The sequence below is a fragment of the Eptesicus fuscus genome, chromosome 13 (assembly GCF_027574615.1).
Source record: "Eptesicus fuscus isolate TK198812 chromosome 13, DD_ASM_mEF_20220401, whole genome shotgun sequence".
NCBI lineage: Eukaryota > Metazoa > Chordata > Mammalia > Chiroptera > Vespertilionidae > Eptesicus > Eptesicus fuscus.
The window spans coordinates 57479957-57591475 of NC_072485.1; the positions used below are offsets into that span (position 1 = coordinate 57479957).

Consider the following 111519-nt stretch of genomic DNA (forward strand, 5'->3'; position numbering starts at 1 on the left):
TTGTACCCAGGCCTCACAGTGGGTGCACTGAAGAACACCAACTGGAAGCTGGTTCTCTCGGTTCCTTTCGAATGCAGAGAATGCCACTCTCGCTCAGTGCTTCACAAGCCATAAACCAAAGGAGAACACTTCAGTTGTAGGGCTCTGAATAAACAACAATGTATTTAGCTTAAATTATGAATGTAGGTGTGTCATGTCAGGGATCCTCAGAGGACTGCACCAAATAACATTACCACCACAGAACAAAATTTAGACCCACCAATAGCGGTCATCAGAAGGAACATCTGCATGAGTAATTTGCCCAAGAGGTCCTGAGCTTCATCTTCCCCTTGAGGTGGGAGGGGGAGAATGTTTCTTAATCAGGTCCTCACAGGGATCCTGCCCTCAGACTCTGCCTCCTACATCACCTTCTGTTGAACACTTTGGCTTGAAAAAGGCAAAAACTATCTCTTGCTCTACTTACTGATAACACAAGGGAGACATGGGGAGGGATTTTTACAGTCCTTGCCTACATAGAGGGAGGAAAAGAACAGTGAATCTCCTCTCACTGACTGGTCACCCAGCCCTTCTCCCTAGTGATTTGTGGCCTCCTGGGAACTTCCTGGCCAGATCACCACAGCCCCAGGACCCATACACCTCCCTGTTTTGTTTTGTTTTTGCTTTAGGTGGCAAAAATTAAGCACAGAGACTGTTTTTGTCTTTTCCAGCCACTTATTCATTAACACAGGTTTGCTAAGAGAATTATAATAATTTTATAAGCCAATAGCATATAGAATGATATATCTTAATAAGCCAATTAAAGAAAAAGCATACTCCAAAAAAATGATAGATTAATCACACTATTATCCTAGGTAAGGGGAAATGAAAGAAATAAAGTCTAAATTTAACATATGAATTTGATTTCTCAGGGGAGAGAAGACTTGACCTACTGCAAGTGAACTTCCAGCTGCCAGTGCAACACACACACACACACACACACACACACACACACACACACACACACGCCCCTGGTTGCTAGAGCAGGTTGCTAGGGAATGAAGGAACAGTGCTGACAGACAGACCAAGGCTGCTCTGAGGGTCATTATTCCAGAGACTGTTGCAAGGTTCAGCCATCACTACCAACCAAAGAATCACCTTGGCCACAGTGAGAGCAAATATCTCAAGATCTTGGGAGAGCTGTTTAGATCAGCAAAGTGTTCCTTGCCCAGAGCAAAACTCTTCAGTAGTTCTCACAAACTCTTGGTATTTATAGTCTAAATGGCCTCTGGCCATGATTGCTTCTCCCCAAGTTCTTATAGAAAAGCCCACAGCATGGCCTCTCAGCAGCTAATCTACTGTTTATCAATGAGGACAGATGAAATGGTGACATCCTGACACAACTTACTGCATTCTTATATCAAAACAACTCTGCTTCTAAAAGCAACTTTTTTCTTTGTTATATAAAGTGGACTAAAACAACATCACTTAAGTCATAAACAAATGAATTTTTAAAATCATATTATTCCAACACACAGCACTCTTTCTTTTAGCCCTGGACTGAAGGACTCCCATCTCTGCCTTCCATTTCTCCTATTCTCTTAGCCTCTTTCATCAAACCCTAGGCTTTCTATTTATTTTCCTGAGTTGACTTTAGTGGCTCATTAAAGTCAGATCCTAATTCATTCCCCTTTTCTTTGAGAGAAAAGATGATTTAATCTTCAAACTATCCAGGGGGTAAAAAGAGAAATTTACGTTCAATTCTTGGAGGTTAGCAAAGAAAGGCAAGAAAAGCAAACCAATTAAATTTCTATTTTAAGATTATCTGAATATTTATATTCTGTTCTTGTGTTAGGAGAGGGGGGAAGTGTGACACAAAATTCTAATTCAAATTTCTCACCCTACCAAAGCTAACTAGTTCTCTGCTCTCAATTTCTGATATCTTCGATAGAGTCTCTAACAGGTAAAACCTTTCATGCTGTATAATATTTAGTCTCTTCTTTCTTGTATTCCTTCTTACACTTATCAATTCCAACTCTTTGGAAATTACAATGGGGAAAAAATAGGGAAATGGAGAATGATTCCTGATATAATCAGGGACAAGATAATAACCAGAGAATTCTCTTCTGTAATAATAGGTTAAATATATAGTTCAGTTAATGAAGATTAAAAGGAGACATTTCATATGAAGTATTTAGCACAGCCCTTGGCACATAAAAGTGTCCAATAAATGTTTACTATATTTTTATAATAGAATTTTCCCCAGAAAGTAACTGAATGATTCCTCCCAGTGAAAAAGTGAACCTCCATAGTACCCTCCCCTCCTGGTGACACTATGTATTTGGCACCATTAGAAGAAAAATGTATCAATGAACCCCACCAACTATGAATTTAAAATGAAATTAAAACAGAGACTCTCTTCCATTCACTTAATAAGAGCCTACTGTTAACCAAGCTTTGCTCTATGGTGGAGACACAAAAGGAAAAGGTAAGCAAAATTCTTGAGATCAAGAATTTATAATGTCACTAGAAAATTAATAACACTTAAGCTGGGTGTTCTTTGTGTGTGTGTTTTTTTTTGGGGGGGGGAGGGAGTTAATGGAAGTTTACTTTTCCCTTTTATTTGTATTTGCAATCAGTAAAATTCAAGAAAAAATATTATTTATAAGCTTTATTTTCTTAGTGACTTTTGCCAAGAATGTGGCTTCCTGTCATTTCACTGATTCAGGAAGTAATCACCAAATAGTTTCTCAAATGCTCTTATCTGAATGGAATTACCTTAAAGGTTCCTGAGCCATTACACACTTCCAAAAAAATAAGTGATTTTACTAAAACTTGAATTAGGCAACTGCCCCCCTCCCCCCAATATCAATAAATATACTAAGAAGGCCATTCAAACAAAACCTTCTGAATTTCATTGAGCACATGTGTGCTTTTCAGGAGAATCTACATATATAAAAGCCTAAGCAACTGTTATGATGGAACAACCGGTCGACCAGTCACTATGAAGCACACTAACCACCAGGAGGCAGATACTCAATGCAGGAGCTGCCCCCTGTTCAGTGCGCTCCCACAGGGGGAGTGCCACTCATCCAGAAGCCGGGCTCACAGCTGGCGAGTGCAGCTGCGGCAGCGGGAGCCTCTCCTGACTCTGTGGCAGCACTACTGAGCATTGGCTGCAGGTGCAGCAGGCCAGGCTGAGCAGGCTCAGCGGGTCAGGCTCCTCCTTGGCCGCCTGCCACTTGGCACACTGCTACATCCCCTGAGGGGTCCCGGGTTGCGAGAGGGCGCAGGCCAAGCTGAGGGAAACCCCCCATGCACAAAATTTGTGCACCAGGCCTCTAGTTATATATAAAAGCATTATATAAAGTACCATGTAAAAGAGCTGTGTAATATTGAAATAATATAAATAGTAATGTAAATTATTATTTGTAAATAATGATGATGGAATATATCTTTAAACACTCAGCTATATCTATAGTGATCTGGCAGGAAACTTCAAAAGAAAAGAAAAATTAAAATCAAGGAGAAATTTCTAGAAAGAAAATCCTAAATATATATAATTCCGTATTATGAGGAAGAAACAAGGGAGGTGTCCAGAAAACCCAATTGGGGTCTGTCTACACAGAGCATTCTAATGAGTTCTGATGTTGAAAACAGATATAGAAAAAGGGAATCTTAAAGAAAAAAATCACACTGGACAAGATGAGCAGACCGAAGTTGATATTACTCCAATACCACTACCAGCAATAGCGGAGACACCACAGACCAAATCTGGATGTCAATGTCTAAAAAAAATTTAAAAAGAGCTGGAGAGTTTTTAAGACCTGGGGTGGGTTAATAGGCCATCTGTCTTTGTTAACTGGCCTTACTCAAAGGAAAAGTAAACTTTCATGTGCCTTCACGGCAGAAGATAGTTTTACAATTTGGAGCAAGGGGCCAGCTGAACTTAGGCTCCTATCTTCTTACAGAATCAGAGACATCGTCATGTCTTCCTTTGGAAGAGAGGCTTCTCAAGTCCTTGAGAAAAATCATCGTTGGGTTGTAAAACTGGCAATAAGCTTTTAAAGATTTACATCTCAAAGGTACCAGGAGTTGGGATTTACAAGTTTTCTAAAGTAAATACTCCAAGAAAATGGGGGTCAAGGACCTAGAGTCAGGAAGAAGCCCTTGTCAAACTGTGGAATTAAGGTTCTCTTGGTCAGGGGCCATTCTTTTGCACTTAGGCAAGCACACATGAGAAAACTGAGAATAGTGTCAAAAAGGCTAAATCCCAGGCAGAAATAGCACATGTCCACTGCAGAAAGATCGATAATGGAAACACTTTTGACAGGTTGCAATAGGAACAAGGAGTTTCACTTGCCTCCTAAAACAACTAAATCCTCACTAGGTAAATAGAGGTATAAAGTGAAACCTACTCGGAACTGCAGGTGAATTATGTGGCCACACCTGAAGTGGCAACAAATCATGGGGAAGCAGGATTGCTGAAGTTCCATCAAGTGGAATAAGCAAAAACACAGAAAGTAAACACTATTTTTGGGATTCCAAAAATAACATTTTAGGTAATTAGTGCTTATATCTGACTCCTCTGTTTCTCCCACAGTCCGACTTGTAGCATCCATCCAACAAGTGATTACTGGGCAGCTAGAATGTCCAGACTCTCTTCTTGCTTATCTAATTTCATTGTCTCAAAGTGAGAATAGTTATTGGGTGGGTACAAAAAACAACAACATGTATATGAATATATATGAAATGGTTATAAGTGCTAAATTAAGGAAGGTTGTGGTGGAGGACAGAAGTAGAAATGATGGGGAGGGGGTAGAACTCCACTAGACCCTTTTCCACAGTTCCCCCAGGCTGGACTTTCCATGCCCCCTTCATCACAATAAACATGTCCCATATTGTGTTTGCTCCCTCTGACAAATGAAATTTTGCCATAATAATAGACATTGTAGTAAGTCTAACAGATTAATTGAGAAGATAATTTAAAGTGATCAATAATCTGCCATTTAGCACTAAAAGTAGCAAAGCCTTAGATAAATTTCAAAACAAAGGCAGTGACTTTTCGTACCTGCAATGCTGATTCCTATCAATTTTTATCATATACTTTGTGGATTTGCCTTAAATGTTGCCTGTTTTATTTAGAAGTCAGGTCTTTATTTAAAAAAAAAACAACAACAACTGAGTTTCTCTGCATGAAAATAGAAGCTCTACTCAGTGCTTAGACTTACCTGGGTTTCCCTTTGAAATAATATAAACAACAATGTTAATTTAGTTTATGGATTACTATACACTATACTCATTTTATTTATATAAATATGTAGTACTCCATATTTTGAAACTACTTTTCTAGCTATTAATTCATTTCATTCTTACAAAAATCCTATAAAGAATTATTACCCCAATTTTACAAAGGAGATAAATAAAAGTCACTGAAAATAGTGCCTGAAGTCTTATACCTAACAACTGGCAGAGCTAAAAATAGAAGAACAGGAGAAGTCATTTCAGATCTTGACTTGGAGAGGCCACCATCTGAATAGTACCCTCTGTCCCAATTTAGAAATGAGGAGTGAAGTGAGGTTTAGGTCTAAATTTGTAGTTTTGCTTTAGTGTTTTTGTAATTACAAATTCAACTCTGTTTTCCATACTATACATTATGTTGTGGTATAGTTGCATGATTAAAAGGCCTTCTAAAGGCAAAGTTGTCTATTAGAGTAAAAACTCAATTCTCACATTCCCCTTTTGTGAAATTAGAGGCTGAATGAGAATATATCTAAGATATTTTCCAATTATATTATTCTACAAAGTGTTTTGTAGAACTGTGGTTTTTGTATATTTTTAAAAATTTATGTTTATTGATTTTATTTTATTTTTTAAATTTATTATTATTATTATTATTATTGTTTAAAGTATTACATATAGTAGTACATATATCTCCTTTTTTTTCCCCATTGACCTTCCCCCAGCCTCCCCTACTCCTGTCGCATGCCCTAATCCCACCCGCCCCCCCAGTGTCTTGTGTCCATTGGTTGTGCTTATATGCATGCATACAAGTCCTTTGGTTGATCTCTTTCCCCCCTCCCCAACACTCTCCAGCCTTCCCGCTGTAATTTGACAGTCTGTTCAATGCTTTACTGCCTCTGTATCTATCTTTTTGTTCATCAGGTTATAATGATCTGGAGAGCATTATGTTAAGTGAAATAAGCCAGGCAATGAAAGAAAAATACCACATGATCTCACTCCTTGATGGAAAATAAAGAACATTATAACCTGATGAACAAAAAGTTTTTGAAGTTTTTATTGTATAGTGTTTTTGTTGCATCTCTTTCTACTGTAAGTATGCTTACTAATAATATTTGTGCTTTTTTTCTGTAAATTCACAAGAAAATCTATTTGCATCCCCTGAGTACCCATGCATAGATCAGTTCAGAGGCTCAGAAACAGCTAATCTGAGTCCATCAACTGGCAGTGAACTGCAGGTCTACCTTTACTGGACAGGCTGATTTAAATATAGCTGATTCAAGAATATTAAAGTGCTGTTTTCCCAACCTCAAGTGACATTTCATTCATCTCACTGAAAATTTTCTAACCAAGGACACAAATAAAACCACATTTAGTTGTTATGCTCTATGATGAGGGTTGTTCCTATACTCTATGTACCCTGAGGAACTTGGCAACATTTCCAGACCCTTCACCACTGATAATGCGATTTGTGGTGGCATTATAACCCCAGAGTAATTGCTCAAAATACATACCCTACCTTTACTTGAATGATGTGAATCACTTCCTAATATAAAATTCATCCTAATATAAAATCCATAATACACAGCTAAAGAAGCAAGGCAAAAAGGAGAGAAGACACTTTACAACTCAGCTGAATTTATGTCCTATAGATTAGGATCTTTATGTGTGAGACCCAGAAGCAGAGGAGCAGAATGCATTTAACACAGTCCCTCCATGGTATGGGGCAAATCACAACTGCTCTCTGGGACCTCAGTTCCTTGTATGTAAAATTATGGGGTTGTTCTGGCTCAGTGGTTCCAAAACCAGCTGGGAAGGGTGAGATCAACACACATAGACACACACACTCACATATTCCCACACCTTACCACAGCTCATGGGAAAAGACCCATGTGAAGGGAGCAAGCAGGAAGCTGTATTTTTAACCAGCTGTGAAAGAGAGGCATTAGTCATCTGCAAGAGCCACCTGCCTCCCGCAGTGCTACCCTGACTCCAGCTACCCAGTGCCCTTCAGCTTCTGCCCAGCTGCCAAGCAGTGTTCTCTCAACTGACACTGGTCTACAACCCCCCCACCACTCACTCCCATAGGCAGTTTTGCACTTTAGTGCCTCAGATAAAATAACTTTATGTGAATAACATTACCCAGCCTCTAGAGGGTGAATTTCCAGCAAGTTCCACTAGTGAGAAAGCACAGCCACTTCTCCACCATCCATAGCAGGGCCTTCAACAAGGTCTGGATCTCAGCCCTAGGCTTGAGGGGACAGTCACCCTTCGTGCTCTATTTTAGCACGAGGGGTGTTGGCTACTCCTTTAATCTGCTTTTCCTGTCCTCTTAGAACTCTCTTTACCTCTTACTCACCAAACATGGTTATAAGCTGACCATCCTTTAAATTAAGTGTGCCGGAAACCGATCATTGTCTCACTAATAGAAAGATGTAAAAGGCTGGTCAACCTTGAAGCTCTGAAAGGTCAGAGTCAATCACTCCCTATCTAATGGAGACGATGGTAACTGAGGCAACTTCCCCATCAAATAATCATGTAAATCCTTACTGATAAAATAATCTGCCTATTACTGGAATTACCTGCCTAAGGGCTATGGGTATATCCCAAACCTGCCTAAGGGTAATGGGTGTATCCCATAGTCTCAATAAAAGGGATAGCAAGGCCAGAGCCTAGCGGTAGTCCTCCCACTAGAGGTGGGTCCTGTCTGGCCCCCCAATATCGCCAAATTAATACTTTTCTAGTCTCTTTTCATTTGTGTGCGGCCTTCTTCAGAACCCGAACCCTGAACCAGAACCCTGAACCATGCGGGACGTGAAAGGGGCTCCCACAAAGTGTTTCCTATTTAATACTATGTAGTTTTTATCTTCTGTTTGGGCATTGACTGATACACAGAACTGAGATTCTGAGACCCGGAATTACTGATTTCAGAGGTGATGTTATTTGGAATGGGATCTTCTAGTCCCACTGCTAAGCCTCCCAGATGGGGCATTGTTTCTGAAGTGAGATGTCAGTAGAGAGAAACATGGTTTTTAATAAGAGGAGAACTATATTTGAAGGGCAGATAAGCCTTCATTTAGGATGCAAAGGAAATGTGCCTTTTAGCGTCTAAAATCATCTGAATAACCAAGAGGGGACATTCAAAAGCTTTTATTTGAATCTGCACAGCCAGGAGTTAGTCAAACTGGGAGGTTAAGGGCACAGTCCTCCAGATTGCCAAGTCTGACCAAGACTTCTGACACCAACTGCAAGTTTGGGGGTTCCCCAAACCATCCTGGGATTTGATAATTCACTAGAAATACTCACAGGTCACATTTATTACAGAGAAAAGATAGAAAGTAGAACCAGTCAAAGGAATGAAAGCATAGGGTAAATCCTAGGAGCATCAAACATAGCTTCCAGCCAATTCTCTGCCAAACAACTTATGGACAGCCAGTGTTACCTCCTCTTGGCCATGATGTATGACAATACACACAAGTACTGCCAACCAGGGCAGCTTACATCAGCTTTGGCATCCAGAGATGTTATTAGGATTCATTACATAAGCCTGACTGATTGAACCATTGCTCATGTGGTTGAACTCAATTCCAATATCCACTTCCTCCTTGGAGATTGAGCTAACATCACCTGGGACAGAGGGGCCCACCCTGAGCCACCTGCATAGCAGGTAGCATAAAACTACCAGGTGAAGGCCAAGGAGCCCATCATGAATAACAAAGATACAGGAAATTACAAGGGTTTAGAGGTTACCTCCAGGGAATCTGGAACAAAGACCAGACCTCTCTTGGGGCAGGTTAAATTCCTTACTACACATGCACCAAATACACTGGAGAGTTGAAATAAAAAAAGCTATAGTAATTATTATACTAAAGCCATATTCTATTGCTTACATAAGGTCTCATAAAAAGGATAATAGCTTGCATATAAAAGAAGAGACAGGCCCTGCTGGTGTGGCTCAGTTGGTGAGCATCATCCCATGCACCAGGCCTTGGTTGCGGGCTCCATCCCCTTCCTCTCTTGGAAATCAATAGAAACATATTTTTTTTTAAAAGAAGAGACAGCAGCGAAATGCTGTAAGATTTGTTACCTCATCATTTTTTACCTGTTCTTTTAGCTTTAAGACCCAAGGTTTCATACAATGGCATAAAAAATTGATTGAGAAGTGAAATTAGTCATATTAAATCCCCATTTCCTTCCTTCTATATAACAACATTTTCATTTATATACACTAGCATGCTTCATCTTCTAGGTTTGCTTCTGAAAGCATGAAGAAACCATTCTACGCCTCTTTTATCCCTCCCTAATGCCAGGAAAGGTTAGCATGCATATCAAAATGTCCCTGCCCCATTAGGTTCTGTGGTCCTGTGGTCCCCTCCATCCTCTTTTTCTGTGCTAAGTGATTTTATATTCTAAATGATTTAGATCACTGTTGTACATTTGTACTTATTCAATTACATCAGGGGTGGCTCCAGGGAATTTCAAAAAGGTTATTATTACAGTGAATGGGAAGAGCACCATGCAGACTGTTTGAAATAGACATAAAATTTTATTTCCATGGTTGCCTTCTTATTACATTTCTTCCAGCTAAACTGAACATGGCAAAAGGCAAAACAAAATATAATTGTAAAGGTGAGTCAGTCAAGGAAAGCAGAATGGCTACCCATAAATTCATGGTAACCAATCTTGGCATAGACTCAGCACTCCCAGGCCAACCTTCTAGATTTGTCTGGTCAACTCATTCTTCTGTTATTTTGACCTACTAATCTAACCTCAAAACTTAACTCAACCCTTCTCATTTAAAAAATTAAGCAGAAAATATCACCGTTTATTTTACAAGTAAAGTATAAGAATGATGTATATACACACACATACACACACAAATGCCTTCTCCACTTGCCACCAAATATTCAAATTTGCTTCCTATAGCAAACTAAACTAACAATGCTTCTCCTTGGTTAAAATGGACATAAATCTCATTTGCCTATTAAGGAAAGTACCTTCCAAAATTAAAAATCTTTCCCTCCATGCTATATCCTATACCAATTATCAGCCTGTCTCTCTCCTCAACTTTAAGGTCAAACTTTAAAAAATGAGTCAACTCACCTTGAATTCACTCCTCTAACTACATTAATCTGAGTGTATTCTCTATCATTTTACTAAAACAGGGCACTCAAAACCTCCAGTTGCTAAAGCCAGTGGATATTTATAGGCCTTATCTGACTTAACCTCTCAGCATTGAGTCTGCTGACTGCTTCATTTTTGAAATACTTTCTTCCCCATCATCCTAGGACATAATCATAATACTCTCTTGATTTGGTCACAACTATGGTTGCTCACTTTAAACTCTTTTGCCTTCTTTACTTAGCCATTTAATGTTGAAGCTCCTAAATATTCTACCAAAGGCCCTATTATAGTGTCACTTTTCACTCTCTTTCTTAGAACCATTATTTATGCTCATGTCTCCATTTCCCCTAAACGTAGATGACTCCCAAATCTATACCCCATGCTTAGATAATGCCTTTGTACTTCAAGTAAGAATTTGCAATAGGCAACTGGACAAATTGTCTCAGAGACAAATTGTCTCAGAAATGCTTCAGATATAACACACCCAAATCACACTCATGATTCCCCTTCTTTCACCCAAAATTTTGTCCTGTGATGGAGCGTGTCTCATCTACTCAATTAAATAAGACAGACATCTGGGGGTTATCCCTGGTACCATCCTCTCCCATTATACCTTATATCCAATCGAGCACCAAGTTGAGTCAATTTTATCCCCTAAGAATTTCTTAAATATATCCCCCCCCCCCTTTTAAATCTCCATTGACACATCCAAGTCTATGGCATCATAATCTCTCTACCAGACATTAACAAATCTCACATGTATCCCTATCTAAGTTCGGACTTCTCACCACCTACCCCCATACATTCACCATGCTATACACAGGGTGAGCTGATGATATCATCTCTCCTTAAAACACTTTAATAGCTTTCTATTTCTCTTAAGATATAGATCAACATTTTGGAGTAGTTCACATGCTCTTTGTCCTGACCCCTACTAATTCTATTCCTCCCCTGCCCCTTGCTTCCTTTGTTTTAGCAATATTGACCATTTCAATTAATTGAAGTGACATGCTGCTTTTCACCCTGTGTTTTGCATGAAATGCTTCTTTGCTTTACCCAGGTAACTCCTAACTTATCTTTAGATCTGGCTTCTCTCATCACTTTCCCTAGAAAGCATTCCTGATAATCCTATCTAGATCAGATCTTCCTATCATATGTTCTCATGCTAACATCTGCATCTCCCTCATTAAATACATTAAATGTATCACCACCACGATGTTATATTTACATATATAATCTTTTCCTTTTTCTCCCTTATAGGATTTACTAGAGGCCAGGTGCACAAATTGGTGCACAGGTGGGGTGCCTCCGGTGGCCTGCGGAGATCGGGTCCCAGCTCGTGCCCCCAGGCTCGCAGTCCCACAGCCCCGCCTGGCACTCTGCTGTGGCCTGGTGCCATCCCCTCACTTGCTCAACCATCCTGCCTGTGGGGTGATCAATAGGGGCTGGGCCCCCTGCCCAGCTCCCTCAGCGCCTGGGAGCCAGGCGGCAGCCCCAACCCCCACTGCTGCCACTGGTCCCTGTCTGCAGTACAATCAGCAGGGTGACTGGGCCCCAGCTTGCACCTGCCTTGGCCTGGCGCCGCCCACTCACCTGCTCCACCATCCCGCTCTTATTGGGGACCATCAGGCCAGCAGCACTGCCCCTGCTTCCCGCTGCCAGCACAGCATCGCCCATACCCACCATGTTCTGCACCAGCCCCTGGTGGTCAGTGCATGTCATAGCAAGAGGTCAAACTCCCTGTTTCCTGGTCAAACAACTGCCCGAGGACACAATTTGCATATTAGCCTTTTATTATATAGGATGAAGGACAGGGCATGTATCAATTTTTTGTACCCCCAGAACCTAGCATACTATCTGGTTAACATTATATATTTGTTAAGAACATTAATAAATGAAAGAGATTTTACTAGTTTTTGAAATACAAAAACACAGAGATCAGACTTTCTGCATTTCAGGGTAACATTTAACCAGTTATGAGGAGGAAGCAATTTGTAAATTTTGTTTTTGCTGCCCTTATTCATTAAAATGTGTTCTTCAAGAACTGGGGAAGCCTCAGAGGTGACCCAGATGTGAACTGGGAGGTCAACAAAAGGGAAGGTTAACTAGCAGGGTACCTAACCCCTCCCCAGCTCTGTGCTCCATTTGAGCCTGATTAACTTTGCTTTTCGCTGTGTTTACATTAGACTTCCATGGAATATTTTCTTTTTTTTTAATGAATCTTTATTGTTCAGATTACAATTGTTTCTCCTTTTTCCCCACATATCTCCCCACCACCCAGTTCCCACCCCCCCTCTGCCCTTACCCGCCCCCCCCCCCCGCTGTCCTTATCCATAGGTGTATGATTTTTGTCCAGACTCTTCCCATACTCCCCACACAGACACCCCTTTCCCCCTGAGAATTATCAATCCACTCCCATTCTATGCCTGATTCTATTAAGTTCACCAGTTTATTCTGTTCCTCAGATTTTTAATTCACTTGACTTTTAGATTCACTTGTTGATAGATATGTATTTGTTGTTCATAACTTTTATCTTTCTTCTTCTTTTTCCTCTTTTTAAAGAATACCTTTCAGCATTTCATATAATGCTGGGTTGGTGTTGATGAACTCCTTTAGCTTTTTCTTATCTGTGAAGCTCTTTATCTGCCCTTCAATTCTGAATGATAACTTTGCTGGGTAGAGTAGTCTTGGTTGTAGGTTCCTGCTATCCATCACTTTGAATATTTCTTGCCACTCCCGTCTGGCCTGCATGGTTTCTGTTGAGAAATTAGCTGATAATCGTATGGGAGCTCCCTTGTAGGTAACTAACTGTTTTTCTCTTGCTGCTTGTAAGATTCTCTCTTTGTCTTTTGCTCTTGGCATTTTAATTATGATGTGTCTTGGTGTGGTCCTCTTTGGATTCCTTTTGTTTGGGGTTCTGTGCGCTTCCTGGACTTGTAAGTCTATTTCTTTCATCAGGTGGGGGAAGTTTTCGTTCATTATTTCTTCAAATAGGTTTTCAGCATCTTGCTCTCTCTCTTCTTCTGGTACCCCCATAATTCTGATGTTGGTTCGCTTGAAGTTGTCCCAGAGGCTTCTTACACTATCTTCAACTTTCTGAATTCTCTTCTCTTCATGCTTCTCTGGAGAAGTGTCCTTGGCCTCTTTGTATTTCAAATCTTTGAGTTGATTCTTGCAATCCTCTAGACTGCTTTTGGGTCTCTGTATAATATTTTTTATCTCAGTCAGTGTATGTTTAATTTCTAGTTGGTCCTCATGGAATTTATCGGCCTTTTCCATGAAATTCTTGAAAAACCTTATAACCGTGGTTTTGAACTCTATGTCCAGTCGCTTGTTCTCCTCCATTTCTTTGGTTTGTGATCTGTTTCCTTGCCTTCTCATATTCTCTGCTTCCCTAAATTGGTAGGGTAGTTTTGTGTACTAGGTGTCCTATTGGTTCAACGGGTCAGCCTCCCAGTTACCTGAGGTGGACACTCTTGGTGTAGCCTTGTGTACTGTGTGTCCCCCAGCAGGAGCTACAGCAAGGGCTAGTTTTCTCCTCCTTTGCTTGGGCGGTTTTGGAGCAGTCTGACTGGAGCTGCAGTTAGTTTGGTTGGGCTGCTCCAGAACAGGCCATTTATATGCAAAAGCCGCTGTGTGGAGCCTGGGCGGGTTTGTAGAATGTGCGGGGCGGGTCTCAGGGCTGGGCGGGGTCTCAGGGCGTCACTAGGCTGGGGCGTGGCCAACGGCAATGGCTGCCGTCAGCCGTCTCAGCCTTTCCACGTTTCCAAGTCCCTGCGCCCCGCGCTCCAGCGCAGTAAACAATGATTGCTGGGCGCACCTCTGCAAAAAAGTCACTCTCACTTTCCGACCCGATGGCCGAGAGTCCAGCTTCTCCCCGTAGGTGCCTGGGTCCCCCGAGTGTCCCCAGAAACTGGCTTTCAGAGTGATCGGGAGCTTGTCTCCCTGCGGGTTGAAGAAAAGCCGCGCACCCAGCCGCCCGCCGCCAGCCCGATTCGTGTGCCTCCGTACCTCAGCTTTTCAGCGATTGTGCTCCTTTCTCTTCTTAGTTGTAAATCTTCCACTCAGCCAGCTTTCCCGTGGTTCTGGGTGGTAGACGTTTTTGTCTTTTAGTTGTATTTTTGAAATTGTTGTGTGAGGCAGCAGATTAGTTGTTTAACTATGCCGCCATCTTGGTTCCTCCTCGATTTTTTTTCGGAATATTTTCTTTGACTAAGTGCCTATTCTTCCTCTTCCCGCAAAACGATTTGAAAATTATTGAACTAGGCAAATATCAATGTACAGTTAAGAAAATTGAAGCCCACATTAAATGACTGAAATAACTTCGAGCTGTAGAAATGGCTAATATAAAATCTCTATATTAGAATAAAATTTTTAAAATTGCCAAGAGGAGGAAAATCCCCTGGAAAAAATATAGTAGTCCTTTAATAACAAAGAAGAATTGCTCCTTTCTTTCTCCTCTTTTCTCCTCCTTGGAGAATCATTCCCTTTCCCTCCAGCTGCTGGTGTTCTTCTCATAATATTTGCTATATCATCAAGAAATGAACTTCATAGTTTGAATGTGTATATTTCTTTTTGTGACTTTGTAAAGGAGAGCCACTGGTAACTAAGTTTCTTAGACAATTTTTAAAAATATATTTTTTATTGATTTCAGAGAAGAAGGGAGAGGGAGAGAGAGATAAAAACATCAGTGATGAGAGAAAATCATTGATCAGCTGGCTGCCTCCTGCACACCCCATGCTGGGGATAGAGCCCACAACCTGGGCATGCACCCTGACAGGGAATCAAACCATGACCTCCTGGTTCATAGGTCAAACTCAACCACTGAGCCACTGAAATTTTTATTCTAATTTGCCAAATAAAAATACCAGATATTTTTTAATGTCAGGACTCTCCCAAAATAACTATTTACTGTCATTTATTTTATTTCTGAAGTAAATTTGAATATATTCAAATATGATCTCAATATGTATAGATATAACTCATCAGTGCCAAGGAATTCTGATAAACAGAAAACAAATTGAAGGCAAAATATATTGTTATTCCTTCTTTGCAACACCAGAGGGCACTATCTACTGAAAAAGAAGTCAAATTTACAACATGGACATAAATAGATTTTCTCACTAGGGGGAGCAAAGAAAAAGTCAAATTCAAATAATATACTATATACATTCTTAAAAGAGTCTTTTTAAATAGAATAAATATGCTTCTTTAAGAGAGGGGGAACATATTATTTTAACCTAAAGAAGCATATTACTATCAGGATTGATTATGATAAAAAGCAACCAGAAAAGATCATCTCTTCCTTGGGAATCTTAAAGTGATAGAAAACCTATATTTTATCACATATATCATTGCTATCCTCTCTCCCTCTCCATCTCTATCCTCACTTCCTTCTTTCCTCCCTTTATACTTATCCCTCTATTTTTATCTCCATCTCCAGCTTTATACCTGTAACTCTAGCTTTACACATATATCAATCTAAATATAGATATATATTACAAAAAGCAAAAAATAAAAGCTTTAACATTTAAATAGAAAAGTCAGCAAAGTATAAAAATAGAACTCACAGAAGTAGCATGGCAAAATTTATAAGGAAAAATGTTCATCTATAATAATAATTCAGCAATGCAAAATAAAACAAAAACAGCCCAGCCAGTGTGGCTTGGTGGTTGAGCATAGATCTATGAGCCAGAAGTCTGGGTGGATTCCTGATAGGGGCGTGTGCTGGCTTGCAGGGCTCCATCCCCAGTGGGGGGCATGCAGGAGGCAGTCAAATGATGGTTCTCTCTCCTCATTGATGTTTCTATCTCTCTCTCCCTCTCCCTTCCTCTCTGAAATCAATAAAAATATATTTTAAAAATTATAATGTTAATGCTAGTGAGCATGCAGCAACATAGACATTCTCATACACCATTGTGGGAGTAATAATTGGTTTTAAAAAAATCTTCCAGAAAGCAATGTGGAAATGCATGTTTGTAGGTTTTTAACCTGAAAAAATTCACCTATTTTCATTTAGCTTAAGAAAATCATAAGAGATATGTAAAATATAAATGTACAAAGACCAGAGCAATATGATAATAAAAAGTGTAAGTAAATTTAATATAATGGGAATAGTAAAATATAACTTTCATATCAAAAATATCATGCTCTCATTAAAATTTCATCTTCAAAAAGTATTAAATAACATTTAATTATATTATGCTATCTTAGTAAATTTCAAAAATAGAAAATAAAATTACATAAACAGTATGTTCACAGTATATTTTAAAATGTTTCTTTATAAATTACAGATAGGTTTACATTTTCTTTTTAAATTTTTGATACTTTCTAAATTTTCTACCATGAGCAACATACCAACCTTATGGTTAGAAAGGGGAAATCATTTTTACCTTTTATTTTGAAAACAATACTAACAAAGTTTCCAAAAAGATTCAAGAATAGTAAAACAACAACAACAACAAAAACCAACGTCTCTTATTAGAGTAATTTCAAAGAGCTGACATTTTTCAGGTTAAAATATATATTGCTATTGATTATCTGTCTATCCATCAAGATACACACATTTGAGTGAGGTATGAGAGTACCTATTTTACTAACTATATACCAGCATTTTATTTTTAAGATTATATGCCAGTTATTTTGTAGAATGTCTCTCAACGATTTGTGGGTTACTTCCTTATAATATACCATAATTCAGGTTATATATTTTTGTTTGGGATATTAATGAAGTAATATGTTTTTCCTCAGTAAATCACATCGTATGTCCCATTTGTGGTGATTAATAAGTTATTTCTGGGAAGATGCTTGGAGATAATGTACATACCCTGTATTTCATAAAAATGTATATTAGAGTGTTTTCATCTTTTGATTATCTATGCCTGAGTCACAAGATGATGACTTTCTGACCATCATTCCTTTCACTTTTAATAGTTGGCTTTTATTTTGTAAAGTTTTCTTTTCTCTCCCATTTCCTCAGCAGTATAGGCACATGGATTTTTCTTTTAATCAATGGGTTATAATCCATTACTGTTATTTTTTATTTTAATCTTCCAATGCTGCCAGATTTGGTCATGGGAAGCCACTAGAGGCTAGTCCCTTTTATTTTTTTTTTAATCCTCACTTGAGGATATTTTTTTATTGGTTTTTAGAGAGGAAGGAAGCTAAGAGAAAGAGAGAGAGAGAAGAGAGAGAGAGAGAGAGAGAGAGAGAGATTGGTGCGAGAGAGAAACATCCATTGGTTGCCTCCCTATGCTCCCCAACCAGGGAATCAACTCTGCAACCTTTTGGTTTAGGGACAACACTCTAACCAACTGAGCCCCCCTGCCAGGGCCCTTTGTCCTTTGACATGCCCCCATCGTTTTTCCTTTACTGATTGTTTTGGAGCACTTACTTGGTGGCACCACAAAATGTTCTAAGATCATTTGTACTTTTCCTTCCTGCCTCAGCTCTAGAAAATTCCAATCTAACATAATCAGTGTCTTTCCTCATTCACCCCATCCTCTGCAATACACAGAAAGTAGTTTCAGAATTGCTAAACTCATGCTACTGTGAAATGCAAACCTACAAGAAGAGTTTAAGATTAGTTCATAGTTCTTTTTGTCTTTAGAGTAAAGGTATAGTTCAAGAGTTATTTGGTTTAAAATATTTTTAAAAGATATTTGGTTAGATCTTTTAACCCCTTTACTGTGGTTATGTTACTTAAAATTAATTTCACAAAGATAATTATATTTGATTAAATTTAACTTATGTGAATGAAGTTTATTTGAAGGTTCTTCTGGTCTTATTAATGTGTTTTTCAATTCAATGCCAAGTAAAAATATTTTCATTTACTTAATGTTTTTACAATGTTTATTTTTTCTGAAGATGAAAAGCATCATATAACCAAAAGTATAAAATAAATATCACTGATACAAGTAAATGAGTAAGTAAATATATGTGGACAAGATACCAATCTCCCATGCAGAAGAATTTCAAATACTGTAATTTATATCATTTATCCTCAAGATGGTGGAACAAAACTCCTTTCTCTTTAAGTGTTGGCTGTGCATTGTGACTTCCTTCCAAATAGTACAGCATGAAAAGGAGGCAAAAAGAATAACTTTACAACAAAGTAACCTACCAGACACACTCATCCAGGTTATCAAGGTTAACATCAACAGTGATATCATTTTAATAGTACCTACTCTTGAAAATGATGAAATGGCATTTTACCTCTGTAGTCACCCCCCCCCCCAATTATATTACCCCAATCTAATCATACGAAAAACATCAGAAAAATCCCAATTGAGTGACATTCTAATAAATACTTGACCAGTACACCTCAAAACTTTCGAGGTCATTCATCAGAAGTAGGAAAGAATAAGAAACTACCACAGCCAAAAGGAGCCTATGGCGACGTGATCTACTAAAGGTAACATAGTGTTCTGGGTGAGATCTTGGAACAGAAATAGGACATTAGGTAAAAAGTAGGGAAATCTAAGCAAGTATGAACTTTAGTTAATGACAATGTACCAATTTAGGTTTATTAATGTAAAAAATGTTCTCTACTAATGTAAGACAGTAATAATAGGTGAAACTGCTTGTGGGTATATGGAAACTCTCCCTACTATCTTTATAATTTTCCTGTAAATATAAAGCTATTCTAAAATAAAAAGTTTATTTTAAAAATCAGTGTAGACTATTTGGAAAATGCAAAACATCTAAAAAGGAAAACTTAATTGTTTGTACCATTTCTACATAAATACCTTTAATATTTTTAGCATACTTTTCTATTTCTCTCTTTTTCTCCCCCACTTCTCCTTCCTATCTTTCCTCCCTCCTTAATTATCTCTCTATTTCTATCTTGATCTCTTTCAATATTTTTAGTACACTTTTCTTTCTGCCTCTCACATTCACTGACTGTCTTTGGATAAATGTATGTGTGATTTGGCAAGAATTCCAAAATATAATAGATATGAAATGTCAACTGACTCTTGAATGTCTCAATCAAATCGAGAATACAGAAGGACTGGAGAGTAGGCAAAAGAACTGGTAAAAAGATGCTTCCATCATATGAGTTCTCATTTGACTTCACCCCAGATACACCTTTACTTGAAGCTTATCCAGGCAGGGAAGTTCTCATAGAACCACTCACAAGACTTAAAATGTGTTTCTGCAGTTAAGAAGTCTTGAGGATCAGGGACTGATTTGTGTGTGGGTGAGAATGCCAACGTAGCCTGGCAGCAAAGCAAATTGGGATAGGTCTGAATGCTCAGACTTTGTTGAAGCAAAGAAAATGAAAAAAGTTTTCCCATGAGCCAGATGTGAACCATGTAGGATCAAGGGGCAAAAGAGGTTAGCCTAGGTCCTGGCCAACAAAGCTGCCTAGAAGGGCAGAGGAACCCTAACTGCAAAATGCTGGATATGGCCAATTGAATCCTGGGGACTAAAGAAATGAGCTATAAGCAACCAGTTGGAACCAAGTCTAGGGAGTTTCGGTAGAGAGGTGCTCATCAGTGGTGATCGCTAAGGATCCAATAGTGTTTGCCAGCATCTAAAATCACAAAGCCATCCAGCCTAGTCCGGATGCCTCTGTTCCTGTTATAGGCTAAATGTTTGTGTCCCCTGAAATCCATATATTGAAGCTGTAACCCCCATTGTGCCTGTATCTGAGGGTGAGACCTTTGAGAGCGAGGTGATTAGCTTTAGGTCATGAGGGTAGAACTCTCATGATGGGATTAGTATCTTTAGAAGAGGAAGATCTCTGTGTGTCTTGCTCTTGCTCTCCTTCATGCTCACTCTCACTCTCGCTCTCTCTATCCCTTTCTTATTCCTTCTCTTCCTTTCTCATTCCCTCTTCCTCTCTCCAACTGCACACATTGAAGAAAGTCTATATGAGGACACAGCAAGGAGGCAGCTATCTACAAGTCAGGAGGAGAGCCCTCACCAAGAACTGAATTGGCTTGACACCTTGACCCTGACCTCTCAAAGCCAGAGCTGTGAGAAATATGTCTGTTTTTAAGCTACCCCGTGTATGGTATTTCCTTATAGCAGCCCAAGCTGACAAAGACAGTGCCTTTCCTTACTTCTAATTCCTTTCTTCTCTCTTTGCCTCTAGAAGCCAGAAACATCAGCTGATAAGTGGGTAGGAGGCAGGCAATGAGATAAAAAGTCCAATCACATAGGCCTTTCTTGTAAGCGGGCAGCTGCCATCTACAGGCCTTGGAAAGGAGGGAGGTAAGAAGTCTTACCTTTCAATAAAGGTTGAATCACTTAATATCTGGAAATGATCACTTCCTAATTATTGAACTGAAACAATGTTTTGTAAATTTAAGTATCTTTTAACTCTTTGAAAAAAAGTCTTAGACTATTTCTAAATACCAACCAGGCTGGAGAAATGTTTACCTCCACTAAATAACTATTTAAAGAATAATGAAAGACTAATATGAGATAGTGTTTCCGTGTTTGTTCATTATGCTGAATATACAGGGTAGGGAAAAAGTAGGTATACAGTTATGAGTATGGGAAACAGTTTATTCTCGCATTATGTATTAATTATTGTATTTTCTATATGAACAATTGTAGACCTAATTTTGCCCCACAATGTATATCTGATATTGGCTGAATTGTTTCTGCCCCCAAATTTAAATGTTAAAGCCATAACCCCCAGTATCTCATGATAGGACTGTATTTGGTAATAGGGCCTTTAAAGAAATTGTCTAAAGGACACTGTTAAGTAGTTCCTAATACAATATCACCAGTGTTCTTGTAAGAAGAGGAAATGCAAATACACAAAGAAACACTAGGGGCATACACATACAGAGAAAGGATCATATGAGGACAGAGAGAAAAAAAAAAAAATAGCCATCTGCAAGCCAAGGAGAAAGGCCTCAGGAGAAACTGAATTGAACTGAACTGAACTGAAAATGTTGACACCTTGATCTTAGACTTCTAGCCTGCAGAACTGGGAAAAATAAATGTCTTTTAAGCCACTCAGTCGGTGACATTTTGTTATAGAAGCCCTAGCAAACTAATACACTGTCCCCTATATATGTGATATATCACACTTAATTTCCAACACCATCCTGTTCTCTGTTTCTAACCTTGAACTCATCTCTCAACCTAATTCACTCCCCTTTTCCTCTGTGATTTTTCTTGGTTTCTTTCCTTATCTGCAATTGGCCTCCCTTCTCTTGCATTAGGCCTGCGTTTAGCCTCTCCATGTACAAAACAAACAGATGTCAAAGGATCCTGGTTATTTCCCTGAGACCTCTGTTACAGGGCTGATGCAACCACTAAATCCCATCCTTTCCATTCTCAACCAAAATCCTATGGTTGAATTGAGCCGAAGCCCAGCAGCTACACCTTATAAAGTTCTTATTAACTAATATCCCACCAATATATGGAGAAGTAAACTTCCTTCCCCATGGCATTGGGAATAGTAACAAGTCACAGGAAAGCTGGAGTACAAGTTCCAAGCCTTTGATCAGCCTGGGGAGAAGGAAGGGCTATTTGTCTCTGACAACCTCACACTAGCTCTGTAACAAAAATATCTCCTTTCCTTAGACTTTTCTTCTCTTATGCAATGAGTGTGTTACTTGGAGCAAAGCTGTATGTGGTTAGGTGGCACACCCTCTTTGGGTAAGGTTTGTCTTTACCTAAATTGTTATACATGGGGCTTTGCTTTTTAGCTCAGGGGTGGGAAACCTTTTTTCTGCCAAGGGCCATTTGGATATTTATAACATCATTTTAGGGCCATGCAAAATTATCAACTTAAAAAATAGCCTGCTATATTTGGTCAAACTTTTAATTAACTCACCCCTAACGCCTGGGCAGGGCCAGACCCAATGATTTTGAGGATCTGATACAGTCTGAGGGCTGGACATTCCTTACCCCTGCTTAGCTAGAGAAACAGATATCTTTTTCCTTTTTTTTTTTTTTTTTTTTTCAGAAAGAGGCATCAAGGCAATGTTAGAGGTGGAAGAGTAGAGGCAATGGAATGAGGTTTGCTTCCCAACTTTTGGGTCATATGAGAGCTTCTAGGCAAGAGATAAGTTAGGACCTGAGCATGAGCAAGCCCAGTCATGAGGGACCTAGTGAACGTCTAGGAACTGGCAGTGCCAGTATAAGTCTCTTCCTAAAAATACCTGTCTTTGACCTCCTGAAACAACAGCTGCTTCATCTCCACCGGCTATGTGTATTGCCACAGCCATGCAGAAGTTCCTTCAAGCAGCTGTGGAATAATGGATTTAGACAAAACAGCAGAGCAAGATGCCAACTACAGACATCTATCTACAGCAGTGGTCAAGGTACTTTGTACATTTCAATCAAGTTTTTTTCCAGCAAAGCACAATATAGGGGAAAACAAGTTGGCATGAATTCATAACAAAATAATAGAAATAAAAAGTCAAGGAGCAGGGCAACCTTATAAAATTAGGTTATTTTTATAAGAAAGAGGATTATTTTTCTCCATCCTCTCCTATTTCTCCTTTCAGGACCCTGGATACACATTTTCCCCTTTTTTTCCCCTTCCCTCAAAGGTACCCAGGTTAATAGAGGAAATAACATTTAAATTTTGGGTCATTTAGACACAATTTCGAATCCATGCTCTGCTGCTTACCAGCTATGTGACCATGGGCAAGTCCTTAACCTCTGAGGCTCAGTTTCCTCATGGGACTCATGGTAACAATCTCACTGTTACGACCTTTTAACCTAACAGGCAAGCTCCTTTCTTTCCCCTCCACCTTCCTCTTACTGAGGCACCAAATCCTGGCCTGGCCTCCCAGCAGTTCTCCAAGGCTCCGCGATTCATTTCTTCCCTTCCCCCCTCTCCATGCCCAGCTTCATGTTCTCACCCGCCATAAGCATCTTAAAGAAGGTAAATTGTGATGCAAGTAAATGAAACTTTAATGGTGCAATTGGAGGCAGTTCAAGAGTTATAGATGTCAGGGCATCCCTCAGGGACATTCCCTAACAATAATTGTTCTTCACTTTTGCCTACAATACATCTGCTAGCAGTAGGTTTTCAGCTCTAATGTATAAAATTAATAAACCATTAGAATTTAGAGTAGTACAGAGAGAAAGAGCATGATCTTTGGAATTTGTCTCCTTAAAAATCCTGGCTCTGCCACTTACCTGCTGTGTGGCCTTGGGAAAGTTACTAAAACCCGGCTGCACTCTGTGCCTCAGTTTTCTTATCTGAAAAAAAAGGGGGGAGAATAGTGTATATTATATGAGGTTGTTATAAAGATTAAGTGAATTAATACATGTAAAGTCCTTAGAACAGTGCCAACGTTGAAAGTAAAATCAGTTTATTAAAATGATTAAAAGGACGATCCTAAATATAAAGAAAATGATGCATATTCTTGTACCACAAATGTTCTTTTATTCAAACAGCAGACTGGCAAACTGTGACTCAGAGATAAATACCTCATGCTTCTACCAAATGAAGGTTAGGCACACAAAGATTTATGAAGTGTGACACTTACTAGTCACTCATTCATGCATTAAGAGGAAAAATAGATAAGCCAAGCCAGACACAGACATTAACCACCCCATTACACACACACACACACACACACACATACACACACACACACACATGCATGTGTGCACACACATGCACACAGACATTCTTTTTTCCTGTTTCCTACACTAACTCCATATCTTGGTGTACAAAGGACTATTTTTTTTATACAATTTGAATTTGAAGCCTAAATTTAAAAAAAAAAAACAAAAACTATAGTATAGTAGTAATGAGCATGAGCTCTGAGCCACATTTAATTGATCTGTTTTGCAGATAAGCATATTGAGACAAGGAGATGTTAATATATTAGTTCTTGCACAAGATGATTAGGAGCTGCTTTTATTGAGCATCTGTAATGGGCTAGAAACTTAAGTTCTCTGGCTCACTTAATTACTCCACAACAGCCCTCCACAAAGGGCATGATGCCCATTTCACAACTGAGGAAACAGAGATCCAACAGGAATTGGAAGCTTGTGCAAGATTACTAAATTAGTAAGTAGCAGAGCTATGATTTAAATTTGTTTCCCCACACAAAATGCCATGGATTTTTCTTGATTTCTTAACCTTTATTACTCTCCAATAGTTAGATGGAATTGTAGAAAATTAATATGAAATTTATCAGTCAAATATGGTCAAATTTGGAAATGTCAAATAATTCAATGTACACTTAAAGATGCGCTGTGCAAAATCATCTCAACTCCTTACTAACACTCTTGTTTCCCTGTATTTTCCTCACTTTCTCAAATTCATACCTTACTATCCAATAGCTATTGATACTGATTCGAATGGAACATCACTGGGAAGGATTTTGGAGGAATATTAGACATGGTCTCTGCTATCAAATGACTACAATCTAGTTGGCAAGATAAGACAATCTCAATAGAAGCTATCAGAGAGCAAAACAATAAAGGAGAGATTCAACTGGCCATCAATGAATGAATATTCATGTCAGGCTCTATGCTTGCTGATAAGTGATGAGTAAAAGAAACATGATCAAGACATGGTTTATGTCCTCATGGAGCAACAGAGGGGAGAATGCTGAATAAATAATTAAATTATCATAGCTGTAAAATATTCTCAAAGGGGCCATCAGTTATTTTCTCTTCTGACTAAACACCCGTACTTACATTAAGTCCTGGTTTACAGACCCTGCCCTGGCTCTACCTGCAGGGCCTTCTCTGACCTCAGTGGAGTGGATGTAGATCAGTTCATTTTGAAGCAGCCTCTTTATTTTACAGACTCCCACGTCTTTGTCTTTGAAGACAATTTTTTCTGGCAATTCAAGAATGGATCCACCCCTTAATATCAAATAACTATGTAATTAAACAGGGTGGGTTCTTTTTCTCTGTGAGTGACTGCTTGCAACTACAAATAAGTTTCTGGTTTGGGGGAACTAAATAAAGAATGTGATCAACATTTTTCTCCTTAAAACATGCAATTACAAACCACAGCAGGCTCAGATACAAGTATGCCCATGATTTGGGGGGAGTCAAATATATTCTTAGTGCTTCTTATGCTACTGGTGAAAACCATGGAGCCACTGGGTGGAGCACATGAAAGAGGATTTAATTAAGAGTATAAAACCCTGGATATAACTACTAGGGCACTGGAACTCTTTAATTGCATTTTGTACTCGTGGTTGAAATTATAACCAAATTGAATACTTTGAAAACAGGCTACATTTTCATAAACATATTTTATAAAAGGCTGGACCAATTTTAGTGCACATAATTGTATGCTTTCACTAACTTGAAGTTTCTATAATTCAATCGTTTGGTTTTGTATTAAACTCAATTCTGAAGGTCTCCATTAGAATTCCAGTAGTGGGTATATTTTAGAGGACACAAATTGGCTGGCAGCATATTTGAATACAAACATTAAATCATCTTTTAACAGGAACCTGCTATTTCTCGGAAGCTTTTATGGCATCACCACAGCCCTAAAGATCATCTGAATGCTACATAATGGAGCACTTTAATCATATGTGAGCCCCTTGGGCCTAAGAGTTCTTTCCATTGTTTTAAGCAATATTTGTATTGACATTTTTATGCATCATGCACTTGATTTCAAAGCCCAGAAATCAGTGGGATTGCTTCATAGATTACTAGAAGGATTAGAGACTAATAAAAATAAATTCTGTCATGAAAATGAAAGGAATGAATATATATTTTATGATTAAAAGCTCCAGCTTCTCCAAAACTCCATCACTTAATATCAACTCAACAATAATAACAAATGCGATAAAATTAAAATGGCACCTCATGGTTTAATATTTAAACAAGTGAAAATATAGGCGTTCTTACATTTATTGTACTAAATAACCCTGTGAGGTAAGAATTAATTTCTTTGTTTCATAAGTAAGAAAACTGGGGCTCAGAAAGGGGTAAGAGTCTTACCAAATACCACACAGATTAAGAAATAAGAGAGCTTAAACTTGACATCAGTTCCATCAAATCCCAAACCAACATACTTATCCATAAACAATATTGCCTGATGGGAAGGAAAAAAAATAAATTACCAGGCTATCATAGGAATCAAAGAGGGAGGTGATAAAGTGACAACTGTAGGAAATTATGCATTGTGGCTTCCAGCTATATGAAATCATTTTCTTTTTTTTTTCTTTTTCTTTTTTTAATATATTTTTATTGACTTTAGAGAGGAAAGGAGAGGGAGAGAGAGAGAGAAACATCAGTGATGAGAGAGAATTATGGATCGGCTGCCTCCTGCACACCCCACACTGGGGATCGAGCCAGCAACCCGGGCATGTGCCCTTGACTGGAATTGAACCCAGGACCCTTCGGTCCACTGAGCCACACAAGCCAGAGCTATGAAATCATTTTCAATAACTGAGTGAGACATTTCCAAAGAAGAAATGACAGAAAACTGGAAATTTAGAGCAATTACTAAAAATATTGAACAGAATCAAAGCTGATTTTAGTTTGCACTTTGCAGAGCTCTATGGTGATTAAGAACATGAATGAACCAGGGAGTCAGGCTCTTCTGGTTCCAACCTCTTGCTCTGTCTTTTAATAGCTATGCAATTCTGGGCAGTTAACCAGTTTAGCCTCCGTTTCCTAAATGATTTAACATACACAACTATGATAAAGTTTAATGTATTAATTAGTTACAGTAAGAGATTAATAGCCCTAGCTGGTTTGGCTCAGTGGATAGAGCCTCAGCCTGCGGACTGAAGGGTTCGATTCCAGTCAAGGGCTCATGCCCAGGTTGCAGGCTCAATCCCCAGTAGGAGGTGTGCAGGAGGCGGCCAATGAATGATTCTCTCTAATTATTGATGTTTCTATCTCTCTCTCCCTCTCCCTTCCTTTCTGAAATCAATAAATACTTATATATATATATATACTAGAGGCCCGGTGCACGAATTTGTGCACCAGTGGGGTCCCTCGGCCTGGCCTGTAGGATCAAGCCAAAACCAGCTCTCTGACATCCCCCGAGGGGTCCCAGATTGTGAGAGGGTGCAAGCCAGGCCAAGGGACCCCCCCCTGGTGCACAATTGGGGCTAGGGAGGGACTCAGGAGGTTGGCCAGTTGGGGAGGGACTGTGGGAGGGCTCCAGGGCATGTCGGCCCATCTCGCTAAATCCAGATCAGCCGGACCCCAGAAGCAAGCTAACCTCCCATCAGAGCGTCTGCCCCCTGGTGGTCAGTGCATGTCATAGTGAGCAGTTGAGTAGCCTTAGCATATCATTAGCATATTACACTTTGATTGGTTGAACGGATGACCTGATGACCAAACATTTAGCATATTAGGCTTTTATTATATAGGATAAAGAGATGAACAACTAATAATAAAATTGAATAATTTTAATATTATCCTATCTAATAAAAGAGTAATATGCAAATTGACCATCACTCTAACACACAAGATGGCCGCCACAAGATGGCCAGCAGGGGAGGGCAGTTGGGAGGGACTAGGCCTGCAAGGGAGGGCAGTTGGGGGCGATCAAGCCTGCAGGGGAGGGCAGTTAGGGGTGACCAGGCTGGCAGAAGAGGGAAGTTGGGGGCGACTGGGCCTGCAGGGAAGGGCAGTTGGGGGGGACCCAGGCCTGCAGGGGAGAGCAGTTGGGGGGGACCAGGCCTGCAAGGGAGGGCAGTTAGGGGTGACCAGGCCTGCAGGGGAGGGCAGTTAGGGGCAAACAGGCTGGCAGGGGAACAGTTAGGCATCAATCAGGCTGGCAGGGGAGTGGTTAGGGAGTGATCAGGCTGGCAGTCAGAAGCGGTTAGGGACAATCAGGAAGGCAGGCAGGCGAGCAGTTGGGATCCAGCAGTCCTGGATTGTGAGAGGGATGTCTGACTGCCCGTTTCGTCGGACATCCCTTGAGGGGTCCCAGATTGGAGAGGGTGCAGGCTGGGCTGAGGGACACCCCCCCCCCCCGTGCACGAATTTTTGCACCGGGCCTCTAGTACTATAATAAAGTTGTGTGGTCTCCTGTCTCAAAATATCTTACTTTAACCATCCTTTACATGGTTTGATGTCACTTGCTGAAGTCTTTATAGCAGGGTGTGGGGAACTACTGGCCCAAAGGCTGTAGAAGGCCCAAGAAATCATTTGGTCAAGGCATTAGGGGTGAGTTAATGAAATGTTCAACCAAATATAGCAGGCTATTTTTTGATTTGATAATTTTGCATGGCCCTTGAATGTTGTTATAAATATCCAAATGGCCCTTGGCACAAAAAAGTTTCCCCACCCCTGCCTTATAGGCTCAATGCTTTCTGCCACAACACATTGCCATCAATCAGAACACATTATATGTTCATGTCTTCCACTTACACATGTAATGCCTTTTCCACTTGAACTAAGGCACTTATCACGCACTGTGGCCATAGCTTTTGCAGATTGAGGTGCAACAGTAAAGCTAGCATTAATTTTTTTTTTCCTTCTCCACAATTTCGTGGGTAGATTTTTTTTTTCTTACCACCCGTAACCTCAGCATACATTTTTCCTTTCTTTCATTGTTATGTCCAGAACTTAAACCTTTTCACCTAAAGCAGTGGTCGGCAAACTCATTAGTCAACAGAGCGGCAAACTGCAGCTCGCGAGCCCCAGTTTGCTGACCACTGACTTAAAGGAACCACTTTCAGGCTTCTCTTTAGCATAATCAATTGCCAGCATCACTAATCTTGAGCTTTGGGGACATTATTAAGTAAAATAAGGATGACTAACATAAGCACTGACATACCATGAGAGTCCACCTGATAACTAAGATAGCTGTTGAGTGACAGGCAGGCTCTAATGGGGCAATTCATGTGGCTGCAATTCACCTGGCTGCAATTCACGCTGAGTGAGAGAGGGTGCGGAGGGTGCAAGATTTCATCATGCTACTCAGAACAGCCTGCAATTTAAAGCTTAGTAACTGTTTATTTCTGACAATTTCCATTTCATATTTTTGGACCTTGGTTGACAGAGGATAATTGAAACTGGGGGAAGCAAAACTGCAGATAAATGGGGGACTGTTGTACTTAACCCTGTGTTCAATTACATTAAGAGATCATGTATTCATTATTTAGAGCATATTCTCAAAATGTACAGTTGAAGATTGGGTCTAAAAAGGCAGGGTATAGAGTGCCCTCGGTGGCCGTCCTGGATCTGTCTCTTGCTTCAACAGTGTTTGGACGGAAAAGACCCAGGGACGCCCCTTCTTCCAGCCTCCGACCACCCTCCTGCATCTTATCCAGTCACCACCTTCAGAAACACCTCTGGGACCAGCCAACACACCGGGGTTTTTTCTACCTTAAATCCTTATTGCTGAACAACCATGAGCTCCCAAATTCGTCAGAATTATTCCACTGAAGTGGAGGCTGCAGTCAACCGCCTGGCCAACCTGCATCTGCGGGCCTCCCACACCTACCTCTCTCGGGGCTTCTATTTTGACCATGATGATGTGGCTCTCGAGGGCGTGGGCCACTTCTTCCTCGAGTTGGCAGAGAAGAAGCTTGAGGGCACTAATCATCTCTTAAAGTTGCAAAACACATGAGGTGGCCTCATTCTCTTCCAGGACTTGCTGAGCCTTCCCAAGATGAGTGGGCAAAACCCAGGACACCATGGAAGCCGCCCTAGCCTTGGAGAGGAACCTGAACCAGGCCCTTTTGGAGCTGCATGCCCTGGGTTCTACCCCTGCAGACCCTCAGCTCTGTGACTTCCGGAAGAACCACTTCCTGGGTGAGGAGGTGAAACTCATCAAGAAGATGGGCGACACCTGACTCACCTCTGCAGGCTGCCAGCCCCCAGGTTGGGCTGGGCGAGTACCTCTTCAAAAGGCTCACCCTCAAGCACAACTAGGAGCCTCTGGAGCCCAGAGGCCTTTGAAGGCCCCTCTGCATTCCCCTGGTGTCTGGCTTTTACCTGAGCCTCTCCCCCAAACTACTCAGCCATTCTTTTAACCACCCTGAAGCCCTCTCCCATGCATTGGACCAAATGAAACAATAAAGCTTTTTGCAAAAGAAAAAAAATAAAAAAAGAGGAAGGGTGTAGTGATGGGGAACATAAAAATATCCTAAAATTATAAATGGATCAGTAATATAAAATATTACAGTGATAAGGCTACAAATAAAATTTATCATCTAAGATACAGAGCTTTATCTAAAGAACACAGGAAGCCTTCAATATTTTGTTAATAAAGTTTACAGAAAGTTGATAAAATATCAGCCAATTCAGCATCAAAATAAATATTCCATTTAATTTTGTGCAAAACCAAGAGCATTAAATGTCTTCTCATATATGTCACTTCAAATATGGTGCAGAATCAAGAAATATAAAACTTATATAACAACTAGAGGCCTGGTGCACGAAAAGTCATGCATGGGGGAGGGGGTCCCTCAGCCCGGCCTGCCCCGCCTCACAGTCCTGGAGCCCTCACAGGTTATCCTACTGGAGGCTCCCAAGCGGGCCTAAACCGCAATCTGGCCTCCCTCTGCAGTATATAGATACTTTCTGGAGGCAGCCCAGACTCCTTCCTTATTTCTTTCCTCTGTGGTTGGAGAACAGGGGACTAAAAGGTGGAGACAGAACGCTGGGCCTGGGGCTTTTGTAGGCAGCTGAAAAAGGGAGAGGGCTGGAGAAAGTCTAGACACATTTCCTTCCATTGTCCTCCCTTCCTCCGGGCCCCTCCCTCCATTTTTTCCTTCTCATGGTGGATGCTTGGGCCTTGGACCCACCAGAGCCCAGTGATGGTGGTGTTCAGCCCCCTCACTTCTCAGCTGAACATACAGCCGCCTCGCATTCCAAGCGGGGCTGTTTTCAAGTAACTAAAGCACTGGGAATCCACATCTCCTGGCCTCTCCCCTCTCGGTTTCCTCCTTGAGTCGGTTACAAAGTTCACCAAGACACCAAAAGCAGCTCTGCACTGGGTGGGGGGATGCATGCAGGCAGCGCCATGTCCCAGGTCAGGGACACAGGCAGGCAGTGCCATGTCCCAGGTCAGGGACACAGGCAGGCAGTGTCACGTCCCAGGTCAGGGACACAGGCAGGCAGCGCCATGTCCCAGGTCAGGGACACAGGCAGGCAGCGCCATGTCCCAGGTCAGGGACACAGGCAGGCAGCGCCATGTCCCAGGTCAGGGACACAGGCAGGCAGTGTCACGTCCCAGGTCAGGGACACAGGCAGACAGCGTCACGTCCCTGGCCAGGGATGCAGGCAGGCAGCTTCACCTCAGCGCTGGGTGGGACATTAGCGCTGGGCAGGCCTGGGCAGGCCTCCGCTGGGGGCAGAAGTCCCTGCCCCCGTCCCCCAGCTCCTATATGTGCACAACCCGTTGACTGGTTGTGACACCGTAATGGACAAATTAGCATATTACTGAGAAGGCTAAAATGGGCTAATTCCAATGTAACCCTTATATTTGGGGCTAGTGATCTGAATCCATGCCAGCAAGCTCAGTGTACGTTCCTGATAACCTATAATTAAGTCACTACCTCCTTCCCAGATACTGGTCTTGCAGAACCTGTCACTGAGAACAGTGCACTGCCCCGGAGGGAGGGTTATTAATGCTGGCGCCAGGCCAGACCATCAGATATGGCCTGGAGACCCCCAACACCTGGGGGCCTTCTTGCAAGGCCCGTGAAAAGGACCGGAAGCATAACCCATATTTGCAGGACAAAGACCACAGGGAGATATAAAGGAAAGCCCAATACATGTTCCTTCACTCAGATTTGGAAGGCTGTTCCCTGAGTCTGCCGGTGTATTAAACAGTGTCCCTCCTCTTCTTTAAGGCGTTGCTTGGTTTTTCTTTGGTCTTCTGCAACATTACCTCTTTATTATATAGGATAGAAAAATAATAGAAAAATAATTAAATAAATACTTTTATTTAATCTATATAAAGCAAAGATTGCACTCATTTGTTGAATCACAATATGCACAGTGCCTAGTGCAGTGATGGCGAACCTATGACATGCGTGTCAGCACTGACACGCGTAGCCATTTCTGATGACACGCGCCACTGAGGCGGCCGCATGCCGAGGATGAAACATTTGCTGTTCCTGAGGATGAAACATTTGCAAAATAATGTTATTTCCTCAAAGTGACACACTACCCGAGTTATGCTCAGTTTTTTGGCGAAGTTTGACACACCAAGCTCAAAAGGTTGCCCATCACTGGCCTAGTGGAAGAACATGAAACATGCAGGAAGAACATAAAACAGATACAGGAATACCATGAAACAAATCATGTTGTAAACATGTTATTAGAATCAAACAATGATTAGTAATCAAGAGGTAAAACCAAACACTTTGCATCATAACTAGGGATTTATTGTAATTACATGTAAGTCCATTGACTGACTCACCTTTCAAACACAATTCCAGAATGTATCAAGTAAGGGATTGCTTGTCTCAAATTACGTGACCAGAACTGATATATTCTTAGAGGTTTAAGAGCATAGATAGAAAGATAGAGAAAAAAACAAAAATATGATTTCCAGTTCTACAGTTAACCATGACCTTCACCAAAACACTTTTCTGTGGGCCTTTTTCCAATGGTAATTCTTAGTTCTAAAAAGTCCATAGAAAGGGGAGAGAGGAATAGAATAGCGTTAAAGGAAGGAAGGAAGGAAGGAAGGAAAAAAGGAAGAAAGGAAGGAAGGAAGGGAGGAAGGCAGGCCAAGTCTTCTTTGGTCATCTCCTTATTCTTAAATCATTCCATCCTTGCCCCAAACTCAAAGTCAAGCAATCCTCCATACTCTCAAAGCCCTCCATCTCATATCTCCACTTCACCCTGAGTTCATCATCGCTCATGTCTTTTTCACCCGGTAGACAGTAATTCTTCATATCTCCTAATTATTGGGGAGCTGGCAACTGTTATGGTTTCAACAACATAGAAGGAATTCAGAGGAGCCTGTGAAGAGTGGGACCTTTCCCCCTGCCTGGAAGCTGACGTGCTCAAGGCACTGAGGCCCTTTGGGGTAGGGCAGGGCTCAAAGTAACAAGGCCTAGTTTTGATAGTGGCTACATCTTCCAACACATTATGCCAGTGCACTCCACACCACTCCTCACAACATCCCTAGGAGGTAGGTACTGTTCTCATTTTAGGATAGGGCAGCTTATAGAAACTTGGCCAATGCCACCCAATTTTTAGGACCAGAGGCTGAATTCGAACTCAGGGCAAAAAAAAAAAAAAATGTATGACATTCCCCCCAACCTTATTAGACCAGAGATTTGGTTGCAGGTCCAGGAAACTTGCCCTGCTAAGAAGCAAAGTTCATGCCTGAGCGCGGGGCAGGCTGGAGGGGGCTGCAAGAATCTTGGCGCGCTGGCCTTAAGGGGGAGGGTCCCCTTAAGGAAGGGGGTCTTTTTCTCACCCGACAAAAAATAATTCCCCAACTGGGAGGGGGCTCCCCGCGAGTGCCGCGGCTGAAAGGCGGAGGGCTGGGCAGATGGCAGAGGAGCGGGACCAAAGGCGGAGGGAGCAGCCGGCGGGTCGGCTGGGCACCGAGGAGGAGGCGGAGGAGGAGGGTGGGGAGGCGGCCGCGCCGGAGAGCCGGGAGTCCTGGACGTGGACCCGCCCGCTGGGATGGGACGAGCAAAGCCTGTTGAGAGCGGAGCTGGGGGGCCCAGGGAGCCGAGAGGCGGTGGGCCCCGATGGCGGGAGGGGGGCGGCGGGCCCCCGTGAGGGCGGGGAAGCGACTGGCCCCGGGGAGGCGGCGGAGCCGAGGCCGAGAGACGCGGATGGTCCCGGCGGAGAGGAGGGGGCGGGCGCCCGGCCGGCGCGGCCGGGGGGCGGGGAGATGGCGGCGCCGGAGGGAGGGGCGGCGGCCGGGCTGGAGGTCGCGGGGGGCCGGGAGGGTCCCGGGCGGCAGCGCCAGAGCCGGAGTGGAGAGGACCGGGGGAGGCTCGAGAGCGAGACGTCGGAGCTGGGAGACCAGGAGGACCTCACGTTCAGGGAGAAGTACTGGGAGGGGACCGAGGGGCGCTACCGGGAGCGGGTGGAGAAGCACAAGCACGACAGCGCCCCGGAGGACGAGTGGAGGCACCCCCTGGAGAAGAAGGCCAAGTACCAGGAGATCGCGGGGCCGGCGGAGTCCCCGGGGGGGTCGCTGTCGCTCTGGGATAGCCCGACCCCCCGGAGGAAGGACCTCCTGACGGGGGACTCTGCGGAGCAGCTGTTCCGGCGGCCCAAGCTCAAATTCAGTATCCACTCCTCGAAGGCCGTCCGTCCGCGCTCCGACACCTCGTTCAGCATCATTAACGAGCTGGCGAAGATGGGCGACCCCGAGGTCCTGGAAATGGTGAAGGAGGAAGGTAGGAACCGGCCGAGGGGCGCGGGAGGAGGGTCGGGCTCCCCGGGGGACGTTGGCGGCCCTTGCTGCCTGGAGCCCAGGGACATTCACCCAGGGGCGTGCCCTGTGCCAGACGGGGGCTGCAAGACCCTGCCCTGGGTGGGTGGGTGGGCGGCGCCCCACGGCTTTCTCCGCTGCTCCTGCAAGCCCCGACCTAGTTCCCACGGGCCCCTGTGCTTCCAAGATCACCTTCCCTTTTGCACCTCTGTGTGCGCCCGAGGAGCCCGGGGTGGGAAAAAAATGCTGGGAGGCGAGGTGAACGCGCTGGGCGTGTGAGCTTAGGTGCCCAGGCACCCAGAGCAGAGTCTCCTCCAGGGAGCCATTGCTTAGGGTGTGTGACCCCGGACCCTGGGGTGGGTGCTTTCGCCTCTATTCGCCGATTGCTGCTGGAGCTTTGAGGTGCTGGTTAATTATGGGAGAGGCAGGCCCTAAGGGTGGAGATTCTTCGGCAGGCACTTAGAACACTGCTGTGCCACCAGCTTTCGTTGAACCTTCCGTGGAGAAATATTTGCTCATTGTTTGCTAAGGCCTTTGCCACAGACCCATACTCTGTGGATCTGTTTTACCTTGGTACACACCTTTTTCTAAAAAGTCACCTATTTTCTGGGGACTATCTCCAATGACGCTAAGTTCCCTTGATAACAGTCTGTTTTCTGGTCTTGTTTAGAGTTAGATCTAAACAGGGACACAATCCTAGGAGATCTATGCAGTCTTACTAGTTAGTCTTCAAAGGCACCAAGAAATGCAATGTATTATTGCTTCTTCCTCCTCCACTTTCTTAACAGTTTTATTGATACAATTTATACACTATAAGCGTCATCCATTTAAAGCGTACAGTTCAAGGGTTTTTGGTATATTTACAAGAGTTGTGCAAGCATCACCATAATCTAATTTTAGAACATTTTCATCACCTCAAATGGAATCCTCTTAGTAGTCACTCCCCATCAACCCCCTTCCTCTCATTCTGTACTCCCAGCCTATGGGCAGCCACTCATTTATTTACTATAAATGTATATAGCAAACAATAATAATAAAAGTATAATATGCTAATTAGACTGGATGTCCTTTCCCACGATTCTGGACGAAGCCGGGACTGCAAGGAAAGCCCGGGTCTGGGTGCCAGAGGGAAGCCGGTGCTGGCAGCCAGGGGAAGGAAGGCCTACGCTTGCACGAATCACATGAAGTGTGATCATGTAAACAGACTCATATGATATGTGGCTGTTTGTAACGGGTTTCTTTTTCTTATCTTAATGATTTTGAAGTTCACCCATGTTGTAACCTATATCAGTGCATTATTCCTTTTTTTTTTTTTTTGCCAAATAGTATTCCACATTTTATTCATTCATCAGTTGGTGAACATTTAGGTAGTTTTCACTTTTTTTTTGCTATCATGAATAATGCTATTATGAATGTTTATGTACAAATTTTTGTATGACATTGTTTTTATTTTTTTGGTTATATACCTAGGAGTGGAATTGCTGGATCATGTAGTAGCTCTATAGTGAAAATTTTGAGAAACTGCAAAACTATTCCAAGTGTATGCATCATTTCATAATCCCACTAGCAATGTATAAGAGTTTTCTAATTGTTCCACATACTGGTACTCATTAACATTTTATTATCTATCTTAGCTATCACCATTCTAGTGTGTGTCGAGTGGTATCTCAATGTGGTTTTGATTTGCATTTTTTTTTTCAGTGATTAATGTGTCAAATATCTTTTCCAGTGCTTACTAGCCACTCATATATCTTCTTTGGAGAAATGTCTGTTCAAATTGCCATTTTAAAATTTAGTTATTTGTCATTTTATTATTGCATTGTAAAAGTTCTTTACATATTCTGTATATATGATTTGCAAATATTTTCTCTTAATTCTGTGTGAAGCAACTACCCCCTTTTTAAGTCAAAAATAATTTAAGGATAGAGGGAAATAAAACAATGGAAAACTTTTAGCTTTGACTAATGGCTTTGCTAAATGATGCAATATTTATTTGTTAGTAAAAATGATTGGTGTTCAGTAATGCAAAAGATATCAAATGACTTTTGAATGTATAAAATTGGGAGTCCCTACCTACCAGTATATTTGTTTTTTAAATGTATAAAATAATCAATAAATTAGAGGTCCCTATATTTATTGAATGGTTTTCTCCTTTGCTGAGAATTACTTTTTGTTGTAATTCCAGTAATTCAAAGGTCTTAATAGATATTTTTTAACTTGAAGTATTCAGTAATTCCTTATAATCAGTCCTTCTGAAGTAAATCTATGAGAAAGTACAACAATGTGTCCTTCATTGAAGGAATGGAGGAAAAAATGTGAGTATATAACTACCTATATTTAAAAATCAATATGGCATTGCAGAGATTGGCCATTATTCTCTTTCAGATATTAGAAGTGTGATCTACTTTAGCCTCAGGATAGCTCTGCTTACTGGAATGTCATGGTGCAGCTTGAGTCTGTCCCAGGAAGGTTTTAGAACTTTTCCAAAGAGAATTTCAGTTTTCCTTTTTTTCTTTTCTTTTCTTTCTATTTTTTTTTTTTTTTTTTGGCAAAGGCTTTTGTAATTTATATTTCCTCTCATTGTGATTGAAGCTTTGCCTCCAATTTGGGTGGAGATAGAAGAGGATATTGATATGGAATACCATATACACCTGATGGTTGATTCTGATGACTGCACCTGCCCAAATTCCTGTTGCCTGTTTTATTTATAGATCCAGAATCCAAGTACAGGAGGGTAGTGTGGATTGGTGAGGTCCAGGCCACTCAAATGACACTTACTTTTCTAAATGTTTTTCAGTATGTCAATTATCTTGCTGGGTTGGCTTTACTTCCCATTATTAAGACCTCTGTTATTACTAGGGTTGTATGAAAAGTGCATTGCAGTGAGGATGTATTTTTTAAAAATTTAATTACAGTTTACATTCAATATTATTTTGTATTAGTTTTAGGTTTACAGATTAGTGGTTAGACAATCATATATTTTACAAAGTGTTCCCCCCTGATAGTTTCAATACCCACTTGGCACCATACATAGTTATTTCAAGATTATTGACTATATTTTCTTTATATCCCCATGACCATTTTGTAACCACCAATCTATACTCCTCAATCCCTTCACCTTTTTCACTCAGTCCCCTAACCTCCCTTACTTCTGGCAACCATAAGTTTGTTCTCTGTATCTGTGAGTCTTCTGTTTGTTTGTTCATTTAGTTTGTTCTTTAGATTCCACACATAAGTGAATCATATGATAGTTGTCTTTGTCTGATTTATTCACTTAGCAAAATACCCTCTAAGTCCATTCATGTTTTCGCAAATGGCAAGATTTCATTCTTTATTGTGGCTGAGTAATATTCCATTGTATATATGTACCCACATTTTTACCCACTCGTCTCTTGATGTGCACTTTGGTTGCTTCTGTATTGTGGCTATCATAGATAGTGCTGCAATAAACATAAGGGTGCATACATTCTTTCAAATAAGTGTTTTTGTTTTTGTTTTTGTTTTTGATATATACCCAGAAGTGGAGTCCTGGGTCATAAGGCAGTTCCATTTTTAAATGTTTGAGGAACCTCCATATTGTTTTCCATAGTGGCTGCACCAATCTACATTTCTTCCAACAGTGCATGAGGGTTCCCTTTTTTCACATCCTTGCCAACACTTGTTTGTTGGTTTATTTTTTAAATATATTTTTATTGATTTCAGAGAAGAAGGAAGTGGGGGTGGGGGAGAGAGAGAGAGATCAATGATGAGAGTGAATCATAGATTGGCTGTCTCCTGCACACCCCACACTGGGGATCAAGCCTGTAACCTGGGCATGTGCCCTGACCTGGAATGGAGCCATGACTTTCTGGTTCATAGGTGGATGCTCAACCACTGAGCCACGTGGGTGTGGTGGAAAAGACAGTTTCAAACTTGAATGTAGAATTGCTTGCATCTTTACAACCATGTTAAACATTGTATTTAACCAAACCATCTACCATTTGATAATATGAATATTTGATTGCATATACAGTTGATCCTTGAACAACATGGGTTTGAACTGTGTGGGTTCACTTATGAGTGGATATATTTCAATAAATATTGCCAATGTGTTTTCCTTATGATTTTCCTAATGCTTTATTTTTGTTATCTTAACCCTATATAATAAAACGCTAATATGCAAATCGATTGACAGCAGAATGACTGGTCGCTATGACATTCACTGACCACTCGGGGGCAGACATTCAATGCAGGAGCTGTTTCCTGGTGGTCAGTGTGCTCCCACAGGGGGAGTACAGCTCAGCCAGAAGCCAGGCTGATGGCTGGCAAGTGCAGTGGAGGTGTTAGGAGCCTCTCCCGCCTCCACAGCAGCACTAAGGATGTCCAACTGCCAGCTTAGGCCTGCTCCCCATGGGGATCGGGCCTAAGCCGTCAGTTGGACATCCCTGAGGGCTCCTAGACTGCTAGAGGGTGCAGGCTGGGCTGAGGGACACCTCCGGGCCCTCGTGCACTGAGCCTCTAGTACAAAATATGTGTTCATCAACTGTGACAGGCTTCCTGTGAGCAGTATGCTATTAGTAGTTAAATTTTTGAAGAGTCAGAAGTTATACAAAGACTTTTGACTATGGGGGTGGGTGTCAGTGACTTTAAACCCTGCATGGGTCAAGTGTACTTTTATTTAATACAGCTGGAAGGAGTGTAAACTGAGAAGATCATTTGGTAAATGCAGGGTCTATTTTTGGGCTCTGGGTTTGCTGGAGTGTGTATTCTTAGTAATGTGCTTTCAGCAACAACTTAGAGCTCAGTCTTTGGGCTGACTTTACTTTTAGCTCATATTTTATGATTCTTCACAATGATATAAGCCCTTTATGTCTCTGGTTTCTAGCCCATTAGAAAGAACATAGTCATTTCCATTCATTTTAGAGGCAGTTGGAAAAATAACAAAAAGCTAATTGAAAAAAAAGGCTGATTGAGAGTTGTTGGGTTCAAATCCTGACTCTTCAGATAGGCCTCTGTTTTGACAGGGGTTTGGTGATTATACATAGTTATTACATTGTATAATCTGTGGGTTAGTGTGAAAGTGTGTCTGGGCCTATGACATGTGTGAATATCTGATTTTGTGTGTGTGTGAGCACTATGTGTAAGAGGGAGCCTATAATCTGAGGTAACACACCTTTCCTCTTTAATCTTAGTGTTCCATCTGGCTCTCAGGTAGCTTTCAGTCGTGTGGAGGAAAGAGTAATTGGGCTAGGTGCCAGAGAGGGCTACATTCAGGTGGTATGGGGGCAGGTAGGAGGCTTCTGGCAAGGCCTGAAAAGAAGATATCAAAACTGACATAATGTGAAAATTAGCAAGAGTTAGCCTAGTCCAGTGGTCGGCAAACCGCGGCTCGCGAGCCACATGCGGCTCTTTGGCCCCTTGAGTGTGGCTCTTCCACAGAATACCACGTGCGGGCGCGCACATACAGTGCAATTGAAACTTCGTGGCCCATGCGCAGAAGTCGGTTTTCGGCCTGGGCAAGTCTATTTTGAAGAAGTGGAGTTAGAACACTCAAGTGGCCAAAGAGCCGCATGTGGCTCGCGAGCCGCGGTTTGCCGACCACTGGCCTAGTTGAAAGTAGTTGTTATTTCTAGGGAAAGAAAGCAGCAAGCTAAAAGGTGAAAGCAAAGCATAAGAGAACGAGTAGGGATAGGAGATAACCTGGAGGAAAAATATCTTCTCTTTTCTACATTCTCAAATAAACACATTGCATCAAGTTCCAATAGCAGTTTGAAAATATTTTTTATTTATTTAAAATACAGCAAAAATAACCAGAGGAAGGAGGTGCTTGAGAAACTTTCTCTTCTAAAAAAATAGAATTTTAAAATACTTTGTGTCAACTAATGGTCCTTGGTACCATCAACAGGAATCCCTAGTTTGGGGTACAGTGAAGAAGGAAACTTTATTCAGTGTAAACAATTTCATTGTGATACATCAGTGATGACAGAGAATCCTTGACCTGCTGTCCACTGCATGCTCCACACTGGGGTTCAAGCCTGCAACCCAGGCATGTGCCCTGACCATGAATTGAAACATGACATCTTTCATAGGTCGACGCTCAACCAGTGAGCCACGCTGGCCAGGCCTATGTTGTATTCTCAAGTTTCTTATTTGCAACCAACTTGGGTCCACTCCAGGAAAGATAGAATATTAAATCTCACATGGTGAGAACTAAGAGATAGCAATGGACACCCCTATAGGATATTTTCCTCTCAGCAGTTTTGTGCCTATGTATTTAATAACTGCATTTATCAGAGTTAAGTTTATTTATGGTATCCTACATATCGGCATTTGGTGTTTTTCTCCTAGATTATATACAGTTTTGGGCACTGATTTGTTTTGGAGGCTGTTTTGAACAACTTAGCTCCAGGAATATTTGGGGCATTTTATTTCAGTATTTTTTTCTTTGAACTTTTTGTTTGATTTTTGAATTCTTGTTTTCTCTATATGATAACTCTAACATATTCTGATCAGTTGGCCATTTAACATGTTTTTTTTTTTTCCTTTCTTATTTAATTTAGAAAGAAGACTCAATAGGGACACAAGCTTTGTTTTAGAAATGAGTGAGGTAAGTTAAATATATACTAGCAGCCTATAAATCAGAATGAAAAACCAAGACTAGGTTAGAAATGTACTTTATATGAATACCTTAGGTCTTTGTCCTTCAGATATTTACTCATACTACATTCTTTCTATTTTGTCCTCTAACCTGGTCATTTTTTATTAAGTAAAGCAAATACTGTGTTTCATGCAGATTTAATATTGGGTCTTTCTAGATGTTATAAAGGAACAAACACAAGCTTGGATTTGTTTTCAGGATCCCTGTGAAATAAACTCAGAATGCTAAGACTTGATATGCTAGATAATAGAACTTGGCTTCACTTTAGTTGTGGAGACTATTTTATGACAGTGGTTTTCAAGCTTTAATGGCAATAAGAATCACCTGGGTGCTTTTTAAAAGCACATTTTGATAGAGTATAATGCAGGTATAATATGTGAAAGCTTTTTATGTTACAATTATTAGTATGTGAATAGTGTTTATTGATGACTATGCCAAGGTTCCAGTAATTCAACCTGAGTTAAGTAAACATATTAAATAAAATAATAAATAATAAAATTAAATACTACTTGTAAAAATACAGAATTCTCCCAACCAAAAGCCTTATTTTATTTATATAAACTAATAAGTAGGATTTCTTGTATACAGAATATAAGATACTAACAATTAGGATTTCTCGTATACAGAATGTAAACATTCTGAAGGTATTTCAGACAAAGTAGTCTTTCTGGTACGTGTCCTTGAATTGGGTTAAGGATGACCAACAAGACAACAACAAAAGTATTTTTTTAAAAATAGCTTTTTAGGAATGACTGAAATTCCCACCCTGGGAAAGAAAGTCTATCAGAGTAGGTTGGTTGTGTGCTAGTTAACAGGATAAACTGGTTGACTAAAGATTCCCAGAAGTTCTGCAATTCCTTTAAAAGTTCAATGACCAAAATGCTGACATAAACAGGATATGAAAACTGAAGAGACTATGGAAATCATATAGTTCATTAATTTTTACAATATAACTTGTAGACCACCTGAATAAGAATTATATGAAAAACGCCCTCAAAATGCAAACCTTTGGGCCCAACCTCAGATTACTAATCAGGACTCTTCAGGGCAGGGGTCCTCAAACTTTTTAAACAGGGGGCCAGTTCACTGTCCCTCAGATCGTTGGAGGGCCGGACTATAGTTTTAAAAAAAAAACTATGAACAAATTCCTATGCACACTGCTAAGTCGGCTGCTAAGCAGGACAGGCAGCGGCGACAAAAACACCCAGAGGGCCGGATAAATGTCCTGGGCGGGCCGCATGTGGCCTGTGGGCTGTAGTTTGAGGACCCCTGCTTCAGGGTAAGGTTAAGAAGTCATGAGTTTTAAAAAGCACCCAGGTGATTCTTATTGCCATTAAAGCTTGAAAACCACTGTCATAAAATAGTCTCCACAACTAAAGTGATAAAATGTGACATTGAGAACATTTTATTGAGTAAGTGAATCAAGACAATTATCTAGAAAATAACATGAAAAATTCAAGTTTCCATTTCTTTAGAGAATTCTGATGAAAGATTTATTTTATAAGACTGAACCAGTTTACGTGATAATAAATATATTGTCATTTTGTTCATATTGGCATAATAATAATATACTCCTCACAGATTTTTATGTATTTCTCAAGTTAACTTCAGTTACAGTTTACATTCTTTGCTTCTGTGTTTATCTTTCATATTCATATATACTCTAGACTTAAATTTCTATAACAGAAAAATAATTTTTTTCATATTTATGCTGTTCCTTATCCTTTTGCAAATTTCAAGAGCAATGGATATTGCTTACTTGCCTTTAACCTCAGATAGGACTTTAGTTCAAAAAATTTTGCTAACATTTTTAAGGCTTTACAATTAGTTTGTCAAACTCAGAAAAATTCAACTATAGCTTTTTAGTAATATCATATGCCATAGTTTATGGGGTTTTTGTTTTTAGTGTTGCTGAAATTGAACTATTGACTTGTTGGCATAGTCAGAATAGTCTGATTTGAAATATTCATACTTTAGCTGATTTACAATATATTCAGCATCAGAAAATACAGTTTTAGGGTTTATCAATGGAAAAGGCAGGTACTATGAAAATGTGTCTCTCTCACATACTCATCTGCATGGAATCAGTGGAGATGATGGGCAGCCTGGACTTTCACTCTCAACAGTAGTAACAAGGTGCTCAATTCATTTGTGCTGGGTTGTTGTCAGAGATAGCCTGGTGGAAAGCCATGAGTTTCACCATTACTGTCTAGAAGGAGAGAAGCCATCCCCACACCACTCCCTGCCATGGTGACAGTGGAAGCCATATAGGGAGCAGTAAGGAGGCATCTTTCCAGACAGGCTGGGATCAGCGAAGGCCTAAGGGTAAGCTTGAACTTCCACCCCTACCCAGTAGTATTGAGAAACCCTTCCACCATTCCACCAACCCCTCATATCCACAGAGGCTGAGAAGGAAACCTAGAATTTTACCCCCACCAGGTTGTAAGGCATCACTCCACTTACCCCATCAGTGTGGTATCAGAGAAGACTTAGTAGTAAGTCTTCAGTTTTAGTAAAGCAGGAGATTTAAATAAAATATATAATCTTATACCACAACACCCTACAAGTTTAGATTTCTGTAGAAAAACCACATAGAATACCAAGAACCAGAAGAACATCAACTTGAATGAGAAGAGACAAGCAATAGATACCAATGTTGCAGTGACACAGATGTTAGAACTTATCTGATTAGGATGGATTTTAAAGCAACTATCATCCAAGAGCTTCAGTGAGCAATTGTGAACATACTTCAAACATAAAAAAGTAGAAAGTCTCAGCAAAAATATAACAGAAGTTTAAAGAAGAACCTATGGGAAATTTTGGAATTGAAAAATAGATAACTGAAATTAGAAAAACTCAACAGAAGGTGGAATGGATAGAAGAAAGAATCACTGAATTTGGAGATAGAATAGAAATTACCCAAGCTAAACAGAAGAGAGGAAAAAATTGGATAAAATGAACAGAGCCTCAGGCACCTATGGGACTATACCAAAAGATCTTGTATTTGTGTTACTGAAATCCCAGGATAGCTGGAAATAGCTCAATTTGTCAAAATACATAAACCTACAGATTCAAGAAGCTGAAGGAACTACAAACAGGATAAACTCAAATTCACATCAATTGAACTAAAACTGGTTCAGAAAACTAAATATAAAAAAAAAATTCTTGAAAGCAGTGAGAAAAAACACCTTAACTATAGGGGGAAAGTAATTAAAATTATAGTAGCTTTCTCATCAGAAACCCAAGGAAGTGCTACAATTGTTTTAAGTGGTCAAAAAAGTGCCAAATCCAGAATTATATAGCCAATGAAAGTACCCTTTGGTATCAACAGTAAATCAAGACATTCTCAAAAGAAGGAATACTAATGAAAACTTTTACCAGCACAGATTGGCCAAAGTAAGTTCTTTAATAGAAATAAATGATAAAATGAATATTGTGACATGGGAAAGGAGGGGAAAAAAAGCAGGAAGAGTATAAATATGACTAAATGCAATAGACTTTCTCCTCTGAGTTTTCAAAATTATGTTTGACAATTGAAGTAAAAATATTTAACAATTTCTGATGTTCTCAATGTATACAGAGAAATAGTTAAGATAATACTAAAGAGGTTCGGGAATATAAATGGACATGAGGGTTATATACTTCATTGATAGATAAAGTATACATATTGTGGGTTGTGATAAGTAATGTATATATAATGTAATGTCAAAATCCACCATTTAAAAAACTATACATAAAGTGATACACTAAAAAACTGCTTAGATAAATCAAAATTGAATTATTAAGAAAGTTCCAATAACCGATGGGAAGTCATGCAAAATAAAAGAGAGAAATATAACAAAGAACAAACAGAAAAAAAAACAAAAAATAAAATGGCAGAATTAATTCCTAATCAATTATATTAAATGTAAATAGTCTAAACACAATAATTGAAAGACAGATTTGCAAAGAGCATTAAAAACATTATGGTTGAAAATATATACAAACATTAATAGAAAGCAAGAGTGCTAAATTAATATATAAAGTATACTTTGTAGCAAAGAAAAGTACCATGGAAATAGGACATTATAGAATCATTAGAAGTGTCTATCCAACATTAAGATACAGGAAAGTTATATGTACCAAGTAATAGCATCATAATATATGAAGCAAAATAATAGGATGGAAAGCAGTAATACACAAGTCTATAATTACAACTGGACACTTCACTCCTTTCTCAACAATAGATGACACAACTAAAGAGAAAACCAGCAAAGATATAGATTAACTTAATACAGTGATCGGCAAACTCATTAGTCAACAGAGCGGCAAACCTCAGTTTGCCAACCACTGACTTAATGTATCAAGCAACAGGATATAATTGTCATTTATAGACTACTGCATTTGACAGCAAGAGAATACACATTCATTTCAAGTACTTATGGAGCATATACCAAGATAAACCTCAACAAATTTAAAATAATTATCATAGAGTGTTTTTTGAACACAATAGAATCAAATTAATCAGAATGATAACAGGAACATCTCCAATAATTAGAAGCTAAACAACATACTTCTAAACAATTCATGGGTCAAAGAAAGTCTCAAGGAAAACACAAAACAAAACATTGAACTGAATAAAAGTGAAAATGCAACAGAGTAACATTTGAGGGTTGTAGCCAAAACAATGCTGCTGAGTTAATGGAATTCATCCAAGGTCTACAGGCAGATAGAATCACATATCAGTGAAATAGGATTTTGAGTATTTACTTAGGTTCAGTCTTCCCACTGTTTCAGTAATGTCATCAAATGTTTGAAAGGCCTAAAAGAATCCATTGATTCTGCCCTTTGTTTTGGTCCTGTTGAGAATTCAGCATCATTAAAAGAATGGAGATCCTAATTCTCTGTAATATAGTGGTTCTTAACCATTTCTTGTGTCTCAGGTGTTCTTTTTTTCTATGATTTGACAAAGGTACCTCCAAAATTCTCATTCCCTCTCAAGCTCTCTCTCTTCACACACACATACACATATATACACCCACACTTGCATGAATACACATGCACATGTATACACATATATAGACACAGTTTTGCATTTAGTTTCAGAGCTCCCCTGAATTGCAGGTTTAGTATTTCTGCAGAAAGAAGCTAGAGCTTTTGTTGCTGAACATTATATGCTCCCACTTGCATCATTATTAACAGCATTGTATCTTCCTTATGGTGCTAATTGCAGAGCGGGAGCAGCAGAGAGACCAGCTTTCTCCTCAGTGAAGCAGGATTGGTAAGCAATGATCAGTACTATACTTTCTCTTTTTTTCAATTTATTGGGGTAAGCCCTGACTAGTTTGGCTCAGGGGATAGAGCATCAGCCTGCGGACTGAAGGGTCCCAGGTTCGATTTCAGACAAGAGCATGTACCTTGGTTGCAGGTACATCCCCAGTCGGGGGTGTGCAGGAGGCAGCTGATCGATGTTTCTAACTCTCTATCCCTCTTCCTTCCTCTCTGTAAATTTATTGGGGTGACATTGGTTATAAGATTATATAGGTTTCAGGGGAGAAACCAAGATGGCGGCATAGGTAAACATCTAAACTGCTGCCTCGCACAACAACATCTAAACTACTGCCTCGCACAAACTACAACTAAAAGACAAAACGGACATCATCTAGAACCACAGGAAGACTGGCTGAGTGGAAATTCTACAACTAGAAGGAAAGAGCAAAGCACACTGAGACTCAGAGGAGCTGCAGGAGGCAGAGGTACTGAGACACGCACGTGGACAGGACTGGCAACTGAGTGTGCGGCTGGCTTTCTCAAGTGGGTGGGAGACAAAAGCACCTGACTGCACTGAACTCCAGTTCTGGGCGAGACTCATTCGGTGAGAAACTGGACTCTCTGGCAGCGGGCAGAACTCGAGGGTGGCTTTCTCTCGAGGTGCTTGCAGTGATTACCACGAGACATGGAGACACAGGGGCCTATTAGGGCAGGGCTGATAGGAAACCAATGCTGTCTGCTTCACCCTGAGACTCCGCCCCATCCAAGCTGAGCACAGAGGCTTTTTGCAAGTCTTGTCTCATAAGGGTGTCTCCAGCACAGAAGTTCTCCCAGCATAGATACAGCTGATCCTCACAGCCAATTGGCCTGAAGGTCAATTCCTCCCAGTGATACCAACAACAATCAAGGCTTAGCTAAAACAAGACTGTGCACACAGCCCACAAAGGGGTGAACCAAGAGTGTCCACCTCAGGTAACTGGGGAACCTGAGCCACTGGGCCCTATAGGACACCAACAACACAAGGCCACTCTGTCAACTCAGGGAAGCAGCCAAAATGTGGAGACAAAGAAACAGATCACAAATGAAAGAAATGGAGGAAAGTAAATGACTGGATATAGAGTTCAAAACCACAGTTATAAGTTTTTTCAAGAATTTTCTAGAAAAGGCCGATAAATTTAGCGAGACCCTCAAGAATATGAAAAAGGACCAACTAGAAATTAAGCATACACTGACTGAAATAAAAAATATTATACAGAGATCTAAAGGCAGACTAGAGGATCACAAGAATCAAGTCAAAGATTTGAAATACAAAGAAGGAAAAAACACTCAACCAGAAAAGAAAAAAAGAATCCAAAAATAGGAAGATAGTGTAAGGAGCCTCTGGGACAACTTCAAGCGTATCAACATCAGAATTATGAGGGTGCCAGAAGAGAGAGAGCAAGATACTGAAAACCTATTTGAAGATATAATGACAGAAAAATTCCCCCACCTGGTAAAAGAAATGGACTTACAAGTCTAGGAAGCACACAGAACCCCAAACAAAAGGAATCCAAAGAGGACCACACCAAGACACATCATAATTAAAATGCCAAGAGCAAAAGACAAAGAAAGAATATTAAAAGCAGCAAGAGAAAAACAGTTACCTACAAGGGAGCACCCATTCCATTGTCAGCTGATTTCTCAACAGAAATTATGCAGGCCAGACGGGAGTGGCAAGAAATAGTCAAAGTGATGAATAGCAAGAACCTACAACCAAGACTACTCTACCCAGCAAAGCTATCATTCAGAATTGAAGGTCAGATAAAGAGCTTCACAGATAAGAAAAAGCTAAAGGAGTTCATCACCGCTAAACCAGTATTACATGAAATACTGAAAGGTATTCTTTAAGAAGAGGAAGAAGAAGAAAAAAGTAAAGATAAAAATTATAAACAACAAATACATATCTATCAACAAGTGAATTTAAAAATCAAGTGACTAAAAAATCTGATGAACAGAATAAACTGGTGAATATAATAGTATCAGGGGCATAGAAAGGGAGTGGACTGACAATTCTCGGGGGGAAAGGGGTGTGGGGGTGCGGGAAGAGACTGGACAAAAATCGTACACCTATGGATGAGGACAGTGGCGGGGGTAAGGGCAGAGGGTGGGGTGGGAACCAGGTGGAGGGGAGCTATGGGGGAAAAAAGAGGAATAATTGTAATAATCTGAACAATAAAGATTTATTTAATAAAAAGATTATATAGGTTTCAAATATCAATTTCTTTTTTTAAAATAAAAATATCCTATATAGTATTTTTTAAATTGGTTTTGGAGAGAGGAAGGGAGGGAGAAAGAGAAGAAGGAAGGGAAGAAGAGAGAGAGAGAGAAAGAGCGCCCTCCTAGCGGCTGGGACCTAGCCTCTTCCCCTCTGACAGCTAGCTGTCAGTCTGGTCTCTGTATCTATTAGTCTGTTTCAATTTTGTTTCTTTAATTTGTTCATTAGATTCCATATATAAGTGAAATCATGTGGTACTTGTCTTACTCTGACTAGCTTATTTCACTTAACCTAATACTCTCCAGGTCCCTCCATGATGTTTATGATGTTTGAAATATTTTCTTTAATCCTGGGCAGGATTTGTTAACCCTCTGTTGATTGCTTCACAGCCTGCAAAAAGATACAATTTGTTCCTGAGGCGACGTCTTATGGTAAAAGCAGTGCTGAATGCTGCTGCTTATGCTTGGATAGCTGCAGTGATAGTCTAAGTCATTTTTATCCCAAAGAATTGGATTGTTTTTGGGGTGGGGGTCTTTGTTACTGATGCCTCTTCCCCGGGCAATTGAAGTTTTACAATGGTGACTATTACATTTTTTTTATCTGATTAAAGCTATGGAACCTCTTCCTAAAAATGTGTATGTGTATCATATATATCATATATATAGGCATATATATATGCCTATACGCACACACATACATATGGTACATACATATAATTTACATACTATTTCAGAACCCCATTCAGGAATCCAAGTCTCTGAACTTCAGAATAATTACCTAATTTAAAGAAAATGTCCCAGATTTATAAAAGGCTTGTTATATATAGGCATTTCTAAGAGCAAATCAAATATAAACACAAACTCGCACACACACTGCAAAATATCTTAATGTCATGTCTTGGGCAAAACAAAACAATGATGGGTTTTAATAGTATCTGGTTATATATAAAAAAATTATTAGGTTTTTCTGCCCCAGTGGCTTCAACTAGTTTTTGTTAACAGTGCTGACAAATACCTCATGGTGATTTACAAGGCTACAAGTGATTTTTCCTTAATTTAAAAATGTTTACAGTTTATAGTCAGGGCACAACATAATGACAGAAGTTTGGATTTTCCCATGTAGCCTTTGGCTTTCAGTAGAAGGGAAGTATACACTGAGTGGCCAGATTATTATGATCTCTGAATGCATAATAATCTGTCCACTCAGTGTATATCCTATATAATAAAAGGCTAATATACAAATTGTCCCCTTGACCAGGAGTTTGACCAGCAGGCAGGCCGCCCAACCGCCCATGTCCCCTCCCCCTGGCCAGGCTAGCCGGACCGCCCCCATGCACAAATTCATGCACCAGGCCTCTAATACACACACACACACACACACACACACACACACACATACACACACACACACACGAGTGGCCAGATTATTATGCGTTCAGATATCAGAATAATCTGGCCACTCAGTGTATATACCCATTTTGACTGAACCCTCAGGGACTCAGGGAAATAATTGGAGTCATTATTTTTGGAGCTACTTGTTTATTTTTTAATAGCTAAATACTCTGTGATTTTTACTGATTTCTATGTGCACATTTTCTGTTACCAGAACTCTCCATGGACCTAGATTTAGCTTTTCAAATAGTAAGAGCACGTTTAAATATATGTTGTTTACTTTTATAAAATACCATGCAAAATAGCTGTCACAGATTTAGAGCAAAATGATTATTGTTTTTCCCTTCTATTTTTTGTTTTGATTATATTTATTCTAATTAATTCTTTTGGCCCAGTTAGCTTCCACGAGTTTCAGTGAATTTCATGTTAATACTATGATTTACAAGAGTTCAAATGGTTTATTTTGTTTACTTTTACTTTTTTAGTGATTTATAATCAGTGTATAAGATAACAGTTTGAGTTTTCTCAGGTTTTTTTTTTTTTTACTTTCTTTTCAGAAAAGGGAGATGATTATGTAATTCTTTTGGGACATAGAGAACTTAGACATAACATTTGAGTTACTATATTTTGATATTTAATTTTTAGACTCCCTAAATATTTCTGTTAACCTATTTTTCCAATCATTTCCTTCTATGCATTGGGAACTACTTATTTTGCAGACACATCGACTATGTGTTCATATAGATAAAATGCAGTTACTCTGTTCATGAAACACAGATCATACCTGAAATTTTTGTCTTATTTGTACATGACTGATCTACACTCATTTCTTTATATGAGAGGATTGTGTGGCCTGACTTGACTGAAAAACAGCATAGAACACCATAAAATAAACTCACAAACTGATACAAACACCAGTTATGAAAATTTTAAAAATCTAGTTCTTCATTCACAGGTTAGATACAAGAAAGTTGTCTATATTATAATTTTGCATCAGAGTTAGAGAGATCACTGTCATCCACTGCCTTATCTGATTGCATCATTCTAAGTATTATATGGGGCTATTCCAAGTATTACATATAAACTATAAAGAGAATTAATCAAATATGAAGTTCCATCTCTCTAAAGCTCTCTAGTGTCCTTGCGGTTTTGAAAGGGAAGGCACTAATGAACTATACAGCATGTGAAAGTTGAATTTGAAAGTTTGATTATTATACTGAGAGAAACAATAACACAAATTTAAACAAAGGATTGGTTTTGGCTCACCTAAGAAATTGATGTTGAAAGGAGATTTGCATGAGACTTTACTTGTAGTGAAGCCAGCCGCAAGCTACCTGCTTCCTAATTTTTTACTGCACTTTGATTTTATTTGAACCCTTCAAAAGTTGAATTAGAAAGTGGCAATTTTATTAAATCATAGAATAGGCAATTTTATGAAATCATAATATAGTGATATTCATTAACTAATTCTAAAGTAGTGTGTGACCATTAATTGTTTGTTGAACTAATTGGCATGTTTAATGAAAATAGCAAGTCTCTCTCTGAATATGCATTTTGGGATCAGTGTATACATATATTCATTCTATATTTGGGTGTAATTGCATCATTTTTGTTGTGTATGCTTGTTGTTAATATACTCAGTTTCATCTTGAATCCTTGTTGTTTAATAAACATTTCCTTTATGGAACTTCATTTTCTAAAATAAGCATAATTTTATGTTGATGAAAACTCTAGATACTTGTCTTCAACTGTCATTTTAGGACTAAAAAAAATTAGATGATGACCCAATTTTAGCTGATTAAGGATATCATGTTTTTGCCATTTGAAAATAAAACTGTTCTGTCATTCATGTCTCCTCCAGTTTGATAAAGATAAACAAAGCAAAGACTCAATCTTCTTCCGAGATGGGATTAGGCAAATCGATTTTGTGCTTTCCTATGTTGATGACGTAAAGAAAGAAGCGGACATAAAGATAGTAAGTACTTATGTGAAAGAAATGATAATAATAGAAAGAAACACATTCTATAATTGGACAGGTATGTTCCCAATGAATTATATTGCAAAAATCAGAGGCCTCTGAAGTGTTACCGAAAGTTGAACCTGGTTAAGAAGACTACAAAACAGGCAGCCTAAGAATGAATGTGTAAAATTAGTTTAATTTTTGGACTAAATTCTTTTTCCTCTTCAAAGTTACTTCTTCTATTTTTATATAGTTTATCTTAAATGTTAAATGTTACCTCTAAAATTTGAGTTGTATGTCTAAACATAATGTATATTTTTTATGCAATTTTCATTTCAGTTTTCATTAATCCACTCTATCTGAAGTCTCCTTTAGATTATGCTCTGTTCCTTATCTTATTTTCTTTTCATTATAACATGTCCCTTTCTGAATTTACTTTTTTTTTTTACTCATTTGCTGTGTCAAACACTATAAATTAAGTTCATAAGACCAAGGACTTTGTCTTGTTCGTTGCTGTATACCCAAATGCCTAGGACAGTGGTTGAAGCATAATTGATGCTCAATAAATATTAGGTCCTTAATACTGTCTGGCTGTCATACTTTACTTGTTTATTCTATTTTGCTCTCTACTTTCCTGGATGACTGTTTTACAACTTTTTCTCTCTCCTTTCACCTCCAATTCCTCCTCCCCATTTTCAAGCTTAGCTGACCACACTTTTCTACTTCACTGGGAAAGCTGAAGTAAGTAGAAGAGAAGTTCTAAATTCCCATCACATCTGTCCATTCACCAGCATCTTCACCTGCATAATCTACTGTTCTTCCTGTTATCATAGAAAACTATTATTCTGCCTACAGCCAACACTTCCACTTGTACCCTGGTTCCCATTTCTTCTTGCCTACTATTCAGGAGTCACCAATACCACCGCGAGGTTTGGTCATTCATTAGAAGGATACACATGCACTGTATATAGTCATATGCAATGGCCGTGTTTTATTGCAGGGAAATAATATAAATAATGCATAGGGCAAACTCCAGAGGAAACCAGGTGCAAGCTCACAAGAATTTTCTTTCAGTGGAGTGGTATAGAATGCACTTAATTCCTTGGGTAACATGTGAAGTGTTGTCTAATAGGATTGCCATTAAAGACTAAGTGCCCTAGGATATTACTGAGGGCTGGTCACCTTCTCCTTCTGCCTAGCACATACTAACATGTCATAGTCCCAGATGGAAAGCAAATGATTAGCATAAACTGCATTGTTTGTATAACAGGTAAGGTATAGTGAGCAACTTTTATCACTTCTGGGAGTTGTGGGAACCCTCCCGAAAGCCAAGTTCCCAGACCTGAGTGCCACTCTTGCAGGCAGATCTTTCTAAGGATAGCACTTTCAAGCCTGTGGTACTAACTTCTTCATATGCCTGCTTAGGGACATTGCTCTTGCAAGTCTTTCTTCTCTCTTTTAAATTATATTTTTTGTTCATCTTTACTTGGCAGTTTTTGTGTGTTTATTTTTTTGAACAAACAAATGTGCTGTTAATTCTTCCATATTAAAAAAAAAAAAAGCAAGAACAAATACTACCACTTGGTCTCAATAAAAATAAATAAATAAAATATCACCACTTGGTCTAAATAAAAAAATAAAATGTTATTTTAAAAAAGTAAACTCATGATAAATGCATCAGTTAATGAGATGGGCAGAGGGGCTTAAAAAATATTTTCTTGTTCTCGGATGAAAGAGAATTATTCCTAGAATGAGATGTTTCAGCTTTGAATATAGTCCTGTTTTGTTTTTATATATGTTAGTGTGAATTAAGATTGTCTAGATAAATGAATAGATTGTAATAAAAATATTATTGCTCTAGCAATTTTAATCTTTTTTTGAAATCCTAATTATATAAATTACAAAGTGATTCATCATAAAAGTAGAGTTTAATGGTCTATGAAGTAACAATCCTATTTCCTCAAACTCAGAGGTGACTATATCACTTGCAAAATTTGCATTTGTTATTACAATGAGAAGGATTATTCACTTTTTTAATACTTATACAATATTTTAAGACTTTTTAAAAATATGGTGTTATTTATTTAGGAAAGGAGAGGAGAGAAGAGAAGAGGAGAGGAGAGAGGAGAGAGAGAGAGGAGAGAGAGAGAGAGAGAGAGAGAGAGAGAGAGAGAGAGAGAGAGAGAGAGAGAGAGAGAGAGAGAGAAAGAGAGAGAGAAAGCGCGAGAGCGAGAGCGAGAGAGAGACATGGATCAGCTGCCTCCCGAAATCACCCCAACCAGGACTCGAGCCTACAACCCAGGCATGTGCCTTGACCAGGAATCTAACTGGCAACATTTCAGTGCGGGACATTGCTCAGCCAATTGAGCCACACTGTCCAAGGCCTGATACAATACATTCAATACATTTAATGTCCCTCTCCTTTTATGTTTCCTGTTTGTCTTTCTTTGGTAACATAGGAGAAGGGCAACTATGAAAAAGTAGCTGAGAAAGGAGACCTTGCACCATTATCACAGGCCTGTTCTGAGATGTAGTGAACATATAGTAAACATTAGAAGAGGAGGGAAAAGACATATTAAAATAATATTTCCTAGTCCAGTATGGTTCAGTGATTGAGTGTTGACCTAGGAACCAGAAGGTCATGGATTGATTCCTGGTCAGGGCTCATGCCCGGGTTGTGGGCTTGATGCCCATTGTGGGGCCTGCAGGAGGTAGCCAATCAGTTGTTCTCTCTCATATTTGATGTTTTTATCTCTCTCTTCTTCTTCCTTCCTCTCTCTAAACTCAATAAAAATATATTTTAAAAATAAGGATATAAAAGAATATTTTATTCCTTGTAAAGTTTCATTACATCTCAAGGTATCCATTTGAAGATGAGTGTCCTCTAACTTTCTAGCAAAGCCTTTTAAATCTCCATTATTATGAAATTTTTCACAATGAAATCATAATTAAAACCTCAAGTTTTTTCAGCAATCAGTGCATACTTTTGAAGCCCACAAGTAATGATTATTTGCATTTAATTTAATTTTACTTATTCTAAGTGACCTGTTCTGTTCTTTAAGATTAAAAGTCATGATATTTTGGTTTAAAATTATATTATCTATCTCATTTATTTGAAGGTTATTGATAGCTTTGTAATACTGCGTCTTCCCAACTAGAAGCATTATCTGTTTCTCTATTTTTTGTTGTTATTTAGTATTTTGTTGTTGTTGTTATTTGTGCATTTTTTTTTTTTCAGATAGAGATCCTGCACACTTCCTGGAGATTATCCTTAGATATATTGGAATTTTCTAGTTATATTATGGGTTAAAGTCCCGGTGAAAAGCAGCACGTAACATTGAAATGGGGATACTACATAGAGTACTTTTATATGAAACCATAAGAGTGGCAGTGGACCGTCGGAGGCATCTTCATTATGTAACAAGTCTATTTATCACAGTGTAAATAGAAGTGTTCTGCATAATTCTATTGATTCGTTTTTCCATAGGAACGAAGAAAAAAGTTTGAAGAAAACCTCAGAAAAACAGGTCTTGAGTTGGAAATTGAAGACAAAAGGGTAAAAGAGTTAATTTATACCAGAACCTTGGTGTTAAAATGTTCTTTCCTTCTACTCTGGCCTTTGACTAGATAAACCTTGTCTTGGGAGCAATACATTAGTTTTTTAGGCATCAAATGTGTACACTGGGAATGGTAATACCTGTGGTTGTTCAGGTAAGTTGGTTTTTGCTCTGTGAGATGATGAGTAGAACACTTCACAAATAGACGTAAATAAATCTGTTCAGGATATGAAGAAAGTGAAGTGGTTTTTGTTTCATATCTTTGTCATTTTGAAAGCTGCTTATAATCTGGCATCCGATCTAGTTAGCCTGGCTAATTTGTAGTACAACTGATATTTAAGCCAAGGAACGTTTCTGCTCATGAATATGACACATTGTTTTTTCTAACCCACTACCATTTACTATTTTTCTAGAATTTCCTTCAAAATTATTTTTAAAGCCATATTTAAGTTTCTATTCTGTCTATGAAACTCTAATACTCTCTAGTTCTAAATTAACACTCATTAGTTCTTATCTATCCCTGTTTTTACTGAAGTAATAAATATGTATTATACCACATACTCTATAACTATAACATAATTATTCTTCTGTTTAATGAACCCTTATTATCTAAAGTACTTCCTCTAGTTCAGGGTTTGGGATTTGGTGTGGCCCTGCCAAGCCATTAGGAGTGAGTTAATTAAATGTTTGATCAAATATAGTAGGTTAATTTGTAAGTTGATTATTTTGTACTAGAGGCCCGGTGCACAAAATTTGTACATGGAGTGGGTGGGTGTCCCTCAGCCCAGCCTGCACACTCTCCAATATGGGACCCCTCGAGGGATGTCCAACTGCCCATTTAGGCCCAGTGGGATCAGGCCTAAAAGGGCAGTTGGACATCCCTCTCACAATTCAAGACTGCTGTCTCCCAACCGCTCGCCTGCCTGCCTGCCTGATTGCTCCTAACCACTCCCCTGCCAGCCTGATTGGCACCTAACTGCTCCCCTGCTGTCCCGATCACCCCTAACTGCCCTCCCCTGCCGACCTGGTCACCCTCAACTGCCCTCTGCAGGCCTGGTCCCCCCACAACTGCCCTCCCCTTCAGGCCCAGTCACCCCTAACTTCCCTCCCTTGCCGGCCTGGTTGCCCTCAACTGCCCTCCCCTGCAGAGCTTATCCCAACTGCCCTCCCCTGCAGGCCTGGTCCCCCCCCCAACTTCCCTCCCTTGCAGGCCTGGTTGCCCCTAACTACCCTCCCCTGCAGGCCTGGTTGCCCCTAACTACCCTCCCCTGTAGGCCTGGTCACCCCTAACTACCCTTCTCTGCAGGCCTGGTCTCCCCCAACTGCCCTCCCCTGCAGCCCCAGTCACCCCTAACTGCCCTCCCCTGCTGGCCATCTTGTGGTGGCCATCTTGTGTACACATGGGGTGGCCATCTTTGACCACATGGGGGAAGCCATCTTGTGTGTTGGAGTGACAGTCAATTTGCATATTACCTCTTTATTAGATAGGATGGCCCTTGAGTGATGTTATAAATATCCAAATGGCCCTTAGCAGAAACAAGAGTGTAAGCTATACATGCTCTAAGTTTAGGCTATACATAGAAGTTAGGAAAAAAGAGTGACTGCATCTTATACTTCCTAAGTGTTCCACATATACCCTAAGCACAAGTCTGAGCAAATGGCTAGTTGCTAAATCAGTACTTAAGAGATTGCCCAGATACATATGTATCTGTGGATTTCAGGCTAGTATACATTGACACTGAAATATATATTTTAAAATATTATCTCTTTACCTCTCTCTGTCTCTCTCTCTGACACACAAACACACACATACTGTCCCCAAAAAATGTATACATATTTTACAGCTGATAATTCAATTGATTTTCTTTTCAGATTTAACCCATTGGAATTAATAATTATTCAAAATGTGTATACATTTTTTGGGACACCCTCTATGTAAAACACACACACACATATACATACACACACACACACACACACACACACACACACACACACACACACACACATATATATGTATATGTGTGTATATGTGTATATATATATATATATATACATATATACATACACACACACTCACACACACACAGTATGTAACTGTCTTGGGCATTTGCTCTTCTAAAAGTTTTGCTGATTTTCAGTAGATTGAAAAATGCTGTGATATCTTTAATTTGTGTTTTTATATAATTCTGTTTCTTTTCCTTAATTAGCTCAGTAATAAACATATTAGTAAGCTTTCTCTTATTTTGCCTCTTTTTATATAGAACTCTGAAGATGGAAAAACTTACTTTGTCAAGATCCATGCCCCTTGGGAGGTATTAGTTACTTATGCTGAAGTGTTGGGAATCAAAAGGCCTATTAAGGAGAGTGATATTCCCCGACCGGAGAAAGACCCCTTTCACTTTATTCTTGGGCCTCTGAAGCTCCCAAGGAATGTGAAGCATCCTGATCCAGAATATTTCACTGTCCAATTTAGCAGACATCGCCAGGAACTCTTCCTCATTGAGGACAAGTCAAGCTTCTTTCCATCCTCATCAAGAAACAGAATTGTAGGTAGAGAAGCCATCTGGGCATATCCCTTCCAGTAAGGGATGTGTGCCTGTGTTTTCCTTTATATGTGTGCATGGGCAATACTGTGTCAGCAGGTGCTTCTGTGAAAATTTTGATAATTTATTTAGTGATATTGGGCATGTTTGAAATTTCACTTGGTCCACTTAAGTATGTTAACCTCCCTACTTTTCATACTGTTCTTTAAAATTGAATGGTGGACATTATGGACATAGTCAAGAAAGAGACATCATGCAATGCTGGGAAAGGCATTGAATTGAAAACAGGACTTAGATTTTAAAGACCTTTGCAAAGTGGCTTTATGATCTTAGAGTTTGGTTTTGTAAATGTAGTGCATAGTTGGAGGAACACTGGTTGTTCCAAATAGAAATGGAATGCTTTATATATAGCTAGCATTTGAGAAACCACAGAACTTTTTCTTTTCATTAAGACCATTTTTAGCCGAAACCGGTTTGGCTCAGTGGATAGAGCGTCGATCTGCGGACTGAGGGGTCCCAGGTTCGATTTCGGTCAAGGGCATGTACATTGGTTGCGGGCACATCCCTGGTGGGGGGTGTGCAGGAGGCAGCTGGTCGATGTTTCTCTCTCATCGATGTTTCTAGCTCTCTATCCTTCTCCCTTCCTCTCTGTAAAAAATCAATAAAATATATATTTTTTAAAAAAGACCATTTTTAGTCTTTTCAACAATAATATTTCCTCTCCATTTGTAGTCCTAGGTTCTTTAAGTTCACCATTAAAACCTCTCTTCTAAAGAATCACATTTCTGTGCCATAGTTTCTTTGTGTTAAGATAGGAATAATATCTACCTCTCATTACCTTGAGAATTGAGTTTAGGTATGAAAGGCTTTAACAGTTTCTGGAACATAGGAAGTGCTCAGTAAGTGTTAGATATTATTATTATTGGTGTGGTTTTAGAGGGGAAAAAATGCAGGTTCTTTGTTGCTCTTACCCCTTCTCTCTATTGCATATTAATGTAGTCAACAGAGTTCTAACAATCACAAGATCCTTCCCTTGATTTTACTTACTCTGTTTCCCTGAGCAATTGGAGACTTCATTCCCTTTAGGTTCAGTACTTTTAAGTGTATTAGAAGGATTTAAAAATAATAATTCTCTAGTTCCTACCTCAATTTTTAAATAATTCACTGACAGAAATATTAAACAAAATGTAATGCCTAGAATTAATGTACATATAATGGTGTGAATCTACAAATTAAAAATTGTGTCCCCTTTTCTACCAGGATTAAATAACAACAACAAACCTAGGAGGCAGCCTATAGGTAAATAAATAAAGAGCACATGGCATGGAATCAGAAAATCTGGTTTCAGGTCATGAGTCTGCTTCTTTCTAAATATATAACCTCTCTTAAAATAGAGATAATGATAATACTGGAAATATTGGGAAAATGAAATAAAAGAATGTAGGTGAGACACTCTGTAAACTGTGAAGTACTTCAGATATCCTTGTTACATTGAAAAGTAGCTAACAAAAGACCAGTGAATCTATAGGGACAAATTAGGAACTTGATCAGGAACAGAAATGTCAGTATTCATTCATCTTTAGTTGTTGTTAGTAAAGAGTGTCAGTACCTTAGGTTAATTTAGTTTTAAAACTCAACAATTTCCCCTCATAGAGCAATGCTATTCTTGCTCTGTTGAGGAAGTTATTTGGGAGGTTAATGCAGAAAAGTCCTTTCCTTACTAACATCATTCCAAACACTAGAGTTTTGGATGTGAGGGCGATCTGGCTGCGACATCTGTCACCCCATTGATCGCCAGGGTTGATTCGGCTGATCTGGCTGGCTAGGCGGGTGTCCCCCTCCTCCCTCACCGATCCGTGTTCGTCCCTCCCGAAGCTGCGCGCTCGGTCGAAGAGGACGACCTTCCCCCCAGAGGAGAGGACCGGTCTTCGGTCAAGGGTATACGAGTAGCTGCGCTCCCCTGCTAGAACCTCCAAACAAGCTCTCAAACACTACAGTTTATGTATGTACAGATTGAACAGTATTGCAAGAGCATTTACATTGGTATAGAATTTCATACTTTTAAAAATATATTCACAACCATGTGACATATGCCCCTCACAGTCTTCATTTTGTAACATCTTATTTAAATGTAACATAATTCTATTAAACATTTCCACTTCTGACAGCCATTGAGTTTATTTCCAACTTTTTGATATTACAAATAATTCTGCCCTTTACAGCATAGTATTTACATATTTCAACATACATGTAAATTTTCCTGCAAAATGGATACCACATAAAATTTCTGGATCTAAATGCACACACATTTAAAATTTTATACATACTGCACTGTCCTGCTTTATAAAAAGATGTACTAATTTAGACTCCTAGTAACATAAATAGGAATGAACCCACAAGTCATAAATGTACATCTCACTGAGTTATCACAAAATGCACAGCCATGTAGCCACCACCCATATCAGAAGAGAAAATCTAAAACCCCAGAAGTCTAGTGCCTTCTCCCAATCACTATTACCATTCTCCTGAGCAGAGATCAACTCTAACTTCTCACAGCAGAGATCAGTTTAAATTAAAAGAAACAAGCAAAAAAAAGAATCATACAGCATTTGTCTCAGCATTTACTTGGATGGTTAACTTAGCTTTGTATGAGCTTTTTTCCACTTATTTGTGTTGTTTCGTATGGAAATTATTTGTGTATGCGTTATTATGGTTTTAATTTGCATTCCTCTGATAGGAAGGAGATTGATCTCCATGTATATGTTTATTGGTCATTTAGATAAAGCATTTCTATGAAATCCCTGCTAAAGTCTCTTGTCTGCTTTTAAATTAAGTCTTCCCTTGTTGATCTGTAACAACTGTTTATATATTTCCATTCATTATATATTTTATTGATCTTTTCCTACTTTGTGCTTCTCTCTTTTTTTTTAATGGTTTCTTTTGATGAACAGGTGTTTTCTTTGTTTTGTTTTTTAAATATATTTTTATTGATTTCAAAGAGGAAGGGAGAGGAAGAGATAGAAACATCAATGATGAGGGAATCATTGATTGGTTGCCTCCTGCTTGCCCCCTACTGAGGATCGAGCCTGCAACCCTGGGCATGTGCTCTTGACTGAAATCGAACCAGGGACCCTGCAGTCCACAGGCTGATGTTCTATCCATTGAGCCAAATCAGCTAGGGCTAACAGATGTTTTTAATTTCAATGTAGTCCACTGTCTCAAGCCTTTACTTTATGAATAATGCTCTTAAATTTTACCACCAAGATCATGCAGTTAATTTCCTACATTATCTTCTAGGAGTTATTTTGATTTTCACAATGAGAACTGCTATCCACATGGAATTAATTGTTGTTGTGTGGTGTGAGATGGAGTCCATTTCCCCCATATGTATAGTCATTTAACTTGCTCCAATTACTGAAAACACTCATTCTTTTTTTTAAAAAATATATTTTATTGATTTTTTACAGAGAGAAAGAGAGAGAGGGATAGAGAGCTAGAAACATTGATGAGAGAGAAACATCGATCAGCCGCCTCCTGCACACTCCGCACTGGGGATGTGCCCACAACCAAGGCACATGCCCTCGACCGGAATCGAACCTGGGACCCTTCAGTCCGCAGGCCGACGCTCTATCCACTGAGCCAAACCGGTCAGGGCAATACTCATTCTTTTTTAATACTATCTTACAATTCTACTTTTGTTATAACTCACATATCTATGTAGGTATGGGTCTTCTGAGGGACTTGATTCTATGCCTTTGACCTCTTTGTCTATTTTTATATCAGTGCGGACAATGTTGAATTTTATCTGCATTCTGTAGCCCTGGAAAATAGGGACACTTAAAGAAAACCCCCACTCTTCTCATTCTGGGAAACTGCTTGCATAGAGAACCACCCTCCCTCATATGACTTAAAGAATATTCATAACCCTCACCTCCTAGTCTGATTTTGACAGGACCATTTGCCACGTTGTTCATCCCAAATTCAACTGGTAATTGAAGTGTTCATCTGGGTTAGTTGTTTTCATGCAAAAATATAAAATTTCTTTTATTTTTTAATATTTTTATTGATTTCACAGAAGAAGGGAGAGGGAGAGAGAGATAGAAACATCAAGGATGAGAGAGAATCATTGGTCAGCTGCCTCCTGCATACCCCACACTAGGGATCGAGCCCACAACTTGGGCATGTGCCATGACTAGGAATCAAACCACCAGCTCCTGGTTCATAGGTTGATGCTCAACCACTGAGCCATGCCAGGTTGTTTCATTGTATTAGTTTTTGGTGTACTAGATTAACTTTAAATATTGAAGTCCCACACAATTTTTAAATTTTATATTTGGCTGGCTTTTTTCCTATTTGTCCTAAGTACAACCTATTTTAATTGAACTCACCCCTACTAAATACTCAGTTTAAGAAACTAATATAAATAATGATGATGTAAATAACAATCAGAAAGGCAGAAATTCTGAAAAGTTGCTGGAACACAAAAAGCAGGTAAGATTGAATTGACAGACATAAAGAGCAGAAGAGACCGAAGTCTACAGTATATACAGAAAACTGATATAAAGATAAGAGTGATTGCACAATAATTATAGAGATGATCATCTGAGTTAATAAATTCAGATAACAGAGGAAATAAACATCAGAGTAATTAAATGAAGAAGTATTTGAGACAGCTTGTCCAAATATCAGTTCTACTCTATATTCCCCTAATTGAATTGTTGGTGGTGACATTAGACTCCAACTTGAAGCCCTAATTGTGGGAGGAATTCTGACACAATAGACTTCCAGAGGATTGTGGGAGAGGAGAAGCAAAATAAGTTATGATTCACTCTTTACTCTCCCTAAGGGAGTAGGAGGCTCTCATATCCAGGAGCTGAAATACCTGCAAACTCCATATAGTCCCACCCTCCACCTCTTCCCCCAAACAACAAAGAGAATGTTCTTTCTGTAATCAGAGCCCCTATCTACATTCAGACAAAGTAGACATTTTTTAAATTGTGGTTGACAAAAATGTGGAAAGCATAGTCATGAAATGTATGCCACTTTATGCTTATCTTACAGGTTTATTATATTCTTACACGATGTCCTTTTGGCATAGAAGATGGGAAGAAAAAGTTTGGGATTGAAAGACTGCTGACTTCTCACACTTATTCAGCTGCCTATCCACTCCATGATGTAAGTCTTAGTTTGGTTTTGAAATACTGAGCCCATTTTCCTTCTTACATATTCAGAGGTTGCCTTATTGGGAGAGAGAATCTTCCCTTTGCTTTCTCCTTTTTAACAGATTGCTTAAATCTCTCACGTGTTGGGAAAATCCCCAAAGGTACCCTAGTTCCAAGCTGAGAGGAGGCAGAGAAAGAATTTATAATTACAAGTACTCTGAAACAAAGTTAGCGCCTCTTCACACTAAAGTTTTAATAGAAATAAATTCATTTGGGGAAAATTACTACATTTCCACATGATTTTTTTAGGACCCATATTGAAAATGCAGTTATAATAAAACATTTTAGAGCATGATATTTGGAATTTCTATCTGAATTCATCAGATCTTTTATCATAAAGTTTTAAAGCAGTAAAGGAGTTGAATTATATGACTGCCCTTAATGCATGCATATATTCATTCATCAAAGGAATAATTTGTTTTAATTATATATAAAGCATTGTGTTAGGTATCATTGGAAGACATCAATGAATCACTCATAGACTAGGAATTTCTGAGAAATAAAGCATGTACACAACTTCAAAACAAGCTAAAGACTTCAGCCCATAAGAAAGATTCAGACAAATAACTGAAATTCAGAAGAATTTTTCTTTGAGGCCATCAGATCATTGTGCAAAATTATTGAGCTTCATAAGATCAACAAGGAAGTGACATTTTTTATGATGCCCTGTTCAACCAAACCTGAAATCTTGACAGCCTAGTTTCTGGGGGCTTCTGAGGGAAAACTTTCCTTTTAGATATTACATGTCTAAATATCACCACTCATTGGAAGTAGACATTATATGGCTAAACATATATAAACTATTTTGACATCATCTCTTGGAACTTTCATTTCTTTTATTACTGTTTTACTCCTTGATACTTATAGAAGACTTTTTAATGACATGCTCTCTGTTGGAGAAACACATTCCTTAGGAATATAGAAGAACCAAGTATTTCCATTTAAACAGGTGGCATCTAAGTCATTGCTCATGTTTTTGAAGGCAGTGTTGTTGTAGTAGTTTTGAAAAACCCAAAGCCAAGCTCTCTCTGTTCTGGGACTTACACTGTTATGCCAGCTGTTCTCTGTCAGTATTCATTCAGCAGCATGCTAATTGACTCTAGTCAGTTCAGTACTGGTTAGTTGATTATCTGTGGTATGGTTCCTATAAGGGTACCGCAGAATTTTCCAAAATGAATACAGTTTTCAACAGGAGTATCAATTCAGGTGACACCATCCTCTCTGCCCTTCCAAGCCTTGCCCCTTTCCTTCTCCCATATTTTTTCCCTGAGGCAAAATAAATTCTAGCAGATTATGGATTCTAAAAAATGCCATGGGCATAAATAGAGAGATCTATAGTAGGTTAATAAACATTGGCAATGCATTTATTTTGTCAGTCTTTTTTCACATAAGGGCTCATTCAGTTCTTTGAAGATTTTGAGGATTGTTTGTTTGATTTTAGGGCATTAATCCTCTTCCTAATCCCAAGTCATAAAGCCAAACTATAAAGACCAAATATCCTCAGTCACCAGAAATGTTAATCTATACATCTAGCCTTCCAGTATGCTTATTAGTGTTACTGTACCATTGCTAGCGAGAGCTTTAATTTACTGTTAATTTTACTTTTTATTTCTTCCCTTTCCCCTGAATTCAAGTTTATATGCTGGATTTTCCTTTTATGTATTTATTTATTTATGTATTTATTTATTTATTTATTTATTTTTTAAATATATCTTTATTGATTTCAGAGAGGAAGGGAGAGGGAGAGAGAGATAGAAACATCAATGATGAGAAAGAATCATTGATTGGCTGCCTCCTGCACGCCCCCTACTGGGGATCGAGCCCACAACCCAGGCATGTGCCCTTGACTGGAATCGAACCCGGGACCCTTCAGTCTCCAGACCGATGCTCTATCCACTGAGCCAAATCAGCCAGGGCCCTTTTATGTATTTAAAGAATCATTTTTCCAGATACACAGATAGGCTGCTTCTTTTTCTATTTCAGTCCTTAAGATTCAGTAGGATTAGCTACAGAAGAAGAAAACTGTTGGGATCTGGATAATATAAAATGTTACACATTATCACATAGAGATATTCACATATGCTTAATTATAAATTGGGTATTTATTTATTGCTGTCTTGAGCAGTTCACTTGTCTAGGCGAGCAGTTACAAAGAATGTATTGAACAGCTGTGTAGGCCATGTTCTGCTGAGGGGTGTTAATAACCCTGTACAATACCTAACAGTGGAGAGAGAACTTAAGCATGAAGCAGTACTGAGGCTAAGTGCTAAAGTTTGTTGTATAGATTTTAAGTTCTTTGGGAAATGGATTATCAGTGCAGACAATCAGGTTCCCTATAGGGCATTCCTGTCATAGCAGTATGACTGGATCACCCATTTAACTGCTTTTGAGGTTTATCTTTCAATCTCTACAATAAAAACATTAGCTTATTTATAAAGTCCCAGCCAGGTATATAATTCATATGCATCCTGAGTTGTGCATATTATGCTGGATTTTAGTAAAGAAGAAAGGGTACTCCTGGTGAAAAGAACAGCTTGAGTAAAGCCAGACCCTCAAACTTTAAACTTGCATTTTTAAATAATTGGGTGTGAGAATTTAATAAATAAATCACTATTATTATAGATTACTAGAGGCCCGGTGCACAACATTCGTGCTTTCAGGGGTGGGGAGTAGGCATCCTTCAGCCTGAACTGCACCCTTTAGCAGTCTGGGAGCCCTTGGGGGATGTGCGACTGACTGCTCAGGCCGGCTCCCTGAGGGAAGGGGGGCTAAGCCCCAGTTGAACATCCTTAGAATTGCTGTGAAGGCATGAGAGGCTCCCGCCACCTCCACTGTGCTTGCCGTCAACCCGGCTTGTGGCTGAGCAGCCCTCCCCCTGTGGGAGCACATTGACCACCAGGGGGCAGCTCCTGCGTTGAGCATCTGCCCCTGGTGGTCAGTGTGCATCATAGTGACCAGTCGTTCTGCTGTTTGGTCAATTTGCATATTACCCTTTTATTATATAGGATTACAGATTTGAGTAAATAATTTCACATTCATTCATTTTCACATGAAAATCCCAGCCTAAAAACAGGGTCAAAAATACTTTTCTATTTCACTAACCTCATAAAAGCTGTGTTGGTTTACTTTTCACCCTCATTTTTTGCTTGCTCATTAAAGTACTTTCTTCTTGAATATTTGTAGGGTCAATATTGGAAGCCATCAGAACCTCCTAATCCTACCAATCAAAGGTACATACTTTTCCAGAATTGGGCTCGGTTTTCCTATTTTTACAAGGAGCAGCCTTTTGACTTGATTAGGTAAGTTTCTTACATAAGATCACACTGATGATTAAAACTTGACAATGTGATTTTTATTTACAGTGGCATCATATTCCATTCTTTTTACTACTATTACCCACTATATTTTACACCTTCCCAATTTTGTATCTTCTATCATTTAGTCATTCCTTTGTGAACACAGTGCTGTTACCAGATGCTATTAACCACCCTGCAGAGATAGTTCAGTGGCTCAGAGGTTGGGCCTTGGTATTTTGGTAGGATGGGTTCAAATCTAAGTTCTCCCTCCTAGAAGCTATCTAAACTTGTTCAAGTTATTTAACCTCTATGACGCTCATCTGTAAAATGGGAATGACTAGTACTTTCCTTTTGGCGTTATTTGATTCTTAAATGAGATATGTTTTTTAGCACAGGAGCTAGCACTTACTGCTTACTACATAATATTTTTGTTTTGTTTTCCTCTCAGTCCAGGAATTTAGAAGATAGCAGAAAGGTTGGGTATAGCTGTGTGTGTGTGTGTGTGTGTGTGTGTGTGTGTGTGTGTGTGTGTGTGAAGACAGTTGCTCTATAACCTCTTTGTTTCCCCCTCTTTCATTTTTGGGCTCAGGCAATTGACAAGGTTAGTGTCTGAGCCTGTCTGAGTTCCATGCTCTCAGATAATTTCTTAGTTTTATTAGCTAAGTAAGAAGACTATGGCTGCAGGCTTCTGCTTCAAACCATTACGATACTACATACATACAGGATGTTAGGGGCCTCCTGCTCTGATTTCAGTAAAGGAATTATCAGATTAGAACAATTCACTTGGTGATTAATGTTTCTACTGCCATGTTAGTACACCATCCTTTTTAGGAGACTGATTTTGATGCAAGCATCCACATCAATTGAAATGTTATCACAACAGTTTTCTCTAAGCAAATAAGGGGAAACTTTTAAGAATAAAAGATAGCTAGAGTATATAAACTAATGTTTCTGTAAATATATGAATTTTATTTTTTGAGACTTTTTTATTTTCACGAAATAAGATTCTTGCTATTTGAAAGGAAGGAAAATGTAATTCTTTAAAAATAAGGAAGTTAAATAAAACTAATATTGACTGTGAGAAAAATTTTTTAAATCTCCTCTTTGGGAAATTAAGGTTATGCTTTTATGTTCAGATCTGCCTTCGTTTTAAAATTACTATAGTTTCATATTATGTGCAGTAATAGATTTATAAATAGCATGCTGGTATAAAACTGGAAAGAATTTATGGATTTGGTGAGTTGATCTATGTTCTTAAGTTTCTTGAAGGATTCTTTAAGGGTTACTGAGTTTAAAAAAACAGCCACAACAAAAAGCTTGGTGTCAGACTTTAACATTTATGTCAAGTAATGCTGTCACTCCTCACCACTTTGTAAGCAAGAGCTGAACTGTATATTTTATGGAACTTTTACTGAGCAGTCACTTTTAAGCCTGTGGGGTGCTGCCTGCCTCACAATTCTATAGTACTGTATCCATCAGAGATCCAAACTTGGGGGAAATGGAGCTTTGTAAAGTAAGCCACTCTTGCTTAATAGATGATAAGAGTAACTTCTTCAATTTCAGAAAGAGAGATAAAGCACAAGTCTGTGCAGATTGTACATGTCATTTTGATTTGTTAAATTAAGTGCTAGAAGTTACATTGCGGAATGTTCTACATTTCATTTCAAACATGCAAAACTCTTTAAATTTAGAAACTTTTCAAATTCCTATATTATATCAAAATTAAAACTTAACTTTCAGTTGGCTTTCTACTTAGATATGCTATCTCTTTTAATCCTTACATCAATTCTTTGGATAAACATCATCCTGAATTTTATGGCATGGAAGCTAAAGTTCAGAGAGTTTAGTAACTTTACCAAAATTATACATCCAGAAAATTGTGGAGCCAAAATTAGAATAGAGGTTTGTCTGAATGCAAAACAAAGGCTGTCTGGTCTATGTTATTCTTCCAACCTCTGATTCTACTTTTATCCTCTTTTACAGGAATTATTATGGAGAAAAAATTGGCATGTATTTTGTCTTTCTCGGATTTTACACAGAAATGCTGGTCCTTGCAGCTATAGTTGGTTTAGCTTGTTTTATTTATGGCTTATTTTCCATGCATTCTAGCACAACCAGGTAAGTGCAGCTGAGTTGCCAAAATAGAGAAAATGTCTTGATCTTACACTAATTGAAACTGGTGTTATTATTTTTCCTGGGGCATTTGTTTCAGAATGTTTCTTTATGGCAGCAGATGAGTGATGTTTCTGAGAAAAGACCCAACCAACCCCCCTCACTTGGTGCTTTATCAAAAATCTGTTTTTAAGGACTAGTTCTAAAGATTCTGCTCTTCAAAGCATAACTTGAAGAAATTGCTGCTTCACTCCCCCTTCTGCCATATGAGAAGCTGTATGAAAAGTTGTTCTGATCAGAACAGCTTGGACTCTCACCCAAACACACATTACTTTTAAAATAACTTTGCTGTTCCCTCTGCAGCATTGAAGTCTGTGACCCTAAGATTGGAGGTCAGATTATCATGTGCCCACTCTGTGATTTATTGTGTGATTTTTGGAGACTAAATAGTACGTGTTTGTCTTCAAAGGTATGTATGTATTTTGGCAAAATGTGATTTCCCTCCTTTTGCATTGGAAACTAAGTTGTCTTTGTGATATTATTTTTGTTTTTACAGGTCTCTCATTTATTTGATAATGAGTCAACAGTGTTCTTTGCAATATTCATGGGAATTTGGGGTGAGTATATATAGTCACATAAAAAATAGCTTTCTCCATGTTATGTGGTATATGGCCCGTCTGTGTAACATACCAAAGGTGATTTTAGATACAGGTATTTGTATCTAGCATCAATACACTGACGGCTTCCAAATCAGTGGTCTTTGATCCTTGATCCTTGGTCAAAAAAGAAGAAAAAAGCCTCTATTAATCACCTGCTCCTTTCTCTGGGAGACAGCACTATTTTTTAACATGTGTTTTTATTCATTTCAGAGAGGAAGGGAAAGTGAGAGAGAGATAGAAACATCAATAATGAAAGAGAATCATTGATTGGCTGCCTCCTGCCCGCCCCACACTGGGGATTGAGCCTGCAACCCAGGCATGTGCCCTGACAGGGAATCCAACCATGACCTCCTGGTCCATAGGTTGATGCTCAACCACTGAGCCATGCTGGTCAGGCAGAGACAACATAATTTTTTAAGCTTCATATGTATTCAGCTCACACTGTTTCCCAGAACTATGGTAAAAAGCAGGGTCAATAAGTAGTTAATTCAGGAGAAAATAAACAAGTATTTGGTGGCTCGAGGATATTGAATCGTGGAAAAAAACTGGAGTAAGAATTTTAAAAAGGTATAGAGGGCTAATACGTTGGTGTTTGAATCTAAGTTCCCTGTGGCTAATTGTAGTGCCAGCTTTCAGATCTATTTGATAAAAACTTTCAAATAGATCTGGAAGTAGTTCTAAAGTAGAACAGCCCTTAATTCCAGGATATTACATGGGAAGTAGAAGTGTTAAGAAGTTGTTCATATTATCAGATAGGAAAGTATTTTCTGTAAGAGGAGTCCTGCAGACTTCTAAAACATGCCCCAAAATTCAGAGGACTCTGGGAAAAATATATACTTTTTTTCCTGAATAATAAAAAAATATTTAGCAAACACAAATGTGTGCACTTAAAAAATGGGCAAAGGACAAGGGTAGCTTGATCCAAGCAAAAAGACAACAAAATTTGTTGGTGTGTATGAGAAGTAGAGGGATTGAAGGGTTTCTGTCACTACTGCCTGACTGCTGTGGTCTAGAGAAAACACCCAGGTTCACCGAGCAGAGAGGATAGAGAAATCTTGCAGTTCTCCAGCAACCCCAAGTTTGGTAAATTGTGAGATGTATTCCATTATATGGCTGCCAAATCCTGCCTCTGTTGTTAATTGGAGTCAGAAGTGAAAGATAGGTGCACAAATTTAAAAATATTTAGTAATTTTCAGTTGTTTCCATTAAGAGAGATTGTGCACCCACACCAGCTCTGTATTTCATCACAAACAGAAGAGCAACCATGTGTGGAGCTCCCAGCAACACTATATTCTGAGGAGGTGCTATCTTCAGTTAGTTCTTTCAGAAAAGCTTATTGTAGCCAAGTTGATTTCGCTTTGATTTTTGAGGATCTTGTCCAAATTTCATGAAAACAGAACTTTCAGGATGTTTGTTTTAGTTCAAATACTAATTAACAGTTAAGCTGAATCAAAGGATGAGTTGGCAGAGTAGATGTGAGAAAACAACCCTTGTCCTACGACTTGAGACCTGAAAATAGTGCATATGTAAGCTCTGTACTGAAGAGTAGGAGTGCTTTTTTTTTTTCAATTGGCATGTTTATAATGAAAATAAATACCCATCTTAGGAAATTCAAGTAGTATATTGAAACAGAAAGACAATTATGTTAACATCATCAGAAATAGAATTATTATTTTGGCCTTGATTTTTTAGAATCTTTTATCCTATCTGTGTGGGCATGTGTGTTCATATAATTTTACATAAATGGTATAACATTATACATAATTTTAAGCCTACTTTTTTGTAGAACAAACGAATTATGGGACTCCTTTTGTAGAATGAATATGTGCATGTGTTGTGTGTGTGCATTTATGACTGAATAGAGTTGCCTTTTATGAACTTATTACACTTTAACTAGTAGTTTATTGTTGGATATTTAGGTCTTTTTCACTTTTCCCTCCACTTTTATTGAGATATAATTGACATATACTTTATTAGTTTAAAGTTTACAACATAATGAGTTGATATATATGAAATTATTAATACAGTAAGTTTAGTTAACATCACCTCATATAGTTACAAATATTTTTGTGATGAGAACATATAAGATTGACTCTTAGTAACTTTCAAATATATAACACATTATTTTTAACTATAGTAGCCATGGTATATAGTTTTAACTATATATCTGCCCACATTGCCAATCTTATAAGTGGACATTTATATCTCTTGACCATTTTTACCCATTTCCCTCACCATTACCAACCACCAAACTGTTCTGTTTCTATGAGTTTGCCCTTTTTTTTTAATTCCACATGTGAGACCATAAGTATTTCTCTTTCTCTGTATGACTTATCTTACTTAGCATAATATCCTCAAGGCCTATTCATGTTGTTGCAGAATGGCAGGATTTTCTTTTTTAATGACCAAATATTATTCCATTCTTTATATAAACCACTTTTTCTTTATCCATTCATCCATGCATGGACACTATTGCAAATAATGCTGCAATGAACATGAAATACATATGTTAGAGGGGAGAGAATATGTTATAAAATGGCTTTTACATTTTTCTTAAATTTCACTAAGATATAATGCTTGAATGATTTCACTAAAAGACTAATTTTAGTAAAAGACTGATTTTACAAACAAAATCGAGGTGTTAATAAAAAGTTAAGTTTATTCCTTCAAATTATCTTAATGAAGAGAGACAGTAATTAACCTGAATTTTTTTTCTTGCATGGACTGTTGTCTAAGGAATTAACTTGAAATTTTATATATGAGTCATTTTAATGTTACTACATAATTATACTAATATTAAGAATTTTATAAATTTATCATCAAATAATAGTGACAGAATTGCTATCATACAACCAAATTGATATTTAAGAATAGAGACCCTGGTCAGGTGGCTCAGTTAGTTGGATCATCATCCTGTACATCAAAAGGTTGTGGATTCGATTCCCAGTCAGGGCACTTACCTAGCTTTCGGTTCGATCCACAGACAGAGTTCCGGTGGCAACCGATTAATATTTCTCTCTCACATCTATGTCTGTCTTTCTGTCTGTCTGTCTGTCTCTCCCTTTTTCTCCTTTCCTTCCTCTTTGTAAAATTAAAACATATCAAAAAATTAAAACATATAAATAAAAACATATCAAAAAATAGAGAAAAATTATGTACTTGACTTAGGGTGAACACACATATATGTACAGATGATGTATCATGTAATTATACACCTGAAATCTATGTAGTTTTATTATTATTAACAAATGTTATATCAATAAATTCAGTTAAAAATACAATAAATCAAAATAGAGGAAAACTCAGTTATTTTCTTATTCACTGTATTTCTCCATCTCTTTTTAAAAATATATTTTATTGATTTTTATAGAAGAAGGGAGAGGGAGAGAGAGAGACAGAAACATCAATGATGAGAGAGAATCATTGATCGGCTGCCTCCTGCACATCCCCTACTGGGGATCGAGCCTGTAACCCAGGCATGTACCCTTGACTGGAATCGAACCTGGGACCCTTCAGTCAACAAGCCTAGGCTCTATCCCCTGAGCCAAACCAGCGAGGGCTCTCCATCTCTTAATTATAATTGTTTTTATACTTTGTTTTCCTATAGTCACATTGTTTTTGGAGTTTTGGAAACAGCGTCAAGCCAGACTAGAGTATGAGTGGGACCTGGTGGACTTTGAGGAGGAGCAGCAGCAGCTTCAGCTGAGGCCTGAATTTGAAGCCATGTGTAAACAGAGGAAAATGAATCCCGTGACTCAGGTAGATTAGGAAACTGAAATGGGCATCCTATCTCCATGGGCACATCGCTGTAGGTTGTCTCTCAAATAATGATGTCTATTTTAACTTGCCTTTAAGTATTCTCCAACATATAAATCTTATAAACTCATTTACTTACTCCTACATTTCAAACACATACAAAAGTAGACAGACAAGTAAAATGAACTCCAGGATGGACCCATCACACAGCTTTAATTAATATTAATTCATGGACAATCTTATTTTATTTATACACCTACTCCTTGTGGCCATTGGATTATTTTGAAGTAAATCCAAGGCATCATATCATGAAAGACATTATTTTAATACCAAGTGCAATTTAAGAAAATGGAAAACAGTGTGTATGCTCTGGGCTTTAAATATGTGTATAAATATGTATACATGGAACTAAAGTTAATATGCAAAAATTAAATTAATATTGTATTAAGATAGTGGGCTTATGAGTGATTGTTTTATTTAATTAGTCTCTCTTAATTGATTATAATGGGAAGATCATTACACTGCTATTTGGGGTGAAGGTCTGTATTTTGGGATCCTTAACTGGCAAACTAGCTATGTGTTGACTGAGTAATTTGACTTGTTGGTACCTTTTTTCATGTGAAAATAGAAGGTACTTTGCCATCAAACACCAGACTCTTGGCTGCATAGTCTTAGATTTCCATAATCTGTAACCACTTTGTTACCAGATGCCATTAAAGGTAGAAAATAATATGTTTAACACAGTCTCTTTAGTAGCATTCTCTACTCTCTTCAGGACACTATTCTTGCAGCATAATACTCAAAATTCTTTACATAATTTAGGCATTCATTTAACATTTATTAAATTGCATTGAAACATTACAAAATTCAATAAATGAATAAAGGGGGAAGAACATCAGAGAAAAAGACATTAACAACTTGAGTGAAATTAACAGTTTGAAATTATAAAATTATATCGTAAGTGATATTGTCAGACTAAGGATATGATGTATATCTGTAGGGGAGCACAGGAGACTTGGTTGGAAAGTCTGTAAGGAGGACATTCTGAGGAAAGGGAAGTGTGTGGAAGGCCGCCTGCCCTGTTTATCTGAATCCTGACTTAGGGCAGTGCCCAAGGTGGTGCCCCTCATTATTCCCTGACCTTTCCAAACAAGTCTGTGCAGGAGCACAGGTGTTTACTGGAATTCTTATGCTTCATCCCTGGATGCCCTTGCTCAGGGCATGTGTCCTCTCAAGAGTACTCACCCTACTGATTGTATCTTAAAGGTAAACTTTATCTCAAACTGCTGTTATAATAAAAGGCTAACAAGGCAGGCAATCAAGGCTGCCTGGTCCCTTTGTCCAAGCCATCCCTTAGCCCTCTCTTTCACAGTGAAACTGTGTCAGAGTAATCTGTTCATCCGTCATTCACGGGCTGCTGGTCCTCCCCAGCATATATCTATTCATAGTCCATGGGATAATAAGAAAATAAAGGCAGGCTTATAGGCTTTGCCAAAAATTTTTGACATGAAAACCACAGGTACTGAATGATTACCTTTCAAACCAATTGAATAAAACAGTATGTATTGGTTTACTGTGAATTATCCACTTAGCTGTAATGGTTTCCATGAAATGGTTTATTACTTAGCTGTAATTATCCACTTAGCTATAATCAGAATTTTTTTTATTTGCTGTGCTTTATTAGTGGTTAAGTACAACCAGAACTCGCACATTTGAGTCCATATTGGGAACACTCATTCATATGTTGACATTCACATACATGCACACATCCTGAGGTTCAGTAGAGCTCTCAGACCACCTACTCTACTGTTGATTTCTGTTTCTACTCAGTCTGCCCTGAAAAATATACCAAAAAATGCAAAATCTTCTATTTTAGATAAAATTATATGATTTAGGATTCTGCTTTTTTTACTATATGGCAGTATTATTTGGGATAAAATCTAACTCTTTATGCAGCTAAGAATGTTAGCTGATATAATTAATATCTTCCATTAATGACTTAACAAGCATAAAAATGGAAAAGTCTGGGCCCCTGAATTTTGTGAAATCCTATAAATATAAAGAAGGCATCCTATTTAATATCATGCAGAGCAATTACAGAGCAATGCAATTCAACTTAGTTCATTTGAGTTAGAATCCTATATAATAAAACCTATATATAATATGCAAATTGACCAAATGGCAGAATGACCTGTCGCTATGATGCAATCACCAGGGGGAAGATGCTCAATGCAGGAGTTGCCCCCTGGTAGTAAGTGTGCTCCCACAGTGGGGGCGCCGCTCTTTAGCACAGTGCAAGAGGGATGCCCCTCGCCTCCAGGGGATCAGGCCTAAGCCTGCAAGCAGACATCCCACTGAGGGGTCCCGGACTGCAAGAGGGTGCAGGCCAGGCTGAGGGACACCCCCCCACACAACCAGTGTATGAATGTTGTGCACCAGGCCTCTAATGGAATTAAGCCATCATTAAAGTGTCTACTTAAGCAATTGCCCTCAGATTTTGACTTTATTTCCTATCTACTTGAATACTACTCTAATTCAACATCCAGGAAATAGTGTGTACCATTATGTCTCATATCACATGTAAAATGTCTCAGCTAAGAGCCCTGAAGTATTCTACCTAAAGGGAAGGGACCAGTACTAAAATGTAGCTTCCAGTGAGCTGGAATGCACCCTTTTGGGAAGTTTCTTATTTAACTGAGCTTTGTGATTTTGACTACTACTTGGAATCCCAAAACTGTGGGTAGATTCTGAATTTTGCTGTGATTTCTTCAAAATTATAGGAGATGGAGCCTCACATGCCTCTGAAGAATCGGGTTCCATGGTACTTCTTATCAGGAGCCACAGTGACATTATGGGTAAGCATTTTTAAAAAAAGCTCTTATCAGTTTGACATGCAGTCACTGCCGGTGTGTGTTTCTCATCATCTAGAAGGGGTTCAGGAATCTGGAGAAGGTGCTATGTGTAAATTAATCAAGAGTCCAGAGATGAAACATAAATTTGGAAGGCATTTGGAAGGCCAGAGGAGCTTAGCTAAAGAAACCAAGTTCTCCTGCCTCTCTGGACCCCTTGCTTTTTATTAACACAAAATGTCCTAAGGCAAGGTAGATATACATATCAAAGGGTAAGGTTTAATATACAGAATCCATTGTCAGGTTGGAGGAACTGCCTAAGACTGCTCAGGTGTTTGGCCAGTAGGAGGCAATAACATGTAGATTGAAATGCCCTCAGCTGTCTGGCAGCAAACAATCATTTATGCATCCATTTCAGGTTTGGTGAAATGCCCTCAGCCACTTCCAACAGGCAACAACATTTGTGATTCAGCCCTTGCTGAGTCCACAAGTTCCATCCACCTTTTGATGAAACTCTTGCATTTATGACATGCTGGAATTAGCTTCTGGCAAGTCACATTAGGATTATCTCAACAGTTTAATCTGAAATAGTTCTCAAGTCCCTTCCTTCCTTTTCCCTCCCCAGTCTTTATCTTGAATAGAGCTCTTATATAAAATAAACTGTAATTTACATGGATGCACCATAGTTGAACCTTGGAAAAATAGTTGGGGTGAGAGAGAGGTGCTTTATCTTAGAGCCTGTCCCTCCTTCTTTCCCAATTTGGTTGCAGATTATTTGGCTAGTTTTTTTTGTGTGTTTTTTTAATCGTTAGTTTATATTTATCTCCACTTAAAATATTTGCACAACGAGAAGAAAACACAAAAGAAAAATGTTATTTCATCTACTTGAAGAATTTAATCATCATATCCCATTTTGAGGGAATCAGGTTTTCTCCATGCCTTTTAGCTACTGGATTCCTCGATCACCATAATCTATTCCCTGCTCTCCCTTTTCCAAATGTGTTCCCTCTTACAGTTAGACTTTAATTTTAGAAGTATGTTACCCTCTGAGAGTTTAGCATGTTGAAGTATAAAAAAATTAGCAATTGTAGACTACAGCTTAACTTCACCAGTCCATAATTTCTTACCTTTAACATTTCTTATTGAAAGTATTGACTTTTCTATTTTAAATTTGCATTTTCTTAGATAATATAAAAAGTATTAAAGAAAGACCATAGAATAAAGGAGGTGACAATCAATTTGGGACACTACTAGAGAAATACTCTGAAGTGGTGTTCCAGAAAGATTATTCTGTCTTTTATTTCTATTTATTCAATTTGGTTCAGTTCCTCAACTTTCAGAGTAAAATTCTCCAATCATTGATATAAAACCATCCCCAGATCTTTGTGTTTTTGCAATATCGGAAGTATACAAAATTTATACCAAACAGATGCAAATATCTAAACTGTCTGGTTTAGCAGGTTACTAATGGCAACATTCTGAGGGGAAATGAAATACAATCCTTAAATGTACTTTTCTTGGGAAAGTAAGTCATCTTCATGCTACATGTTTAACTACAATCTAGAGCAGAAGTTGGCAAACATTTTTACTAAAGAGGCCAGATGTATTTTAGGCTTTGTGGGCCAGTCACTGGCACATAATTATCTTTATTTTTCTTTACAACCTAAAAAAAATGCAAAACACATTCTTTTTTTAAAATGTTTTTATTGATTCAGAGAGAGGGAGGGAGAGGGAGAGAGAGATAGAAACATCAATGATTAGAGAGAATCATCCATTGGTTGCCTCCTGCACGCCCCCTACTGGGGATTGAGCCTGAAACCTGGGCATGCCCTGATTGGTAATCAAACCATGACCTCCTCGTTCATGGGTCTATACTCAACCACTGAGCTACACCAGTCAGGCAAAACACATTCTTAACTCGAGGGCCATGCCAGAACTGGTAAGACCACAGACAGAATTTGGCCTTCTGGCTAGTTTTCCTAACTCTTGCTAGCGTATGGACCATGAATACTTTTCTAGTTTAGACCTACCTTGCTACCATATGCCTTACCTCTAACCCTTTTACCTTACCAGTGTTCATTTCCTGCCATTGGTGTTAAGAGAGACTTGGTTTTATTTCCATGTCAGAGCTGCTAAGCATAACAGAATGAGATGAAGAGGACAGTATGTTACAGATATAGTATATGCAGCACAGAGATACAAGGACCAGAGTGACCAATTCTGTTTTCCTTCCGCAGATGTCTCTTGTCATTGCCTGTTTGGTGGCTGTGATTGTGTACCGCCTGTCAGTCTTTGCTACATTTTCCAGATTCATGGAAAGTGAAGCATCCTTAAAGCATGTCAAAAGTTTTCTCACTCCTCAGATAGCCACAGCACTCTCTGGGTCATGCTTGAACTTTATTGTCATCTTGATCTTGAATTTCTTTTATGAAAAGATATCTGCCTGGATTACAAAGATGGGTAAGCTGACTGACTCTTTACTATGGCTCTGAGAAAAGGGTCCCTAGCAACACTGCACATCCATTATGGATCATCCCCCAATTGCTAATTTTAAGGAAGTTTGGTTCCATAGGTAGACCCATAGCCTGGTACTTCACAATGCCCTAACCGCTATATCCAGGCCATCATAATGGAAGCAAGAGGATGAACTGAAAAGAATTAGGATTTTGTAGATCTCTTTGTATATTCTTATCTTAATTGCCCTTTCATGGGGCTAGTTGAATCCTAAGTAAAATCCTCACTTTTCTCAAGGCAAAGAGAGTTTTTATTTCATGTGTATGATTTTTAGAAGGTATTTGGTTTTTAAAAACATCATGAGAACAATCAGCTTCTCCTTAATAAATCTGAAATTTAGTGTCTCTCTTTTCAGTTGCAGTGTCTTAGAATCTAGATTTTTTTCTGTTTAATATATTGAAAGTTCTCCTAAAGCCATGAGGAAAGGTGAAGGCATCACAGGTGAGAGAGTCTCAGGTGAAGTGGGAGACTGAGCCAGGAGAATAGCACAGAGCGTCATTGCTCCTGATCTTGCCCCAGCAAGTTGGAAATAGATCGAAGACTCAGCTCAAGGCCTCAGCTTCTTCTCTGAGTGCTCTTTGTCCAGGAGCACATCCTCTACACCTGTCCACTGAGAGGCCCAATGTGACCCAATAGACCACTTCTTCCACCCAGCACTGGAGTGAGCACTGGGAAGCCACATTAAATATGACCCTCCAATTTGGAGTTCTTCCCTCAATTTTATTTGTATTTTTCTGCTAGCAACAACAAAAATATCATAGCAGATAACACCCAAACGTGAAATACTTAAAAATAGCAGCTTTCTTCTATGAGAAAAAGCACTTGTGTTCACTGATGAGATTTTGTAAGAATGCAACTAAATTTCACTAAAATGGAGGTGTTATCTGTGTCTTTAGAATAATATGTGTATTTCAGCATCACTGAAAAAGTCATGGATTTGGTTGGATTGGGAGATCATCAGCTCAGAAAAAAACATGCTTTTTTATGCCTAGTGATGCTTTACTGTGGCATGAAGAGAATCTAATATTTTCTTATTTTGGAATTCATTAAATGATAGATCATGATAAGGAGAAGGAAAATAAATGCTGTTACTGCCACCATTTGTGTGACATAACTTTAAAATTTCCTATAGCTACTAGTGACCCGGTGCACAGATTCAGGCACATTGAAAGGAAATTAATGAGAAGGTAGCCGGCAGGGCAGGACTGGGTGAGATGGGCCAGACATCCCCTGGAGCCAATCTCCCATGGTCCCTCCCTGGCCAGCCACATCTGGGGTGGCACCGTGGCTCAAAAGGTGTCTGCGGTGTGAGTGGGGTCTCTTCGGCAGGTGGGGTCCCTTGGCCTGGCCTGTGGGGATCTGGCCGAAACCAGCTCTCAAACATCCCCCAAGGGTCCCAGAGTGCAAGAGGGCACTCTGCAAAGTTGCTCTCATACAGGGTGTGGAACACAAACGCAAGTGTGCAGTAAACCAGATTCGGGGCCGACAGTGCCCCAGCAACAACATAACCCATGGCCGAAGGTGAAATCAAGTGGCTCCAGCCCTGGGAGGAATCGGGCTCCTTCCTCTGGTTTCAGGGTGTGTCACCCAAGAACCATTGCTGCCAAGTCACTGCAGCTCCGCAGCTTCTGTGTTGAGCATCTGCCCCCCCTGGTGGTCATTGCACATCATAGCAGCTGGTTGATGGAGGGAGGGATACTTAGCATATTAGATCAACACAAAGTCTCTAATAGGCAGCCTAGCACAAATCTACACTGAGTGGCCAGATTATTATGATCTCTGAATGCATAATAATCTGGCCACTCAGTGTATATCCTATGTAATAAAAGGCTAATATGCAAATTGTCCCCTCGACCAGGAGTTCCACCAGCAGGCAGGCCAGCCAACACCCATGTCCCCTCCTCCTGGCCAGGCTGGCCGGACCCCACCCATGCATGAATTCATGTGCCGGGCCTCTAATATATATACTGAGTGGCCAGATTATTATGTGTTCAGAGAGCATAATAATCTGGCCACTCCGTGTATATTTAACTAAATATTGGTGTATTATGACCAGAGTGGGAAACATTTCAACAGGCTCTCAGAAAAATGTGACTAGATATCTACTCATCCCAGTGAAAGTGCATTGTTAAACATTGATGTTTTTTCCTTACCAGAAATCCCTCGAACTTACCAGGAATATGAAAGCAGCCTGACCTTGAAAATGTTCCTGTTTCAGTTTGTAAATTTTTACTCATCATGCTTCTACTTAGCTTTCTTTAAAGGGAAGTTTGTGGGCTATCCTGGAAAGTACACATATTTGTTTAACGTGTGGAGAAGTGAAGAGGTAAGAACTCTCTTGAGAAGTGAGGTTTGTGGTTTCAATAACTCAGTGTTAACCAAATACCTTTTTTGTGCCCAGCACAAACTCAAATTTAATTCAAATTGGAAGAGAAATATAAGATACTGACTGTCTGAAGAGAATATTGGTTTTAGAATTGTCATCTAATAGACATCCATGTTCCTTTAGGGCTAGAAGTTACTTTGTGCTTCATGTTGGTATCAAAAAATGAGCTGCAAAATGGAATAAGTGAGTTCTATGTTCCCAAAGACTTCCTGCAAAGGAAGAATGAGAACTCTCTCCAAGTATAGCAGAGAGGACTCCTCCATGGGTGTGAGTTAGGTCAGATCAGTGGTCTGCAAATATGGCTGTGCATCCAAATCACATGGAGAAAAATAACAACTTCTGCCCTAACCCAGACATAAAGATGCAGAATTTTCTGAGAATGAAATCCACAAATGTTTTATTAACATAGCTGAATCTAATGCAGCTACCCCAGCATTGATCTATGATCATGCTTGGACTATTGAGCTAAATATCCCTTTATATCCCATTAGTATCCATTTCAACCCAAATCTTCAGATTCTGATCCTCTGGATTTATTTCATTGCAAAAGTTTTGTCTTTTATCATTCACTTCTCTTTTCACTGTCCCCTTCTAACTAGTGTGACCCTGGAGGCTGTCTAATAGAACTGACAACCCAGTTGACCATCATAATGACTGGGAAACAGGTCTTCGGAAACATTCAAGAAGCCATTTATCCGTATGTATGACTTAGAAGTTTTTGCTTGATTTAAGTAATCATGAGAGATTTCCTCTGGAAGAAGATGAAATTCTATTATCATGGTGCCTTTGTTAGCAAATGTTTAAGTCAATGAAAAAGAAACTTCACATTTAATCAACAGTCAAATGCATTAAGGTATTACAGGCCTTTAAATATGCATCGCTGTTGCCTAAGTTGAAGTTGAGGGAAAGGTAGTTATGGCCCTTTTAGGAAGATTTGTGTGTTATATCCTCTGTAGATTATTCTGCATGTTATGTATTCACAAATTGAACTCTGTAATAGTATCTATTTTTTATGGACACATTTAGGCAAAAATTGGTCATGAATGAAATACTGATACATGAAAGGTTTACTTTCTGTTCCAAAAGCATAGCAATAATGAATACTTTTTAAAAAGTGAAAACCAAAATGACAGTTTATACCAAATATAAGAGGAAAATTCCCATGGATAAAAAGAGAAAGAATCATAAGCCTGTACTCTTTCAAGGCTCCTAGTTAGGAAACTACAGTGTCAGGTTTGTTTAGCACCTGTAATATAAAGTGGGCTAAAAGTGCTCTATTTATTTATCTTTATTGTTGAAAGTATTACAGATGTCCCCTTTTTTTCTGTGACGGGAAGGAGCCTGCAACTGAGGTATGCGCCCTTGACAGGAATCAAACCCGGGACCCTTTGGTCCACAGGCGTATGCTCTATCCACTGAGCCAAACCGGCTAGGGCTCTAGTAGAGTCTTAAATGTGATCATGCACATTCTTTATTTTGTTCTTGGTTTTAAAGGGAATGTTTCTAACTTTTCCCTATTAAGAATGATGTTTGCCCAAAATTTTGGTAGATGCTTGTGATCAGATAGAGGTAATTTCCTTTTTTTCTACCTTTTTGTTATAAATAGGTGCTTGAAATATATCAAATGTATTTTTCTGCAGCAGTTGACATGATTTTATATTCTTAAACCTGTTGGTGTGGTTTATTACGTTGATTGATAAGTGATTGATTAATAAAATAAAATAAAAACTTGTTTCTTAAAGTAACCAACATTATCATTATACTAGGGTCCCGGTGCACAAATTCTTGCATATTGGAAGGAAATTAATTAGAAGAAATACTTTAATATCACTATTCGCCCTTTCTCTATAATAATAGAAGTGTCAACCAAATTCATGATTGACAATGACAGATCAAAACACACATGTGTGATTGACGCCAGCAAGAGTTTTATATGGATCGCGCATGCACGAGTCAACTTAGCCTTTTATAGATATAGATTCAGGGTTATTACTTTTTCTTAATCATTCCAATAAAGAACTTTTGACTCTGGCACATGTTGTGAAAAGAACTCTAGATTTTGATTTGGACTTTAGCTCTACTTGCTCTGTGATCTTAAATTACTTAACCTTTCTTTCAATTTCTAGATCTGATTCTGTAACCCTTTTAAAACACTATTTCGGGTATTTACTTCTCTCACTTCCAACAGCTTGGCTCTGAATTGGTGGAGACGCCGAAAAGCTCGCACCAACTCTGAAAAGTTATACAGTCGATGGGAGCAGGATCATGACCTTGAAACTTTTGGAAGTCTTGGACTATTCTATGAATACTTAGAAACAGGTAATTTTCAACCACTTCTTTGAAACATGGAGTATGGCTGAGTAAAATAAGTGTTTTTCATCTCTTAGTATTTCTTCCTGCCTTGAACATAGTAGGTGTTCAATAAATCATTGGATAGTGGATGAGAAGATAGGTGGATGAGTATAGAAAAGATTGGTTCAACATTATCTTTACCCACCAAACAGAATGTAGAGTGAAGTTTAGTTTTAGAACACCAATCTTAGATATATTTTTCTATTAATGGAATGTTAATATTGAACAAAATAAAATAAAGATTACTTTTTAATGCCTGTCTCAAATTAGCTGTTTCTCCTTTTGTTTGCCTCTGTGGAAGCTGAGAGAGAATAAGTTGTAAAACATTTCCAGTGAATGACATATATTTAGTTTTTCCTTTACTCATGCTGAACAGAAGAAGGTTAAAAGCAGTTATTCAAGGGAAACCCAAATTGAATACAATAAATTCATAAAATATTCTAAGGATTGAACAGAGATCTTGAGGTAACATTTTAGGAGAGAGTGATGGAGAGACAGCCTGTATAGCTACTCAGAGTGCTTCCTCTCAGTAACATTTCTCTGCTTCTCTGGTTAGACAATTTTTAACTTATTCTGAAGACCCATAAAATCACAGTGGAATGAATGAGATGGCCTGAATTTGTTACTGATTCCCCACTATAGTACATATCCATGACACATGGATTGAAATAAGTAACTTGAGGACAAATAGAAGTCTCTATGTAGCTGGCTCCAAATTTAGGTAGTGTTTGCTTTACGGGGTGATCAGGCTATAATTTTTAATTGTGTAAGTTTCAAATAAATTTGTATGTAAATGCATCAGAGATTACCACTGAATAAAATATAAAATCAAGGTTTCATAAGAATGACTCCCATTTATTGTGGTACAATTAATTTACTTGGATATTTTACATACATTATCTCTAATCTTGAAACATCTTACAGAGTAGTCATTATTCACTGCATTTTATTTTAGAGGATCCTGACATGTGGATAGTTTAATTTTCCACTGTCACAAAGAGTTGAAGTAAAGATCTAAAATTTGAACATGGAAAATGTAAGCTGTTTCTACATACTACTTTTCTTAATTTCATATTTCTTGTATCAGAGGAGGCAGGAAATGAGGCAATTTGTTCACTTGGTTTAGTAGATGACAAGGCTGATTTTCATGAGAAAATTTTAAAAGAAAAGCTGAAACCAGAAATACTCAAGATTCATCTAAAAATAGAGGACTAGTGGAATATTATTTCCTCCTTCAATTCAGAGCCACTCCTGTATATCTTATTATTTTTTTATTCATGTGGGAAGCCTAAACTGCCAACTGTATGATTTTTTTTATTCCAAGCATTGTTGAAAACAAAATAACAAAAATGTGGAGAGAAGCCAGCTTACCAAGTGAGGAGAGTAAAACTTATTTAAAAAGATGTCAAGATATCACAAAGAATCAGGACTTTAATACTTTTTTTCCAGAAAATGTATATTTCCTCTGCCCACATATAATTCATATATACTTCCAATGCTTTCAAAATTAGCTTTATGGTTTATTCTCAAATAGCTTGTTTTATACTTTTTTATCTATTAGCTTCTTCAAAACTTAAATAAAGCATCCTAATATATAAAAACCTTGGGTCTTAATGACCAGTAACAACCAGAGGCTGACCAACTGGAAGTCAGTGTTGGCCCCACCCCAAGCAAGCAGTTAGGGGCAATCAGGCAGGCAGGCAGAGGGGTTAGGGGTGAACAGGTAGGCAGGCAAGTGGTTAGGGGAGATCAGATAGGCAGGCCAGCAGTTAGGGGCGGTCAAGTAGGCAGACCAGCGGTTAGGGGTGATCAGGTAGGTAGATGGCCCCTCACCTGGCTGGCCCCACCCCCAAGCAAGCAGATAAGGGCAATCAGGCAGGCAGGCACAGTGGTTAGGGGTGATCAGGTAGGCATACCAGTGGTTAGGGGTGACCAGGTAGGCAGGCAAGCAGTTAGGGGAGATCAGGTACACAGGCCAGTGGTTAGGGGTGATCAAGTAGGTAGGCGAGCGGTTAGGGGTGATCAGGTAGGCAGACGGCCCCTCGCAGGGCTGGCCCCATCCCCCAGCAAAGAAAGAGGGAGGCCCAGGCCAGCCAAGCCATCGCACCTCAGCCTTTCGCCTGCAGAGGGAGGCCACTGGTGGCAGGGGAGGGGTGGCAGCTCTGCACAGATGGCAAGCAGTGGCAGTGGTGGGGGTGGGGCCAGCTGCCTGCAGCCCAAGGAAGTAAAGCCCCGATAGGTCCTGATCTCAGGCCAGGCCTAGGGACCCTACCCAAGGGGTCCCAGATTGTGAGAGGGTGCAGGCCAGGCTGATGGACCACCATGAGTGCACGAATTTTCATGCACGGGGCCTCTAGTCCTATATAATAAAAGCCTAATATGCAAATCGACCAAATGGCAGAACAACTTGTGGAACGACCGGTCACTGTGATGTGCACTGACCACCAGGGGGCAGACCCTCAACACAGGAGCTGCCCCCAACCCACAGGCCCCAGGCCAGCCAAGGCAGGTGCCACCAGGGCTTCCCTCCTCGCCCCGATTGCCCTGCTGGTTGCCCCACAGAGGGAGGCAACCAGTGGCAGCAGGGGACAGGCCCGGCGAGCGGATGGTGTCAGGCCAGCCTAGGCAGGTGTCAGTGGGGGCCTCTGATCATCCTGCCAGTTGCCCCACAGATCAGTTCTGATCACTGGCCAGGCCTAGGGACCCTACCCATGCACGAATTTCATGCACCGGGTCTCTAGTTAATTTATAAGGCTTATAGTTGAGTACTCTTATATACCCAGCACATGCTGGCTTTTGGAAGTATACAAATGAATCAGTCATATCCCTGATCTGAAAAAGTACTCATATTAGCAGACAGAAAATTTGATTTTCTGGTAAATCTACTATGGCTGTACCAGTGTGAAGTCTAGACCAGCATAGGCCTACCTATAGACTACTAGAGGCCTGGTGCACGAGTTCGTGCACTGGTGGAGTCCAGCCAGTCCACCTGATGGGGGCCATGAGAGGTGGGCTGGCCGGGGCAAGGGGCCACGGGCGTTCCGGTCATTCTGCTGTTCTGTCAATTTGCATATTACCCTTTTATTGTATAGGATTATATAGGATAATAAAAGGCTGTGTTTTAAGAAGAATATCTTATCTAAGAAGAATAGATACTTTCTTTAGATAAGCAGATCTCAAAAGAAACAGCAAGGACAGAACTGAGCTGTGCATGCCCTGTTTCTCCTTCCTATTTTAGCAAGCAAATTCATCACTATGCTTTTTGTAGGGAGGAGGAAGTGGGAAGATGGAAAGAGACCTGGAGTGTTTTGCTGGTATAGGTCCTTCCAAAATGCAGCAAGTGGCAGGAGTTGGGCAGAGTGTTCCCTCTTTTCTCCTCCACAATAATGAGTTTGCAAATTTTTCTTTTTTCCCTACAGTTATCCAATTTGGATTTGTTACCTTATTTGTGGCCTCTTTTCCTTTGGCTCCTCTTCTTGCTCTCTTGAATAATATTATAGAGATTCGAGTGGATGCCTGGAAACTTACTACTCAGTACAGGAGACCTGTAGCAGCTAAAGCTCATAGCATAGGTGTTTGGCAAGATATTCTTCATGCAATGGCTGTTCTTTCTGTTGCAAGTAATGTAAGTGGACCTATTTTGGTGGGGTAACATTGTATTTTGTTTTCTTGGGGACGGGGAAATGTGAATGATGTTTAGCTCAATCTTTATTTGTATTGTTTTCATCTACTGACAATCCACAAAGATATCCCTAAACTTTTATACAGTAAATAGCATAGAGAAATCTGTGACATGGAAAATCTTAGAAATACAAGGAAAATTGTAAAATCACTCTCATTAAAATAACATAATACAGTTTCATAACATGTAACAAAATAAACAGGAAACAAGTAAAGGTATAGAGGATTTGAATAATATAATTGAATCTTTTTTTTTTAATAAAGCATCATCCCATTTATTTATTTATTTATTTATTTATCTAAATCTTTAAATCTTTATTGTTGAAAGAATTATATAGGTCCTCCTTTTTCCCCTGTTAACCTCTTCCAGCCCACTTCCCTTCCTCCCCCACCCTAGACGCCCACCACCCCATTGTCTATGTCTAATGTTTATGCATATATGCATGCAAGTTCATTGGTTGATCTCTTCCCATCCACCCTCCCCTGCCTTCCCTCTCAGGCTCAACCTTCTGTTCATGCTTCTATGTCTCTGGGTGCAATTAAATATTGATCATGTGTAAAGTTGTGTACTACAAATAGAGAATACACAACATTTGCCTGTTATATCTATGGAGCACTTATTAAAAAATAGAAATAAAAATAAATTCACCTGCCTTGGTCAAGTGGCTCAGTTGCAGTTCATTTCCCAAGCAGGACACATACTTGACCTGGGTTCAGTCCCCGGTCAGGACCCAGTCAGGTTTCTCACATCCATGTTGTTTTTCTCTCTCAAAATCAATGTATATATACTTGGGTGAGGATAAAAAAATTATGCAAAGAAGAAATTAAATTATAAGGGCACTTAATTAAAATGAAAACATAAAGGAATCAGCTAAAATCACAGGTACAGAAAATTTATAGCCGTAAATGCTTTACCCTGGCCAGTAATAAGAGAGTTAATAAAGATATATACAGGAATAATCAAATTAGAAAACAAACAAAAAGCAATATAATTGCTAAGTAAATCAAGAATTGACTCATTGAAAAGACAAATAAAATAAGCAAAACTCCAAAAATCTCAAACATGTAAAAGAGTTATAAGATACAGGTGAGAACATTGAGAGACTGCTGTGTATATATTTATTACAATAAGTCTCAAATTTATTTGAAATTATTAATTTTTTAGAAAATAATAACTGCCAAAATTTATTTAGTGATTGAAACCTGAATGGACCAGTAGCTATAGAAGTAATGTTAAAAGGTTTTTAAAAATCTACCACTAGAAATGTAGATATAGAGCCAGCTGGTTTAAAGTGACTTATCAACCCTAAAAGAAACATGTTGTTTATACCATTTAGAGCTTAGGAAAAGATGGAAAAATAGCATTCCTATGAAATAAAATACTGAAATTAATTGCATTTAACTGTGAGAAATTTACTAACTCATGGTCTTGTATCTCTCCATTCCCTCCCCACCAAACTCCTCCACACACACGCGCGCACACACATACACACGTACACAAACACTGTCCTAGCTTTTGGAGTTGGGAGTTGATCCAGGCAACTGAATTTGTTTAAGGACACTGGAACTGCACTGTGCAACAATGAGAAATGTAGGAAATAGAAAGGCAGAGTGGAAAGAGCATGCTTTTTTGGAGACAGGTACACTTAGGTTCGATTTTAACTTAGTCACTTTCTAGGTATGACATCTTGGACTACTAATCATATACTGTAAATGTGGTATTTCATATTTTAGGCCAAAGACTCATATTATCATGATTTATAATAGCATTTTAATCATTTTGCATCGATATGGCACATGGAACTGGGATAGATACAAATCAGACATTTTAAAAGAGATTTTTATTGATTGAGAGAGAGAGAGAAAGGAAGAGGGAGAGAGAAATATCAATGTGAGAGAAACATCAACCTGCTGCCTCCTGCATGCCCCCACCAGGGATCAAGCTCGTAACCCGGGCAGTGTCCTGACCAGGAATCCAACCAGCAACCCTTGGCACATGGGATTGAACTACACCAGCCAGGGAACAAATCAGATATGTTAGAAACTAGATTGCTTGCTCCTGATCTCCCTCTTGCTTTATCCTTTAGGCTTTTATTGTTGCATTTACATCGGACATCATTCCTCGTTTAGTTTACTACTATGCCTACGCATATAATGCCAGTGAACCTTTGAGAGGATATGTCAATAACAGCCTGTCAATATTCCTGATAGCCGATTTACCAAACACCACTGCGCCTTTGGACAAACGAGACTTCACCACTTGCAGGTTTCCTCTTGTTTTCTTAGGCTTTCATTGTACCCTCTAAATGTCTTGCTAAGTTCTATATTTCATTCATGCCTTAGAACATAAAGGATTTCCTTGGGGCAATAAAAATCCTAGATAAATCAAGTGCATAATTTTAAAATTCACACATTCTATGATTCTGATTTGGAATTGTTGAATGTCCCAAAGTAAGAAAATATTATGGGTAAAGATAATGTCAATTTTGAATTGTTTATTTTCTAAATTTATTGGAAAGATTTCTCACCAACAAATACCCTTTGATTCCAAGGTGTAATATATATATAGTATAATTATGTTATACATGCATCTAATCTACTTGACCTTAATTATATGTCCTCAAAATAAGATAAACTGAAAAAGAAGCAAAAAAATGATTGATTCACCATCCATTCTATGTAAAGGGTTTCTTTTATGCAGTGAGTGTGAAATTGGATTTGTAAACCTACTCTTTCTACACTTAGTGTCTTGTATCCTGTGAGGATCTTTTTACTCCAGGATTTAAAGATTTATATGTAATATGTTTATAATATATTATATTATACTAGAGGCCCGGGGCATGAAATTCATGCATGAGTAGGGTCCCTAGGCCTGGCTGGCAATCAGGGCCGATCTGTGGGGCGATTGGTGGGATGATCAAGGGGTCCCCACTGGCACCTGTCTTGGCCAGCCTGGTGCCGCCCACTTGCTGACCCTACCCTCCAATCGCCCCGCCAGTTGCCTCCCAGGTCCAGCCCACTTGCTGGCTGGCCCTGCCCCCCTGCCATCCACTTGCCAGCTGGCCCCACCCCTGCTGCTGCAGCCGTTAGTCACCTCCCTCTGCAGGTTGACTCGGGGGCGATGGAGTGGAGGGAGTCCACTGGCACCCTCCTTGGCTGGCCTGGGGCCTGCGGGCTGGGGGCAACTCTTGCGTTTATTGTCTGCCCCCAGGTGGTCAGTGCTCATCATAGCAAAGTCGTTCCACCAGTCCTTCCTCTGTTCTGTTGATTTGCATATTAGGCTTTTATTATACAGGATTATACTACGTTATACCATACCATACCATACCATACCATACCATACCATACCATACCATACTATACTATCGGCCCAGTGCACAGATTTGTGCACCTTGAAAAGAACTGTGGGCTGCAAGGCTGCAGTGGACACAGGGGCGGGTCTCAGCCCATCCTCTGCACCCCCGCCTGGCCCCTCCCACCACGGCCCCTGGTCCCCTGACAGCTCCAGCCCCGCTCGCACCCGATGATGGCACAGAGCAATTAGGGCCTGCACCAGCAGCGGGTGCTAGCAGGGCCAGCACCATCAGTGCGTGGGATCAGTGGCTGCTGCCCCAATTGCCTCTCAGGAGCAGGGGGAGGTAGAAAAGCCCTCAGGGGCGATCGGGGCCAGCAGCCACAGTTCGCACCTGCTGACGGCGCCAAGTGATCAGGGCTGGCGCTGGGCGCCAGCAGTGGGTGCAAGCAGTAACTCCACGCTGGCAGCTGGTGGGACTGCAGCTTGCGGGAGCAAAGAATTTTCAGTAACCACCAGAGGCTCGCCCTGATGACAGCAACCGGCTTCCCGCCTTGATCTGGCTCCCACACTCACCTGCTCCACCATCCCACCACAGTTGATGCCTGCCATGTTCCACACGTGCTCCCCTGGTGGTCAGCGCACATCATAACGACCGGTTGTTTGGTTGTTCGGTTGTTCCGCTGTTCTGTCTATTTGCATATTAGCGTTTTATATGTATAGATTCCATTATATTATACTATACTATATTGATAGAATAAACATTAAGGCCCCTTAATTCTTAAACCAATTGATTCATTTTGGATTCCAGCAAAGAAACAGCAAAATGTTGCATCACAGGTAGACAGAAGCATTATATGTTTCATATTTGCATCTAGAGCAGTGGTTCTCAACCTTTCTAATGCCGTGACCCTTTAATACAGTTCCTCATGTTGTGGGCACCCCCAACCATAAAATTATTTTTGTTGCTACTTCATAACTGTAATTTTGCTACTGTTATGAATCGTAATGTAAATATCTGTGTTTTCCGATGGTCTTAGGCTCTACAGCAGCAGTTCTCAACCTGTGGGTCACCCACAGGTTGAGAACCGCTAGCAGGGTCACCTAAGACATCTATACTATATGTGGGCAATATTTGGCCATGACTTTTATCTGTGCAAGGAAGATAAATGTTTCATAGTAGCAGTTATCTTACTGTGACTTGAGTTTTGAGATCAACTAAAAGAGTCTCTTAAGAGGTCTCTCTATTTGAATCTGTAGCTAACTTTTTGTATAAATATTTTTCAGGTATAGAGATCACAGATATCCCCCTAATAACCCAGAAAAATACTCTCATAATATGCAATTCTGGCACGTCCTTGCTGCCAAAATGACCTTCATCATAGTCATGGAGGTAAGCCCTTCTTAGCATTCATTCTAGTTAGTCTCTCTGCTCCCTTTAGCCATATATTTCTAAAGATATCTGTTCAGAAAAGAAGTAGCATTATCTCAATAAATTGTTTTGATATATTTGTTGTCATAAAAAGCAACTTAGGGATATTTTCAGTATAGTGAGTGCCTGTTATTCACTTACTAACTATCAAGGTGACAGAAAAGAAAAAAAATATGGCTACATCGCTTGAGGGACAGGAAAAAGGCAGGGGACTCACTGATTTTACTGAATACCTTTACATATTGGTTTCAGAGGCTATAATAACCTTGTAAGTTTGACTTTATTATTTGCTCTTGAAAAATGAATCTGAGGCTTATCAAAATAAGGTATTTGGTTTAAAGATAATCAGCTAATATTGAACCTGGGTTTTGATGCCAGATGTCTCACTCCCAAGACTCTGCTCTGTCCACTATATTGTGCTTCTCCCTTGTGGAATTTCCAGTATAAGTTTAGATATAAGAAACGCAGTAAAAAAGAACAAATACAGAGGTGGTATTTGACTAAGACACAAGTTGAGAGCTACAAATCGTAAGACATGAAAGCCAATAAGGGAGAGAGAAGTCAGTGTAAGGCACTTTTTTTACTCTACAGTGAATCTCAATAATGGAAAAGTCTAATGCAAACACACACAAAGTCTAATCAGTTTTTCTTTATTTTTTATATATGTAAGTGATTTTAAAAAATCAAATAATTTTGCACCATAAAGAAAAGAGAGCAGTCTTATGTAGTATTCCTCCATATCCCCCCTCTCTCTTTCTCTATCTGCTCTTTATCACTCTTTCATTCCTACATTTTTTATCACCTTTCAGTCTGGTAAATTGCACTAGGAATCTTTTGATATTTTTGTTTTTGTTTATTCATTATTTTTACTAATTTTTGTAATTATCACAGGCTCTGACTCATTGTCTTTTTTGGGATTTCTCTTTACCTTCTCTTATATTAATTGCTATATTTTCTGCAATCTATGTTTCTCCCATTTTTGGATTGATAGCATATTTTTAATGAAGTACATCTTTCAGTAATTTGCTGAGGAAAATTACATTTTTTGAAAACTTGCATATTAAAAACATATGTTCTTTCATTATCGATGATTAATTGGTATGAAATTCAAGATTGAAAGTCCTTTTTCCTGAAAAATGTTTAACCATCTTTATTTCGATATCCTGAATTTTTTTAAAGACATTGCTCTATTTTCTGTTAGCTTTTCCCTGGGTTAGGGCCAGTGTTGTTATAAAATGCAAATGCAATAGCATTCTGATTTCCTAGTCTTTATGACTTCTTTTGTTTTTTGTGAAGGTTTTTTGGTTAATATTTGGTAAATATCAAATCGAGGATATTTTTCCATTGATTTTTTTTTTTTTTTTAGAGAGAATGGAAGAGAGAGGGAGAGACAGAGAGAAATATTGATGTGGGAGAGACACATTGATTGGTTGCCTCCTGCCCACACCCCTACCAGGGCCAGGAAACCATTGCAAGTTTAAGTGCCAGCTTTCTCTACTCTGGAGTCTATTACTATTCCCTCCCTTCTTTTAGTCTTTGTTGGTTATATTATCTTTTAAAATTCATTTTCAAGTATTTTATTAGGTTTTTAGGAAGGAGCATAGAAAAAAAGAGTATATTCAATAATGTGTTCAACCTCAATTTCTGTATTACATATTTTAGAATGTATTTATCTGTTTACTATTGGTCTTTTTTGGAAAGTTCCAGAACAGGGGACATATCTTTTTTTATTTTCCTGGTACTTCCTGCATTGAGCACAGTTTATTGAATGAATGAAATTATTTGTAAGAGCTTCCTGCTGAACATTTGACAATTCTAACAGTGTTATTTTATGTTTTTTTCTAGCACGTTGTATTTTTAGTTAAATTTTTGTTGGCTTGGATGATCCCTGATGTTCCAAAAGATGTTCTGGAGAGAATTAAGCGAGAAAGGCTAATGACAGTCAAGATTCTCCATGACTTTGAGCTTAAGAAATTAAAAGAGAACTTGACAATTGATTCTAGTGAATTTGCCAAAGAATTCATGATTCAGGAAAACAAAGTAGAGCTGGCTAAATCAACAGTCTAGTCAACAAAATGAGTAAGCAGCTGGTAGCCTGTCTGGCTTCACATTTTCCCTAGATTAGGGCCAGAGGCCAGAAGCCATGTGTCAATTTTATCCCTTCTCCTTCTTTTTTAACTCAAAGTTTTTGTACACTTTTATAGAGGCCAACTTTGTGAGGTCAGAAGAATACCTTCTCTGCTCCATTGGCTGGGCCCTCCCTAGATATTGTTTTCTGGGATTCTATAAATGATTGTTAAAAGTGCATGTGGAATCAGAATATGGAAAATCATGGAATGTTGCAGTTTATAATCCAACACTGGACTAGGGCTGTCCCGTCACCTTCCAGTGCATCTGCACATTTTCATGGTCTTCTACTGGGATGTTTCATATCACTTTCCCATCAAGAAAAATGTTGGGACAAAGAGAAAAGAAGTGAAGGGGCTTAAAAAGCCATATTTATCCTGCCATTTCAGACTATGCAAATGAAAAACCAAAATCAGATGACATAAGACTCACATATTAAGCATATTGGGTAAATATCATGGCGAGGGTATGTTTCTGAAGTTGTCCTGAATAAGTGAAACTTCCATAAAAATCCCAGGTAGTCCTTCAAGTAAATGCAAAATTGCTTTTTCAAGAGACTGAACATTTGGGTTTCAACAAAAGACTAACAATTCAGTTGTTTAAAGATAACGTTTTGGTAAAAATAGTTTGAGGACTGGATTGTTTTATCTGGAAAAGAGCATTATGAAGTTATTAGATTGCTTCAGGTCTTTGAGTAAATGAAATATATCTTAAAGCAGTAATGTCTTTGTAGTTAAGAAATTCAAGACAATGCATATTGATTAATTTATTGATCTTAATATAAAAATTGTTGAATTATTTTAAAAAATTATTTGTCTTCTACAATGCCTTTTTTCATCATGAAGCTTGTTTGAGCATTAGCAATTTGTATGTTAGGCACAAGTTGTTTATGGAATTTGATTTTTTTGTTTAAAGTAATCTCAAATCTTTTAATGCATTTAGAATCCTTTGTATTGATTCATCCCTTTACACAATGTTCAGTGCCTTATCCCTATGCCTTTGACACCCAGAGGTATTGTTGGCTATTGATTTGATGTGATTTGACATCAATCACAGAGTTTAACACCAAAAGTGGATCAACTAAATCAGAATGAGGTGGTGAATTTGATAGCTAAATTTAAAAAAAAAAAAAGTTGAATTATTACTCTCATACTTAGGTCTGTGGCACATATACACTCGTTCTTATTCTTATTTCCCTTAAAAATGCTATATATATATATATATATATATATATATAGCATATATATTTTTTAACCTTATAGAGTGAGAGATACAGGTCAACTTGAATCTCTAGTTTTAAATTACACTTAAGTTCCAAAGGAATAGTATTTTTTCATTGCATACAAAAGAAGAAACATTATTGCAAAAAAATTTTAACTGGTGTTTCATTGTTTGATGCTAATATATTTCGTGGAATTGTCAGTATTAAGTATATGTCAGATAGTATTAACCAATGATCAATATTAAGCATTTATATCTGAGGATTATGAATTTTATAAAACTATGAGATAGTTATCCCAATATTGGCAGTAATAATTTGTCATCCACTAGGTAGATTTTTATGAACATTTTTGTGTAATTTGAAATGATCTCATTGTTGAAGCATGATTTCACATGTGGAAGAGATATATTTCTTGCTTGAGAAATCCAGTCAGTGTTACTATGAAGTAAGCCACAGATGCAGTGTTTGACCTATTAAATAAAACTATGGTGTTGTACATTGTGCACAGCTCATATTGTTCCTTCTTAAGTGTTAATAAAAATTAGAATGTGGAAACTGTTTTTTATGGCTTTTAATTTTTGTGGCCTAACAATATTTATAGAGCTGGATTGTAAGAAAATAAAAACATATTTCTCTCACAAGGTTATCTGTACATTGCCATCCTAAACCAACTCAATTTTAGATTTCTAGGACGTATGGAAGACAAGAGAGGAAATAGTAATTTTTAGTCTTTATGATTGGTTGGTATTTTTCTTTTAAAACATTGATAAATACTTTGTATTCATGTTTCAATCTTCTACAAAGAGTTTCTCCTAGTTTCACAGATTTTAAAATGAAATATAAGTAAATCCATTACTTTCATAAAAACTCTCTAGTCCAAGTCCAAAGCCAACTTCATTCAGATCGATTTGTCTTAGCTAATTAAACCTATTAATTATTATGGGAGGGCTGAATTAATAGCACATGGCTGTCAAATGTAATTTGATTTTTATCAGCATTGCAGATGTATTTATCACCCAATCAAACCCACAGTTACTTTTTTAGAAATGTTCCAGGAAACATTTGAGATTTTATTTGACATAATTTTAAATGCAAATGCTGAAAAATACATAACTCTTTTCAAATGTAATCTCTAATCCTTGCCTTCATTGGTTTTCTTTGAACATAAACAGAATCCACTTCAAAACATTTATTTTAGAGTAATCCATCAAGAATGGAGTATCTTAATTAAATGGATACTCTTATTTTTGCTGTATCTCGTGACTCCTCCTGGATTTACTATTCTTCTTTTATCTAAGCCATTAAGCAAGTTACCAAGGAGAAGAAGGAAAGAAGAGGATCACGAGGAGAGGGACCTAGGAAGAAGGAGATAGAAGAGTTCTCTCATTATGAAACTGCGTGTTTCCGTGGGAGAGAGTGGTTTGTGTAAGGTGTCCTGGTGCAGCTGTTGGGGGGGAGGGGTAAAAGGAAGGTCTCTTTCCTTAGCCATCGAATAAGGATGAGAGAAAAACCAAAGAAATTTCAAGTTGGAAACTATTATGTGTCAAAAGTAAAACTGATTCCAAGTGATTCTGTGGTGTCATATGTTATGTGTAGCCCTGGATCTCTACTGATTGACTCCAGTTGAGGGTGAGGAATTTGTATTGCTCATTCAAAAGGTGAATGTATTGTTTTGAAAGAACCTCTCTACTACTTGTTTTTAATTAGTAATAGTTTTTATCAATTAATGTTTTAAGAAAAATTGCATTGCAAGAAGTACCATTGGCCAGGCTTACAAGTCTGCTACCATGATTCACTGTAATTATTCTGTTGTTTTTTTCTAGACAAATTATTACTCTTTTCCTTTATGTGTAACAATTTAAGTATGTCAGTTATTTCAGCATTATTATTCCAGCATTAAAAATTCATGATAACATATTTTTTAAAAAGATAGCATCTTTCAATGTGTGTGAGATGCCTGCTTTAATCACTCTGAAATATTTCTTTTCTGTGAGTGAATATATGCCATGCAGTTAACAAAGAAAATAAGTTCTGTTTTTTCTTTTCTTCCAATTTGTATGTGTGTGCGCACCTGTGGGAGGAAGTGGGTATGCAGGTATGCAGGGAAAGTTGCTACTAAGTAACAAATCCTAAGAGATTCACATTCACTCAGTGAATAAAGTAATCCTTATTTTTAAACTATATTTTGACATGAACTCAATTTGTTCTGATAGTAAAATGTTGAGATAATTTTTTCTGAATTTGAGTGTTTTAAGGTTTTTAAGTCATTTTTTGTTAGAAACATTAAAATGCATTACATGCAACTTTTTAATTCACAGAATTACATTTGTTACATTTAGAACTGCAAATTCTTGGAATAGAGATCGGAAGGCACAAAACAATTGGAGATGATGGTACTTTTGTTTTGCCTCTTTATTTTTCTGTTTTGTGAGGTGATACAGACGTGAATAGAAAGGTCCAACGACATAAATAGTAAGTTAATATATTTTCTGAATTTCCTTCCATTTCTGTCTTTCCCCAGAAGAAATCCACAACCACCTTCACTGGACTTCTCTGGGCTACTTGTGAGAAATGCATATCCCTTGTCCTACCTTAGGTCTTCAAAAGCAGAAAGAACCTCTGGGAGAGGAACCTTAAAACAGTTTTCAGTGTTACAGAATATCTGAAGAATGTTATGCTGACATAGTGTTATAGTTTGCTAGTATCTTTAAAAACAAAAGTTTTTATTGAATTTTTAGAGAGAGAAGGAAGAGTGAGAGAAGGATAGAAATATCAATGACAGAAAATCACTGATGGGCTGGCTTCTGCACGCCCCACACCAGGGATTGAGCCTGCAACCCAGGCATGTACCATGACTGGGAATTGAACCAGTGACCTCTTGGTACACAGGTTGATGCTCACCACTGAATCACACCACCTGAGAAACTAGTATTCATTCATTCATGCATTCATTTATTTAAAATATATATTTTTAAATTTCAGAGCAGAAGGGAGAGAGAGATAGAAACATCAGTGATGAGAAAGAATCATTGATTGGTTGCCTCCTGCATACCCCACAATGGGGATGGAGTCCGAAACCTGGACACATGCCCTGACTTGGAATCAAACCATGACTTCCTGGTTCATAGGTCGACACTTAACCACTGAGCCATGCCAGGTGGGCTAGTATCTTTTTTAAAAACTGAATTTATTGTGATGACATTGGTTCATGAAACCATATTCTTTAATACATAGGGTAAGTGTGTGAGCCATTTGTCATAAAAATATACCCCATGTTCAGGGTTACCTTTTCAGGGGTATAAAACCAATGAGAATTTCATAAAAATACCAAATTCTCTAGCCTCAAGCATTTTTAAATAACATCAAACATTAATTTACCACTCCAACCATTAGGGAAGTATGCCAAGTCATGTAGACTCAGGATTTTCAAATTTATAGAAGTCCTTTAATCCTGTGCAAAAGTAATTGAAATCTTATATCCTAAAAGCCATAGACCTGTAGTCTCTACTTAATATTTTTTTAAAAAATGAGGGAAAATAAGATAAATGTATTTGCTTTCATTAATATATTCAAGAAAAGAAAAAGTGAATACCAACCAGAAATTAAGATGAATACATCACATTCTAAGTATTTGAAAGAACAAATAGATTCCTAGTCAGGATTCAATCAGGACAGCAAAGCTACTGTGAAAATTGTAGAATAAAGAATTTGTTATATGAAAGAGGTCTTTTGAAATTGTGGGAGGAACTGGGAAGTGATGGCTGGAAGGGAGACTTGGAGGGTCAGAGAAAAGATACCCCTCAGCTCTCCTGAAACTCCGCCATACGTGGACAAGTTGCAGCAGACCTGGATACTCAAGTGCTGACGTGAGTCTGGGAAGGAAGCTATTGAAGAAGTCTGTGGAAAACTGTTGCTTCCATAGAGCTACTCCTGTGAGTTTGCAGCCACACTTATCGGCTTGGGGCCACTGCTGGTCCAGAAGACCTGGACATGGACTGGAAAAGAGTGAGAAAGAGCTAGAGCCCACTAGATGCTTCCTTTTCTGTGTGTCCTTCACCATATCTGGTCCCAAAGACCTTCAGAGAGAAATAGCTGCTGCTTCACTTCTGTCTTCCTCTTGCAAATCTAACCTGACACCATATTAGAAAGACTACCGGTAAGTGCAGCTCCAGTTAACCAGGTTGACACTATGCAAACTGCCATCTAGACAAGCCAACAAAACTTCTAACTAGTGGTCATCTGAACAATGTGATTAAAAAATAGACTTAATTTGCCCATCCAGCATGGCTCAGTGGTTGAGCATCAACCCATGAACCAGGAGGTCACAAGTTCAATTCCTAGTCAGCGGGCATGCCAGAGGCAGCCAATGATTCTCTCTCATCATTGATGTTCCTATCTCTCCCTCCCTCTCCCTTCCTCTCTGAAATCAATAAAACATGCATTTAAAAAAAGACTTAATTTGCCTTCATAGAATGTTGTACTAAATAACTGAAAAATAGGATTTCTTTTCAAGCACATTCTAAAGACTCAGCAAATTTCAAAAGACTAAAATCTATCAGATCATTTTCTCTGACCACAATCAAATGAATCTAGAAAACAACAAGAAGTACATAACATATTTTGAAATAACATCTAAGTAATCAAAACAATTTCAAAAATAATTTTAATTACTGTCTAGCTCAAATTTTGTGGGTGCACTGATTACTTGTGGGTTGTTTTTAGGGAAAATGTATAGCCTTAAATTAAGCTATTAAAGAGAACAAAAAACACAAGCTAAGCATCAAAAGAAATTAGAGAACAGCAATGTAAATAGAAAATGAAAGAAAAATCAGTTTTAGGAAAAGAAATTTATGGAAAACATTATTTTTAATAGAACATGTTAGATTCATCCCCTTTTTAATCAGAAACAAGAAATTAAGCTTCCAGTAAGAATACTTGAGCTTTATTCAGATCATTGAAATCCTGAAAACCACTAAAAGATTAGCTAAAATATTTTTTCAAAATTATTGAAAGTATCAGAAAATTATAAGGCACAAGGAGACTTGTGGCCAGATAGGACCAATATTTAGGAAAGGAAAGAAAAACAGAGAGAGTAGCTTGTGTAAAAAAGCCACTAAACATTTGAAAATATATTCATAATCAGTAATCAGAGAAATACAAATTAAAACCACAATGAGATACATTTACCCACTCTCTCGAATGGCTAAAATAAAGTAAAAATAAAAATGTCAGTACCAAGGTGGCAAGGATGGAGCTACTGAAACTCTCATATGTGGTTGGTGGGAATATAAAATGGTACAATTACCATTGTTTGGAAAACAGATTGGCAGTTTGCTTAAAAAATTAAATAGGTACTTGCCATATGACCTAGTAATCCCAAGAAAATAAAAACATATATTCTTCAAAGACTCATACTCAAATATTTATGGCAATCTTATGCATAATGGCCAAAAACTATAAATAACTTTAAGGTCCAACAACAATTAACAGATAAACAAACTGGCATATACATACAATGCCTGGCTGGTGTGGCTCAGTACTTGAGCATCAACCTATGAACCAGGTCATGTTTCGATTCCCAGTAAGGGTGCATGCCCAAGTTGCAGGAAGCAGCCTATCGATGATTCTCTCATCATTGTTTCTATCTCTTCCTCTCTCTTCCTCTCTGAAATCAATAAAAACATATTAAAAATATTCTGAGTGAAAGTCATATACCAGAGTACATATTGTATGATTCCAATAATATGAAATTCTAGAAGAGGCAAAAGAATAGTTACAGAAAAATGGATCAAGGACACAAAGCTAGGTGTAGAGGTGGGACTGACAGGGAAAAGGCATGACAGGAGATTTAGGAATGAAGGAAATCCATGGTTATGGTGTACCTATTTAACTTTTTATATATGGGTATTCATTTGTCAAAACTCATCCATCTCAACTTCAGATGGGTAACATCTATATATGTCAATGGCATCAACTAAATTTTTAAAATTCTGAAGTAGATAATAATACCACCAATATCGTGGAGCATTAAATATATAGCCATAGGTCTCCTCTCCAAGCTGGGGTTTAAATCTGTGCTTCTGATTCTTAACTTGGTTCCTAACTAACCAAAACAATATCCAGTATTAAGGATAATGTAGATGAATGAAAAATTCTACAGAGCCAGACAGTACCTAAATCTATCTTGGTCTCCATTGTAGAAAGTGTAGTTCTCATAAAGTAGCAATTTGGTGACGACAATGCCACAAAATTGATGCTGCAAAAACAAAGTCTGCTTTCTCTTTCACATGTCTTTCTCTAAGACTCTTGGTTCAGGAGAAAATTACATGACTGTATCCAATACACCTTTAGGCATCTACATTTGTCGAATGAATGGAACATAATTATTTATTGTGTGCTTACCATTACACACATCATCCTTATATTATCCTCTTTTTGATGTATTATTATCCCATTGAACTAATGAAAAAATTTAGTCACAGAAGTACACTAACCTATCTAGGTATTGCTAATAAATGCCAGAAAGAGGATTGTGTTTTTTTTAATTATTTTTATAAATATTATAATGCATTTTTAAAAATAACAATGTTAGTGACATATCATGCCACTTATCATCATGCCATTCACTCCAATATCTGCATTATTTTAGTATCTTTAATAACGAACAATGATTCACCATATTTTCATTGTTGACTTAACATATCACACAAATACATGGAAATAAGTCTACAGTTGACTCTTGAACAACACAGGTTTGAACTGTGTAGGTCTGCTTATACATGGATTTTTTTTCAATAAATGTGCAGTTGGTACTTAGTATTCCTGGATCAGAAAGAGGATTTAGGTTCAGGGATAAGTAGACTGGTTCTTAATTACTATGCTATATTTTCCACTATGTGCCCACTTTCATGTATTTGTACAGGAGGAATTTCTGAAAAATAAAATGTAGTGACAATGGTCCAACATTATCTTCTGACAGAGCAGGTCATTTTAATGGATGGCATCTCCTATCCCTGGAAGCTTTCTTTGTCCCCAGGCTGAGACCCTTTGAGTCTTTTATTGTTACTCTATTTGTCACAAAATTTTCTAAGAATACTTCCAACCCCACCCCTGTACTCTGGCAAAACCTAGCCGTTCTTAGAAACTTCAAAGTGCTAGGATAGTGGGGATCTGAAGGGAGAAATATGCATTTGATTATGTGCTGGGCACTATGCTAAATCAAGCATTTTACATATTATGTACTATTTCTTTTATTTGTCAAGACAATTTTGTAAAATAGGGATTGCTATCTTTATATCATATGTAAAGAAGCTGAGGCTCATTGGGATAGTTTCTCAAGTCTGTAACAATGGGGCCAATGTTTTTTTTTTGTTTGTTTGTTTTTAAACCTACTCAAAAATGAGATGAATTAGCTATCTGCTTTTAAAAAGTAGTTTATGTAGCTGGAGATTTCATTTCCAACACAAAGGATTTGTGAAGGCTGCCCTGGAATATTTGTGATATAAGTTGACATACTGGGACAGATATAATTAATTGTTATTCTCATAACCAGTGAGAAAACAAGAGGCAAGATGCTAGAAAAAGCCAGTAAAGGAGAAGCAAGACACCCTCACAGGGGCTGTGGTGAGGGTGTCTTCAGGTTCCAGATACCAAGAGAGACAACTCCGGTGTGTCAGCGGCAAGTGGCTTTGGTGCATCTCTGATGGATCATGGATCCTGAGAGAGCAGGGCTTGAGGTGTGGGAATGAAATGCCTGCATCAGCTGTGTCCTTGCAGCAGGAAGATTCCAGGGAGAAGGGAGAAGTGGGCTGGAAACACCATGCTTGCTCACAGTTTCTTATCTTGGCAAAATGTTCTTCCTAGAATTATAGAGGTCGCTTTGCTTCTTATGAAATCACCAACATATTGAAGAGGGAAAATTACAAGGGTTAGCTGCAAGAGTTTTTAAATAAGAGGACAAAGGGAGTTTCACTTAAAAACAAGTCAGACAATGTGTGTTCTTAATCACTCGCTTTTCATACTGGACCTGCAATTTCCATTAATGTCTTCTTTCTTATATCCTTCATTATTATTTTTTCCTCTTCTAATCATCTGATCAGAGCAACCCAGTGAAACTTCTCACCATTGATAACTGTCTCATTCCTTGTTTGGAAGAGATATAAAATGTTCTAACCTATCTCTTCTAGAAAAAATCTGCAGAGTCAGGACATAAAGTTTTGAAGGAACAAAAATAGACATGACATAATTCCTTAGTTGTACAGAAATCTGTGCTGTAGCAGAAATTATCCACCAGCTTTTATATAGCAATTTTTAACAATTTAAAACTGTTTCATATCTATAGTTTTATCAATACTATATGACATTGTCCTTACTCATATTTTATTCAAATGTTAAACAAATAGTATGACATAGAAGAACAAAAATCACATCAGAAAACAGTTCAAAACACAGATGAATGAGGGTAAAGGGGAAAAAAGGACAGGACATCCAAGGCAAGTTAGGGTTTACCATCCTTAGACACTGTCATTCTACATTATTGGCAGAGAAATATGAAGTCGAGTATGATTTAGTGAGAAAAAAAAGTAAGTTACATAAATAGCATGATTAACTTAAACCCATATCAGTTAAGATAGCTACTTAACCAGGGTATAATGGCCTGAAACTAGACATTTATTATCTCAGATACAAGATATCTTACAGATAGGTAGTTCCAGGACTTTCTCATAGTTTTAATTATATCAGCAATAACACCAGCTCATTCTTTCCTTCCACGCTGCCATGCTTCACTGCTGGCTTTTATTCTCATTTTCATCATTTTGTGTATGAGATGGCTTCTATATCTCTAATTGTCATGGTGGTATTTGAAGCAGGAAGAGGGTGTATTAGTCAGGAACCTTAACTGAAGATAATAAATTCACTCACGCTAGTTTAAGCTTAAAAGTAATTTACAGTGTATTCAACAGCTTGTGAAGCTATTGGAAGGATGGGGGGGAAAGACCCCCACCCACTTTAGCCTCTAGGAGAAAATTTCAAAATCTGACTGCAAAACACACCAAAAACTTCTACCAGTGCCACTGCTTAGCACGAAATTCCAGAAACTTGGTTTATTGAAACTTGAATTTCCTACAAAACCTGCATTGACAATGTGTCCCCAGCCCATTGGATGACTCGCAGTCCAGGTCTGCCTGGTCCTGAGCAGGTTCCTGAGGACACGAGACCTTTAGTGGCAAGCCACCACTAGGAAACAGCCGCCGTTGCCACCGATGATACCAAAAACCAGGTACCTCAACCATCAACCATCTACAATAACAAATGGAAACCACACGGACCCTGTTTTCCATCAGTGCTCCCTCTAAGGTGGTTTCCATGAGGGCGGTGGGGAGGTGGGGCTCGGATTGCATGCCCAGTTACAAGATCCTCGCTTCTGCATCAGGCAATTCAAAAGATAATGAGCAGTCGTGAACACAGTACTCAAATGTCTACTTCAAAGGGTGAGGGGCAGTGGCAGTTTGCCTCCAATGTCAGTGGAGGCGTCCACTGGCCATGTCTGCCACAAGGACTCACATATATCTATATCTGTTTCTATGTTGACACCAGGTTGTGTCCGCAGCAGTCATTCTCTTCTGTTGTTTGGTGGTTTTTATTCGTTTTTGTGTGGATTTTTTTTTTTTTCTGTTCAAGATAAGGTCTGCAGATCATCAGCACAGAATTGACTGAGATTTAAACACACACACACACACACACACACACACACACACACACACACACACAGCACTGATACTTGACCAGCACATTTAGAATCCTTGACTCACTCTGGAAATATAAGTCACAGTCCCTGGGAGTTGAGGCCTGAGGGGAATCTGTCAGTCCCCCCCAAACCTGTGTGATTCATGACTCACTTTAAAAAGGAAGTGACATTTCCACCAGAGTTTTAAACTGGGTCAGTCTGATGGCAAACCTGTGCCACTGAATTATCACTATGCTGTAAAGGCCATGCAGAAATAAAGATCGCATGCTCTTCAATGGGCATAGTTGGTCCAGAACACCCATTTATTCTTAGCATGGTGAATAATTTTCAATTTTAAAGATGACTTGTTATGTTCATGCAACACATTTTTCCCCCCTAGACTGTAGAGAAGCACTTAAGAAGCTGCAAGGTCCTGAGGAGTCTCCAGCCCTCCTCACACTGAGGCACTGCTGCCCAAAGCCACGCTTCACCAATAGGAACCAGACTTACACAGCCTGGTCTTTTCACTGCCCTCCCAGAAGCCTTTCTCCATCTCCAAGAGGCCCCCTAGGGCTAGAAACAGATTGAATTCTCTGATCCCTCTATTTACAAAATTCTGGTTCTAAATGGGATTGTAAAGGTTGATTTTTTATCATAGAAATGTACACTTGAAACCTATGTGATCCTATTAAGCAATGGCACCTTGGTAATTGTAATTAAAATGGTCATGGGGATGTAAGATATAGCATAGGGAATACAGTCAATAATATTGTAACTACTGTGAATGGTGGCAGGTGGGTACTAAAATTATTGGGGTGAACACTTCGTTAGGTATATAAATATCTAATCACTATGTTGTACATCTGAAACTAATATAATAACATATGCCAACCCTAACTGAAAAGGAAAGAAAAATATTTTATAAAAAGGTTGTAATAGAGGAAATTATTTGGGGGCAGTGGTGTTAGGCAGCGCTTTGGTTGGGCTGTCTAGCTCCTTTGGTTAGAGAAAATCTCTGATGAGCACAAGGCCACGGGTACCTACTGAACTGCAACACTATTCTGGGGCCCAGATTGCAATCTTAGATTTGGCAGATAACCTGGTTCATTCATTCACTTACCCAACTACAAACCAGAGACTGAAAAAAATATATTAATACTAATTAACAATTGTTAAACACTTGAATGTGCTGGGCACTGTGAGCTGTGTGTTTTACATAAAGGGTCTCATTTAATCCTCACAACATTTGCTTGAGGTAAGTAATGTTATTTTAGCCACCTCATATGAGAAAACTGAGACTTGAGCAGATTTAGAAACTTACCCAAGGAGGATTCAACCCCAGGCAACCTGAGTTCTTATCATACTAACAATTCCTGTACCTATGGAGTGTGTAGCTCCACGGGAAGCCAGATACTAAATGACAATTACCTAAAATGCATTCAATTATTATTTGATGGCAATAATTAATCAGTATACAATTGTGACAAGGGCTGAAATGAAGGATTGAGGACGTTTAGATTTTCTTGAGGATGTCAGAGAATGCCTCCCTGAGGAAGTGATACCTAACCTGAGATGCAAATGTTGAGGAGTTAGGTAAAAAGTGGGAGGATCCTGAGCTTTCCAGGCAGAGACCTGCCTATAAAAAGAAAAGAAGAAGCCAACATTGATTGACTGATTAATAACAATCAGGCTATACTAAGACCTTTGTAAAGATTGTCTCTCTTTTTTTTAAATATATTTTATTGATTTTTTACAGAGAGGAAGAGAGAGGGATAGAGAGTTAGAAACATCGATGAGAGAGAAACATCGATCAGCTGCCTCCTGCACACCCCGCACTGGGATTGTGCCGGTAACCAAGGCACATGCCCTTGACCCGAATCTAACCTGGGACCTTTCAGTCCACAGGCTGACGCTCTATCCACTGAGCCAAACCGGTTTCGGCAAGATTGTCTCTTTTAACCCACACAGAAGCCCTTTAAGGTAAATATTATAATCCCCATTTCACTTATGCAGAAACTGAAACTGGGTATAATTAGTAACGTAACAAAAGCCACACATCCAATAAGAGTAGGGCAGGGTCTGGACCTATGCAGTCTAGCTGTAAAATTTATATTCTTCATTAAAATTTTTTATAAGTGAGAAGGAGCCTTATACATATTTGTAGTGGGTTGGATAGTGTCTCCCCAAAATTCCTGTGAACCTACTTCCCCAGAATGTGACCTTATATGGGTCATGAGGTGAAATTTGGGCCTTGAGATAAAATCAATTCAGATTTAGAGTGGACCCCAAATCCTGGGACTGCTGATCTTATAAGAAGAGAGGACAGAGAGACACAGAGAAGAAAGCAATGTGAAGACAAAGGCAGAGATCTGAGTGACACATATGTAAATTAAGGAGCTATAGGGATTGCCCCCAACCTTGAGAACCTAAGAAAAGTATGGGATGATGTCTCCCTCCCAGAAGGCATCAATTCTTCTGACTTCTTGAGCTTGGACACCTAGCTTCCTAAACTGTAAAAGGATAAATTTCCGTTATTTTAACGTGGTAATTGGTTATGGCAGCCCTAGGAAACTAATACAATTCCTTTTGCTACAAGGGGGGCCTGGTAATAAAGATTAGAGGATTGATTTATTCATCCCTGTTCAGAGTTTATAATGTTGTCAGATATTATGGCAAGAATTATGAAAAATGCACATAATGCACATATGGACTCCATTTTCAAAGACCAAACAGTAGGAAGTGACAAATGTCATATAAGAGGTTTAGATAAAAACTAATAACCCAAATATAACAATTTCTCTCATCTATTACATAATTATGTGCCAGACACTGTGAAAGATGGATTGCATGCATTATTTAATTGATTCTGTTAAAGGTAGGTATACCTTATTCCATCTAACAGATAAAAAACTAAGGCAGCCCTGCTGTTATGGCTCAGTGGTTGAGTGTTGACCTATGAATCAGAAGGTCATGGTTCCATTCCGGGCCAGGGCACAGGCCTGGGTTGAGGGCTTGGTCCGTAATGTGGAGCATACAAGAGGCAGCCAATCCATCCATGATTCTCTCTCATTATTGATGTTTCTATCCCTCTCTCCTTCTCCCTTCATCTCTGAAATCAATAACGATATATTTTTAAAAATAGAAACTATGGCATCATTAATTGCAATTACATTATCTGAGGTTGTACATTTCTTCCAATGACAGGGCTGGATCTCAATTTCCAGTGAGTGAATAAAAGAAAGAACTTCCTTAAAGAGAATGCATGTGACCTGGGTCTTGAATGATGAGTAATGTGGACACTGATGAGTGGAGGGAAAGGGAAATGGCATTATCAGAAGAGTGAAGGTGAGCATAGGGCAGAAGAGCAGAGGATGGAGTTTTGGTGAGTAACACAGTGCTCTGATTCATCAGAGTGTGTAGAACACTAAACAGGAAAAGTGGGCAATCAACCTGGAATGATAGCTTAAGAACAGTTGTTGACCAATGAGCAGGTATCAGGAAAATCTGGGGAAATTCTTTATAATATTAAGTATTATAGGAAAATATTTTGGAGGCTTGAGGCTCATGATTTCAATCTTTCTAATATTATGTTCTATGATTACTCCTATATGACCCTACCCTCCTTCAAGTGTTTCTAAATTTATAGTCTAAAACTTGACTCTCTTTATCCATTTTCATTTCATTCATTCATTCATCTATCCAAGTGCATTTAAGGTGACATATCAATCCCAGCTCAAATTTGGCTTAACTATTAATTAAAAGGGGTTAATTGACTCAAAAGTTTGGATAGGCTAGTTACTGAGCAGGTTTCAGGTATGATTTGATAAGTCTCTGACTTTGTTTCTCTACAATAAATCATTGAAGGGATTGGCACTGAATACCCAGTCTCAGTGCATGACCACAGCCTCTCAATTTTACACAATAAGAACTACCCACTATGATTCTTACCACAGTGTAATAGTCCCACAGGCAAGCACAAAAAAAGTATGCAAGTTGTGGCACAAGCTTTAAACACAAATTTATCTGCCATTTTATTTTTTATGTTAGTAAAGAAGCTACACATATAATATGAATATCATTTGAAACATGCTTACCTGTTTACTTTTCAATAATGTAAATCGACCTACTTTAGGTCAGCCTTTTCAAGGCAAATAAATATTTCCTTTTTATGACCACTAGAGAGCAGCAGTGAGAAAATATTTATAATGGTCACTGTATTTCATTATATTTTTGTTGTTATTGTTTTTACTTCTCCAAAATTATGATTAAAGTATGTGTATAGCAGGAAAATGTTGGGTATTTTAATTATTCTGTCCTATTACCCAACTATGTACTCACATCTTTACTTTGGAAAATGTCACTCTAAGTATTCTAGAAGTGAAATCCCCCCACCTTTTGTCTCTGACAGTTTAAGTAACTTGGAAAATAGTGTGAAGAAGTTAAACAGAAAATCCCTAGGTGCTTGCAGCCAAGAGGGATATTTCAATAACATTAGTTGCTTTTTTTCAAGGAAGACAGTATTCCACAACCTGGCATGACAAACATATGGTACCCAAGGGAGGGAATCAGTAACCCAAGATGATGAAAGTAAACTAGGATTTTATAGAACCTGGGAAGAGAGAGACATTTTAATCAGACATGACTTCATCAGACCCTCCCCCAAATATTATTTCTTATTTATTATTTAATCTATTTCTTTGTCTGTAAAATACCTTTAGTCATGGTGATCTCTACCTTGGTCTTCTTCATATTGATGTATATAGTATTTCTTTTGTTCTCTTTACAAGTTGTATCTCTTTTCTATTTGTAATTTTCCCCAACATTCTCTTATACAATCAAACCTTTTACTTTAGGAAAATATTTTTGAGACCTTAAAGACACTAATGCTTTCAAATTCCTTCTCTGATTTTATTATATTACTCTATGTATATAGTGTGAGATACAAAAATAAAAACGAAAGACTTTTCTGACAATAAAAAAACAGTATTTGGTCTCCGTTCATTTAAAAGGTGGGTTTTCACAAGGCTCAATGGCGTGCTGTGAATAGGGTTTTTATTTCCTTGAATACAGAAATAAAGAACTGGAATTAAATGTATAAATTTTTCTAATGGTAAAATATAGCATAAGATACACACAGATACAACACATTGCATATGTAACTATAAACATACATTTTTGGTAGTTAAATATATGTTTAAGATTACAATGTATATTTATTTAAAACTTTCTGCTTCAAGATTTTTAACCAGACAGATCACAGAGAAATCAGAAGTTATTTTATACTAGGTCACTAAATATAGCAGTGCAGAGTACTAAGCATTATGTGCACAGATGTGTGTAAGACAAACAATTATTGTTCTATCTCTAGCCCTCAAAAAATTTTATAATGGTAATTTCTTGGAAATATCTCTGAGGCTAACACTTAAAAGTAAAGTGAAATAAAGCTGACCTAAAAACTGTCTCCTTAAAAATACCTGATAAGAAAAAATTAATAGATGAATCCTAGAACTTATTTGTATAGCCTCAACCTGAAAGATGTGTAGGATTGGTAGCATGCACATTATTTAGAAATTCAAAGTCAAATAAAACCATATTGTAAAACTTTTCAAAGCAGTTTTTCTGTATAGGAATGTGCACTCTCTACATTTATTATAAAAAGCTATAAAACTCTGCTGAATTAATTGGTTTTCTATACCACAAAGGACCAAATCTATAATAGATGCAAATATCTCTTGAGTGAATATTTGTTGAAATCATAAATGGAAAATGTAACCTCAGAATTAGAAACCTTGAAATATTTTTTGAAATAAATTTTCCTTAAAAATACCTTAGAAATATTTATAAATAGCATTAAGTATGATGCTTTATATATGTATATGTGCATATACATACACATACTCAGTGAAAGAGAACTTATCATATTACAATTTTGAAATAATCATATAATTATCACAATTTATTCTACTGTGATTAGAAACCTTAACCCATTTTTCCACATTATTACTATGCCATTTGTAAATCTTCTTAATGGAGTGAAGTTTCATATAATAACTCTTTGGTTAACTGAGGAATTCTCATAAAAAAAGAAGTTATTTCTAAAAGACATTTAGTACTTGGTCAGGCAATAGCAAATATATAGCTCACAAATATATTTTATATTTTAGCTATATATTTTAATTATTCAAGTCTCAGAAAGAAGGAGGAGGGGATTATAGAAAAAGAAAAAAGGGGACGAGGGGGAGGATGAGAAGAAAGAAAATAGTAGTTTTAATTACATAATGAAGTACTACAATTGCTCCTAAAATAATAATGTAGCCTTCCACCAGAGGGCAACATTTGCAAGATATTTAAATGGTCTCGCCAAAGTATTTCTTCACACAAGGTCATAAACAAATGAAGGCCCATTACAGTGCTATTAGGTAATATGTGAATTTCAAAGAATACTATGAAGCAATTATTTAAACAATTGCATATAAAATTTAACATCTACTCATAGTAAAACAAACAATAAATTTACTCTTCTTTAAACATATAAGAAGATTGAACTTTGAGAAAGGAGCACATTTCTCTATATTATTGGCAATTTTCTCAGTTCATTATTAACCATTTAGAAAATGGTTATTACCATATACAATAAGAAAATATTGGGTTAAAAGGAACAAAGAAAACA

The 111519-nt window shown here is 38.6% G+C and overlaps 1 protein-coding gene and 1 pseudogene across 1 annotated transcript; both read left to right on the forward strand.

The window, feature by feature from the left end:
• The first annotated feature begins 29620 nt into the window (after positions 1–29620).
• On the forward strand, positions 29621–30144 carry LOC114234266 (ferritin light chain-like; annotated as a pseudogene).
• A 4278-nt stretch (positions 30145–34422) lies between these two features.
• Positions 34423–95109, forward strand: ANO5 (anoctamin 5). The gene is made up of 21 exons (XM_054725307.1): positions 34423–34592; positions 41167–41213; positions 46477–46524; positions 52021–52134; positions 55607–55675; positions 57941–58225; positions 63284–63397; positions 66628–66743; positions 68724–68858; positions 69216–69321; positions 69409–69469; positions 73119–73270; positions 76048–76122; positions 78354–78576; positions 80787–80956; positions 81616–81713; positions 83205–83335; positions 86788–86993; positions 89137–89315; positions 91629–91734; positions 93619–95109. The coding sequence occupies exons 1-21, from the start codon at positions 34553–34555 to the stop codon at positions 93838–93840; spliced, it is 2697 nt and encodes an 898-aa protein (XP_054581282.1). The 5' UTR covers positions 34423–34552; the 3' UTR covers positions 93841–95109.
• The last annotated feature ends 16410 nt before the right edge of the window (positions 95110–111519 follow it).

Excerpts from the sequence above, each read along its gene's own strand:
- ANO5 (XM_054725307.1), top strand. The coding sequence starts at position 34,553 with ATGGGCGACCCCGAGGTCCTGGAAATGGTGAAGGAGGAAG. Across the intron at positions 66,744-68,723 it reads CAGCCTTTTGACTTGATTAG|GAATTATTATGGAGAAAAAA; the intron begins GTAAGTTTCTTA and ends CCTCTTTTACAG. Across the intron at positions 86,994-89,136 it reads TTCTTTCTGTTGCAAGTAAT|GCTTTTATTGTTGCATTTAC; the intron begins GTAAGTGGACCT and ends TTTATCCTTTAG.